The 144179-nt window shown below is 37.1% G+C and overlaps 1 long non-coding RNA gene across 1 annotated transcript; it reads left to right on the forward strand.

Moving 5' to 3' along the window:
- The first annotated feature begins 13746 nt into the window (after positions 1 to 13746).
- Positions 13747 to 83830, forward strand: LOC148125141 (uncharacterized). Its single transcript, XR_015744492.1, has 4 exons — positions 13747 to 13850; positions 14211 to 14324; positions 54456 to 54583; positions 83524 to 83830. It is a non-coding gene; the product is annotated as an uncharacterized LOC148125141 (long non-coding RNA).
- The last annotated feature ends 60349 nt before the right edge of the window (positions 83831 to 144179 follow it).

Raw genomic sequence — 144179 nt, forward strand, 5'->3', positions numbered from 1 at the left:
AGTCAGAATTTTAAAAATTCCACAAGCACGTTCAGAGAGGGAGAACAGGAAGAACCTTTAGGTCAAGTCTTTTTGAAAGAACGCCAAATGTCTTTGTGTCCAGTTATTTATGGTTTCAGATAATTGTACAGAAAATATCAAATTTGCATAGTGTGATTATTGCTGATTATTTATCCAGCAGTCAAAATGTTTCAGTGGTTCCTAGAATGACAGATTGACAAGTACTTAAAACTCATTCATTTTATGAAATTTGCATGTAATTAGGCAATAATGAAGGGGATGTTTGTGGACAGCGGATTATACTACAATATGCTGGAAGGGATTCAAATGCTTGACAAAGTGTTAGCACTTATCTTCAGTTTCAACTAAGTCTTGAATATTTGGTTTGAAAAAAGAACAGAAATGTGAAGAAAAATGAAATGGTTAGGAAGATTTAAAAATGCATCAATGAAATATAACTTTCTTCCTACCCCAATGTACCTTCCTGTACCTTCCATTACAAGAAATTATCTGTTGTTCTATCTTTTATTTATGCCACAATCAATGAAGCACATGCTTAATCTTTTTGCAGCCAAATACATGGTGATTTTTCTGATAAGATTCCATAAAAATAAAATTTCTCTTATTTTTAAGGAGACGGTTACCTGATTTAAGCTTGCACTTCTCTAAGATTCATGTAGATCAAAGGCTCTGTTCATATTGTATGTAAAAGCAAGTATTTTAACATTTTAGTATTTTATTGTCCTGCAGGGAGATCAAGAAACAGACCTTAGGATAGGACTATGCAGATGAAAAGGTGCATATAGATAGATATAAATAGCAAAAGATCAGCAAAGCTTGCTTTCTACCTTTGATAGAGTAACCCCTGCTGAATTTCTGTAGAAGATAATCCTATGAATGGTGTACAAAGACACACTGTACTACTGATTAGTATTTGCTATGTATAACCCCTTCTTATTGCAGATACATATCATGGGATCACTACTGGCCATCAAATATGTATTTCCACTTGCATTATATTCATTGTTAAATCATAGTTAGATTGGACATTTCTGTTGTCTGTCAAGTCCTGGTTATGAATGGGAGATCCAAGAGAACTGGAGAAATTTTTCAATCCACTGTAGTAGATCTTTTTACTCCCTGTAGTTTGAATATTTTAATTTTTAATTTTTTGTTTTAATAGTCTTTTTATAATTTTATAATGATTATTTTATATATTTAGTTTTTTATTGATTGCTATGCACTATCCAGAGTCACTTTTTGTTGAATGAATAGCCTTATGAATGAGATTAATAATAAGATCAATAATATCACGCAACCTTTATTCTTTGATAAATAGACAGCTAGGCAGAAAGGATTGTTATTTCAGAAGGGCATATTTTGACAACATCCTTAAAAACCATAAAGAAGAAAAAACAAGGGAAATTATTTATGTATTAAATTTAAACACGTATTTTAAAAAAATAGGGACAGCTGGAAGATATACTACAATTTTAGTCAATTAAATCCAGGAGTTAGATTAATGAATGGTCATCAACCACCGATAATAAATGATTTTTAAATGTATAAACTTGTTTCTTACTTATAAGCAAAAAATATTGGGCAAAAAATATTGTGGAGGAAAATACACAAAAGAATCTGATATAGCATACTATATTCAATCTTGTTCCTACTAAAAAATATTGTGTAGCCACTTAAATGGATTCTTGAAAGATGAAAAATATCAGTGTGAATATCAGTTTGATGCTAGATTTTAACCAGATTCTAAAGGATCTATACCAGGAAAAGCTTATTTATGTTGCATAACAACTTACAGGAACATATGTTAGAAGTCAAAACTTCAATATACTGTACATGGAGCCTCAAAACTTTCCTGCTATTCTTAGGTGATGGGTGATGTCAAGTAGAATTCAACTGACAATCTAGTGAGACGCAATAGCAATAGCATTTACATTTATGTATTGCCCCATAGAGTGTGATGACCGGGGCGTGGCACAAAAGCAACAAAGTCACGAAAGTAGGTAAAGTCCCTTTAATATCTCCAACTTGGCCCCCAATATCCAGTTATCATTGGCTATAGAAAAAACTCTCCCAAGAACAGTTTTTAAATGAAAGAAATTCAGTCCGAACCCAAAGTACATATAGTTTATTAAAAAAAACCAACACAAACCATGCTGTAGCAATTATCAAGACAGGGCAGGATAAGGAATTGCAGCCTTAAAAAGATAATGAAATACAAACAGTTGGGAGGACTCCGGAACCCAGATAAGACTTGACAAACCAAGATAATGGTTTGCTTTGCTTCCAGAAAGGTGCTGTCCGCAAACACCCTTTTAAAATCCTGTTTTCCCAGTTGCAGCTAATGAAGGGAATCAGAGCCCTTTTCTCCCCCCGTAACCAGTGGTGGGATTCAAAAGGTGGCTTGTTGGGCATGGCCATGTGACTGGGTGGGCATGGCTTTGCCTTTTTTTTTTTTTTTGCTTTTTTGTATCCACCCCCCCACCCATTTTGGGGGCCTTCAGGGCCTCAGAGGATTCTCGGGGTGGGGGCTTTTTGCTCCCATAAGGCTCCTCTGAAACTCAGAAAGAAAGAAAAACAGAGCATGGGAGAGGCATCAGTACCCCTCCACACTCCATTTTGGGAGCTCCCTGGTTTCAGAAGAACCTTGGGGGGTGGGTGTTTCTGCTCCCATAAGGCTCCTCTGAGGCTCAGGAAGGCAAAAAAATGGAGGGGAGACTGAGCCATTTTTTTCCTTCCTGGATCTCAGCAAGGGGAATCCCAGCACAGCTGATTGTCGGGAGGGGGGGAAAAGAAAGAAATACCTTAAGTGAACTTCAGGTGGGCAGGGTGAAGTGAGCATCAGTTGGGAGGGCGACCAGGTTGGGGGCATGGCCAGCCAGAACTTGCTACCAGTTTGGCAACCCATGCCAAATCTTTGCTACCAATTCACCCAATCCAGTGCAAACCGGCTGAATACCATCCCTGCCCATAACCGACATAACCCACATTGCTCCCTTCTCCGTTCCTCCCTGTGTGCCCTAGGATGAAGAGAGGGTGGCCCTGGTTCTTCCTCTGAAGGCCCAGCTGGACCGTGCCCTTCCCCAGTTTCTTCCACAGCCACCCAAGCCACACTCCCTGTCAGCGGCATGACATAGTGCTTTACAATCTAGGTTCTCAATTTATTGATCATGGAAGGCTGAGTCAACTTGAGCCAGTCAGGATTGAACTCCTGACTGTGGGCAGAGTTAGCCTGCAATACTGCATTCTAACCACTGTGCCAGCTTCTTGTCCCACACCCCACCTTGTCCTTTTCTTCAAGTTGTACATATCTCAAATCAAGCAAGGGCAGAGCACACATTTCCCAGTGCAGCATCTAAATAGACTGGAAGACTTTGCTCTGAAATCTAGAATTAGTGCTTGATAGCATAGATCAATTATAGTATCCTCTAGAGTCTAGATTTTGCCTTATTCATCCCTTACCTGCAATGGATAAAGGCAAGAAATTGGAGAGTTGTAAGTCAAAACACCTATAGATCCAGAACACCTGATATATACAATAAGGTGAGAATTCAGTTAAAATTGATGTAGGATATTTATTTGAAACAAGATTTGCACATTTCTATTTTGCATTAGCATGTCTTAATCAATGGCTGCAGATTGAATACCCTGCAGTGACTTTTACATATTGTGTCCTGTGTTTTTGTTCGGCATTGTTTCTGCTAAAGTCACTAATGTCAGCAGGATTATTAAGAATGCCTTATTCCAAGATGCATTGTTTCCTTGGCCTACCAAGACACATAGGTTATAAAATAAGTGAACAAGTAAACTCTTTTTTGCACACCAATTATGATCAATAAGACAAGCTTTCTTTTCAGTTTTGAATAGCATCTTAAACTGACTAGGCAGGAAGGATGGGAAAACAATGTTGGGATCCCTAATGGGCATTTCTCAATGAATTATATCCATGGTATTCTCAATAGCCTTATGTAATCTGAATTAATTACTAAACCTATTCCCTTCATTCTCTAATTAACTCATCCTACTGAAAGTAATTCTCCTCTTTAAATCTGCTCATTTAAAATTCAGCATATTCATCAGGCCTGGGACTCAGGAAAAGTGAGATCTGTTATCGGACAGAGAGCGCTTAAATTTTACATCAGGTATGTAAACTCTCTACCCTTTCTTCGACTGCAGAAACTTACTGGAAGTTGCAGTCTCTATAAATATCCCTGGGAATAGAGCTCAGAAATTTTGTCCAAACCCCATTTTGAAGCAAAGCAAGTTAGTTGTCAACCTTGTCTGGGCTAACATGCAAATGGAATCAACTGGGAAACATACAGAATTTTGCAAGTTATTCATTCATGTGATCTGTCAGTTCCAAAACATACAAAGTTATGCATTAAAATGTCATCCATTACTAAAATATGCAGAAATTAATAATTGGGAGGAAATATTTTCTAGCTACAGAAGCTAGAATTTGAAGTGAAATTAGTCATTTGTATTTATAAAAGCAGTTGGCAGTGAGGACTTTTGAGTATGTTAAAGTTGTACTTGAGAAAAATCTACTTTAAGTATGACTAGAAAATGAGACTTTTTATTGTGAGATCTACACATTTTACATGTTGCCTTGAGAAAGAGAAACCAAGATTTTACTATAACATGTTTCCAATAAACATGAAAAGTAATATTTTGCATTAATCATATATTAATATAATAGGATATTAATATATACACTAATATACATTTCTTTAAAGCTCGACTTCATTGATTTGCTAGAACAGGATACTCCATCCCTTTTTTTCCAGATCATTTATAGATTTTTTTACTTCTGCATTGGTATTAGTTTTTTTAACTTTTCACGATAAAATTGTCTAGGAGTTTTAGATATTGCTAATCCCAAATTGTAAAGTTGAAAGATGTTTAATTGAATTTTGCTATTTATCAGTTTTAAACAATCCAACTTTTTTTTTTTTTTGCAAAACTTCAAAAGTTTTAAAAGACCGCTTAGCAAAAAAGTGATCCAAATTATTGATGCCATTTTTTATCTATTTTATTTATTTTACTTCATTTGTTTGTCAAACATACAAATATGTACAAGATAACAAGTATAAATTTGAATATAAACAAGAACAAAGGAAGTAAATACAGATAAATGAGGACAGTAAGACAGGGACGGTAGGCACACGGGGTGCTTATGCATGTCCCCTTTAAGGACTTCTTAAGAATGGGATGAGGTCCATGGTAGACAGTTTGAGGTTGAAACTGTGAGGGGTTGGGGCTGTAACAACAGAGTGGAGTAGGGCGTTCCAGGCGTTGACCACTCTGTTGCTAAAGTCGTATTGTCTGCAATCAAGTTTTTGTCTGTGACCTCATATTGAGAAGAGTGCATACCAACTTCAAGTCTATAATTCTATAGATTTTTTACAAATATCTGTAAAAATCTTAAAATCAATAGAAATTATATCAGATTTATCTTAATTAATAATATATCTTGCTAAGTTTCCAATACTGCAAACTTAAATTCTTCTCCAACTGTTTTGATACTCAAGATGTCCTTGGACTGCCTAATTAAGAAAGTTATATGTATATGGCCTTTGTCATCCCTTACTTTAAAAGATTTTATCTTCTTACCTACTAACAATTGTTTAATTTTAACCTCTGTATCTTTATCTATAGCTATAAATTATACAGAAATGTAATTTCATATTTATTTCATCATTCTTTCCTGTCAACTAAGACCAAGCTATAATAGTTCAGCTGGGCAAATGTTATATACACAATATACACAAAGAAGAAATACATTGATTTAATGTAATTAACAGCAATTGTGATTTAATTAGCTTTACAATTATCTATTTTTTTCCTGTGAAAGGACTAAACTATATGTCCAAGAGACCTGAGGACACTATCGTATACAAAACAAATATTTCAGCACAAAATATAGAGCAGAATTTGTTAATATCTTCTTCTTCTTCTTTTTCTTCAGCGTTTGTCTCGCGCTCGGGCGAGGTCCGCTAATGTCCTTGAGTACTGCTTCCACACCTCTCTGTCTGCCACGTGTGTCGGGTCTGCCTTCGCGATCTCTAGATCGGCCTTGATCGTGTCCATCCAGCGTTGTTTAGGTCTACCACGCGGTCTCGCTCCTCCGACAGTCACCTTCATTACAGATTTGATGATGGATTCTTCCTTGGCGCGGCTCACGTGGCCGAACCATCGTGCCGGGACTGCCTCATGACCGTGGGGATGGGCAACGACGTTGAACCGTCTACGCACTTCTTCGTTCCTGACGCGATCGAGTAGGGTGAGGCCTCACCGACCATCGGAGCATTCGCATCTCCATTATCTGGAGTCTGCTTTCGACTTCTTTGGTCGTCGGCCAGCACTCTGCGCCGTATATGGCCACGGGGCGCACCACAGAGTTATAGATTTTCGCCTTCAGGCGCATCGGCATCTTCTTGTCACAGAGGACGCCCGTGACGGACTTCCATTTGCCCCACGCTGCATTGATCCTGGCTGCCACCTCAGTTTGTAGTAGGCCTTCTTCCCCAAGAGTAGTTCCCAGGTACTTGAAGGTGAGGCGCGCGGTAGCTCCTGCCCGCTCACGTGGATGGAGCCTGTCATTTCATTGTCAGTGGTCAGGTATTCGGACTTCTTTAGGTTCAGCCGAGCCCGAACTGCTCGAGGCGGTCGTGCCACTGTTGGACTCGGTGCTCTAGTTCAGCCTTGCACAGGTTGGCCAGGAACACATCATCGGCGAGAGCAGCGTCCATGGGGCGGGCGTGTACAGGTCGTGTGTAATTGTGTCCATCACCAGAATGAACAGCAGTGGTGAGAGAGCAGAGCCCTGGTGTACGCCGACGGTAATATTAAACTCCTCTGATATCCCAGCTGCCGCTTTTACACGGCTTTTGTGACATCTGTATAGGAGTTGGACCCATTGTACGAGCAGCTCAGGCACGCCGTGGTCTCAGAGTGCGTACAGATGAGATCGTGCGGGACTCGGTCGAAGGCCTTTTCCAAGTCTAGGAAGGCGGTGTGGAGCGGGATTTTCTTCTCTCTGTGAGCCTCCATCAGCATCCGCACACCGAAGATGGCGTCGGTGGTGCCGCAGTTCTTGATGAATCCAGCCTGGTTGACGCTGATGTCGACGGTGTCCCGAATGCGCTTATCAAGGACGCGTTCAAAGATCTTCATAGTGTGTGACAGTAACCTGACCGGTCAGTAGTTGGAGCAGTCCGCTGGGCTGCCCTTTCCCTTCCAGATCGGAACAGTGGTGCTGCGGTACCAGTCGTGTGGCACTTTTCCCGTGGAGACGATGTTGTTGAACAGCTCGCACAGCCACAATGCCGAGCCCGGTAGTGCCTTTTCCAGAAGTCGGCAGGGATGTCGCCTGGTCCTGTTGCCTTACCGTTTTTCATGGCCTTGATGGCGTCGGGCGACCTCGCTGGCATAAATGCCTGAGACTGGGCCTTCAACTGGGTCACCTCGCGGGGTTCGTGGGTGTGGGAACTCCTCGGTGGAGATCTTCTCGAAGTATTGCCGCCACCTCTCCGCAGCGCCTCTGGGGTTGACGATCAAATTTCCCCTTTTCGTGCGTTGATCCCATGAAACTGGTCAATGTCCAGGGTCTTCCTGTGTCTGCTTTTGGCTAGGCGGTAGATCTCATTCTCGCCTTCTCGCGTGTTCAGCTTCTCGTAGATGTCATCGTAGTGGGAGCTTTGGCTGTCGCTACTGCTTTCTTGGCTGCCTTTTTGGCCGCTTTGTATTCCGCAGAGCTTCGCTGGTCTTGTCCTGAAGAAAGGCCTTGTAGAGCCGTTTCTTCAGGTGTACGGCATCTTGTACTTCCGGTGTCCAGAGCCATGTATCTCGCTCGATGCGTCTCCGTCCTGGCTTGGTGCAACCAAGCTGTTGGCAGCCGGCAGTGTGAACAGTGCTCTTCAGCATGGACCACGCTTCCTGTGGCCCGTCGACCATCTGCGGAACTGCTCCGGTTTGATGAGGGGTCCCGCCATCTTCTTCTGGTTCCACCACTTGATTCGTGGCTGGTCTGCATTTCTTTTGTCAATCCTGGTCTTGGGCTTGTTGATCCTGATCTTCGCCATCAGCGGCCTGTGCTGACTGCTCGATTCGCACGGGCACGCCTTGGCGTTGAGCACGTTTTTAGCGGTTCTTCGTCGACGATGATGTAGTCGATCTGTGTGTGGTGGCTCCCGTTTCTGCTATGGTAGGTGAGGAGTTGAGATTCTCGCCTAATGAAGCAGGTATTCGTGATGGTCATATCATGGGAGTCGGCAAAGTCCAGGATCCTCTGGCCATTCTCATTCGTATCGCCTGTGCCGTGCCCACCGTGGCACTGGTGTCCGTTTTGTCCCGCCCTACATGACCATTCAGGTCGCCCGAGATGATGATGTCGCCTTCGTGTGGGATCTGCCTGAGTTGGATGTCGAGCAGTTCCCAGAAGGTATCCTTCTCCTCCTCGTGACATCCGGTCTGAGGGGCGTAGGTGGACAAGATGTGTAGGCGCTGCCTCTCGGTCGCCACGATGATTATCATCAGTCGCTCTGTGAGGCGCTTAACTTCTGCGACGGAACTTTGCCAGCTTGGACTGACAACCACAGCTACACCGCCGCGGTTTTCCTTACAGCTGGTGTATATGATCTTGTAGCCGTCTATAGTCGTAGCCTTGTTGCCCTTCCAGCGAGTTTCCTGGAGGCAGCAGATGTCCAGCTTCCTGTCCCGCATGGCCCTGACGATCTCGGTCGAGCGTCCAGTCAGCGAATCCACGTTCCAGGTGGCCACCTTGAGCGTCTGGCAGTCCTCTGTTCCCCGCTTGCGTTTTTCACACGGCCGTGCTTTCCGCGTGGACCATTTCGTTGATTTTTGGCGCAGGCCAATGGTCTCCTGCGCCGTCGGTTCCCCCAAACGCGGTAGCATTGGACGTGTGTTTTGTAGTGGACGTTTCCATCATGTTGATGCGGCATTTGAGTACTCCAGCCGGCCTGTCGCGTGGGCCTGTCGTCGGAGGGTCTGCTCTCAGTTACGGTCAGCGTTTGACGGCTTCGCGCATCCAGGGGACACCACTTGGAGGTGGCATGAATTACAAAAGGAATGTTAATGAGCTGTAATAAATAACTAAGGAAATTAGACTGGTTTACATAGTGTGGCCCTTTACATGAAAGGTGAGCAATGTTGTTCCACTGCCTGCTGTGAACATTGTGTCTAATGCATTCCCTGGATTAGAGCCCACAAAATGGTTTCTCCCAAATAGCTAGGCAATTTGATGGCTTTAAATGTTCTGGATCACAAACCCATAATCCATGATCTTTAGCCTATGTTGTTGGGTTTCTGGAACTATGGTTCAATACCACTTGAAAATCATTGTTGACATCCCTTGTGTTTTCCTTATTTTACTTTTCTATGGACCGTCTTGTAAATGAAGTCATTGGGGAAAGGGAAGTTATCATTCACAAATATCCATTAAATATGAAATACATTATTGCGGTGTTTCTATTATGATATCATTGTGCCAGAGATGAAGCATAAAATGATATCTCTTCACAATGGCATTGTTACACAAGTTTCTAAGTCAGTGCAAATGATATAATTTGTATTGTTTATAAAACATTAAAAAGAACATAACACTTAGCTGCCATCTTAACTTTTTTTGGATAGATATGGAAAAACAGACAACTTTAGGACATATCGTTACTTTTATTATTTGTATATTTCTGTGGGCTCAAAGAAGAGATTTTTCCCTTTCAGTTGTACAGCCTGATTTTAGAGGTACTTATGTAGCTTTTAGAACTCTATCACATAAATATTTTTTTAAATATTTAAAAGAAAATTAATAAATATATCTATAGTGTACTTCATATGTCTTCCAGGCTTCTAAGATATGTCCATGGTAAATATTTGTTGGAAAGTTTGGAATTGTTCTAAAACACCAAACATACCCCAAACACAATACTATCGTATTTTTTTCCACCACTAATCATGTACTTAATCAATTTTAAACCCATTTGCCATTTACATAATACTAAGCAATCAGTCTTTCGAATATCCATAATTACAAAAAAAGCCTCTATCCTTTTATTATTTTTATTTTTTTGCTCAGGGAACTTCATGGAGAAATCTTCAGCTATGGATTCATTACACTCTCTGTTTAGTTAGCCATTTCCTTGTGGAACAGCGATATTTTATTTGGCTGGCAATCACTCCTAATACAGGAGAACTGTTGTATTTTGTCAACTGGCTATTAAAAAGCCTTGCTTATTTTCCTAAATGGTATGTGTGTGAGTAAAGACTTTAACGTGTGACAGGTTTAATTTCAAAATCTACAATAGTCTATCATCTAATATATTTTGTCAATTGGTTTCAAACTAGATAATCCCAGGATGAATGTTATTTGTGTTTATTGTGGTTGTATATTTTTGAAAAGTATCACAAGATGAAAATTGTTTTCCTCCAAAGCCAGGACTCAATACAGCTCCTTAGTTCAATCTCAAAACATCATTTAGTGTACGGAGCATGTGAGCCATAGTCAACAGCCAAAATTGGACATTTTTTCTGATTTATGGGAAATGTTATATAGCATATGCTTAATCCAATAAGACATAAATTCAGTTTTGGTTTATCATCACTATGTACCCAGCAAGTTTGTTCTTGGTAAATATTACTTGGAGGTTTAAAACTAAAGTCTCCCTTGAACAGAGTTCAGTTCTTGATTTTGTTTATTTGTTTGTTATGCATTACCTTTGTATTTCACCACAATCTCAAATATCACATCCATGCAACCACTGTGCAATCTACCCTATTAACTTTTAGCAGAACAGTGAGTACCTGGTTTTGATGCCTTGCACTGTATGGAAATGTTGCATTCACTATATTGTGTTTATATTGGTTAAATTCTCCTTGTTTTTGTTTATTGCTACCGCACACCACTCAGAATTATAAATTAAAAGTTGGACAAACTTACAAATTTTAAAATAATAAATTAATTAAGTGCTTTCTTTTTCAGCCTAGGTGATTTACAATGTATGTTTAATGAACAATATAGTTACATTTTTTTGAATCCACACTCTCATTTAATCTAAAAATATCTATACATCTCCTTTCTTTCATTCTTTAGCTTTGTTACTTCCTAGATAAATCAATTTGGGACTACCTTCATGCTGTACTTGGATTGGTTTACTTCACTATTTTTTGTATATGTGCATTTTATTATTATTTTAGAATAATGCACACCCTACATACATGATTATGAACAGAAAAGGGAATATGTAGTTATTAAGAACTAAACATAATGAAAAATTTAAAGGAAAAAAGATGCATATAATTATAAATAGCCATAATAAATTACTTATTTGCATTACTTCTAGACCATATAGCAAAAGCCAAATTTTCTGATTTTTAGAATTCAGATACTTCTCAGAAATGTATAAGAAACTTATACTTTGGATCCATTCTTTAAAATCAGAAAAGTAACTTTCTTTTCAATTACATAAAATTATCTCTTACAATAAAAGATAGAAATCAATCAGCTGTCAAAGGTAGTTATCTAAGTTCTTGGTGAATATGGACATTCCAGTAACTTTTGCCCACTTAAGCTACAATCATAGCAAATTGAGAAATATACCCCAACATACTAGAAATGCACACATGAAACAAAAATGAAATCAGGACACCCTATCTGATTTTAAAAAATAATGTATCATATTTAGCTAATGTATAGAAAAAATGCATAGCTGCATATAGATTCAGACCATGGATTCCAAGATCTGTACCCACATATAAGAAGAAAAGGACAATTTGTGGTTTTTAAATGTCATATATAACTCCCATTCTTTCCTCCTTCTGTTTTAATAACTCTTTAGACTTCCACAAACCAAAATATTCAATCAAAAAGATCAAACCCCTCTTTGGATTTGCTATTCTTTCCACTCATATACCAAATAACAGAAGTACACAAGTCATATGTCACCATCTTAATCTTTTTTAAAAAAAAAATAATCTTGAGGAGATAAACACAGTTTGATTTATTCTGTTAAAAAAATTAAAATCACTAGTCTATTAATTTTTTAAAGGGGGTTTCTGTGCTCTAAAAACATTCCTTTCAAATATTTCCAGAATCTGAGCCATGATAACATACTGCACTTTATGCAAGATAAAGTTACTACAAGATATTGTTAGAGAGCTGCTTGTTTTTCTTGTTGGGAGCAACTTCCCTAAAAATACATTTGTCAGATTTTTCTGAAAAAAAAAATCTATTATATTCATAATGGTATTGGCTCTGGAGAAAAAAGTGGTTTTGGATTTTGTCCAATACTCAACGAAGTTAAATAAAGGCTGTTGTTTATTTCTCTTAAGATTTAATACTGGCTTCAAGAATAGACAGGCATATGTTATTGCATATAGTTTCTTCTTTTGTCAATACTCTATGAACAACTGTGTAAGCTGAATCTTAAATTGACAGCTAAAAATTTTTATCCATATATTCTATTCAAAATATTAATCCATGAATTTGAATGCCAAATATTTGCTGAACTTTTAACTTTTGAATTTTAAAATTAAATTAAATTAAAAAAATAATTTTATGAAGCATCAAATTATCAAGTCTTTTTAAAGACACACCAGGAATGCACAGGTTGATCTAGGATCTAAAAAAACTCATAAATGCCTTTGTTGTCAGAAGTGGAGCTGGCTTGTCTACATAAGTGAATTAAGCAGTTATCAAGGTCGCCAAATTAATAAATTGCCAAATTAAGGAAAAAAGAAGATACCTTAGGTCAGTAATGCCAATTTCATGATTCACCTAGACATCAGTTGCCAAGAACTAGTCAGGTATAAGAATATAAATATAAAAGAGGGACTTATATATCATCTTGAGGATCCAGACAAATGACTATTAATGCAATTATTAATAACCAGAAATGTAAAATAAAACATCAGTAATGCCATTAATTCAAGAATATAAAAGTCTTCGCAAGATATAATTGCATGCAAATAAATATATAAATTGAACTTTATGAAATTAGCGCCTCCCACCTCCCATAGAGAGATAGCTCTGAATTTGACACCAAACTGTTTAAGATTTCATGGCATTAGTTATTTGATGAAGTGTCATTTAATATATACCTTGTATAATTAACAGGCATATTTATCCATAATAAAGGGAAATAAGACATCCCTAATGTAATATATATTTAATAAAGAAGGATCTCTAAATAAGATTGAGAATTTTGAATAAATACATAGTAGATTTGACTTTTATTTGGTATACTGTATGCCATATTTAATGTCTATTTAGTAGGATTGTTGATTCATATAAATTTTACAGTGTTAAAAGTGGCTCAATAAATCAATGCTGGCTGAAGAATTCTGAAAGTTGAAGTCCACAAGTCTTAAAGTTGTGAGGGTTGGATATCCCTGCATTACAGTCAAAGAAAGCAGAAAGTGAGAATACCATTGATCAGATTCTAGCTTTATATGCAATAACTAGGCATCTAAGATTCCTTTGTTCTAGTTTGTCAGAAAGATTCACTCAGCAGAAGGGCCTTTGCAGAAGATACCCCATCATTTAATTGGCATTGCTCACACGCTGAAAAAAAATGTTTACACAATTAATATTCCGAGTTTGTTATCAGAGGGTTAGTATTCCAGAGTTGCCAAGTAGCCTTGAAACCTCAGCAGCATCAACCCTGGATGGCATCATTTCAAAGCTAGCATTTCAGTTCAGAGTTCAGACTGAAAACATAGCAGTATGCAAAATTCAAAGTAGCAAATGCTGATGACGGGGGGAAAAAAATCAGTATTATATAATATGAACGGGGAGCACGTCTGACTATCAAATGGTAAGCCTCTCAATTGTTCTTTGACAAATTAATATTCTAATGGTAGCTGAGCAATCCTCCTTAATCAGGAAATGCAGAATGAATTTTAAAAATGTTGGAATTTTTAAAGAATTCCAGGCAGCATACCAACATGCGAATGAAAACTGTCCACCACTTACAGCATATTGGAGCTGACAGACAGTTAGCTAATACAGTTTTATGATTTTTTTTAAAAAAAAAACCCTGTTGACTATGAAGAGTGAAAGTAGTTTCAAAGTAATAACAGTCTGTATCTTTACAATGAAATACAAATTAAAAGTGAAGATGGGAAGGAATTATTGCAGGATGAATGAGGAAGTTCTCTGTGTTTTCCCCCCACAGCCCATGGAAGAATGATTATATCCTTACAACAGTCTTCAAAGACCTGAAGTTACAGAGTGGAAGAGGAAATGAACTGCACTCTGGTGAACTCTCTGGCCCCAACAGTGCGAACTTGTAAGCACACACTTTCCACGTTATTCAATTTTGTTCCTTTAGCAGCTCAGCAGTACTCTGTTTTCCTTTTATTCTCTGCTTTTCCACTGTTCTTGAAAACTCTTCTACACCTTCAGGTATTTTATACATGTGCATTTGTTGAATCCAGGAGGTAACTGTCTTCCATATGTTAATAACTTTACAAATCCATATTGATTCCTTACTTCTTCATTGTACCATGATGGTGATATCATGATGCTGCTTTACAAAACCCCTATTAATACAAAACCCTTAATGCTGCTTTGTAAAACCTTAGTAAGACCACATCTGGAATACAGAGGTGGTATTCAGCAGGTTCTGACCAATTCTGGAAAACCGGGAGCGGAAATTTTGAGTAGTTCGGAGAACCAACAAATAATAGCTCTGATTGGCCCTGCCCCCCTCTATTCTTTGCCTCCCGAGTCCCAGCTGATCGGCTGGGTCTTCTTTTGTTGCCCTTCACAGGAGAATGGAGCTGGAAAGCAGGTTAGTGGGGTGGGGAGGGAATAGGATTTTTCAATAACCTTCCCCTAGAGTAGGGTGGGAATGGGGATTTTGCAGTAACCTTCCCCTTGGTGTGGCCCATCAAGCCACACCAGACACACCAAGCCACACCCACAGTACCGGTACTAAAAAAAAATTGAATCCCACCACTGCTGGAATACTGGAATCAATTTTGGCCACCACACTACAAAAAAGATGTTGAAAAAGGTTCAGAGAAGAGCAACTAAGATGATCAAAGGCTGAACTATATGAGGAACAGCTGCAGATTTTGGGTCTGGCTAGTCTAAAGAAAAAAATAATTAGGGATCACATGATAGTGGTATTTCAGTATTTGAGGAGCTGCCACAAAGAAGAGAGGGTCAAATTATTCTCCAAAGCACCAGAGGCCAGGACAAGAAATAATGGTTGGAAACTGATCAAAGAGCGAAGCAATCTGGGATTGAGGAGAAACTTCCTAACAGTAAGGACAATTAACCAGTGGAACAGCTTGCCTCCAGAAATCCTGCATGCTCCATCACTGGAGGCTTTTAAGAAGAGACTGGACAGTCACTTGTCTGAGATTGTATAGGTTCTTCTGCTTGAGCAGGGGGCTGGACTAGAAGATCTCCAAGGTCCCTTCCAGCTCTATTCTATTCTTTCAAAATGTTTAAGGAGAATTATACAATAGTATCATGGATATCTGTAAGGAAGGAGATTACCTGTAGCACCATCATACAAATGAGGCAAATGACCAACACCACTGTAACTCCTGTTACGTGTTTATATATGCCATGCAGACTGAATTATTATAATGCTATCAAATTCTAAACTGGATTGTTGACCAGCTTAGTTTTTCCTTGACAGGCCAAGAGAAAATGTAGCTGTTAGCCATCTATATGATTTCCTCTTTGAGATAATATAACATCTTTTTCAGAATGATGTTGGTCAAATATGTAGGCTTTAATGGGAATTATACATGCAGCCATGTTTTGAGCCCACAAAAGAGCTCAATCTTGTCATTTTGATCTGGTTTCTGTCCATATCACTTTATTCATTCAATATAACTGCCCAAATCAGGCTCCAGCAGTTTGATTGCCAGATTAAATATTTTTAAAAACAAGGATGTCAGATGCAATACATTATTATTTGTATATTCTTCCATTCTGTAAACTCTGTGAAATATCTGATCATTATTCATGTTATTTCAGAGATCAACAATAAGTTATAAAACTGATAACCTTTAAAGAACTATTTAAAAAAAACTTCAATGTTTTAAATGGGAAATGGAACTATTTCCTTAACTACAACTGGTTTTATATTCAAAATTAATGCAATTCTTTAATGACAAATAAAACATTCAAATATTTTTTTTGTTTCAGGAAGCTAGTATATTTCACTGTTCAAGCAATTAAATGAAATAGTTTTCAGTTTCCTGTTTGGACTGAAATAAGAGGAAGGGTACATATTTCTGAATAAGGGTGGCTGGAAATCTTAGAACGATACTTTATTCTACATATTCTGAAGATCTGTATGCCTTTTAGTCACACAGGCATAAATCTAATGTTTGGACTCAAATTTCTTGAATTTGTTGTACTAAGAAAACACAGAACAATTAATGCTAATATGCTTATTTGAAAAGAAAAGGAAGAATTCCCTATTATGATTAAGAGCTCCCTTAATAGGTGTTGCTTTTATGCTTAATATGTTTCTAGCATCATCATTAGTTTATGATTTTTCTATTGGATTTTCATCATCTTGATCTCTTTGGAACATTCCAGCTTAGAGATATAATTGTGGAATTCTCAAATTGAAATAAAAGAATGGATATTCCCCAAAAGGAAAATAAATTGCAGGATCAGTCCAAACTTGTATTAGAAAGTTAAGATATAAGAGGAAGACTGTAAAGTCTGGGTGTTATTTTATCTTTTTTCCCTCTTCTTTTACTTTACATTAAGAACCTTGGAGAACAATCGCATTAAGCTTACAGAGATTTATGTCTATGGAGATTCTCAGTCATCCAAGTCATGGTTGTCCCAAAGGTGCTTTTTCAGAAGGCAGTCTGAGAGTCCAGTTGCCCTTGAAAAGGCACTTTTGGTACAGGGATTTATCTTTATTAGGCACAATTGCAGTTTCATGCAATCAAAAGAAAGTTTGGACTAAATATCTGGATCTGGTAACTCAGAGTAAAAAGACATAAGAAATCATCTGTAATTTTATAGCATACTTTTTGTTCAAGTAGGAAATATCAGGGTTAGAGATGCATGAGCACACTAATGAATTCCTGTGAATTAAGAAAGTACGAAGTACTTTTTAAAAAAAAAAATCAACTAGGAGGCGAAAGGGGAACAGCACCAGAGTTGTCAGAGCTGTATATGATTACTTGGGTCTAGTACAGCTTCTTGGAGTTTGCTGGTTGCTTTAGAAGAGAGCAGTTCCTTTTTTCTTTTTTCTCATGAATGTTGTACTCCAAATACTGTTATCACCCAATCTATCTTGGCTGCTGTCCTTCAAAGTGCATTTTTCTGCTTTGGAAATCAGTGAGCCTGCTTACTGATTTGGCCTGGCCTAACAGGTTAAACTGATATCCCTGCATTTCTAAATGCATTACAAGAAAAACTGTTTGAAAGCACAGTCGTCTAAGTGTTGGACGGTTTTTACTCACTGCCTGGAATTCTTTCAACATAGAGCAATTAAGACTTAATAAACAAATAAATAAGCAAATGTGAACTTGGCCAGCACACACACACACACTTAAATCTCAATGTGGCTCATTCAAAATAAAACAAGTTTTTTTAAACACTGAAGATGTTCGGTGCCAGTTATTTCTTCACTGAAGGCAAAACTAGGTACTTCAAAGGCTGACAGATTTCCTTTGGGTTTTTTTTATCTGTATTATTTTCAAGATAAGTAAAAAACATAATTATTCCATTTGCATTTGAGATTCATGTTGGAGGCCTGCATTATTTTTTCATGCTTTTGATTGATATTTTTAGTATTGCTATTTCAATGTTAACTTTCAAAGATTCTGAATTTTAAGATATTGATGCCAAGAATATATTTTTAAAAATAGTCCATGTTTTGCTAGTAGGGAAAGTTGTGACACAAATTACAGGTTTGTCTTATTTGCACATCCATTTGAATCTAAATTCCCAGTAGTCTCACAAAGGAATCCAAACCTTCACTCTTCTTACATTCTAAATATCTGATTAAGAAAAGACATTCCTAAGATACTACTCTTGGGAATCCAATAAAGCAATTCCTAAATGAATAATTAAGAGATGAATTAATTTTGGTAATGATTCAAATTCAAAGGATATAAGTAGAAGAGAACTTCATCACCATGTGGGCCGTAAGCAAAATAATTGGTCTACTTTAACTTTCAGACCACAGTGTTTGTAATTGCTTCAAAATCCCATCTCAAGATACACCTTCTCCTCTTACCTTTGGGACTGACATTTGATTAATTAACGAATCAAATTCTCCAAACTCTTTTGTCCATCAGCTTCTTGGTTGTTACTGAATCCTATACACGCATCTTCTGTCAAAAAGTTTCAAAAGGTAATCCATGTGACCCTGGGACACTGCAACAGTCATAAATATGAGTCAATTGCCAAGTCTGAATTTTTATCATGTGACCACAGGGATGGTGCAATGATCATAAGTGTGAAAAACAGTCATAGTCCACTTTTTTCCGTGCCATTTGAATGGTCACAAAATGAACTGTTATAAACCGAGGACTACCTCTACAGTGTTATATGTTATTATGAACATTGAACCTGACAAATACATGAGATCTATAGAAGCAATATGGATTATTGGTTCATATAGCTCTGAGAACACTTGCACATCATTTGGTGACTGCTACACTTAAAGCCACAATTTGAATATAAAAAGGGGACTTGTTAGATAACCATGGGAGCAAAACTTTCATTTGTCTCTACAATATCATATCAAACATAGTTGAAACAAAAATGAATGTATATGTGTGGCGAAGAGTGTAGCATGGATAGTATGGACCACTTAGTATGGATAAAAACTGTGGATTACTTGGAGATAGTCAGGCTTTACATCAAGTAAAGGGAACTTTTCCCAAAAAAAAACCACATGCAAACCACATTAGATATTTGAATGGATGCTACAATATGAAATCCATCATTGTTTCAAACAGACCAATGAAAACTGAGCTTTGTTTAAAAGGGAGAGGACTATAGCTTTCTTCTGATAACTCAGGTACCCAATTAGAGATTGAAGAGTGTCCTGATAAGTCTTTTGAAGAAAAAAGCTACAATAAAAGTCCAAAGCTGTTTTCATTTCCCTTTAACCATTTCTTTCTCTTGAAAATTGTAGTTGGTGTGACTTATTGCTAATTTCTGCCAAGTCATTCCTTTGAAGCTTCCCATTATATTCCTTTTTTTCTTAATGCAATTGATTGTATTGGAATTTTAAAGATCTCATTTTTTGAATATGCTTTTCCTATCTGGTAATTATTATTTGACACATCTCTTTATTCTTTTTTCTCTTTTCTGTATTAACTTTATTAAGAGTTTAGACAAGAAAGATAAAAACTAACAGAAACTAATATTTAAGATAAAAGAGAAGAAGAAAAATAAAGCACAAAGAACAATGCCAGGCGTGTTCCAACTGAGTTCCAATTTTCTTTTATAGCAGCTATAAGTATAAATGTAAATCGAACTCTTGCTCTGTGATTACAACACATAAGTTTCATTTCTTCTATAATCTATTTTTTACTCATCAAAACCATATATCATAATTTAATGTTTTTGTGTGTTACACAAAAAATCTAAAAGAGGTTTCTAATCCACATAAAACTTGACACATACCTTTATCCTTAACTCCTGTACCTGTGAATAAGTTACAGCATGATAAAATTCTGCATTTGTCTCCAGTGATCCTTCAGGGAAGAATTTCAGAAAACATAAAATAAATATCAGGCAACCACTTTTCTTCTTTTAATTATTATTACTTTTATAGTGTGAACACCTAAAGGCCTGATCTGGATTTTGAACATTATCATATGGGGAACTAGATGCCCCACCTTTTACATGCACATGTTTCCTTGCACAGTATTTCCAGTTCAGAGCAAGGAAAACCAATTGCCTTAAACCCATTTTATATAGCACACTGTTTAAGACTGAGTTTCTTTATTAAAAAAAAATATTACAAGCCTTGAACGTTTGTTCCTGTGTGCATAGCCACACCAGAGTGAACATTGACACTGACACACCATTGATAACGTGTCATCAACTACCACATTATAATAAAAAAGGAATCAAGTCAAAGTAGAAGACCCTATGAAACCCACAAAATGATCCCTAACTGATAAAGGAAGTGATCTTGGGCCAGTCACTCTCACTCAGCCCAACCCACTTCACTGGGTTGTTGTTGTGATGCAAATAGGAGGAAGAAAGTGTTGGGTATGTTGGCCACCTTGACTTATTTGTGAAAATAATAAGGGAGGAATACAAATAAATAAATAATGAGTAAGCAAAGATCAAAAAATGCTTGGCCGGAAGACTGCTCCAAGACCTATAGCTGGAAAAAGAAATTCTATATTTATACATCTATTTCTGTAAACATACATTGTGGTTTAAAAATGACAAAGGTAAAATTTAACACAAGCCTCACAGGTATGCTAATTTTCAAAGCTAGTTATTTTATCTGATTGCAAATAATATAGTAGGTTTGGCTGAAAACTTGGATTAAACTCACGTTAAAAAAAACTGTAATTCCCTTTTGTTGGAAGTTTATTTAGTATTGTCAAGGCTATAAATAATAAGTATAGGGCATAAGAAATATCAGGCTGTGCTATATAAACCCATTCATGAATACTTTATATATGAATATTAAATAAAATTGCGCATAACAATGTCCTAATATTTCACCACCTACGTAAGACACACCACTGCTTGTTCTAACTAAATATTTTCAGTAAGTTTTACTTGCTGACACTTGCACAGATTTACTCCAATGAAAGCAGATGCATTGGCCTCATTTAGCGAACTTCTAAAAGGACTATCCTTTCACAACAGGCAGAAAGCTACTGCCTCATGGGGTGCCATTGTTAAACACAATGCAGTCTGTTGGTGTATTGGAGGTGCTAACTGAACACACAAAGGCTCCACTCTTAGCATGAAGCTACACTTTTCTACCGCAACCTTACCCTTGTTAGGTAAGTGACCTTCCTGAAGAACCACTAAGAAAATTGTTACTCTTCTGTACCAGGTCAATTCTCTTCTTCAACAAGGTTTTTTGTATCTCAATAAGCATAAACTCTACCCTTTGCCACAGTGATCAACTGAAGCTCAGTATGCGCCCAGAATAGTAAGGGTATAATAGAACCCTGTTGTGAAGAGTCTACTAGCCAATCTCATATAAAACATGACAGAACTCGCAAAAGAATGCATGTTACATCAAAAAAGAGGAACCCAAATTAAATCAGAAAATCTCCCCCAGTGATAATGAATAGGTACACATCATTGCTATAGTCTTTTTGTGAGACTTTACATATTTAGGTGCGTACCCATTCAAGAGCAACAGTTTAATAACAAAGCAATTCCCTCTATATGTGCATCACATTATTAAGGGTTCAACAACTTATTACATCAACCAAATTCTATCTGGTCTTAAGATTCATAAGAATTGTGTGATCTGGACAAATATATCCTCTCTTTTATTTATTTAATAGCTTTCTACACGATGGTACCAAGGATTCCATTTAAAACTTTTTTAGAACAACACTTTATCCATACTTTAAAAAAATGTCTAGTGCTCTTTCAGAAAAATGCTAGACCTATGTTTAGAAATAGCTGAATGGCAATTTACTGGCAAGGAACATCTACAAACCATTATTTAAGCAATTTTATGGATGACTGAATATGAGGCACCCAGCTACATTTGACCAACTCCACTCCACTCCATGTTAGAGAGAATGATTGTTGGTTGTTTACCTGCCAGAGGTTCATCACTTGGTGCAGAGGTGGTATTCAGCAGGTTCTGGCTAGTTCTGGAGAACCGGTAGTGGAAATTTTGAGAAGTTCGGAGAACTGGCAAATCCCACCTCTGACTGGAGATTTTACAGTATCCTTCTCCTGCCATGCCCACAGAACTGGTAGTAAAAAATATGAATCCCACCTCTGACTTGGTGGGATAAAAAGCAAAGTTAGAAGAATCCACCAATTGCTTTCTTTAACTTTTCCCACCTTAAAACTGTAAGGGTAGCACCAATTGCCAGTATAATTATTCAAGCAAAAAAGGATTTAGCATCATGTAGCACCCACTTTTTTACCAACATATGAATTGAATTGAATTCTTTGTTGTCACTGTTCATATATACACAGTATACACACAATGAACTTCACACAACACCCAGAGACCAGACTCAACATGCACACACACATTACAATCCCCAAACACCTCCCAACCCATCAAAATTCTCTGCCTTTATGAACATGTGGTCTGAGTCTTAATTGTATCTTCTGCCAGAAGGCAATAGTTCATAAAGATTGTAGGCAGGATGGGAAGAGTCTCTGAGAATGTTGTGCAACTTCCTCAAACATTGTATGTATTTGGCCTAATGGAAAGCATTTACCTAAAATGCATGCCTGTACTTTTTATCCAAAGATAAATTTAAATTTTCAAATATTTAAATTTTCCAAAACTGATGGTGTTTATTCTTCTGTTGTTATCATTATTATGAAATGACATATTTTAGATATTGAATTATAATATAGAACATTTAACCAAGTCCTTTATGATGAATATTCTTGTATTTTCAATGTACCAGAGATAGAGGAAATAACACATATTTTATTTGAATGTCGATAGTATAAGAAAAAGAGGGATCAGTATCTTAGATTGGACATCAGATGAATGGTTTCTTAAGATCCTTATATTAAAATAACATATTTCATGTGTTATCAGAATCCAAAAATTGAATATATCAATTTTGTTCAAATATATGAACAAAATAGTATAATTGAGAACTTCATATGTTCTCAATATAAATTGAGAAATTGGGATAAATTGTAGGTATGACAAAGAACTGATTTACATTTTCTTTTTGCCAGCAAAAAAATGTTATTATTGTTGTTGTTGTTATTAATAATAATAATAATAATAATATTAATGTTAATGTTATTAATGTCAATATTAATATCAATATCAACATTAATTTCAATATCAATATTTATTTACACAAAAAATGACAGTGTACACAGCAAACAAGATAATTATGCTGGGTTTCGCATCACAAAACACTAGTCGAACACTTCCCAAGCGTTTAGGACTGTGTGATGTATCGGCGGATTATGCAAGCAGATCCCAATAAGATAGCCTTCTGCAGCTGACCAATGGTGATCTTGTCAGCACCAATTGTTTTCAAGTGCTTGCCTACATCTTTAGACACAGTACCCAGTGTGCTGAGTATCACTGGAACCACCTGCACTGGTTTATGCCTGAGTCTCTGCAGTTCGATTTTCAAGTCCTGATATCTGGTGATTTTTTTCAAGTTGTTTTTCCTCGATTCTGCTGTCACCAGGTATGGCAATGTCAACGATCCACAATTTTTTCTTCTCCACAATCGTGATATCTGGGTTATTGTATTCCAAAACTTGATCAGTCTATATTTGGAAGTCCCACAGTAGTTTTGCATGCTAATTTTCGACCACTTTTTTAGGCTTATGATCCCACCAGTTCTTTGCTATAGGGCAGATGGTAGTTGTGACACAAGTTCCAGTGGACCATCTGAGCGACTGTGTTGTGACATTGTTTGTAGTCAGTCTGAGTAATTGTCTTACAACAGCTCAGTATGTGATCGACGGTTTCATCCGTTTCTTTGCAGAGTCTGCATTTGGGGTGATCAAAAGATTTTTCTATTATGGCTTTGATTGCATTCATTCTGATGGCTTGTTCTTGGGCTGCAAGAATCAGGCCTTCTGTCTTTTTCTTCAGTGTTCCATTGGTCAGCCATTATTATTATTATTATTATTATTATTATTATTATTATTATTATTGTTGTTGTTGTTGTTGTTGTTGTTGTTGTTGTTTTTATTGTTATTCTCATTATTAACTTTTATTCATTAAATATGAAACTCCATCACCTGAGCATTTAAAATATCACAAATATCATTCACTGGCTCTGATGGTTGATACAGGTTGCTGCCAGCATCCTAGGTATCAACCAAGTATATTGTTGTTGTTGTTGTTGTTGTTGTTGTTGTTGTTATTAACCCAATTAAGAAACATTACTAGGAAGAGAGAATTATTATATTCTCCTTTTCTTTGCTGGTATGCTATAAACCTGTTCTAAACAAGCAAGTCTCCAATGTATTTTGAAAACCACTATAGCTCTTGGTGACAGGATAGGTGAATTTTCTAGGCAGCAGATTTTGCAATTTCTCCATGAGGAGAGGCTGGAATGTTGAGGCTGGAATGTTTATTCTTCCAAAATGATGCTACTTGGCTGATATGATACATAGACAATAAGCATTCCGTGAATAGATGTACAATGCTACCTCAGTACTCATTATTAATTGGTTCTAGAAATGAGTATCAGACATTTTTCTCATAAGGAATAATATAGTGAGTCACAAGGCAGCTGACACTCACAAATTCTAGCTTGTGCATTGAGTAGCAAACAAACAATGATTAGGATAACATTTTCATTTCAAAATGCATTAAGTACCAAATTTGATGAGTTTCGAAGTAATTGAGTTCCAAGATACCTCTGCACTTCAAACACTAACTCTTAAATAGTTGTAGTGTGTAGTTGTTTTCTTGTGATATAAGGTGTTTTGTGGAGGTGGCATATTCCTACATCGGGCTAGACAATCCTTTTGAATCATTGCATTCATTTCAAATCAAGTGTGGATATTTTGAAATTCTGACTGTTATTGTGGAAAAGAGCTTTGCCTATTTATAAAATGAGGGTCTGTGTGGGTGTGGCCATTCACAAAATACTCATTTCTCAGAATGCCCAAAAGAAAGAGGTTGCTGTGTAGATTTGGTTAATGTGTTCCAAATGATTTATGGTCATTTCGCTTTGTTGGGAACACAAAGCAGAAGCACATTCCCAGCCCATATCCTTCATGCTGCTCCTTGTCATCCTGCTTTTTGTTTTGCTTTGTTTTTTGTTTTGTTTCCTGGAACATAAGTAGGCAACTTTCCAAGCAGAACACTGGGCTTCAGCCATTTTTATTAATGCCCGATGTTAAAGGCTGGTGCTTTTCTTTGCAGCTTGCAAACTTGCCATTTGTTTTTAATGAAAAGAATATTTTAAAACATGGAAGTCAAGAGAGTCAGGGATCCTGGCAGGCACCAACAGAGATAACCACAGGCATGGAGGTACAAGGTGCTCAGTATATTTGCAACGAAAGAAGAAAGAAAGAAGCTGTTTTAAATACACACAAACACACATTCATACTTCTATCATGGTTCATTTTGAATACACTGGGGCAAGGTGTATATGTGAATGGGAGGGGGTTAACTTTTCTTATTTTTCCTATGGAAAAAATAGACACTTTTAAAAGTTGAACATTTTGATGAAGTACTAAAATACTATTCAGTTAATGAATTTCACTTTAGTTTTGCACTTTAAAGTACCACTGCACATTTAAAAATAGAGAACTGAGTTACATTTGCAGTAAGAGAATGTGAGAAGCCAATTCTCTTAACTGCTTGCTTAAGGTGCCTCCGAAAATATAATTCAAAATCTATTTTTGGTGGCAAACAGCTTTAAATATCCCTTTTTATTCCATAACTTTATATTGCCACTCTCGGGTTTTTTAATTTGCATCATTACTTCTTATTCCTAAAGTAGAATTGACAACAGTGGAGTTGCAATGGAGTAAGCATCCAATTAAGCTCAATCTGTGCTTTCAACTAAGAGCTACTTGCATATGATAATAGCAGCCACAGTTGTGAATATGCTGAGTGTCAGGCAAAATATGTGTATCTGGTTACCTTATTTGTATAAATATGTATACTTTGCTTTTCTGCCCATGGAGAACACAGCAAATAACTTAGAAACATACAATTTGCTTTAACCTTATTATTATAGTGCTGTTACAGTTGTATGTGATAGAAGACTATGCAGCTTTGTGTGTGTTAAAATACCTTATCCTTAATATCTCACCTTCACATGCCCATGCACAGAGAAAGGGAAATCTGCTCTTGCATTCTGTCTTGGGAACAGTGGATATGCCATGTGCCATTCTACTTCTCTTTAATTTTCTACTACTCTTTATTCATCCAAATCACCAGCGGCGTACACAAAATTTAGAAAATCAAAAGGTGTGTTAAATGTCTGGGGAAAAAAGGAATAAAAAACCAAACAATACTGAAAGAAGAACAGGGGAGCCAAATTGTACTGAAAAAGACTTGAGAACAGAAGCCAACTAGACCTAATTTTAAATGACAATGGAATTAAGAGTGCTAAATAATAGCATTTTAACACAAAATGTTGAAACTGTATCAGGTTTCGAACAATATCGGAAGTTCACTAAATATTTTTGCCATGCACAATCGTGCCTACCGTCCCTGTCCTATTGTCCCCATTTATTCATACCTATTTCCTGTATTCTTACTCATGTTTATACTTATACCTATTATCTTGTAAGCTATTGACAAATCAAATCAATCAATCAATAAAATAAATATGTACTACAGTATACTTAAGATCTGTATAATGGGAGTCACATTTGAATCAAATGGTCAGTAATATGTAAAGAGATCTATTTAAAGGCAATCTCTGATGAGCATATTTTCTTCTATGTTCTCATAATGGAATGACTGTTGTATGTTCTTTATTATCTAAAATACTAACTAAATAATGATTATTTTTTTGCTTGTTTTTTGCTAAATTTACATGGCTGCCTCTCTCACCCAAAGTGACTCACAATAAAACAAGGAATTAAAACATTTTGCAAATAATACAGATAAAACCACGGGAGAGAAAATCTTTATATAAAGTATAACCAGCACGGAGGCTTCTTATTATCAGGGCAGTCTTGCTGAACAAAATATATGTTGAGAGCTTTTTGGAAAGCCATAAAGGTTGGAGCTCCCATTACCCCAGAAGGGATTATGTTCCACAGGGTGGGTGCAATGGCAGAAAAGCCTCACTTCTTTAATGGACAAAAACTTTTTTAATGGACAAAATCCACAGCATGCCTTTTCTACTTTTACCCTAGTGGTATGGGTAAAAGTAATAGAGAATGAGGCACTCTTTAAAGGTTAAAAACAGAACTTGCTCCAGTACAGCTCCTGGAGCAAAGGTATAACATGTATGCATCCATGTTATAATTGCGCGCACTACCATATTTTGCATCAACTTAACCTTACAGATATTCTTCAAGGGTAGCCCATATAGAGCCCATTGAAGGTGACCAGGACACAGCATGCTCTGAAACAGTCCCACTAAAATTTCCATTGCACCTTAAAGAACAGGTAGTTTAGAATTTATGAAACAATAGATAAACAAAGAAAGTACTTAAAAATTAATCATCTCATATTAAATAGCTATTATACAGTGCATGGCATTTGATCAAATTCTGAAGTACATTTTAGAAATATATAAACAAATTTTGTCTTGTGCTATCTTCTCCCCTTCCTTCATTGTTGTCAATTAAACATTTTAGGGTAAACATTAAACTCTAAATGATGCATAATCTTAACCCTCACCTACATAAGCCAAATAAAATGAACTAAAAGTTTACAAGAACAACAAGCAGTTGTTCCTTCACTTCCAACTCTTCCTGATCCATGATCATAACTGGTTTTTTACTTCATTCATTATATCAGTGACAGTATCTACCCATTTTAATTCCTCTTTTTCAATTGCCTTTTATTCTGTGAAATATCAGGATTGTCCTCAAGGGCTCCTACTTTTGCATTATATGTCCAAAATATTTAAGCTTTAGTTTCAGGATTTGTACTTCTAATGAGCGGTTGGGTTTTTACTTTAGGTAAAAGTCTTGAATTATTTGTTCTTCTTGGGATCCAAAACCTTCAATAAGTTTTCCCAGCCTCACAATGTTCCTCTCTTTGATATTTCTGATGGTCCTGCTTTCACAGCCATATGTTATGACTGGTTATAAGGATATATGCCCGTGGCATTGATAATATATATATATCTACAAGGAATAAATAAAATGCTTTTCTTTTTTTCCCCTTCATTTTATTATATTTTATTACAAAGGTTACAAAAGTTGATAAAAAGATAAACAAATAGTAACATAAAAATTATAGTTTTCTTAAGTTTTCATGGGTACTTACATGTATGGCATTCAGCTTTATTTGGGTATTTTCCCATGTCATTGTAGTTGTGCTTTTAAAGTTGTAGCAACGTTTGGCAGAATCTCATCTGTCATCATCAGGCTTCTGTATAGTGTTCAGAAGCCTGATGATGGCAGATAAGATTCTGTCAAACATTGCTACAACTTTAAAAGCACAACTACAATGATGGGAAAATACCCAAACAAAGCTGAATGCCATACATGTAAGTACCCACGAAAACTTCAGAATATATATATATATATATATAAAATACACACACACTAAGCACCGAAAATATAGTATACACACATATTATATTAGTATTAATATTGAAAAATTGCTGATTTACCAAAAATACATTATAATAATGTGTTATTATTGAATAAACAAAATAACATACTAATAATGTTCTATTGTTCTAAAAATATAAAATCTGTATCAAAGCAAATATTGATTGCTTTTCTGCTAAGTAGAAAAAAGATCTTTTCATAAACAGATAAGTTACATAAGTTACAAAGTCCATCTTCAATATCTGGATAAAATAGGTTTTCCAATTTCTCTGAATAATTGTTTTGGCAGCCATGGCTGCTGCAAACTTAATCCCTCAAATATAGTCAGATTCCAGAATCTGCAAATAGAATTCAACATAACATTAATATTTTAAGGTATTTTCCCATAAATATTATCTGTGTGCTACTAAAACTCTCTTTTTTAACCTTCAGTTGGATGAAACAGTGCATCATAGGTCAACAGTTTTTGAATTCAGCATACCTCAAATGAGCTAACAATTTTGATGGTGAGCCCTGTGTGATTGAACAGATGGTGAACACTCTGTGACTGAGCAGCCTTCACTCAACAGAGGGGGACCAGAGGTGGTATTCAGCAGGTTCTGACCAGTTCTGGAAAACCGGTAGCGGAACTTTTGAGTAGTTTGTAGAACCAACAAATCCCACCTCTAACTGGAGATTTTACAGTATCCTTCCACTGCCACGCCCACCAAGCCACACCCACAGAACCAGTAGTAAAAAAAAAAATGAATCCCACCACTGAGAGGGAGGATACAACATCATCTATCTCCAATGTACAACACAGTCCTTTCAATAGTTCCAAGAAGGCTCCACACCCATTGGGTGAGCCCTGAGGACACACACCCTCCAGTGACCCTAAGGACACAGATAAATCTACAGGTGACCTTAGCAACTTGCTAAAAGAATGTAAATGACTAGCTGTCTGCAAGGAGTATAAATCCTTCCCTACCAGTCAGAGCTGAAAAAGTGAAACATCTTCAAAGAAAAAACTAGAAAGTCCAAAACACCTTTTGGGACAATCATAACCTGAATGACTGAGAATCTCTATAGATGCCCTTTAAAAACATTTTTAATTTTATTTTTGTAAAGACCTGCTGTAGAAATCTGATAATTTCAGTCAAGAATTCCATCAAATAAGAGCAAACCTAAAGGAGGACAACGCACAGCTGTCTCACTCTCACTCTCACTCTCTTGTAAAGAAACAAGAAAAAAGAATTGAAAAAATGAGATGTCAGGAAAAAAGTAAGATAAAAGTGCAAAGAGAATGTTGAGATATCAGAACCCAAAGGAAGTGGATTTTATAGTCTTAACGCTCTTAACACTTTCCAAAATATTTTATTACCCATATAAAGTTAAATGAAGTAGAAGTAAGTTTCCAGTTATGTTGTTTGCATTAAGATATGAACCAAATAAATATCTCCTTTCCCAATTTTTATACCTGAAAGGCAGGCTAGCCTATGAATTAAATTCCAGAAAGGGCCAAAGCCGTATGCAGCCCATGGCTACAAGGTATTTTTTGTAGCAACTCTGAAGCCAATAAAGATAGAGCTTGAATTCTCTTCTTTCTTTCTTTTTTTTAACTCGATAATGGTCTCTCATGCCTTCACTGGCTATCCAATAGATTATCCATGGATGAATTTTCCCAAATGCTTGCTACAATTTTTTAAAACTGGGTTATATCTGGAGAAGATATCTCTCCTTATTGTAGAAAGGTACAATAGATATCTTCTTCTTATTGTTGGAAGTCATTATCTTGCCAACATTTACCAGCATATTCTCTCTCTCTCTCTCTCTCTCTCTCTCTCTCTCTCTCTCTCTCTCTCTCTCCCCATGTGTGTGTGCCTGCATGTATGCACCTGCAAATGAGCACATTTGCTTGTTGTTTATCTTTGCCTTCTGCAGGGATTGTGGTGGCAAGATCACAACCTCATCATCATGATACATGGCAAAGTCACAATAAAATCTTTATGTGTGGCTGATTCTCTCATTCTCTGAATCAGAGCCAAATTGGATTTTATGCCTTAACAAACACTGAAGAAATATAACATTTCTAATGTTGGGAGATCTGCTGGAGCAGTTACCGGAAGGATACTATTTGTTCCAGTGTCTGCTAATTTGGGAATCTTATTTACATTTTCTCTAGCCTTGTTGCCGATTCCATCGTCTTTTATATCATGTGCAAAATTTATTCCAGCAGCTGCTGTTTATACAATTTTTCCAAAGGGCTCTCTTTTTAAAATTTTAAATGGTTTTGTGTGGCTTTAATGTATTGGCCTGCCTTTCTCTCAAGTACAGATTTCTCTTCGTGTACTCTTTGATAAAGACAGTTTAGAATGCCCATAGGATTGCTCCATTTGGAAAACATCCTATAGACATAATTTGCTGGAGGCAAGTTGCAGACAAACCAAAGTTCCTTTAAATTAAACTGAAAGGAGGGAAATCCTACTTTATTAGACCCAAACAGACTTGTCACAAACCAGGGCATATCATCACATAAGATTGCAAACTATTGATCTTTTTCTCATTGTCATGCATAATGTTAGCGCTTTCTTGACAAATTGAGTTCTATAGATTCTTTTAACCAGAATTTGACTTTGGGGCAAAATATGACCTCAGTTGGGTTATGTCCACAATCTTCTTTCCTTTCTTTAGGAAAATTGCAGAATTATGGCAGAGGTGATAAATCAAGCCTAGGGGTCCTGACATATGGTGCTAAGTAAAAAGATGATAATTTTTATTAATTTTTATTATATTTATTATATTTTTATTATATTTTATTTTATTAATTTAATATTAATTTTTAAACATTTTTATTTTGCCTTTTCTACACTGCTAGCAGTCCACAGTATAGCAAGACTAATATAACACAAATGGAAACATTGTTTTAACACATACATGAACCAAAGATGTACATACCATTGGTGGGATTCAATTTTTTTTACTACCAGTTCTATGGGCGTGGCAGGGGAAGGATACTATAAAATCTCCAATCAAAGGTGGTATTTGCTGCTACCGGTTCTCCAGAACTGGTCAGAACCTGCTGAATACTACCTCTGGTACATAGATATGGGTGTATCCAGGGGTGGGATTCTACCGGTTCTATCCGGTTCTATAGAACCTTTTGTTAACTTTCTAAGTCGTTCGGAGAACTGGTAGTTAGAAGCAATCTCCTTTTGTTTTTTTCCACCCTTATTACATTCTTGGCAGACAGCCTAGACTTCCTGTCTCTGGAGCTTGTGAGGCTTGGCTTTCTTAAAGAGGAAGGGTTGTTTTAAGATTTTTACACTGCTGGTGGGAGGAAATACTTCCCTGGACAATTAACACTTTGAAGAAATAATTGAATAATGAAGCAAAGCTTTTAGTGACAGGGAACCAAGATCAGTGACATTCAGCAAGGCTTTTTGGCTAGCTAGAAGGATTGACATTCAAACATGAGTTTACATACTCTTTCTGAGTTTTGGTCTAAAACTAGTTAATTAAAATTAATTTTAGTTAATTCCGTGCTTGGTAAAGTTTAATCCTGTGTTTATTGATGGGATAATTTTCCCTATTCAGCTTCAACAAGCAACAGCTACTGTTGTGATTTAATTATTTGAATTTATTGTTTGAATTTTAAGTGTTTGAATTTTTTCTTGCCTCATGTTTATTTTTCTATTTAGGGAGGGGATCTTCCTTCACTGCTTTAATTCTATTTGGCACTGTCCTTTTGGGATATTCTTCCAAGGGGAAGGATGCAAGCTTGGCACTGATTTTTTTACTGCTTTTCTGGGGGACATGTGACCTTTCCTTAAATCTGGGTGATTTCCTTAGGATATTTTGTGAGGTAAGTGAGACCAGCTGGTATTTTTAAGAATTCAAATGGATCTAAGGATTGCTTCTCCTGGGTGTGCTCTTTCTGGAGAGCTTAAATGACCTCTCTGCTAAAGGGTTTCACTTTATAAGCAAGAGTTGGCTGCTTGTTAGTTATCACTGCATTTTAAATATTTTCATTCCTCAGGTGCTCTGGCACTCTGCCTCATTTGTAACTCTGGCTTGCAGGTATTTTTAATCTAATGATTGGTATTTAAGGCAGCTTTTTGCAAGCAAAGAAGCTTTTTGTATTTTTGTACAGCTAATCCTTGACTTACAACAGTTCATTTAGTGACCATTCAAAGTTACAATGGCACTGAAAAAAGTGACTTAGGACCATTTTTCACACTTATGACTGTTGCAGCATCCCCACTGTCATGAGTGGCCAGGTGAGGAGAAGCACCCCTTGGCATGAGTGATGTTGAGTTGGCCAGGCCCACCCAGTCACATGACCACCAAGCCACACCCACCAACTAAGCCATACCCACAGAACCGGTTGTTAAAAAACTGAGTCCCATACCTGGGTGTATCCTTTATGGAAGTTTGTAACAAAGTAGGAGGAACTGCAAGAACTGTTTTTCCAATCAGATTCTTTCCAGTTTGAAGTCTCCCCATCTTCCATTCTAACCCCAATTTCTAGGAAGTCAGGAAGGCTGAGATGCAATCACTTTTCTTCAAATAGCTTCTTTGCCAAAATCAGACTAGCTCCCATCTTGAATTATTTCTAGAAAGTATTTATAACTTAGCTCTTCTATGCAGAATTGATTGACTGACTAGTACTATCGGGGTTTGAATGAATCAGATCAGTAATTATTTTTAATCTTCTGGTTATTATTAATTTATTTTTCTCTAATTTATTCTTGTTCTGGGTGGTTATTAGTATTGCCTGTTCTTTGGAAGGCCTATTGATTTCTTTCTTTCTCTTTCTTCCCTCCTCCTCCTCCTCCTCCTCATTCTTCCCAAAATATACCAAAAAAATGATTTCTTTATTTTAAACTTTATCCCTTTCTCTCCATCTTAAATAATAATGTGAGGAAAGAGACTGAACAAAGTTCCTATGTTTAAGTTTTATAGTTAGCCTTTCATCTTTTTATATTTTCCATGATCATTCATTCATATATATATATGTGTGTGTGTGTGTGTGTGTGTGTGTGTGTGTACTTGTTTTCTTAAGTTTTTGCAGGTATTTGTCCAGGTATTTTCCCACATCATTATAGTTGTGCTTTTAAAGGTGTAGCAACATTTCGGCAGAATCTCATCTGCCATCATCAGGCTTCTGTACTGTGTCTGTCTGTGAGTCAGACTTTCACAGCCGTTTCTGTTTTAAATTTGGGGCTAGCCTACTGCTGTGTCAGAATGGTTTTTTCTTCATCCTGATTGGTTGGGAGTCTTGGTCTGTGTTTATTGGTCTTGGAGTTGGTGTGACCTGCTTGATTGGTGTTTCTAATATCTTCTGTCTGTTTTGTGGCTTTTTTTTTTGTCTTGATTGGCTGCCAACATTGTGTTCCTGTATTGGAGGCTTTTAGTGAGGCTTGGCTCTGAGTAAATGGACGGCTATCATTTATTAGGAAGCTAGGTTTCATCTGGGGGCCTGGTTGGGGTATGTTTGAGCTGGAGGTATCGGGGGGATCCCTTTGTGCCCAGGTGTTTGCCTGGCTTGTGGTGTGGAGATTTTTTTGTTTGTGAGTGCAAGCTTACTAATAATTGACAGTCTGGTGGAATCATCAAGCATGAATAGAAGAGATGATTCCACCAGACTGGCTGGTGCTTTCATCACAAACTGAAAGCACCAGCCTGAGGATGGCGAGTGGGACCTCACCAAAACATTGCCAAGATACTCTTAATCTTATATGGGAAAAGACCCAAACACACCTAGACCTACATACCTGTACCTGTGAAAATCTATGAAAACAAATAGATATAGATATAGATATAGATATAGATATAGATATAGATATAGATATATAGATAGATATATAGATAGATATATAGATAGATATATAGATATATAGATATATAGATATAGATATAGATATAGATATAGATATTACAGAAGCCTGATGATGGCCGAAACGTTGCTACAACTTTAAAAGCATGACTACAATGACGTGGGAAAATACCCAAACAAAGCTGAATGCCATACATACATACATACATACATACATATATACATACATACATATCTCTCTGTGTGTGTATGTGTGTGTTATAATTCTTCACAGCATTTTTAATTGTACATTATTATACAGTTCAACTTCATATATTTATGTTTTCTACATATTTCTCTCAGTAATCCACAAATAAAAAGTTAAAACAGAATTTAAATTTTCTGAATACACTGGAGAGTTATGGATTTGAAAAAAATCTCCAACATTCATTTCAAACATGGTGTATTTCTGTCACAATAGTACAGTACATGATTCATATAAATATGCATGTTACAGGTAAGAGGATAATAGTAATTCTATACAACTGAAATAATTATGTGTTTAAAGAAAAATATGAAATTGTTCACATCTTAAAGTAGCACTGAACAAAAAAAAAGCCCAGCATGGCTATTGTAAAGGAAAATTATTGTGTGCCATTTACACATTTCCCCTTTGTTTTATAATGTGTTATATCTTATATTATAGCACCCTGTGCAACTTACAGTTTATCCCTTATGCAAAAATTCAAAAATCCTTTTGGGAATCATTTGCTTCCCATTTTTCTGTATTCTAAATATCTTTTTATCAGCATTGGATCAATAAACTGCTAAGTCCCACTTCTACAAGAGAATGAAATTTTTTTATTTAACACTGTTGCATGCTGAGAATTTCTACCAAATACCTTTACTTTCCCTTTATTTCTTCCCATCCCACTCCGCACTATTATAATAATACTGTTTTATATCCCCATACCTAATTATTAATTTGCAATAAAATATGGGCCAGGTTTTTCTCCTTTTTATGAGATTAGGGGGAAATACTCCTAGATCAACAGCTGTCACCTTACAAATGCCCTTGTCCTTACTACAGCAGTCATTACTATTGATATTCTACTGCAGCAGCATTTAATCGACAGTTAGTCAGAATGCAGAGTTTTCAAACTGAGTACTTTGCAAACAGAGTAGAGCTGAGTAGAGCTGTTTTTCCTTGGGAACTTGAAATAGATCTTCTGGATAAGACTGATAGACAAGTGAAATATTCTTTGTCTTGGAGTGGCTCAGAAACTGAACTGTTGATTATGTTAGTAAATCTTGTCTGAAGTTTTTCTTCAGTAGTCCATCATGCCTAGAATCCTGGGGAAATATGAAACAGCTTAGTCTCAACTCTGAGGTAAAATACTTTCATGAACAACCATGTTACTTGTCTGGGCAATTTTTTAAAAAATTCAGAGATATCTGAGAAGACTTACAAAGTCATGAGCTGTAGAAGAAAAAAACCAGAATAAATCATTTTGAATACGTTAGTCTCTAAGAATGGACTAATTTTCTTAGGTGTTTTATCTATTAAACATGTTATAGCAAACCTAAATTTTGTGAACTAGAAATCTGTTTAAGACAACAGATCTATAGAAAAATCTAACGAGGAGAAAATAATGAATCCAGCTGACTAAGAGGACATTGTTATTACTTTGCCTAGAATTTATTGATAAGATGAATGAGGTGTTTCCAGATTATAATCTTTTAGCAAGCGATTTGCAGAACCACCTTTTGAGGCCAATCCAGTTGGGAAGATACCCAACTGGAGCCATTTTCTTCATGGAGCCACTTCAGGAGGAGGTGCAAAAGCAAGGAGTACTTAGTTTCATCTTTTCCTTCTCTGATTTTAATTTTATGTGCTGGGGAGAATCTTCTGATACTCTTGTAGCATGAAAGTTGATTCTCACACAGTGCAAAAACATGGTGTTAAATCTGACAATAGTAAAAACAAGAGACAGGTGGAAATTGGCCTTTCCTCTCTATATAGAAACAATATTCGAACACTCTTGGTATATATAATAATTTAATAGCAGCAGGAACCAATATGTTCTCACCACAGCTAACAAAAATGATTTCACTGGTGATCTGTTGGAGCCTAGACTGTGATCTCTTCTATTTATTTTGAGAAGGAAGTGGGGGACTGAAAATAAATACCTATCTCAGGTGCTTTTGTCTGGTCATGGGTATTTGGGAAAGACTTGTGCTTCTGGTAGTACACTCTACTATAACATTTCCTAAACATGAGTTGATAGAAATAGCTTCAGATCTGATTTTGTGAACTTTCAGAATGAGAGTTCTATAGGATTCCAGTATCTAAGCTGGATCCGCCAAGATTATGGCAGCCCAAAAGTTCCTGGCAGTAATGCAATTTATGTCATTGCCGTCTTGTAATCTTTCTCTAGTTGTTATTGCCAATTACATATACAAGAAGATTATACTCTCAATCTGTTTTTTTCCATTTACACGGGTGGATTTTTATCTATTTGTTTGCTTTGATGAGACCACTTTTGGTAAGATTGAGACTTACAGTCACTATTTTTCTCTGCATTGGTGGGAATCTATTAGAATTATACACCTGAAGGCTAATGAATTCCAGAAGATTTCAGAGTGTTCTGGGAAATTTTCTGACTATTACCAGGAGAACTTTTGTTAAAATCTCAGTCCCTCTGTGGAATAGAAGATGATGTACACAATTGATAAAATTGTTCCTTAGTGACCTTGCATTATTCAAAGTCTATTCAGCTTTTGCTATGTAGCCAGCTAAATAAAGGCACTGAAGACCGGCTTTTGCCAGCAGATCTGGGGAACCCAGAGTGGGATGGAGCCCATCAAATGGCTAATGTGATCTGCTGTCATCGTGGCAGGGGGGTTGGGAGTTGGTGTGTGTGTGATTTTTTAAATTTTTTTCCAGATTTTGTTCTATTGTACTTTATTAGTTTATTTGATTCTTTTTGTTAGTTTTTATTGTTTTTTATTTTTTTATTTTTGTTTTAAATATGGTTTTACATTGTGTAAGCCACCTCAAGTCACCTTGGGCAAATAGGCGGCAATATAAATTAAAATAAATAAATACAATACAATACAATACAATACAATACAATACAATACAATACGATACAATACAATACAATACAGCAAAGTAAAAGATGATTAGAATTCAGGTGTTAAAAAACATTTTCACATACAGTATTTGACTGAACATTACTGAGTAATACTGTAATACAACACTGAGTAATGCTGTTTTCCAAGTGTCTGGGACTATCTCGATGATCACATAGAATCCTTGGTAGCTTATTTGTTAGACACATTTGATAGATGCTTGAAAATCAATGTATTACTCATCTACAGATTTGGCAGCTTATTCCATAGAAGGATCCAGGGCATGCCTAGTAAGAGAATTTGGACAAAATGTTTAATATCTGTTTGTTCAACAATTGATTACCATCATTTATTCTATCTAGCAGCAAGATTAGTTTACAGCTTAGAACTTAGAAAGTATAACCACAGGATCCAGATGATCTGGTTAATTGTTCTAGGCAACACTAGCATTCTGAGTAAAAATGTTGTTCAAAGGATGGCAAATGAGTTCCATTTTTATATTAAATAGGTTTTATAAATCCTTTTACATTTATTTTTAGATCTTGACTTCTGTCACAGTGTGATGGGGTTCTTTTTGAAGAGATGTATTTTTTTTTTTGGAGATGTATTTTTCATCTTTTGGAAATATATTTTTCTTTGCAAGGATGGCAATTGACACATAAAACTAGAAATTTTTGCTTTTTATTATTCACAGTGCATCTATTTACAACAGATATACAACACAATCCCAGTATTCATCTGGTGTCAGGTTTCATCCTAGGTTTTCCTCACACTAGCTTTTCTGCTTCCTGCCCCTTTCAACTCCATCTGTTTCCCATGTTTCTTGATGTATCAAGAGAGAGTACAAAGATAGGGATGGGGTGGATTTACTGTAACATGCTCAGTATGGCTTAGCTTTCTCCTAAATCTGTTTAGCTGAACATCTACTGCTTCTCCATTGTGGGAAGAACCTCTCTCACAGTCTTCTGTCCAGTCTTTTGTCAGAGACTAGGATTTCTCTAATAACCAACAAATCTTCCTCACTCTTACATGAAGATGCCACCTCTCTGGGTTATCACTTCTCTTCCTCCAAGGAAACAACTGGTGGGTCTTTCTTCTTCCTGATCAGGAACTGACAACTGTTCCACTTCACTGTTCAACTTTCCTCTTCAGCTCCATTTCACACAGTCTTTTGGTCTCCTCTCTTTCTCTCTTCTACTTCTTTCTCTCTTTAATTTTTAATTAGTCCAGCAGCATGAAGAGATGGGTGTCCTCCTAGGACTCTAGTCCCTGATAGCTATATACAGGCTATATACCAGGACCAATTGGATTGTTCTTCTACATCTCCCCACAATAGATTTGGCTAGTTGCCAGGTCAGCTCATCAGCCCTCATGACAGTATAATGGCCCTTCAAGGGTATAATCCATCTCCCTTTTTCCCATACCCATTTGTTGACTCATATCAGACAAGGGCAGCCATGCTGTCTAAATGTACTCTCTCTCAGTGACTTTCAGTATTATTAATAGGATATTCATCTGGAGATACTGCTTCAATTCACCATGGCTGGATCAGCTTTGTTATGGTTCTTTTCATACCTGGAAGACTGTCCTCAAAAGTTGGCAATGAAGATTTTGTATCCAACTCATAGGATTTCTGAGAGAAACAAGAGATTTCATGGATATCATTTATTATCATGCTCCATATTTACATGAAACTGCTGAGTAAATCTTGAAGAGATTTAAATAAAGTGCCATTAGCATGTTGATGACACATTGCTCTATTTCTCCTTTTCATCACATTCAAGTGAAGCAGTGGAAACTTTGAATTTGTGCCTGGCTACAATAATATACTGGATAAGGGCCAATAAACTGAAGCTCATTCTGTCCAGATGATTTGCATTGAATTTCTTTCTAAAAAAATCAAGTTTATAATCTGGAGATGTTTCTGTGGCAAAGGAGGTACAGGTGTCTTCTGTGTTATAAAATTACTACTGTGATTTGATTATTTGAATATAAATTGTTCTATTATAATAATCCATATTAAAGATACTTCTTCTGGAGCAGTCCTTGAAAATCTCTAGAAATTTAAATGTAAAATATTGCAACAAGAATGCGGACTATAGCCAGATATTATATACTGTGCCAATTTTGGAGAATGTTCAATTGCTCCCAATTTTATTCTGATATCAACTCAAGTTGCAGTTAATAAGATACCTGAAGATACATGTTGTTGCTACAAGTTCTTTCAAAGATACTGTTGAGGTGGAGTCACTAGTTATTTAGTAAGATACCCAGTGGTGGGATTCAATTTTTTTTACTACCAGTTCTGTGGACATGGCTTGGTAGGCATGGCAGGGAAAGGATACTGTAAAATCTCCAGTCAGAGGTGGTATTTGCCAGTTTTCCAAACTACTCAAAATTTCCGCTAATGGTTCTCCAGAACTGGTCAGAACCTGCAGAATACCAACTCTGAAGATACCTTTAATGGAGCCTGTCTAGTTTTAGAATGCCATCTTTAAGAGACATACTCTTTGGCATTTAGGGCACCATGCAATGACACCTTATTTTGTCCTTTCTTTTGATTTATTTTATATATTAAATGTATATTATAAATTTATATATTGCATACATACTTTTCAATTATTCTGGCTAGTGTTTTTGATTTTTATTTTACTGCTTGTTTTCATAAAAGTGTTTGTTTATTTTTAAGATGTTTACTTTGTATATTGTCCTGTGGAAACTCAATTTTGAAGGACAGATACAATTGAATGAATGAAAGAAAGAAAGAAACCAGTTTCCAAAATGAAAAATGACTTTTCAAGCACCTTTCATGTAAAAATAACATGTATTTGTTAAAAACAGCTGTTTTGCGTATGCCCACCCTAACTAAGCATTTCAATATATCTGGAGGGCACACAAAAAAGCAGCTTGGAATTTTCTTGGAAGGAAAATTCTACCGAGTTGCCTATAGAGTTGTCCCACTATATATCAACCAAAAAATGGGGGAGGAAGAAAATTTATATAATAGTTAAATGAAGTAACATATGAAATTTAAATAATGAATTAAAACAAAACTATGCTCTTAGGCCCCGATCTGTGCATGGACTTTGACTTTTCATACTTTATCTATAAGCACACAATGCATGGCTCTTCAAATGTTTCTGAATCAGTGTTCCCATAATCCCCTACCAATGGCTGTACTGGCCTGGGTTCGTAACAGTTTGAGTTCAAGAACAACCAGATCCTACATGACCCATCTCTGTTATAGTTAAACTCTATTTTCATCTGATGCAGCTGTTTTAATATCAATTTTTAATATCACACTGCTTACTTCTTGCACCAAGAACAAGAACTGCTTCATTGAAGATGATACGAAACTGCTCTATCTAACATGCCCTTATGTAGCTTACTGTTCTTTTTTCCAACTTAAGCTAGATATCCAAACTTTCAGACAAAACAATGTCCAAGTCCTGCTTCAGAAGATCTTTTTTTAATTGGAGACACTAGGGACCTTTTGCACATAAAGCTTCTATCCTGCCTATTCCTTCCAGTCTGTCTTGATTGCTAAATGAAGAAAACCAATAAAAATGCTAATAACAAAGACACCCTTTGCTTATTTAGATGTAAGTCCTGCTGAGTTCTATGGGACTTCCTATTAATTATGCCAAAGATTATAGTCTTAGAAGAAACTGGAACAGGGAATGTGTAGCTTTTTCTTTTATGTGGTCTGATTTTAAGATCTTCCCCAAAGAATTGAAAAGCTGCTCTCATTTTGCTAAATCTCTATCTGAAACTTGTTTTTTTACTTATGCCTTTGGGGTAGTGAATAACATTATTTTTACTTCTAGAGGAGGTGAATGACCAATCTCTTCACTAAGAGTATATCTATCTAACTGTAGGGAGTGATAGATAGATCTGAAGTTTCCTATTTTATATAAGGTGATAAATATATAGAATAGAAAAGCACAACTCAAGCACCCTCTTTACCTACATTCAGATAATAGATAACAGATAATCAGAGTTGGAAGGGACCTTGTAGGTCATCTAGTCCAACCCACCACCCAAGCGGGAGACCCTACACCATTTCTGACAAATGGTAGTCCAATCTCTTCTTGAAAGTCTCAAGTGATGGCGCTCCCACAACTTCCGAGGGCAAGCTGTTCCATTGGTTGATTGTTATCACTGGCAGAAAGTTTCTCCTTGTTTCCAGGTTAAATCTTTCCTTGTTCGGTTTCCATCCAGTATTCCTTGTCTGGCCTACAGGCGCTTTAGAAAATAGCTTAACCCCTTCCTCTCTGTGGCAGCCCCTCAAATATTGGAAGGCCACTATCATTCTCCCCTGATCCTTCTCTTTACTAGACTAGCCAAGCCCAGTTCCTGCAACCGTTTGTTGTATGTTTTAGCCTCCAGTCCCTTAATCATCCTGGTTGCTCTTCTCTGTACTTTTTCTAGAGTCTCAACATCTTTTTTATAATGTGGTAAACAAAACTGGATGCAGTACTCTAGGTGTGGTCTTACTAAGGCTTTATAGTGGTATTAGTACTTCCCTTGATCTTGATTGTATCCCTCTGTTAATACAATTTAGGATTGCATTAGCTTTTTTGGCTGCTGCTGCACACTGCTGGCTCATATTTAGCTGGCTGTCCACTAACACTCGAAGATCCCTCTCACAGTTACTGCTATTGAGCCTGGTTTCACCCATGTGTACCTCTGGTTTTTCTTGCCTAAGTGTAGGACTTTACTTTTCTCTACATTGAATTTCATTTTGTTAGATATAGCCCAGTGTCCTAGTCTGTCAAGATCCATCTGGATCTTGAGCCTGACTTCTTTGGTGTTAGCTATTCCTGCCAGCTTAGTATCATCTGTAAATTTGGTAAGTTCCCCTTCTATTCCCTCATCTAAGTCGTTAATGAAGATATTGAAGAGTGCTGGGCCTAAGACGGAACCTTGTGGCACCCCACTGCTTATTTCCCTCCATGTAGACTTAGACCCATTAAGGACTACTCATTGAGTACGGTTTGCCAGCCAATTGCAAACCCATCTAGTGGTGATGCTATCTATTCCACTTTTTTCTAGCTTACTAAAAAGTAGGTTGTGGTCTACTTTGTTGAATGCCTTGCTGAAATCTAAATATATTATGTCCACAGTATTTTGCTGGTCTACTAATTTAGTCACTGTGTTGAAGAATGAAATGAGATTGGTTTGGCATGATCTGTTTTTAACAAACCCGTGCTGACTGCTAGTTAAAACTTTACATGTTTCTAGATGTTGGCAGATCTGTTTTTTTATTATCTTTTCCAGTATCTTCCCAGGTATTGATGTTAGGCTGATTGGTCTATAGTTTCCTGGGTCTGTTTTTTTTTCCTTTTTTGAAGAGGAGAACCACATCAGCTCTTTTCCAGTCCTTTGGTAGTTCCCTGGTGTTCCATGATTTTTGAAAGATATAGTGCAGTGGTTCTGAGATGACCTCTGCCAGCTCCTTTAAAACTCTGGGATATAATCCATCAGGGCCCAGTGATTTATTTTCATCAAGATCAGACAGGTGTTCTCTTACTATTTTTTTGCTTATTTTAACTTTTATTTCTGGTCTGTCTTTTACAGTTATGTTTTTGGTGGGTTGAGCTATAGTTTCTTTTTGCGTGAAGATGGATGCAAAGAATGAGTTAAGCAGTTCTGCTTTCTCTCTGTTGCCTGTTACTTCCTTGCAATATTCTCTCTTCAGTGAACCAACTGTTTCCTTGATTTTTTTTCTTGTTGTTTATATGTTGGAAGAAACGTTTTTTATTATCTTTGACTTTTGTTGCAAGTCTTTGTTTGTTCTGAGGCTTTGCTATCCTGACTTCGTCTTTGCAGATTCTGGCTATCTGCTGATATTCTGCCTTAATTGTATGTCCTTCTTTCCATTTTTTGTACTTGTCCTTTTTTCATGCTCCATGTTAAGAAGCACAAACCCAAACCATTCAATAGCCATCTTTTTTGTCCATAATGTGACAACAGCTTATTTAGCATCGAGCAAAATACTTCAATAAATCTACATATTCAAAACTTCAGTACGCAAAGTGGATCTCCATCTTTGCTAATCTTTGCTAATCAAGAACAATCACCATGCTTCTTTTTTTCATTTGCTGTGGGCTAAGTCAGGAAACTATGACCTTCAGTCTTCAAAGAAGACAAATCTCAGATGCAGAAAAATTTTGCATTATCAGAACTGGAGGGAAAGGGAGACAACCATTATTTTATTATTATGCATAAGGCACATATTACATTGAGAAGAGTATTTTGAAAAATGAAGGTGTAAGAACATTGTATCTACCAAAGACACATTAAACAAGGAGCTATATTGCTTCCTAAAATCATGTGTTCACAGTGGATAACTATGCTATTCTAGAAAAAGACAAGGCTGCCTTAATGAGTTGCAGACATGCTTCTGCATGCTCCTCATCCAAAATAAATCTAAATATTACTGAGTCCTAAGATTCATATATTTCTTTTACAAGTTTCTATTACAACTGCCACTACTATTACTGTACATTTCATCCTAAAGCTGCAGACCTCACAGTCATAAAATGAGCCTAACTTTTGAATATTTCTATTCTCCCCCCCCCCCATTACCCACATTTTCATTTGCTTTGCTTGAAGAAAAATGCATAACTCAAAATTTTGCCAACTATTATGTGGCAGTGTTCTATACTGTATACTGTAAACATCCAGTGAAACTTTATGGGTGTGAGTGAGAGGAGAAAGTTGAACTTGTACTGCAATTATTGATGGCCATATTCAGTGGACATCTTCACCTATTTATTTTGCATGCGTGTTGGCTCTGAGTTCATCTCAGAAGGCCCAGCTTCCTAAATCCCTTTGAAGTTACATTGAGGTTGGGAGATTTTAAACAATTCTACAGGGATGCCCCAGTTTATTGGATCATTCTCTTATTGCCATGAACTGACACAGAAAGAATTCTCATAAAATCCCCTATTTCTTAATTATGGCTATGAACTATCAGAAATTTTCTTCTCAACTAAGCTCTTGTGCATGTCTGCTCGAAATTGAATGTTCACATGACACACTAAACCCTTCTCAATTTGCACCTGTCAATTTTCTTATCCAACACCAGGACCTTTTCTCTTTCAAACTGGAACAACCAACATTTTTTATTAATCCTTACTCCAATTTGAAAATAGCAATTAACTGTAATTTTAAATTAGCATCCAAATGCACTTAGCACGCAACCTAAATGCTCTCACAGAGTTAGAACAAACAAAATATTGGCCTAACCTATATTGCTAGTAGGCATTTATGGTTGATAGGAGACTCATTTTGAAGTTTGATTTGAACATTATTCCTTTTCCTTCAAAGGGTTATATGAAAACAGAATGTCTTTTTCAATAATAACCTAACAATACTAAATCTTAATTCCATAGTCCTCCTAATCATTTAGGAATGAGTTCTCCCGCTTAATCTCACTTGTGTATATGACTTGAATTTTATGAGTTTGTCTTTAAACAGGAAAAAATTATTCAATCATAGATTTTTAAAGAACTAGTCAAATCTCTTGTTTAATAGAATGATTTAGTAAAGTTAACACTTGGAATATGTATTTATATACCTTATCAATATACCTTATCATGCTTCTTTGAAGAGTTAGATGTTTACTTTTTCTGTTTATATTAGAACAATAATATACCTATCTATTATCTCAGAAGGTAGATTATAAAAATTTAAGCATTAATTTGTGAATTAGTTACTAGCATCCAGGTTTTCAAAACTACATTCATTCAAATTAATCTCATTATTGAAAAGAATTTGGCAAGAGTGCATACGTAATTGGCATTACATCATCGTTAGGAAGTCTGACATTTAAATATTATCTGGACTTTTGTCTTGTACATATTATACAAAAAGCATTGGTCTATATTATACACATGGACATTATTTATCTTTTATTTCAAAATGATAATGTTTGAAGAATGATTCAACTTGCCAATCAATGTATTCAGGTCTGTGTAAGTACTGCCTGTGCTAATAGGAATGATCAGTCACTGACTGGAATAGAATACTTTAGAAAAGAAAGGTTGCAGACACAATCAGATTATGCTCTTAGCCACTTTATCCTTTTGTGAGTCTTTTCTCCCTTAGAGCTCTTTCTAGGAGAAGAAAAAAAATGACACAACTACACTATTAACTCATTATTAGTGCTGTTATTATTATTGCAATTCCTATTAATACCAGAGTTGACTGAAACATTAGAACCAAAAAACCTTCTCCAGAATATAACAAAGTATGTTGTTGTAATAAAAATGTTTTTCATTAAGATAAAAAAATTAGATTAGAGGAAATAAAAATGGATTTGATCTATACATATAATCTTTCCCTTATGTGTAGCATGCACATATAAACATTTATAGAAGGTAAAGAAACAAGCCACAAGGCCTTGAAGATTCTGGTATCTATAAATGCAAAGTGACAAACATCAAAATCAGTTCTTCAATGACCTTGTAAATACAGCATTCTTCTTGAATATTTTTTATTTATTCTATTATTGAATCAAATTTAAAAATGGTTAGCAAGCCATTACAAAAGATACAATTAATTTAGCTACAGTTTCACAAATTTGTAAACATTTGGTGTAAAATGTGTGAAATATTTTAAAAGTACTTGGAAGGAATGAAAATTTATAAAAATAAATTTTGAAAAAAGTACTTGGAAGGATAAGTTAACTTTATCAAACTAATCAGCCACTAACATGCATTGAGATCATTGGATTTTTCTCAGACCAAAACAAGTCACTTCAAAAAAATGAAAAAAATGACATGTCAGATCACTATTTTATATGACCATATGCTTCAGGACAGAACTATAGGAGAATAATAACAATAACAATGAATTGGCCTGATCTGAGGGCCAAAATTATTAAGCATTGATTTTGCAGCATGTTTAACACAATGTATGGTTTAGAACAGTCTTGAAAATGCTAACTGCCTTTCCAACTGGACTAAAAAAACTTCACAGTTTTTTTAAATTAATTGATGGGAAACACACACACAAAAAAAACCAACCATTTTTTTAAAAAAATAAAATAAAATAGTGACAGCAAATCAGAAAATTAACCATTCTTTTATTTAATGTTTAGTGCTAGCCTATAGTTTATATATATAATTTATATATATAATTTATATTTGTTTGGTTCATTGATTAAAAAATATTTTTGAATTATCTTTTAGCCCCTACCTGCTACAACCTTCATCCAAAATAAATAAAAAATAAAGAATCAGAAGCACTGTTTACAAGCAGAGTGCAATAAGAAAGAAAGACAGAAAAAAAGAAAGACAGACAGACTTTGAAACATCTTGATATGCCAAGCAAAACAGTCATTAAAACATAAATGGAAATAATATATCCTACCTGGTTGCAGTGTAAAAGAAGGTGTACCCTTGTACCAACCTGTCAGACTTCTCCAACCTATAGGGGACATTGATCGATTTGACTGATTACATGGCATCAGATTGATGTTGACTCTTAGCAACAACATATGTAGATTTTTTCCATGATTGTACAAGGGCAAAAGAGGTCTATTTGAGCACATATTTAGTTTCATGGTTAAAATTAACCAGAGTGAAACTAGTCTGTGAAAATCACAGGCATCCAACAGAACATGTTTTTTAAAAAGCTAAAGTGGTAGCTTCAGCCACGTGAGGGAGTCCACTCTAGTGACTTTGTTGCTAGCCTCTCCAGATGCCCATGTTTAACATCAATGGAGATAAGCATGTTATCTTTTTTACATAGTAATTGTTTTTAACTTTGCTTAAGATTTACTTCTGTTGTTTTTAAATATGCTTACTACCAATGGGAGATGTGTGCGCCTTGCTGATGGTTGCTTACGCTCAAGTCCCCGCTTCCCTTTTTATTAGCCAAATTATCTGGCACTGAACTGTCACTCAGCAACATTAGGAGGATCACATTTCCTCTTTCCCAGTAGTATACAGTTATTATAAATAAAAATAAATGTCTCTGCTTATCTACTCAGTAGTAAGCCCCACTACTTAGTTAAAGGGACTTAAATGGTGCATCATTTGCAGACTTCAGATACTGTTGGTAATACAGAATACAAGCCTTGTCAGAATTCCCCCCCAAATACCTCTTGGGAATGTAACTGCCCACCCCTCCTCAAAGAAAAGAAATTAAAGAGCAGCTCTGTTTCCCATATTACAAACTCTATTTTTTGAATACTTTCCAGATCTCTGCTGGTTTAATTTCTTAGTCCCATCTGTTTCCCTCTTGCTGGCTATATTTGTTAGTGTTTCCTCAAGCGGCATGCTGTACAGCATCTCTGGCACTCAGGAAGGGGGGTGGGGGAAAAGGGCATAGATTGATCATTTTATAGGACAGGGAAAGGTTTATTTTGGGCTGGAGTGTAGGGTGCATTTCATTGCTTCCTGCCCACCAATATAGGAGTCCTTCTTTGGAGAGACTGAGAGATTGTGTGGGAAACTGGAGAGGAAAATATAGCAGGGACTGTTTAGGTACAGCAAGGAGAAGGGAAAAGAGGTAGCTATATCAGGAGGGCCATTAGAAAACTTATCTGTCTTTTTTACCTTAGCACATAAAAGCTCCCGGCTCAGCATGCTATGTGTCAAATCTATCATTTGATATGTCAGGAACCATTATTCCCTCTTTTGTCACTAGTTTTGACCAAAGAATGAAAAATTGCTGTCTTACACAGACAAAATTATTGCTGAAAAAAAGGGCAACTCTGGCACTCAGGAGCAGGCCAAGGTGAAACACAGGGAAATTCTCCTTAGATTAAGTCTGGGTTAAGAGAATATTGATCTGTGTGCTAAAAACTGTTGATCTCTCTGAGCAGAGAATGACAAATTGTGGCAAACAAAAAAATTGAGTGCCTCCAAGGACATTCAAGCAGCTCTGTCACCTCCCGCCCCCCACCCAAAGTTATTTATTTGCCCAGTGGTTAATTCTCGTGAGAATTAAACTAAAATACGCAAATATTTTACAGACAGAAAAAAACCCTACAAGGAGCAGTGAAGATATGATAGATGGAGAGAGAGAGGGAGGGAGGGGGAGAGAGAGAGACACAGAGAGAGACAGAGACAGAGGCAGAGACACAGAGAGAAAGAAAGGAAGGAAGGAAGGAAGGAAGGAAGGAAGGAAGGAAGGAAGGAAGGAAGGAAGGAAGGAAGGAAGGAAGGAAGGAAGGAAGGAAGGAAGGAAGGAAGGAAGGAGATAGGTTGATCAGAGATAATCTTCCACATATATAGATTAGCTGATATGGTTCTTCAGTGTAGATAAAAATACATTTTATAATTGAAGCTTGACATGTTTCCATTTCTAACCAAACATTATCTAGGGAGAACCCTTAGTTCATTGTGAAATTCAAATACTAAAAATTGTTGTCTGTTCTGTTTTCATACATATATCCTTGATACTCATAAGGTATGAAAAAGCTTAAATAAGTTAGGAAAGATTCACAGGTTATGCTTCTAAAACCCCATTATTTATTTGAAATATTTAAGTTAGCAGGGACAGACTCTTGGACTGCAAAGGGTATTTCATAATCACATTCAAGAGTTAACAACAGCAGCCAGCTGAGGATTACAGTAAACACAAGTACTATAAATTCTGATTCATTGCTTTAATTATGGAAAAAGGATAGGTCACAAACAGCTGATAAACTGGCACCCAAAAACTTCTGCAGAAAGATAAGATTTATGACCAAAACCATGATAAAAATCAGGTTTCAAACAGAGTATGAAAATGCTCGTATTTTTATAAGTTTCTTTTTTAAAAAAAATAGTAATCTACCAAAATTGTTTGAGTCAGACAGTCTCAAAATTTGGCAAATAAGTAAATGAATGAAGCCCCACCTTTAACAATTTTATGCATATCAGTTCAGCTTCTTCAGCACCTGCTTTGCTGAGCGACACATTCATACCGCACTCAATCTGAGTACAAACCCAGCTCAGATATTGCAATCCAACCCTCATGATTGTGGACTTAGAACAGACAGTCGTGTTCATGTGGAGGTGAAGGATGGGGCAAATATCAATATGTCTGTGCCCTTTATGTGATGGGCAAGCTTTACCATTAGCCAGAGTGAAATACCTGCCTTCAGGATCCGATCCTAAGATAATAAAGGGAGTTAGAGCAACTTAGATGACAGAAGTTCTTTTCTCATCCCTCTTATCCTCAATATCTGAGCTATCCTATTACTTTATAGTACTGTGGTGGAGGCTGTCCCAGTTTAATTCTGAAGTTTCAAATGCCATTCTGATCAGTCTTGTTCTTTGCCGCAGGCAGCAAAATGCCTCAGGCTGTGTTTGTTTACATGCATTTAAATACCTTGTTTAACTGTTTAACATCTTCAGAAAGTTTGTGAGAGGGATAAGTAGATGTCAAGATTTTCCAATACAGTAGAGTGTGTTGTCTTGTCTGAAGAAGGTGTAAGGGATATGTGAGGGATCTAATTTGTAGAGCCCAACTGGTCTGACAATCCTGGGACACCACCAGCAATTGAGCCCCCAAATGTTATTGGCTTTTTCTGTATGTAGGCCACACTAGATACAGCCTCTATTATTATTATTATTTTTAATATTTTACTAAAAGACTGTAACGAACATAAATAAAAGACTAATTAAAAGAATAAGAGAACAGATATCAATAAGTAATATAATAATATAAATAAGAAGAAAAAAAAGTCAAAGGAATAATTGCTCCATCAATGGGAAAAGATGGAAAGAAGTTGATGAGCCGTAAGGAGAGAGCAGAATTGTTTAATCTCTTTTTGTATCTGTCTTCATGCAAAAGGAGAAAAAACTAACTTATCAAAAGCAGCATCATGGGAGACAGAACAAGAATGCAAGTCATTCTTGGATCAGTTCAAATAACCAACATTAGCTGGTTTATATTCCAGGATTCTATAGGAGCTGGCAGATGTGGTCTCAGAACCACTGAGCAAATTCTTTCAGAACTCCTGGAGCACAAGGGAACTGCCGGAAAACTGGAAAAGAATTGTTGTGGTTCCATCTTAATAAAGGGAAAAATATGAATCCAGGAAACTACACACCAGTCAGCTTGATATCAATACCTGGGAAAATGGTCAATAAAGCACAAAATTAAAATTCATAAGGAAGGGAAGTTGTTTCTTTTGTTAATGTTATTTTCAATTCTATTCCAAACTATGTTTTATAGTCTCCAAAAATGCTTTTCTCAGATAAAAGAGGCTTTTGTTTTTCCATATACTTAAACTGCTAGGAATTTATTTGAAATTTCTCTTGATAGTATTTTTGAATTTAATTTATTGTTGGAAAAGATATTATTCCTATTGTTATTCTTTTCTGCTACATAGTTCTCCATTTCTTAGAAACCTTCCGGCTACCTACATTAATCAACTTGGAAAAAAACCTCTAGGTGGTTTTTCCTGTTTTATTTTCTTCAGCACCATCAGCCATTCTGAGCTCCCTCTTCTCTTTCTGAGAAAACAGGGAGAAATATGATTTAATTGAATGAAGTTAGATCTGTCCAGAAACCAAAGGATTACTTGAAAATTTTTCCACATATCCAGAACACCTCAAACAATTTTATATGAGAAGATGAAGCTTTGCATAGAATGCAAAGAAGAGGAGAGGAACCGGGAATATATCCTGCAAAACCATGTAAAATGCCTTTTATAAAGGAATCCATGAAAGTGGATTATATTATACAAATAAATGGCAACCAGCTTACTTCAGATTCTTCGATTTCAACTGAAAGCAAACACTTTCCACTAAGTGCACATTTATGTTAACTGCTTGCTCTTGGCCAACAAAGTTTCACTTGCACTGAAATTTATGGAGATCAAAAATAAACACCTATAAACACTTAAATTAATTTAAATGATATTTCAGTAACAAATCTACTGAATTACTTCTCCATACAATAAGATTTTTGTTTTCATAAATACAGATACTAGGCATTCTTTTATGAAAGGAAGAGAAGGGAAGGGAAGGGAAGGGAAGGGAAGGGAAGGGAAGGGAGGGAGGGAGGAAGGAAGGAAGGAAGGAAGGAAGGAAGGAAGGAAGGAAGGAAGGAAGGAAGGAAGATATCTATAGATTATTGTTAATTGTTCTCAGTTTGACAACTGCTCCAGCACCTAATCTATCTCTTAAAAATGGAAAAGTACTTAATGTCTCAGTAGAAGTTTGTGATTTATTTTCAAGATTTCTTAGTATGCTAGGAATCAGGTTTAACTGCAGATTTTTAGGGTCTACATGCAGATATCCATTCCATTAAAAATGTTAGGAATCTTTTGTTGGTGAATGTAATGCATTCTCCTATAGCCAAAGACTAAATATTTTGAGGTGTATTTTATATATCCAGGAGAGCCATTTGCCAGAATGGCAATGATATTGGTTCAGTAATTTCTTGTATTTAGCAGATAAAGAGGACAAACATCACAGTTTATATCTTGGAGGAAGAAACTTGAAGGAAATATTCCTTGGCACCAAGCATGGACAATGATTCCAGACTTAGTTGTGGATTTTATGAGTTTTTTCTGCCTGTGGTAGACCATTCTAGCCAATCTTATAATGTGAGACTTACAAGAGTACTTACAATCTTAGTAATATTGAATCATCTCTTTTGAATGATATGTAGATGTTGTTTATGTGCCTGTTGATGGCTGATTTGTCTGAATGCTAGGCTTCTGGGATTTTAAATAAAATACCTATTTTAGTTATGTTATCAAGATATATTAATATCTTCTATTTCGGATTGAGATGTTATTACTGACATAATACATTCCCAGTGAAATATAATAAATGCATGAGAAAAGAGTGAAAACAGAAAGAATAAAAAGGAAGATATCCATTCCATACAAGTTGATGGATATTTCAAACAAGAGTTGAAACAAATTTGCAGAGCTCAGCTACTAGTTAAGATGCTTGGCCTGGGTATTCTGTTCCATTTTAAAAATACTTGAAATATTACACAATTATACTTCATATGAGATCATACTCTGGAGCAATTTTGGGAATCCACAGATATCATCTAAGCATGTCATAGACAATCTGTCATGTGAACACTCTTTCTCCCCATGTAGTAATAGAATGCCTATCCTTAAATATGAATCATATTCATAGGTCTAACTATGTTCTCAAAATCTATGGTAGCATTTATTAGAAAAGTTAACCTAATGATACAATCTATTGTTTTAAGTCCGAGTGAGCCTTATCATTTCATTTCATCCATTTTCATTTAACTGTTCAGCATTGTTTTTAAAAAGAGGACATTTGAATCAGTATGCTTAGGAGAATTTAGTCCACAGCACCCCAATATACATTATTCAAGAAATATAAACACCAATGACAGACCCATGAATACATACATCACTGCCTGTAAATGATGGAGTGCAGCTGCCTGAGGTTTGGTCACTTTGTACTATTCTGAGTTTAGAAGCAGGAAGAAAAGAGAAAGGAAGTATCAGCTGGGCATATTATATGATAACATATTTAATTTAAAAATGTAGATGGATGGTGTTTGATAAATGGGCATAGATTTGTGTAAAAAAAATAGAGCCCAGCAGCAGAATTTGTGCTAATGTCCAAATAAAAATCCTCAAAAGTTAATTGGCTTTAAATAAAGTTCAGTCTTAATTTGACACATACATACTGCCACATCCCTTGGCATTGGGATCAAAAGTGTACAGACATAATCAAATTTATCCAAAAGATCTATATGTTTTACCAATAATAAAATGGCAGTATGTGTTTGCAGGTCCCTGTGTCTTATTAGGGAAATTAAGGAGAGCAATGAATTGAATCTATAGTCTCAGGAGGATGAAGGGATGGGACCAGTCATAGAGATAGGGTTAGAAGAAGAAGAAGAAGAAGCTGGGTTACTATAATATTTAAAACACTAAGAGGTTCAATCATTAGACCAGTAATGCTATGATTGCTTACTAAGTGTAAAATCTTAACACAACTAATCTGATTTTTGGTCCAAACTAAAATAGTGCAACCACTTATTGTTAGTGATTAATGACAATGTCAGAAGCTACACCAGTGCAAAATGAATGAAAACAAAACTGTGGTATAATATACAGATGTGGAAGTAATAAATACCTTTAGCACGTATTATGGAAAAATGGTTAGAAATGCAATGGTAGATGTCGGTATTTACAATCCCAATCAACACCTATAGATTCTATTAGCAAAACTAATAAAGATATACAGTTTATGTTTTATTTTATTTGCAGTGTCAGTTGTCTCAGAAAGACTCACATTCATAAACAGATAATAAAAGAATACCCAAGATTCAAAGTAGGAGAAGTAATTTATTTCGTTTGTTACATGCTTTTTTTAATAAAAGAGTTGAAACAATATTTCAGGTTCATTTTTATTCAGTTCTGTTTCCTTGTTTTACATGTATTTTATGTTTTTAACACACATTTTAAGATTGCTTTAGCCTGTTACATAAGAAATATTCAAATATAACCACAATTTATATCAGGTTGAAATCCAAATCATGCTGATCTTAGGTAAGGACGCTACAATCTTTGTTTTCTCACTCAGAGCAATGGATAATGTCAATCACTGGCTTCAAAATTGTGGGTTTGTCCATGTGATCAAAACCTCACTCAGTTTTAATGTCTGTGACTCATATTACACACAATAAAAAGTAGCAAGACTTTGACCCTCAAGTCACAGCTGTTATTTTGAAGGTGGTGACTGTAATCTAAAGATGCTTTTTATATTGTTGACTATTCCATGGTAGGTATTTAGTGACGATTGTTGTTCCATAAAGGTACCAAAAAGAAAATATGAATGTTCTTCTCCTGTGAATAATATTATGCTTTGATGCTAATAGGGAGTTAATCGTAACATAAATTGCGCATGCTCCAACATTGGAGGTTTTTAGGAAGAGTTTGAACAATCATTTGTCTGAAATGGTATAGGGTTTCCTGCTTAAGTAAGGAGTTGGACTAGAAGACCTCCAAGGACCCTTCCAACTCAATTATTCTGTTATTTTGTTAAACGATTAGCACATTGCTGATCACTTCTGAACCCCTTTTTATTGCTTTATTTCTTAATAAAAGAGGTTTTTTTCTGTTTAACTTTCTTGCCCACAATATCTTACCATTCATGACAGAGCGATTGAGAAGACAGAGAAAATAAGATTCTACCTTCATCTGAGGGAGAGCGGCCTGGTGACCTAGCGGAAGAGCAGCCAACAGCTTTAGCAGAGTTTAACCTGAATCCAAAAGAATAAGGAAAAAGGTCTCACTGTGGTATGAATGATGTACCAATTTTTATATTGATCCCAGGAAAAAAATATTAATGTATGATTTGAAGCAGAATTTTTAAAAATTGAATTGGAGATTGGATTCCTTAGATTTTAGTAAAAAAAAAAATAATAATGGTGGAGCTGAAAGTTCTGTTGAATGAGTCATGTGAAATAAGACTTCCTCAGCCTGAAAACTCTGGTGAAAGAATTTGCAGCAGATGTGGCAAATGTTTGAAGATAAACAAATACGTACAGAATGAACTGATATTGATAGAGACTCACAGTAATAGTTTACATTTATAAACATTCTTCACACACTAAGCAAAATCAGCCTTTAGTGGCTTTCATGAAAACAAAATCTACAAGTAAGATTTCAGTTACTTATCATGTGTGTTTCCATTTCCATTTAGCTGGAAAAAAAAACTAGTTACTTTGTTGTCAGAGTCCTGAGCTCTACTATGCTCCAGCATATTTTATATTTCTCAAGCCAAACAGATTTCCAAGAATAGAAGGAAACTGAAAAGATAACAATGTACTTCTGTATCATCCACAATGTAAAGCTCAGGTAGCAATGATACACAAATGGATGAATCTTCATTCTTTTTCCAGAAACTTTCAGTTTACTTCTCCGTGCTGGCATGGAAATGTTTCGGACTCTTGTGGTTGAAAAATTATTCTGCTTAAAAGAGTAGCAGTCCTTTTAAATTTTTCTACTTCTTAAAAAAAAAGAGCGGATTTTCTATATTATGATTTTAGCATGTCCGATATGGAAGCCCAAGAAAAAGGAGTAGGTGGGAGCAGAATGACTTCCTTCTTAGGTTCTGCTCTTTTTTCTTTTCTTTTTTCTTTTTCTGTTTTATGTATATATCAACATAAAATATACCCTCAAAAAAACAAGAAATTTATTATAAGAGATTGTAGGGGGAAAAAAGGGTAGGAATTTAGGAGGAAACCAGCAACACAACCCAGATGTGAGATCTACGGGGAGCAAACATTTCAAAGAGACTTTGCCTGACTTATCTAAGATCCATCCTGGAAAAAGAGACTAGCACCATTTTTCCCATTTCTGAGATTTGGAATGATTTGGGCATTTACATGCAAGGTGATGCTTGTTTCCACATGTTTTGCATTTCACGGCTAATTCAGGACAAAGAAAGTTAGTAAGGCAGGTTGATACCAGGTGTCATTTTTATTCTTTACTCTCTCATTTGATTTATAAGCAACTTCAGTCACTGAAGCTGTTAGATACATCAAACCTATCCCTTAATTTGTTTATTTCATGATACAGAAAGAAACTGTTCTCCTTATGTACACATTAAAGCTAAAATAACCTAAAGCCACTCTCTTTGAGACCGTATTTTTTTCCAGTGGTTCCAGAAAGTTCTGTGACCTTTTGATGTAGCTATAGAGACACAGAAATGTTAATTCTTGCCTGGTGTACATATCTTTCTCTTATCCTGCTTTTGCCCTTCTTGTATCTAATTCTTTTTTTGGGGGGGGGGGACTTTTGCAATGATTTTGATGTTTGCTGCTGTTTAATAAATCAACATTAAGCTGTGTTTGTTTGTTTATTTTTGCTAACCATACTGAGAGCTGAGTGTGTCTGCTGTGACGTGGATAGAGGAATTGTCTCAGACTGTATTTATTGGAAACTTAACTAGAAATAACCCATGGTAACTTTCTAACACAAGCAACTCTTGGCAACATACAATAAATTAATAAGCCATTTTTTAAAATGGAAGTCAGTAAGCCAGTAATAACATAACAATATTAAGCACCATATTGAGAAAACATCATAAATTTAAAAAATACATAGACTTTAATATTGCATTATAAATCATCTTGTTCCAAGACTGCTGAAAGAAACAAATTTTCCATGAAGGGGCAAAGAGGATGCTCAGAGAGAATGCTATTTCAGAGGACAGGCTTGGCCACTGAGAAGGGATACTTCCAGGGATGGGATTCAATTTTTTTAATAACCAGTTCTGTGGATGTGGCTTAGTTGGTGGGCATGGCTTGGTGGTCATGTGACTGGGTGGATGTGGCTTGGTGGTCATGTTATTGGCTGAGCGTGGCCAACTCAATATCACTCACATCGAGGCACGCATCTCCTTGCCTGGCCTCTCATGACTGTGGGGATGCTGCAACAGTCATAAGTGTGAAAAACGGTCATACATCACTTTTTTCAGTGCCAATGTAACTTTGAATGGTCACTCGACACAAGCAAACTACCAGCAAAGGAGGGGGGAAAATCTCCAGAGACGTTCCTGAGGCAGGAAGTCTAGTCTTGCCAAGAATGTAACAAGGGTTAACAGAGAGGCAGCTTCTGTAAGCAACACCAGAATGTTTCCTTCCTACCTTCCTTACAGGATTAGACCAGTAATTTCTTCTAAGAATCGGTTCTCCGAACTGATAAGAATGTTAACAACCGGTTCTAGCAAATAGGTGTGAACTGGTAGAATCCCACCCCTGGATTTCACTCCTGAAGTCCTAAAAGGGGTCACTCTTTTATCAGTGAAACTGGGAGCATATCAACTTAGCCAGATCTTTCTGAATGAGCAGAGACCATTGAAGAAAGGCAGTCCTGAAGATACCTAGACTTCACACCCTTTTTGAACATGTACATGCCATCTAATGTTTAAATATAGTAGCTTTAAATATTTCTGAATGTTTAGAAAAATCTGTGTTGTTATTTGAGAAATTGTTGTTAAGGTTTGAAATGGTGATCATCCCAACTTTTGAAATCAGTGGGATTTGGATGCAATATTGCTGCCGTTAAGCTGCCTTATCCTCCCTAGGTAAGCAAGGAGGAGGCCTATCTGCATATAATTCTTGATTGATAAAGTAGTTCTTCAAAAGGTCATGGCGAAAAGTAGATATGCCATGCTGAGACTGGGAAGGATCTGCTGAAGACAATTTTCATGACAGTTACTATTAATAACACAGTAAATGTTGCCTTTTAGTGTTAGTATTTACATTAACTTGTGTAAACTACTGTGTAGCCTTATTATTTCTTAGGATCAGACCATAAGGTTATTTCTTATGCTAATTGCCTCTTATTGCATCCCCAGTGTCAACGAATGCACAATACAGGAAATATCTATGCATGTGTTTGTGTATAAATGTCTGTTTTGTTTGTTTGCTTTTGTGATAGAAAAATAGAAAATGGTTTCAGTGGTTTAGTAGGAGGTAGTCCCTCCCCCCCCATTCCTTTTCTTTCTAGATATTCCAAACATGTCAAATTTTTCATTAAGAAAATGAACCCATCCATATGCTTGAAGGATTAGTTCCATGTAGTGTCTCTCTTTGTATGCATGCTTGTGTTTGTAAAAGTTAACATCCTGTCTTCTGTGCTGCTGGGAATTACTAGTGGCATGTTTTGACTCATTATCATGAATCTTAATCAGATGATGAAAAAAAATTAGTTCCATCATTCGAAGAAGGTTTGGGGCAAATGAGTCAAAACATCCTTATAAAACATTCTGTACTATTTTGATTAAAACCATCTCTGGGTGATATTTTGGGCAGATCAAAGTATCCTGGTGGGCTGAAAACAGGGCTAGTTTGATACAGCACCATCCACCCAATTTTCATGATAGCAGCAGCCACAATCTGATAGCATGAGGGAAGATGTTCTCAGTTTTTTCCTATGAAGGTATATTTTTGATCTCTAAAGTTTGAGTGTGTGACTATAGTAAACAAATAGGATGACAAAGTATGCCAAACAGTTTTTCTGCCTCAACAGTTAAAGGAAAGGTGTTTTTTACAAATTCATTGTATTGGGATATTTTAATATTTCCACTAATATTTCCACATGGCTTCTATTCAGACAAGAGCCTGTCTTAGCTTATAAACATGAGTCCTATCACAAACTTTGAAAAATGTTTACCATCTATTTTTTGCAGAACTCTGGGAGCCAGTTAAGAGAGGGACTTTTTGAATCAACACCATCAATATAATAAATTCTCCCCGAAAGGGAGCAGGTTAACTCTGTTTTAATTGAGCTTGAGACCTGTTATGAACATTATATGATTTTGTTGTGTATGGCATTGCTCTGGCAATTTTAATATTGTTTCTGTTTGCCTAAAGTTAACAGTTGTGTTTATAAGTATTCTTAAGCAAAAAATAAATATTTGGAGATCTTGAAAGATAGCCTCCCTATATTATGGAGTTACTTTGAGCTATGATGAGCAGAATAAATAAATGAATAAATAAATCATGCTACTATGATTTGATTATTTCAGGTAACACCCTGTGAAGTTTGGTCAAAAAGTCAAACCTGTTGTCTCCCTTCAGATTATATCTTGGAATACTGCATCCAGCTTTGGTCACCACAATGTAAAAAAAGAACTTGAGACTTAGAAAGAGTGAAGTCTAGAGCAACAAATACAATTAGGGGTCTGGAGAACAGTTGCTGGAATTGGATATGTTGAGTTTAATTAAAAGAAGGAATACAGGTGACATGATAGCAGTGTTCCAATATCTAAGGGGTTTCCACAAAGAAGAGGGAGTCAACCTATTCTCCAAAGCACCTGAAGGCAGGACAAGAAGCAATGGGTGGAACTAAAGAAAAATTTTCTTTAGAACTAAAGAAAAATTTCCTGACAGAAAAATTAATCCGTGGAACAACTTGTCTCCAGAAGTTTAAATGTTCCAATACTGGAAGATTTTAAGAAGAGATTGGACAACCGTTTGTCTGAAATGTTATAGGGTTTCCTGCTCAAGCAGGGGGTTGGATTTGAAGACCTGCAAGTCCCTTCCAGCTCTGTTATACTGTTATAACTTTGATGCTTCTATTTGTGCCTATTTACAGCTAAACGTTGTAAAAATATTAATATGAGTTTAAACTTGAAAAGAGAATGCAATCATTTATTCTTAATTTTAAAAAAAGATGTCAGTGGGACATATCACAGCATGCTCTAATGTCCATATTCAAGTTCCAAAGCTGGACTGTTGAAAATATTGAACAAGTATTGTGAACCTCAAATGAAAACATAACTATTTTCTATTTGTTAAATAACCCTGTTTTTTGCTTAATGCTGCCATTACAATATTGAAAAGGAATGGATTTGGGCTGCTGAACTGAGCTCAGCTAAAGGTAACAAACTATAAAACCATGCATATCTTCATTTATCTGATTATTCATTTATCTGATTATACCTGGGCTGTGGTCTCACTAGGTGTTCTTTAGGACTGGAATAACACATTCCTTTTAAGGCTGAGGAAAATAAGGCAACAGGGAACTTGGAAAAATTGCATCCCAGGATTGTAGAAGATTGAAGCACATCTTCCTTCCCATAAAATGGAGGATCATATATGTCTTCCAGCAGCTGATATTTCTGTAGCTAGGGTCCCACTGCAGCACTTTGGAAACACACCAGGCCAGGAATAGACAGGACCAATTTGTACAACTCCATGTACAATTTGTACAACTCCATGTCTTTTCTGCCTCTTTTTTCTTCCCCTCCCATATTTATATCTGCATAAGGAAGATTTCTAACCCTGCAGTTGCTGTGGACACTATCAGTAGGCATATTGGAAAGCCAGACCGATGACAATTGTGCGATTTACAATGCATCCTTGAAACCCAGCAACTGCAATACAATCTATAAAATACCTTCTCATAAACGTCTTCAGAGAGGATCTTAATTGCCGTCTGATTTACTACACGCTGAATACCTTCCCTTTGTGCTTGGACAAATTTTGCTGCAGGAGATCTTTCTTTCTTTCTTTTCTATTACACTTTTATAGGCCAGCTCTGCATGGCTGGCATGCATTTACTAGCTGCATAATTGGTGGCACAATTCTGCTCTCCTAAACATTGTTATCAGTTAATTAAACTTGAAATGCATCTTTGTTCCATAACATGTTTTGTCAGATTGTTTTCCTTATTTATTTATTATCATAAAATTTTTATTTTGTGACTGGCAGATTCTCAGTTCTCCAATAATAATGTAAATCAAAACATAAGTCTTTAAACTTCATGCAATTTCCTTTTGGTCTCAAAATATGAAACCAGATGTTTCTGGCACGCTAAAGATGCTTTTCATCTTTTTTTAGACATACTTGGTTGAGTCAAAGTGAATGCATTTTGAAAATCAACTTATGAAAGTTAAATTTTCTTTGTTCATGTGGGTGTAGTCTGGTTCATATTGCTGTAGCAGCAGTAAGAGAACTTTCAGATAACTCACTGAATGCCATTGAAAAATCAAACATATGTGGATCAGACAGCAGCAAAAGTAGTATTAATAACAGGCCAATTTAAGAATTATGCATGTTTAAACTCTGCAAAGCTATAGAATCTTGAGAGGTGGAGGTATATATTATTATTACAAAAGAGGAGGAGGAAGAGGAACTTTTTGTGTACAGTTTTATTCTGTGTATTATTTTATTTTGTCCCTTGCTGAGGGTCCCCAGAAAAAAACAGCTTCGTTGTTTATGGACTCTAATTTTAACAGATATTATGTTAAACTTCTGAATGAACTTACCTTTAATAAAAATAATAGAAAAGATAAAGCCCTAAATGAGACTGGATCAAACTATGATATGCGCTAGGTAATATCATGACTCAGAATAAACCACCTTGCTATCGATGTAAGGTAATTTTGGCCTAATAACAACAGTCAAAACCAATGCCAATGCAATCAGTTTTAGGTGTGTCCGTATAAACATATGCAAGAACAACATGTGATTTGTTTTGGTTCCAGATAGAAAGAAAGAAAGAAAGAAAGAAAGAAAGAAAGAAAGAAAGAAAGAAAGAAAGAAAGAAAGAAAGAAAGAAAGAAAGAAAGAAAGAAAGAAAGAAAGAAAGAAAGAAGTTTAATAACACATTAAGCTCGTGCCAAAACAATGAGGGAATCTATAGACACTCACAAGAAGAAAGTTAGGGTTATTTTTGTTTCTGAAGTGCTTCAGCCTTCATATCCCATTTTTCAATATTTTCTTGATTTACTGAATAAGCGGATGCTTCAATAACTTAACAACAAAAACTAGATTTAGGTGTGTTTCAGTCCAATGTTTTCAATTACTCTGGGATAGTTGTGACTGTAGTACTAGGACAAGGCTGTGACACCACATGCTTGAAATCAGGATATTTTGTTTGGCTGGCCTGATCCATAAATGGTTGCAGACCGAAGTGGTGGAGTTCATCCGTTTATGGTCCTTTCATCTCTTTCCTCATCCAGGAATTGATTATTAGCTAAATTCTTGCATTTAGAACCTCAAAGGCAATATCTTTGCTTATGTAAGCCTGCATCTGCATATGTGCCCACTCAGGGAGATTATCAGAGATGTGAGTTGGTTTTGTTTCTCATGTAAGATTAGATCTGATATGGCTACCCATGTCCAGAAAGATATTTAGAAGTCTGTTATATCCACCCAACCAACAACAAAATATTCCTAGCACTGGTATAATGGCTCGTCTTCCTTTTTCTCTCTAGTGAGGAAATTGTCTTTTTTTCTAGCCAAGGAGAACTGGCATGTGGAATGATACCACATAGTGGGGGCCTGGTTCTATATGTCAAAAAGGGGGGGAGGGGCAATTTGATCAGAAGGGTCGGAAGTGTTAAAGCTGGAATAGAGACAGCCAAGAGTTAGCATCCAAAGTCTCCAAGACTTTATTATTATTATTATTAACATCTAGACCAGTGGTGGCTAACCTTTTGGGGCTCTCGTGCTGAAAATTGCGGGTGCACTTGTAAATGTGCCAGCACCCAGAAGGCAATGCATGGAGGCCCCCACGCTCCCTGCACATGCGCGCATGATCCCCATGTGCCATGCCTCTCTGCACATATGCGCGCGATCCCCCTGCACGCCACGCATCTCTGTGCATGTGTGCACATCTCCCGCACACCCCTGCCTCCTGTGCATGCACACCGGATACCCGACAATCAGCTGTTAGGCAGGCAGCACATGCACAGTGGGGCTCTTCTGAGCGACCTCTCGCGTGCCGGCAGAAGTGGCTCTGCGTGTCACTTCTGGCAAGCGTGCCATAGGTTTGCCATCACGGATCTAGACAAAAGCCAGGAAATGGTTTGAGAAACAAGTGAATAGGGCCAGCAGTTCTATAGCATTGATTAGATGTTGGTCACAAAGGAATGAAATAAAATTGTCAAATATCCAAAGGCATCAAGCAGCAGGATCCTACATCCTTCACAAAAGTTAAACGCAAGTTCTATAGAATCAGCATCCCATAAAATGTTTTATACCATTACTGTAACTAATTATTAAAGAGTAAACTTTAGAATCCCTGAATGGCAACAGGATCTCAAGGAGTTTACCTTAATTATGAAATGTTCCATCGACATTCTTGTTAAAAACACACTGTTCAAATTTAACATTAGCCACATCCATTCATCATAAACATATAGCTTTCCCACTGAAAATATTTTAAATCTGATTTTTATTATATCAGAAAAATGACTGTTTATCTTGTGTGTGTCACATATATACTGAGTATATAACATATATATCAGGACTAGTTCCTAGAGTTTTGAAAAACTCCAGAACATAGACATGTACAGAGCCTTCTTTTTTTTTCTTGAGAAAAAGTCAAATGCAACATAACAAATGTGTAACTGGCGAGATACCTGCATTATATAAATCTTCATGTTGAGAAGTTTATGACATTTTAGTTAAGAACTTCACTCAGTTTGACGAATTTGGCAGCAGCCAATTATGACATTAAACAGGTCATAGAGTCTAACCTAAATCTTTAAGTTATTTCTTTTCTGAATGATTGATTTGAGCCTTTCTTCTCCAGCTCTTCATCCACTGCATACTGAATCTGAACGATTCAGCCCTTTTAAACTTCTCGGTTTTCATGTAAACAGCTATGCTTGCTTTTTATTTCTCTATTGTCTCTGGTTGTGTCAAATAATCAGTCCAAAAAAATCAAGACTTATAGGAGTGGATACAATTACCTACAAAGATACCTACAAAGATTATAAAATGCCAGATAAATTACAGTTGCACAGAAAGTGAAGAGGTAATGATAGAATATGTCTTCCTTTCTTTGAGGCTTTATGTAAATGTTTGTAAATAAAAATATGATGGCATGGTCCTCTGGCTAATGATCAACTTCCATAATACTAGACTGAAGATAAACAATAACGCTGGGCTGGGCTGGGCTGGGCTAGGCTGGGCTGGGCTGGGCTGGGCAGTGAATGATTGAAAAGGTTGTGGTCTAAAGATAGGGCAGTTTTTCTTCCATAAAAAAATCTTAAACCCATCTGCAAGTACCTACCCTTCTCAATTTACCCTGTAGCAATAGTCTTCTTCAATCATTCACTTATGAATGTGCCAAGAATAGTACTGATAAGTGGACCAAGAATGGAATGCCCACTTAGTGGTCCCATCTCTTATTTTCTTATTCTTTGAACGTACTTTTAAAGAAATGACTGCTTATTGTCCATTTATTTCTGTTCAGTTTTTTTCATCTGCTGAATCTTGATGGTGATTCTTCTTGTTTGTGTTGCAAATGTTACAAACTTTTAATCATGCTGTATTGACAATTGAATTCTCTGTAGCCATTCTGCAGCCGGCATGGCATTTTCTGAATTATTATAATTCCCTTGGCTACAAGGCATATACAATGAGTACAGATCACTATATGAGAACAATTTGGTCTCCCTTAAGACTCTACTATTTGGCTGAAAGCTAGACTGGATAATTCTGTCCTAAAAACTCTTAAGATTACTATGTCTGGGCTACCAAAATCTCTAGCGGTTTCCCCAATTTTTGCAGCCTAGTTCTGTAGTGCTAAATTCTATATGGAAGTAGCAGAAAAAGCCCTCAGTCCAACCATGCCAATGTTTTAATGCCCACTACCATTCCAATGCATTCCTTCAACCTTAGCAGTAACCGCCCAAAATAATATTATTATTTAATTAATTTGGTTACATTTTTTGTCTTGCTTTGATTTTTAGGGACCTTGTCCCCTAACAGCTTGGCCACCTACAAGCCACTCAAAGGGAGCCATTCAAATGGAGACACAGCCTCCATCTGGATAAAATTTTCCAGTCTACTTTGCCTTGGGGCAAAGTCTACTTTGTCTTGGACACTGTATTTTTTGCTACCTGTCTGGAATAAATTAATGGGAACATCTTCATGATGCCATTCCTATGCCATGTTTGGACAAACACACTTCCCATATCCAGTTTGCTAGAAGTTTATTCAAAAGCAGGAAGATGGTTGAAATGTTCATAGATCTCAAGAATTAAAAAAGGGACATCAAAATCAGTTAATACACAGCCATGGCAAAACTGACCTCTCCCTTTCTCCCTCTCCCCACCTATCTATAACTGTATCTATCTATACCTACTTTAACTAAATTGAAGTAGGAATGGTTTCCCTATGTATCATCCATCACACACCAAAGTAAGTTTAGACATTTGGAATACTTGTTGTTGTTGCTTTAAAAAGAACTAAAAGGTTAATCAATGATGGAATTAAGGCAAATATATGTGTTCCAAGATAATGTTTCAGGATCCAATCAGGATCAATCACTGGGACTAGAGATTTAGTCTTCTTAGCTTTTGGACTTCTGCTGGAGCCCATCCTAAAGGAACTACCAGAATGTGTGCTTTGGTCTATTCTAAGCACCACGTAAATACTATGCATATAATAGCCCAAATAAATGATCAAAGTTCCCTTCAGATTTCTTGCTCTACTTCTCTAAGAACCTGGCCTGCCTCCAAATATTCATTATGCAATGAGAGAAAAAGGCAGCAATTTTATTTTGAATATGCAGGAAGGATTGGTAGCTACCACATTGCTTGGTCCCCTGCTAGGTTGCTCATTCCTTCTGGCTTTTTCGTATCATCTAACAAAATGTCAGCTTTCTGAGTGAATTTCCACTTGCCCTCCTTCAAGTATTTCTTTAAAACTTGGCAGTTCCCTTGGGCCTTTAGTTAAGATAGATGAGATGGCCCCTTGAGATGACAATGGGTAGGGACAAATGCCTTTATCCCCTTGAATGTTTCCTTTCTATGTCTGTTTGTCATTTTTATGGTACTATTATTCTTTTAATATTTTGAAGCCCCCCCCAAAAAAATTACTTACTCTTTTGAAGAGTACGTTTGGAGTGGGCATCCTCACAATTTATCACACCTCCTATAGCCCAGTGATCTCCAGAATCATTAAGCAACAGTTCTCATCCACAGAGCCTTGGTCCAGCACTTTGGAAGAGAAGCAGATTATAAAGGAAGCTTTGGTGAAATATCAAAGGCTGATTCAGTGATAGCCAACATCGAATCTTCAAGCCTAGCCACACAGGACCTATCTTCTGTCTCCTGGAAATAAGGCTCATCGTTCACCAAGAAGTAAAGAATGGATTCCTAAGTCTTACAGTGACATACAGTATGTGAAAAAGTTATCGGGATGCTTGATGAAGGAAAGTCCCTATTGTCACCTCAGGGACCGCAAATGCTTTTAAACAGTTTTGGAAATTTCTATTTTTTGACATGGGAAAAATATAAACCATTCTTAGCAGCTAATTTTATTAGCACTGTAGTACTTTAAGTAGAAGTAACTCACTCGTTTTAATCACTTCCTTTTGCTTTCTCCCACTTACGCTCTTCCCTTTGAATCTTTTGTGCATATATATATGCTACTTTTATAGGCATCTATTATCCTGCTTTGTACTTTAATATTATGTATATGTATATATATATATATATATATATATATATATATATATATATATATATATATATATATATATATATATTATATATAAAAGTACAAAGCAGGATAATAGATGCCCATAAAAGTAGCGAAATTTTCCATTAGGATAATCTGTCACCCATTTCCATTTTTTCCCTCTTCCTTTTCCAGGGAAAGAAAGCATAATCAAAAGCCTAAATGACAAAGAGTTGACAGTAAGATTCTGTAGTAAATGATTCCAGAGTTGCTGGCCTGCGGAGATGCTGAAGAAGTCCCCAGCAGACCTGATTAATTCCAGTTTCTCCAGCTGCCGGGGGAGCAGAGGCTAAGCAGTTTCACAGAGAGGAGCCTATTACCACGACGAGGCTGAAATAGATCTAATCAAGTCACAGCCGCTCCAAAGAAAACTTTACAGGTTTAGCTCACTAAAGTAGTGCTTTAAGATGACTACAAAGGATCATGGGAGTCTGAAATCATTTAGGCTTTATTGTAGCTTAAGGAGGGTTTTTCTTTCTCTCTTTCTCTCTCTCTCTCTCTGTCTTTTTTCTTTTTTTTCTTTTTTTGCTACTGCTGCTGTGTGGTTAGGCTACACTAATTTACTAAACATGACAATGATTTCACTTATGTATGACATCGCTGGCATAAGCTTCCATTTATTTTATTTTATTTTTTATTCTCCTTGTTACTATGATCCTTTTCCCTCAGCAAGATTTATGACGATTTGCCTGGTGGGAATCCCTGCATCTTTCTAAGAGCATTCATAGGTCTTACACGTGGCATAATGTCTATGTGCCATGACACAAATTACAGAATTTTCACCAGTAAAGTCATCACAAGAATGATATGCAACATGTCAGTCATACCATTTGCACGATAATGTGCAAGATGTCACTGCCCTTCCACCCCCCATGGCAGGTGCCCATGGCAATACATGGCCCTTCAAAAATTCTCTCACTACACCTCCCATCATGTCTCAGAATTAGCCAGGTGAAGCTGGTATTCAACACAGTGGAATATAGGTGCCCTAATTCTTTTGTAATGGGATTACAACAACATAAGACACTTTGTGGTGTGTAATCTTTGTGATAATAATAATGATACTGGGCACAATTCATCCGAAGATAAAGATGCTCAGTTAAGTTTCTCAGTGGCAGAACAAGTAAATCTGTGAGATTAAACTGCAACACTAAAGCTGGAACATTTTCAACATTCATATATTTACTCATATTTTAATATTACATAATGTAAGGTAGACTTTGAACCATGCATGTTGATAAACAAGATTTGAATGAGATAATATTGTAGGGAAAGAAAAATAAACACAAATTACTATTAAAGGGGATGGGTTATCTGTAAGTAGTGGGGATATATAAATCAAAATTTGCTGTTTTTTTCAGTTATTCTTAACTTTGGCAACTTTAAGACATGTGCATTATTCTGGCTGGGAAATTCTGGGAGTTGAAGTCCACATGTTTTTGAAGTTCCCATGTTGAGAATGTTGAGTTAATGTTGAGTTAATGTTAAGTTCCCATGTTGAGAATGTTGAGAAACACATGGATATTGCTAACTTTTACATATCGTTCCATATTTTTCTATTCGTTATCTTAAAAAAATACTGGAAAGGCTTATTCTAATTTCAATATCATATGGTCTTTTGTCACAACTTTAACTTAATATGTATTTTTAAAATAATCTATGCTACTGTAGACCATTTCCAGTCAAGCAACCATATTAAATGCCAAATTTGGTTTACAACTTTTTCCAGTAGACACTATTTTTGGGGATACATGTTTCCCAAATATCAAGTTTGCATGAGACGTTTTGAGCAAAGAGTAAAGAAACTAGTGGAATCCATTCATCTGATTGATGCCATTGCAAAGTTCATGATGGCAGTTCAAACCTAAATGCTAATAACTGAAATGTATATCATATTTCTTTTACATTCCTAAGAACTTTGGCTGAAGTTTTCAGAAATTTCCCTATTTGTAAACTCCAAAAGAAATCTTATTTAGCCTGTTCTGATGGAGAAGGAGCTACAATTTATTCCTACCACCCAACAAAAACTAACACATGCACGCCAGACTCTAATGCCTTAACTCCCTAATTCTAGAATATAGGGTCTAGATCCAAACTAAAATATAAACCTAAAATGGATTATTCTTATTAGCTCTAGAACCTGTTATATGAATTGCATCTATAATTAAAATTTATAAGAAAAAAGAAGAGAGAGCAACATAGTTTGTGAAAGTACAATATGTTTTCTGCAAGTTTTAAAAGTATTCATTTCCATATAATAAATTTATTTTTATATAAATTCAAAAAGCAAAATTTTGCATAGATTACATCCTGCTTTGTCTATAGAATGTATGGTATTTTGCTGCAGCATTTGCAGTTAATTTAATTGTATCTATATTTGGAGAGAAGCACACAGCAGAGACAGATTTATATTCCCAAAGTGCCTGTTAACTTTTTTAAATAAGTAAACTAATATCTTGTGTCCAGAGTAGTAATGCAAAACACAAGCACACAAACAAAATGGCAACAATATGGAATATTGTTTCTATCTGTCTTACCTAAAATTACTTGTATTAGGAAAACAAAACTATGGATGTGTGTATATATAAATTATTTATATTCATATATTTAAATGTTTATACACACACACTGATACACACATACATATACATATACTGTATATCTAATTAATTAAGAGAACAAAAATGAAAATATCAGTGGCTTACTGAATCATAAAAATATTTTTATAAACTTATCAAAAACTCCATTGTCTGAACTATACATTTCAAAATTAATCTTGAATTAGCTCTTAAAAGTGTTTGTGTGTCTTTAATTATGCAGAATGTACACAAATTTAATGAGTTTTTAAATATTAAAACTATTCTCGGTTGTCACCACTGTGAGCTCTTAATTTACAGAGCAATTAAGTCAGGACCCTCATTTATCAGTACATGTGTGTTTGTTGAAAATGTAGTCAGTTTTTATTAATTGATGCTATAGAAATACTGAAGTAAAATTAATGTGTGTGCTTCAGAGGTCGTGCCGACAGGACTGGGTAGCTATCAAGGAGCAAGACGTGAGATAAATAAGTAACTGTTATTTCGTGATTACACTGGAGATATCAAGTATTAAGAGGAACAGAAGGGACAACTTTATCCAAAATTCTCATGAGCTCAAGCTTCTTCTGTATAGGTGCTTGGCAAGTATTTCTCATGATCAGAAAAGAGAAATATCTAAGATTTATTAAATTCTATTCACCACTCATGTGTTGAATAACAGTCACCATAATCCCCAGACAATACGGCCATTGGCACATTGGCTAGGACTTATGGGTATTAACCCAACAAATCTGGACTGAGAAGGATAGTTTCTAATGTTGTCACGTATGTGTATCTATAAACAATTTGCAATGTTTTTTGCTGTAAGGGCTTTCTTACGCTGAGATTAATTTGTGGCAAGAAGTGAAATTTCTTGCTACAAGAAAGAGGAAAGTCTGTTCCTGTTTTAATTTGTCTTTACACCATGGATACGTTAGAAGTGATATGTAAATGCTCTATAGTAATCATACAACTTTTGAAGTTTGAAACAATTTTAATGTCAATTGATATTAACAATATAGTAATAACAGTGTTTCTCGAGTTTGGCATCTCTTAAGATGTGTGGACTTCAACTTTCAGAATTCCTTAACCAGCATTCTAGCTGGGGAATGCTGGGAGTTGAAGTTCTTCCACCTCATAAAGATATCAGTACTGCAAAGGATCCTGGAGTCAATCAAAGGCTTTGCAGACACATATACATACTAATATTGACATGACACAATATCTTAGTAATGAATGATGACTCAGTCAAGTGGTCCCTGTGATGGAATGTAGTGGGCCAGATTTCCGGGAAAGAGAGGGTGCACTTAAGAGAAGTAAGAGACAACTCAGTTCAAATAGTTTGTGTGAAAAAAAAGGGGTGAAGACAGCATCTTCCTAATAATTCCCAGAATATATGATGTGGGGAAAAGATTTTGATTTGTCAAGCTCCCCCCACCACAAACCAAGAAAGACACAAATCTTCAAGCAGGTTTTTTTAATATTTAATATGTTACACATCTATAGACAGAGTCTTGCCAAACTGAAGAAACCTATTTCCTACATCAAGCATATACTCTGGGAACTTTTAAGGAGGAGCTGTCTTCATTGTCTTTCACACAAATTTTCTGAATTGAGTTGCTTCTTACTCCTCTGGAATGCACTCTTTTCCTTGAGGGAATGTGGTCTACTAGATTCCCCACCACAGTTCCTGATGAAGAGCATAAATTTGTTCTGGCATTTTTCATGTACCTAGTCGTCTTCACTGTAAAATGATAGCATTGGGCACTATCTGCAGCTTACCAGCACATTAAAAAGCTCGGCCATTATAGATTGCCCTACCGCCAGCTGTATATCCACAGCTAGGATGCATCTGCACTGGTATCTGAGAACAGAGAGCTCTGAGAAGGAATAGGAATGGTTGTGGAAGAAATGAGAGGAGAGATATGGTATTGGGGAAATCAAAAGAGATATCCAATGGGTTTCATTGGAGACAAATTCCTTGTGGTCCAATCACACTTGGCCAATACACCTATTGTTCTATTCTGTTCTCTAAGAAACTTACTTGTCAGTTCAAGAAAAGGTTTTCTGGCATCTTCCCAGACAGGATTAAAGTTGCTAGAGGACATCCACAGGAGAGGACATCCACAGAGATATTGAATTGCTTGGAAGATAAGGTCCCTGAAAATAAGTAGGTGCAAGGATCCTCCATTTTATTAAGTATATGAAATCTGACCACTTGAACACAGCCAAAATCTAGGCCGTTTACAGAATTTATATAAGAAAAACACGGTTCAAAATCAAAGTATGCTATTAAAATGCTAACAATGATACAAGCTACTAATTGATAAAGTTGTAAGAAGTGGCCTTTCTATCACACGAAAAGTTACAATTGTCTTTCTGAGAATATTAAAAAGTTTGCTTGCTATCCTTGCCTTTTTCCTACCTTGGGCATCCTATAAAGCCAAGTCTAATCCACAGCCGTAGTAATTGGGAGGTACTCCAAAAATCCTCCAAAAATCTAAGGAGCCCTTCTTTAACCAGGTTGCACAACAAAGTTTATTTTCAAGACAATATTATATTTCATGAGTAACATAAATTCATCTTGAGATTCACATGAAATAACATGGACAAAAGGGTACTTACTTGGAAAAATTGGTCAAGTTTGATTATTCATGGCTCATTGGGGAATTCTGGGAGTTGAAGTCCATACATCTTAAAGTTGCTGAGAATTGAGCAACACAAGATTAAATGAAAGAGAATATGAGATCCTCTACCATTCATTTGCTTGCATTACACAATACGTAGAAAAGTTTGGGAATAGAATGTACTCAGCTTGACACTTGGTATATAAGCCTTTCTGGGAAGAGATTGTTTCAAAGGTAAAAGAGAAACTAACATTTGATTAAATATTATTTGTTTCTTACTTTCTATGATCTATTGTCTTTGTTCTTTTATTATTATTTTGAAATAGGAAAGCAGCTAGCTTATAAAGTAACAAGCTAAACAGTAACTTACCATTAATGTAGAAATAGAAGTGCAGCTTCCTAAGAGGAATATTCCTTTTCCACACTATTAGAATTGCCTTTATCTCCTCTAAGGTGGATGCTATTGGCCCTGCCTGTAATGTCTTCCCAGCGTAAATGATTTCTTGACCAAAGAAATAAAGCGATCATCTGTTCCCCACAGTTAAGGTTAAAGAAAATGCACCAGATTCTAAATCTCTGCTGCTAATGTTCTCTCTCGACTTCTGACCCACCTGAGCACCACTAAGTTTGATGGGACCATGCCAAGCCATCCTTTGTAACCCATAAGATGGTTAATATGCTCCCATTTCTCATTCAGACAGTCAACAGAGGGGGAAAAAGGCAGCAGGCCAACACATGCTGTCTCCAGCAAATGCTTAGTAATAAATTGCTCTTTTGGCAGGGCAGAAGACAAATTTTTCTTTCTTTCTCTTCTGTTTCTACTTCCATACTCCTGTGCTGAGGTGAGTGGTAAGAGATTCTTCCCCCCACCCCACCTAGGCCTGGCTGCCGATGCCCATAAATTTAGCCCCTGCTTCTGCCTGGGCCTGTTTATGGGTCACTGATGGAATACTAAGGTGGATGCATTTTTAAAGCCCTGGCTTGATAATCATGGTAATTGATGTTTGGAGGGAACTGCTAGCTCTTAGGAGCACAGGGGTCTATTTCTCCCAGTGAGGCCCTGCTCCATATTATCAGTCCATTCCATTATTAAATATCACTCTTTTACAATATGTTTCAGGCTCCTTAATGAGCCTAAAGCAGAAATCGTCACCTCTTTCCCCTCTGAGCTTTATTTGCTTGTTATTAAACAATGTTATTGAGCTGCCTCCTTTCTCTGTGTTGCCAAATCTGCATCATTTCCGTTTTATAATTGTGCAATTAGAGCCAGCCCTTTGCTTTCATACATCAGCAGGACCTGAGCATGAGTGAACGAGAGAAGGAGGGAGGGAGAGGGAGGGAGGGAGAGAGAGAGAGTCAGATGTTCACTGAGAATCCAAAATGCATCTTATGTTCATTAACTACCAGATTTTGCAGAATGGGAAGTTATTTATCATGATCTGTTTTCTACCTCCAGCTATCTACACCCCACCCCACTCTTGCGACTTCCGCAGTGACCTTGTGCTGTGTTGTTGAGTGTCCAATTTGCTTCATGATGTTACGTGCTTGCATAAATTGGAACACCTCTCCCTTCAATCTTTTTTCCCCTTTTCCCCCCCCCCCGACCTTTAAAAGTACAACTGAATAATTTTTTTTCCTACAGTGTACCCTTCCCTTGAAGCTAATAAGCGGGGCAATACCTGCAATTTCATATACAAATTGCATAAATACAATCCCCTTCTCCCATATATACTCACACATATACTCTGCCTTTCTTTCTCTTGTGTGCATGTGCACGTGCATACACACACACACACACACACACACACACACACACACACACACACACACACTCTTAAGCTGGTCTAAGCAGTGTATTAAGTAGCTGAAGAAAATCCATTCACATTCTGCTGTGTCGCTTTCTTCTCAAGTCATGAACCCATCACAGACTTTTTCTAGCTGTAGGTTGCCACGGTGAAGATTTACAATGCCAGTTATTCATACATCTGCCTTCTCTTTTTTTTCCCCCTTATTCTTAAATCCCTTGGGCGAGGGCAACCTTGATACTGAAACTCGTAAAATTCATGCAGGCTTATCATCTTTGGTGAAGGCTTCAGGCATGCATTACCGTATCCAACTGCCTGCTCCCGCCATGACAGAACTAGGCCCCATAGCTTTTCTTTTTAACAGGGTAAAGGACAGAAAAAAAGTACCATTATGCTCTTAAAAAAATCCCGTAAAGCGTGTGTGTTTCTGTGCGTATGTGTTTCAAAGTTTTATCTCTTTCACTTAATGAATTTTAAATTTGCTTTAATTATGTTTGTCTCTAAGGAGTAGCATAAATTTAAACCCAAGCAGTTTTGTTGTTTAAAGTAGCCTCTAAATTTTGTGGAGTAGCATTCCCCGCTCCGCCTCCAAAAAATCCAGTCTTGGTTGATGTGCAGACTGCATTATGAAAGCAGACTCTCAAGTCCACATCAAAGGAATAAACCTGGAATGATTTTTCACATGCACATTTTAAATCTGTCTCTGTCTGTCTGTCTGTCTCTGTCTCTGTCTCTCTCTCTCTTTCTCTCCCTCCCTCCCCCCCTCTCTGTCCCTACCCCACCCTCTCTCAGCAACTTCTGGTCCCATTGCCAAGAATTAAAACTAAATAGTTTAGAACAGCTATTTTTTAAATATTTTGTAATTGATCAAATATTTTTGTTACTACATCACATGTTTTGTTTATGTAATCATTTTCTCTTCTTCTAAGGAAGCCCTCATTAGACTTCAATATTTCAGACTGCAAACATGATATTTAAAGGGCTCATTTTTGTACTTTTATCTCTGAGTTCCCTAGAAATTGTGAGAATTGAGTAAATTTTGATGCTTACTCAAAGATGCTTTTTCAGGAGGCAACTAGACTTTCTTGTTTTTTCTTTGAAGATGTTTTGCTTCTTATCCAAGAAGCTTCTTCGGCTCTGACAGGATAGTGGGAAGGATTTATAATCCACTATCCTGTCAGTGCTGAAGAAGCTTCTTGGATAAGAAGCTAAATGAAAAAGAAAAAACTAGAAAGTCCAGTTGCCACCTAAAAAAAACACCTTTGGGACAACCATGACCTGAATGACTGAGAATCTCTGCAGACTTTTGATGAATGAATACTGGATTTGATCATTTTTATTATTTGTTCCTGTTTTTCCCCTTGTTTGGGGTTTTTTTTTTTTTTTTTTTTTGGTTAGGCATGGGAGATTGATCATTGAATGTACAGTCATGATTAAAAACTCAGATAGGATTGTGTTGATGTTTTGTAATAATGCTTTGTCTAGAAAAATGGATTGCATTCTGTTAATTGGCTTTAGTTCCTAAAGAACTCACACAATCCTGTTCACAATATCCACTTCAAAAATCTTTGTGTGTTTTAGCATGAAGATCTGAAAGGAACTTACAAATATACTAAAATGTTTTCAGAATTTGGGGATCCTGTGGATTCTGTTCCACAAGAATTTCTGAAAATGGGAAAATTTACATGAGTGGGGCCCCTGATGCTCTCTGAGTTTGGTTGTTTGCTCACAAATGTTTTATTACCCAACTAGGTAATATCATTAGTACAAGTGAGTGTGGGTTTTGCTTCCTGTTTATATATAGTAGCTTAAACTGTCAGGTTTGGGGGACAGAGCAGCTTATTCTTTTAGTTCATTGATTAGGGTGTTGTTTTGTGCTTGGTTGTTTGTCCAGTATTAATCCTTGGTTACTTGGACATTGGCTGGTGGCAGGACAAGCTGTTCTACCATGAACTACATATATTATTATAATTCTACTGAACTTTGGTAACTCACTTCAAAATCCCAATCGTTGGAACTATGTTTATTTGTCCTAAGCCACATTACTAGTTTTAGCTATAAAGTCAAATATAGCTTTAGGGACTTCAAAAACTTCTTTCAGATCTTCATACTAAACTCATGTAGATAAGTAGGTGCAGATGTGTAGGAATGAGCTTCAATGAATACCCAAATTTCTCCCCCAATTTCGGTCTTTGAGTATTACACATGAGTGAATGCATAGGACATGATTATCTTATATCTGTTATCGTTTCTCATTCATGTCAATTGATGGAGCCACATATTTTAGTTTAGGCAGCTTGAAGGGATAATCTGTGATATCCAACATTTGATAAATAGAAAACAATGGATAAAGAGGTCTGTCCCACATTTTCTTCTTCTTAGCTCTTTTTTCCCATTGTTTGAAACTTCTAGGCTAAAAGAAAAGTTGAAAACAGAGAGAGTTTTGGGTGTGAAAACTCAAATTTCAGTCTTTTCTTTTTGCATGTACCAAAGAATAGCGTTAATGGAATATTATCAAACCAATCTGCTACTAAGTAATGGCATAAATGTATCTTCCCTGTACATAGGGGAAAAAAATGAACAGAAAGAATTTAGAAGAAGGTTATATCGTCGGTAACATCTTCCTCTATTTCTAATCTCTATAGCATAAAATCATTGTAAATTGCATAAAAGCAGCATTCCCACGCCCAGAAGTGCACTAAGAATGGTTGAACAATTGAACTTTTACAAATTCTGATGTGAACTGACCTGATCTTTACATCTTGAACGACCAAGTTGTTCACATTTCACACTCCATTGAATCTTCTGAACCAATGCTGAATTCTAACCTTCCAGGATATTCTGTGGCATTTTTTTTATTGAATGTTGCAATTCAGTGTATTGAAACTAAGCCTGAACAATTGAGAATATTTTCACCAGTACAAAACAAAAGAAAACAATGAAGGTCTTTCTTTTTATATCATTTCGAAAAAAAATAGAATGTATTATTTATACAAAGTCATTAGTGCAGATGTGATTTTATAAATATTTGCAAGCAAAATAGACAGGCTCTGCCTTAAAGGAACTGAATATCTTAATCCTTTCCTCTTATTAAACCCCCTCTCCATGTCAAAAGGAATTTATAATAGTCTCACTTGCCTACTTTGATCTTAGGAATATCATTGTCTACCAAATCATGCAGATTCATAGATCTGTGATTAATTATCATCAGCCATGTTGTTACTTCTGCATAATGCCCAGAAGACTGAACATTTGCCTACTTACAAAAGGGCTGGCAGAGATGTTCAAGGCACTCATGAAGAAAACTTTTCCTGGATAGTATAGTTATCCTTTCCAGCATACTTGGCATTCTTCATAAAGTTTTTTTCTCATACCACTTTATCTTTTTTTTTCCCTGAAAAAAATGGACATGTCTCCCAACAAAATAATACACCATATTTTGTGTGTGTGTGTCTCTCTCTCTGTGTATATATATTTACTCGGAGCCAACCCGCACTAAAAGCCTCCAATACAGGAAACACAATGTTGCCAGCCAATCAAGACCAAAAAAAGCCACAAAACAGACAGAAGATATTAGAAACATCAATCAAGCAGAACACAGCAAACTCCAAGACCAATAAACACAGACCAAGACTCCCAACCAATCAGGATGAAGAAAAAACCATTCTGGCACAGCAGATGGCTAGCACCAAATTTAAAACAGAAATGGCTGTGAAAGTCTGACTCACAGACGAACACTATACAGAAGCCTGATGATGGCAGATGAGATTCTGCTGAAACGTTGCTACAACTTTAAAAGCACAACTATAATGACATGGGAAAATACCCAAACAAAGCTGAATACCATACATATAAATACCCATGAAAACTTAAGAATATATATATATATATATATATATATATATATATATATATATATATATATATATATATATATTTTCTTAAGTTTTTGCGTGTACTTACATGTATGGCATTCAGCTTTGTTCAGATGGCTAGCACCAAATTTAAAAGAGAAATGGCTGTGAAAGTCTGACTCACAGATGGACACAATCAGAAGCCTGATGATGGCAGATGAGATTCTGCCGAAACATTGCTACAACTTTAAAAGCACAACTACAATGACGTGGGAAAATACCCGAACAAAGCTGAATGCCATACATACATACATACATACATACATACATACATACATACATAATGTAAGGAGAGGATAAGGACCTTACACATCCTCTCTTTGAAAAAAGATCAGACTCCAAGGGCTGAAGCTTTATATTCATTATAACTGTATTGTAATTACATCTCCATAAGAGGTGAGGCCAGAATTGTTGATTTATTTATTTTAGTTAAGGAGGCTAAATAAAATAGATTCTAGCCTATTAATGCTTAGATGGGGAGTGGGATAGAAATTAAACCAGAGTCATTACTTCTTAAATGTATAGTATACTGCTGAATTGGAGGAGGAAGTAGGCGGTAAGAGGAAGAGGGAAGAAGGATGAGGGATGAGGGATGAGGGAGGGCAATGGTAGGATTCAATTTTTTTAAACTACAGGTTCTGTGAGTGTGGTTTGGTGGGCATGGCAGGGGAAGGATACTGTAAAATCTCCAGTCAGAGGTGGTATTTGCCAGTTCTCCAAACTACTCAAAATTTCTGCTACTGGTTCTTCAGAACTGGTCAGAACCTGCTGAATGCCACCTCTGAGGGACAGGGATTGCAAAGGAGGAGGAGAAAGAGAAGGAGAAGAAGGAGGAGCAGAATGGTTCTGGGTTTGGATGGGCTACATGGTCTATAATTATGGCATGTTCTCAATTGATATTTTAGGTGCTCTATAATAGTATGACTTGGTGGCATCTGAAGACCTATCTTTTCACCCAATCCTTCCCAGTGTGAATGCTACATATGGAGAAGTTTTTCATTTAAACTGAAAATATAAGCTGATGACTAATTGGAAAAGTATGCCTTTTAGAAAATCCAATGATCAGTTTATTCATTAAAATATGATAAAATTTATCATACACCACTGCGTATGACATTGTTCATAAGAATGATAAAATAGTTTTCTCTGTGTTCTCCTCTTCCAAAGAAATATGACAGAGCCAGCGAAAAAAAAGAGGGGGGGGTATGAATAGTTGTTAATCACCTTTGTAGTATGTATGTGTTCCTTTTGTTTTATATTTCTGATAAAAGTGATGGACATCCAGCTTTCCCTCTTCTAGTCTTACTTTATTTATAGCTATAGACAAGGGAAGAATCTGTATTTAGCTTATGGGTTGGCACAAGTTTGGCACCAAATTTGTGATACAAGAAATGTAAATATAAAGATTAGCATATGATTCCTCTATTTTTGTTAAAGAAAGGAGAAATTCTTCAATAGTTTCTCTATGGCAGGTCTCCCTTAAGATGTGACCCTAGCCCTGTACTGAAAAAGCCCAATGGGCAAAGTTTTCTGATGGCACCTTTCAAGATTTAATTGAAAGTCAGAAAGCAGAAGATGGAAGCCATTAGTGAGATGATTGTATAGTGAAAGACAAGAGTTTCATACCAAATCCTTGGTCGCTTTGTCACTAAATAGGTGCAAGAACATTGCATATTGCATTCCACCTCTGAAAACTTTCACTTTGAAAAAATTTTTGAATGTCATGTCTTTCTAACAAGAGAAGAATATTGGGAGAAAACAATAAGAGGGATTTCTCAGCCTACACAGAATTAAATGATCTGTTTTTCCAAAAATCTCAAGAAGAATATAAATTAACATTATCAATCCTAATGCAGCTTTTAAATACATTTATGCAAAGGTCGATAACCTTAGCTTTTGAGCCACATGAAGCTCTGAATTTCACAAGGCCAGTTCAAGAGATCTCTTTACCTCTTGGAAGAAGAAATTCAAGATCTACCAATGGTGGTAGAAAAATTGGAACATTTGTTTCTTTCCGCTGTTTGCATTTCAGTGACTTCTGCCTTTGGCCAAGCATAGCTCATTAGCAAACTGATCCTAGAGAAATCCAATGTCCATATCCATGCACTCAGCTATATTGCACTTCTGAATTTGTAAATCAGCGTATGCAATGCAACTCAGATTGCTGAGAAACTAAGGTTTAAGGTACTTTCTGTAAACCACTCAGAGGAAGATAGGAAGATATAGTAGCCAGGGGCATCTGTAGGAAAGTCAAAATAGTGAAGATGATGGCCATGCTCACATATTTGAAGTGAGAAACATAAAAAAGAGATGGAGCCTTAATTGCATTCTGGTTGCCTCCATCCTAACTGTTTTGAATCTCCTAGCTTTCTATTATCCCTGTTTTGATCAGAGAGAACTCTGAAAGTCACATGACTATGGGATGCTACAGTTACCATAAATACATGCCGGTTGCCAAACACTTAAATTTTGATCATATAACCGTGGAGATACTGAGAGAATTATAAATGTGAAGACCAGTTATAAGTCATTTTCATGGGTGCCATTGTAACTTCAAACACTCCCTAAACAAATGGTTGTAAGTTGAGAACTACCTGTAATAAATAATCAAACGTACACATCTGCCTATCCAGGTGTACAAAAATGCCAAATCCAGTCTGAACATCTGGGTGAGTGTGTGACAATCCATAATAAATAGAATCCCACATTTAGAAATCAATAATATGGAATTACACATTAAAATTGTAAATATATGTGCTGTATACCTTATCAAGATATGGAAAATTATGGACATCTTTTAAAGTGAAAGAAAATTTTCATATGAAAATATAACAAAGTCAATAGATTCCTTTAGTGTAAGGTGTAAATAGCAGTTTTTGAAAGACATGTTAAAATGCAAAGGAATAAAATTATATAGGTAGAAGACTTAATAAAAAACAGTACAAGTCTGTTGTTTATTTAAGCATCTATAAATGTATTCTTTTGTTTGTTTTGGAAAAAAACAGAGCTGGGGAAAAGTTTACTGGTGGTCCAATGCATTTTGAACAAAGTCCTTTGTCAAGGGCAATGACCGATTTTTCATTTGTGCTAGTTAAATCAGTAGAGAGTATGGGACTAATGAACTGATTTAGACAGTTAAGCAGCTAAATTTGTCACTGCCCTTGACAAAGGACTTCAACAGAAACATATTGGGCTGCCAGTGAACATTTTCCCATCCACCATCTCTATTTCACCTCTCTGTCCAGTTCTGTTGCATGCCCAGAACAACTACCTGTATCATCTCATAGAAAGAACTGTTATCCAATCATTTATAGCCAAGTCCCACTATCTCACATTGTCTTTGATTAAAAATGTGCTGGAAGTTCCCCAAAAGATTTGCCTTCATTTTTGCTGGCATATTCATTGATCTGGCAAAATATGGAGCATCGTGAAAAAGCAACACCATCAAGTTGCCTTTTTACTGTCTTTTCATTCTTTCAATAAATTGCTATTCTCCATAAAAGGCATATTTAAGTACTGAAGGACTCCCAGCATTAGCAATTAATAGGTGCCATTATGCTAACTATCATGCAAGTTTAGGACATCTTAGATGCAAGATAAGAGATGAATAATTTGAAGTAATTTTCCTGTAATCATGCCAATCACTTCAGAAAAGTAGTTATTAAATGAAACAGTATTATGATGAATTATAGAACACCTATTGAATGTCTTTTCTCACAATATATCTATGGAACTAACTATGTTAGAAGGTGGCAAACAGAACAAATCTCTTTCTCAAGAAAATGTGCACAGTCCATACCATAAATAATGTCTTTTTTAGCAAATCTTGATTTTGAATGAGGCCTTGAAACAGGATTAATCCACTATAATTCCTCAACCCACCTGTTTATTGTTTACCTTCTTCTATTCTTTAAAATAGATAATATGAAGTGAGTGTCACTGTTGAGGAGAACAAATTCTTCTCGTTCAGCTTTGCTGGAGTGATTAAATATTATTTATCTAACTAAATGCTCAAAATGCATCATTATTGAAAGGAACACATTTAGTGCATTGGCTGAGTGAAATGCAACCACACCTCATTTGACTTTTTAACATTTATTACATTGAATAAGTCTGTGCTTAATTAAATCAACTTTTTATTGTTAATTTAACATGATTCCATTTTACTTGCAGAATCTGCATCAGATATTTATAAGAAACTGAAAGAAGATCCTCTAGAAGGCTAGTTCTAGTATTTCTATAATCTAATCAATTAGATACTTTGACTGTCCTGAAACTAGGAAGCTGGGAAGAGTGGGAATTTTAAAAAATTAATACTGCACTTGAGTGCTCCCCCCACCCTTTCATTATTTTTACAGATAATGGCTATATTGCATTCATCAGCTTAATTTCTATTGTAAAAATGCTGCATTATTTAAGGAGAGCCACTAATCTGATTTTATTATAAAAGTAGCAGTATTTCCTTGTAAGGCAGGAAAAGAGTGACAAATAATGATAATATATAGCACTATCCAAATTGCATTCAGAGATAAATCCAATGGATATCAATGGGACATAAGTGTGTTCAGGTTAGAAGCTGAATGATTTACATAGTTTAATCTGCAGTAATAATGAAGACTATATTAAGATTTTAAAAATCCGTGAAGGGATTATTCTTATATCCATATTTATGTTTTGATTTTAATGGCTTTAATGGAGAAAAATATCTCCAGCAAGTATTTTTTGCACTCATTTCTTGTGTTTACAATCAGAATGTAAATGCATTTGCCACACTTCTGCTGTTCCAGTAGAACTGTAATGTTCACCATGGACTCCTCATTCATTTCTGCAGACACAGTTGCCCAAGTCTGCAAGGTTGTGGAATCTAATTTTTCAGACATAGATAAGATGCTTATTCTTCAGATTAACAAAATTCTGTGTGGGATCATGCCATACATTCGATCATGTTTTCTGGTCATCTAAAGTAAAGCCAGATGCACAAACAAGGCTTTTCCTTCTCTTTCTTCTTTGTGGGAAAGGAGTAATTCCCCCTCCTCAAAAAGGTCTAAATGTAATAATCTATAGAATAGGCCCAATGTGATAGAATACCTATAGAATAAGCTCCAGATGATGTAGTTTTCTGCTTAAGTCCTTAGACTCTGCAGCCAAAGAAAAAATATTTATGAATATGTCAGGGAATAAATTCCCTGAAGATACAAAACTTTTGCTCAGCTAGCTTGAGGATCAGTCTTACAACTCTCTTTTTTGGAGTGTATCTGAAGACCAAATTATTCCTTTTATTTTTCTGCATGTGCGGATATATGTGTTTGTGTGTATGTATAATTCCAACCTTGAAAAGCTTTAAATATGCAGAGAAACAGCACTGACACTGTTATAACTCAACCATACCAGATTGAACGGAATCAGAATAAAGCCTGGGCAATATCCACTGATGATAATAGATACTAGAGGAAAACAAACAGATTGCTGTAAGCATAATTTTTAAAAGAACATTCACAGAAATTGCCTAGCTTGGGACTAACTAAAAAAGAAGAGTGGGGAGATAAATCGTAAAGCAATGTACTTTTTATTTGCCTGATCCCTCTTATCCATGCAGATGAATTTATTTTTCTTACTTCTGTTCAATCATTTTTTTAAAAGGCAATCACCCACCCCAAAAGCAAAATAAGAATACAGTACGAGCAAATTAAACGAATATACAGTGTATTCTCTCAGTATTACAGTTGTCATAGATTGTCAGGGTTTGTCAGGGTTGTTGCAAAGGATGTTGCTGGTTTAAATTCCCCCGAGTATGTGTCCATGATCACAAATTTGACCAAAGGATTTTTTTCATTACCCTGAAACATTTCCTTTCACCTCCAACCCCTAGGCAGGGCCATTGCCTTCCCTTTAGAGCAAAGAATATAAAGACATGGGGCCATCCAGGCAGCCTGTGCCTGACCCCCAAGGCCCTACTGTCAATCACCACCTCCCCATTTCTGCTCCCTTTCACACCAGGCAGCTGTACCCATCGCTGTCAACCAGGTAACAACCAGCAAACAATAGCAGCCTGAATGCCTGGTCTAGACACTCTTTTAGCCACTTATTGGCTGCTCTTGGCAGCTGTTGAAGCATAAATAAGCAGTTTGTAATCAGAAAGCTGACATCATTGCAGCTCAGCTGAGAAGGGGAATTGTTCCTGGCTGTGGGGCTGCGGGGTTTTTTTTTTCCTCCCTCTCCCCCTTTCCCTGGCTTTCTCGTTTGGGGACAACAGATTCTGAGGTGGGATGTAAATTGTGCCACACTAAGCTGGCCTTTCTTTCTATTTGCAGAGCACAATTGATGTAAGTTTGTCAATCTCCATGAAAACTGCCAGGGGGAGGCAGAGAAGAAAAAGGAAAAAAGAAAAGAAAAAAGGGGAAAGGGGAAAAAAGAAGAAGGAAGGAAAATGGTTGAAGCCTGATGATCAGACAAGGAAAAATCCAAGAAATCTCTAAGTCCCTGTTCGAAAGATCAGGATACTTCCTGCCCAGCCTGTAGCAAATGCCAGAGTTGTATATTTAGATTCAGAAAGTCTTGTGAAGTGTAGAGTTGTTAAAGGCTTTAAAAAGACCACACACATAGTTGACAAGGTAGAAGGAAGAAATATAGCAAGAATATACATTTAGGAATGTTTTTGTTGTTGTTGTTTTATTGTTAACTATTTATATGAAGACATACATGAAGTCTCAGAAATGTTAAGGCCATTTCCTATAAAAACTAAGTCAAAACAGTCCACGAGCTTTGCTTTTATTAACTAAAGAGTTGCATGTATAACACCAACTTGTGGTGACACAAGAAAAATAAGATAAGATTGTTTGCATTTGGACTTAGAGCAAACCTACTTCATCTGTAAGTTTCATTGAGTTCATCAATATTTTCTGTACTTCCAAAAAGATTCCAACATTTTTTTTAAAAAAAGTACTTTCTATTTACCCCAACTATCAACTATTTGGAGAGTTTGATGTCAGCATTGTATTGGTTGAGTAATGCTTTTCTGTTTCAATAAATGAAGCATGCAGTTCACCTTCTGTTCCCTGACTGATTAATATAAGAGTCAGTGCAATGAATGTGTTTATTTGCAATTGCTCGTGTATGATCAACTTTCTACAAAAATCACTAGCTGACAGATTTCTGAATAGATTCATGCAGTCAGATCCAAGAACCCACGTATTTATGTTAGGAGGATAAAATGAAAAGGGAATATTGATACAGTACATTGATAATAGGGTTAATCATGATAATGAACTATAAATTCTCTCTGTTACATTGGAAATGCTGAATTCTTGTCCTGATTTCCTGATGTGAAGTTTATGCTCTGATCATTTATTATATATATATAAATATATATATCAGTGACTGAAGCAAAACATTTTCAGGACCGAATCGTGATTCAAACATCAGTGAGATGTTTGATGGAAGCAAAGAAGACCAGCCACCAACAGAATTCATTATACTTCAGAAATCTTTTGAGGTAACTTTCTCTCCAGTGTCATCTCTAGTGCCAATGAAAGGAAGACCAGTGCACAAAAAAGGAACTAACTCATCCTAAAACTGATAATTTGGCATTGAATTTCTCTGAGGGTTTTTCTAGCATTATTTTGTCATAAGTAGCAAGTGGTTGTTGAGCACAAAGGCACTTCAGAAATGCATGTTTAACAAAATGACACAGCAGATAATTGAAATTTATTTGCAATTTTCAAAGTACAATAAACACAATTCTCCTTTTCTTTTCATTAATAATCGCATGGCTAATGCATAACAATCCCTCTGCAGCTTTTACAAGCAAACTTGAGCTGCTGTGTTGTAATAGCTGGAAAAGTTAATGTAGCTTGAACAAGGTTCCTAATTGTTCCTGTCTCTGTCATATTTGTCTACTTGAATGGTCCTAAATACCACAGCGATTAATTACTACAGAGCAGGTATTACAAGATGTTATCGTCCTTCCCCAACTGTCTGGGTGAATGGAGAGAGAGGCAGTAGATTGCTACAGTGCTTCATCTTTGCACTTCCTATAAGGCACTTTAACCAGAAGATTTAATGTGTCAAAGTTAAATGCATTCTCTAGCAGATATTCACATTCTAATTAAAGATTAAGAACGTAGTACATTACACTGTGATTTGTCATACATGGCTTGTTAAATAGGAAACCTACAGGGATTTCCTAACATTTTATAAACATTATTCCGAGCTTTTAATGTGGGCAAAACACACAATTATTCAGCTATTCTGCATTAAGAAAAGTACAACAGATTGTTTTTGGATATGTCTGAGACCAGGTCCATATATAAAATAAGTTTTCTTAAAGAATCCATCCAAAAAGAGCATACACGCTCAGTTGAAATGACTTGGTCATAAATCCTCCTTTCAGCAAAACATTCCTTTGACTTTATTCAGTTTTGCTATTTGCCACAGAGTATAAGTTGTTCTTTTTTTTCCCCTCTCTCTCTTTCTTCTTCCTCTCTTTTTAACATGTACATTTTGGCTCTTAGCTTAGCCTTGGCATTTTTAAACTTTTTTAATAAAAACATTTTGTAGGAAGCGTGTGCCTGAAATATGACGGAAAGGGTGGGTGTAGATGAAAAGTTTTCCAGTGTATCAAGGGTTTTCCAACTTTCTGTAGCAGTGTTGACATCCAATATTTCTTTAAAATAGTTGAAGAGTTAGGTGCATATTCTTCAGTTGCCTAAGGAATAAATTAATAAGTTGACTGGAGACATCAAAGAAATCCATTTTTAGGGTTGTTTATTAGGTTTAGTACAAATCCAAGGTGCACTGGATTTGGGGAAGATTAGCATTGGGGAAGACAGTCTTTTTAGAATTAACGTGGTGGCTGCAAGAGACAAAAATGATTTCCAGCCAAAATAAATTGTGGGATTTTGAAAGAATATTAACATAAGGCTAGGCCAATAATTTATTATTATTTTGTTACATGCCTTAAAGTCAGTTAATTTACCAGCTTGTATGTCAATGAGCATGCTAAAAAAATAAAAACTTGTGAATGCACTTTTGTCTTTTAACCCTACATGAGTACATGCAGCTCATTCAGCATGGGCTGCTGAATTTATGAAATAGCTTATACAATATGTGTTTGAGGCTCCATCCTGCAAAGTCCAATTACTGAAGGATTTTATACTCTGGCAGTTGCTAGGGATCCCCAACCTATATCCTACAAGGCACAGAAGATTGAATTACCAACGATGTCTCCAAGGGCCGCCTAGCCATGGCTGCATTGTTGTCAGTGACTTTCGTGGATGGTCTCTGAAAGCACATCGTGTGCTTGATTTGTACTGTATCTCATTATAGCAGCAAGTTTCTAGCTCTGCTTTCTGCCTGGTATTCTTATCCTTTCTGCATTCCTCCTGGATGAAATATAATTTTTTTGCCTCTACACCACAGTGCCACTTACGCTATCATTTTTTTAGCACTGCTTATGTTAGTCGGAAATAATTGCTAAATAGAATGTCTGGAGATGTTGCTTGTTTGCATGTGTATTTTGGCTTAGACTGATGTGGTTGATAGACCCTTCTCATAGCTAGGATCATGCCACTAAAAATCTATCATTCTACATCTGCTATTTTGCAGGACTAAACCCGAGCAGTTTCTGTAATAAGAATATGAATGATCAGGCAGGGTCTACACTGCCTCTGTGGGGTACAGCTCCCTTGTTGCTTATGCTGCATTTTTCTACAGGTTTACTGTCCTACCCTGCAAATAATTCTATTTGAAAATCGCATTTGCAGCATAATTAATAACAAAGGTATTACATGAGATCTATGCTGTATATTTTCTAGATGAACTTTCTTGTCTTGTTTCTAACTTTAAGGGAAAATATATGGAGATTGCTTGATAATTTATTCAGTAGGCTATAAAATTAAATCTCTCGCAATGCAATCCTAAAGAAAGCTCTGTTGAATTTAATGGGATTTTAGTCCTAGGTAATTGGGTATGAGATTGCAACCTAGTAAAAGAAATCTTTCTCTCTTATAAATCAAGCATGGTCTGCTTATATTAATGATTATGAAAACAGATGTTACTTTCTACCAAAAGAGCTTTCTTTTTTGTTTTCTTTTCTGGTTCCTGAAGGAAGAAAGAGATCAAATAAAAAACAGTATGTTGGATCAGGAGAACAATGCAGTATATTGGAAGCTACAAACAGGTTTTACTTTTCATGTGTTATTGTTTTTTAAGGCCCTTGTGTCTTATGCAGTATTTTTCACCCCAAGAAAAAGAAAGAGAAGAGCGATCTCTGCATCCCACGAATTCCCTCAGCAGGGCTGGGCAAGTTTATTTTTCAGGTATTTCCTTAAAATATTTATTTTTTGGAAACAGTTGGTTTTAATCAGAAAGGTCCTTTTTTCAAGGGGTTCTTGTGTTGATGCTTTTAATATCCATGTGTGAGTGCACATGGGTGCGTGCAAACATGCATTCATGGATACATGCAGGTTTTCTTCGAGCACAGCACAGCTTTTTTTGATTATGTAGATTTTTTTTTTAACCCTCCTGCAATTTTCTATGCAAAGCATGCATCAGCCACAGCCATGCTATCTCCTCAAGCAGTTCGTTCTGAAATCCAATCTGAGAACAGGGCAGACTAAATAAAATTTCATTTTGATTTGGCCTCCTACTGAGAAGGGGGCTGCTTTGTTTCAGCGGCCAGAACCAGCAAGACAGAGAGGTATGTCCTGCTTTGCATGGCTGATGATGTGGCTTGAAGATCTGACCGCTGAGGTTTCCAGTGCTTGACATCTCATCCACATCCTGTACTGTTTCCTATTTTCTTTTTCATTCTGCGTTGCCTGTCATCTACCTGCAGGGCAAACCTATGGCAGGCCTGAGCAAGACTCTTTACTTTGGCATATGCTTAATAGCTGCATGGCTGTGTGCAATCACTACCCCACCCCCACCCAAGACTGCTTGCCTTTGTAATTCTCTCTCCCACTAACATATTCACTCCCCCTACCTTTTTGTTTTGTTTTGGAGGCGGGGGCGGGGGGGTTGGACATGGACTACACAAATGCAGAATTCATGGGAAAATACGAAAAGACATAGTGCAGTGGTCCAGAAGGCCTCCACTACAAAAGGATTTGGCAAATTTGTAAATTTGTTTAACAAGTTTAGGACTTGTGTCTTCCTCAGAAAGGTAATCACTGATCAGCTTTGTGAAGGGGTCAGGGATGGAGAAACATGATTTGTTCCAGAGGAGAAACACATTTTCTCATATTTTCAGGACAGGGTTGTAAAAAACTATTTAAAATGACCCAATTTTCTTTGATTCATGGTAACTATGAAATGGATCATTCACAGGGAACTCTAAACTTTAAAGTTATGCAGATAGTATATCAGAATTCAAAATCTCACTGCTTTATAAGGCCTGCTTTTCAATAAATCCTTTTGTTTAAAAAAAACACGATAGTGCTCATGGGCAGGGGGTTGGACTGGATGACCTACAAGGTCCCTTCCAACTCTGTTATTCTGTTATTCAGAAGTTGTGGGAGCTTCATCACTGGGAGATTTCAAGAAGAGATTGGACTGCCATCTGTCAGAAATGGTGTAGGGTCTTCTGCTTGGGCAGGGGGTTGGACTAGATGACCTACAAGGTCCCTTCCAACTCTTGTTAAATCCCTTTTTTAAGGTAAAACCCAGGTGGGTGTGACTCGTGTTGAACAGGGCATAGGACAGAGCAGGCTAAAACCATCACTTCAAAGCAAAGCAGCAGCAGAATAAAATAATACAGGAATGATCTATGCAGCACACACTCAAAACAAAAATTTGAAGCTGTAGGGTCTTCAAACTACATAGTTTGCTAGAAAGTTTGAGTGATATATTTGGGTCTTTCTCTCTCTTCTTCCCTCCCTCCCTCCCTCCCCCACCCCTCTCTCTCAAGTCTTAAGGGGTGTTTCATCTCATTTGCTTCCATTGGAGAGAGAACTATAGATTTAGTATTAAGGAATTTGGATATTGGAGCAGTTCCCAATTCTTCATATTAGTCTTCCACATAGCATGACTCAAGTTGGGCCAATCCATTTTGCCAGGATTCTAAACCACGGATGAAACCCAGAGAAGGTTGGAATGCCTAAACCAGAGTGAAATCATGCAGTTTCAGCATACATTGATTTTACTGTGTTATCTCAAAGTCAAATGAGATGTGAGGCAGGCAAGATTTAGCCACACATATTGAGATGAATATTTTCCAGTTGTGGATGATTAGGAATGGAGCCACTTAGGGAGGAGGAGGTTCTCTTTCCTCCTAAAATCCACAGCTCTGATTCAAATAGCCTTCTTCATCTGCAGCTTTCAGCAAAGCTGTATCACTGCCTTCAACTGTTTACTCTTAGACATGCATTCTTATTAAGGATTATATACTATCATTAAAACGGGCATTTTATATTTTCATTGTCTGTGTACAGTATTGTATTGTATTTTATAACTAAGATTCCTGCCAGTTTCAGTCCCTAGACTAAAACCTATATTTAATGAACAACTAGGGAGAAAGTTTGTCTGTTAAATGTGAATGTCCATTAAATCCATGAGTACATACTTATATATTGATTATATTAGGATACAATATATACATAATTTATATAATCATGTAATTGATGTTTTTAACATCATTTGCACCAATTTTACATTAATTGTATGAAAACATCAATTACATCATTACACATGCAATATAAATTGATGCAAATGACATGCATTGCATTGTCTGGCCCAGATAAGAACCACCACATTTGTCCATACTCCATTGAGGTGAAATCAAAGATAAGGTTCGTCTGATGTATCCAAGGCTGTTAAATCTGTTAAATGAGGATCTGCTAAATTTCATTGTAATTCCAACTTACTACAATGTTTACCAATAGTTTTTTCTCATCTTCAAAGTTTTAGAAAATAGTGCAAAAGAAAATTATGTAAATTCCTAGATATTATAGGTCACAGTTCAGTTTTATTTATTGCTAATCACTATAAAAGTAGTACCGTGTTTCTCCAACAATATGCCCCTCCAATAGGAAGGCCCAGTATGTTTTCTATTCATGAGGTGAAATGAAGCCCCTCCCCCCAAATTTAGGCCTATTTAAAACATGTGAAATGGGGGGGAAAGGCGGGGGGACTTGCAATTAGGAGCGGCCCCTGGGCAGCCTCGCCTCGCCACCAGCCGCTCCTAAAGTCCGATCATGGCAGAGCACAGAGGGCTCCCTACCCCCGCCAAGCACCTTTGCTGCAAATCCAGGTATAGTGCTGGCTGCAGGCCAGGTCAGTGGGTGGACGGTGGCAGAGTAGATGTCAGCCTTGGTGGTGGCAGGGCACTTTGCACTGCTGCCGCTTCCTCTGCCACCATCACTTTCCCTTCTGCCCTTGCCGCAGCTTATGCCGCATTCAGACTGCTGCCATTGGGCAAGACACAGAGGCCGCAGACCATGCTGGACATAAAGGCATGATGGTAGCAGAGAAGTGGCCCTTCGAGTGGGTGGAGGAATGGTTCAAGTGCATTCCTCTGCTGGCAACGTTTCCGTAGCTTTCACGGAAAGTTCCTGCCAGCACTGGTGCCTCTCTTGCCAGCACTGTCTCCAACACCAGTGGCAGCAGCAGCGGCAGGACAGACCCCACTGCCGACAAGAATCGCCTGCCCTCCTGCAGGGACATCACTTTGCTTGACAGTGGCTGCATCGACAACATCCTGCAAGTCAGTGAGTCTTTCAGGCTTCAGTGGATGGAAGCGGTGGTGGGAGGGCGATGCCATCATTTCTCTCCTCCACCACACCTCACTTTGCTTCCCGCCCCGGAGCTTTGGGCCACGGTCTCATCCCCTGTACGGTCAGGCCCTCTCCTCTTGCTCCAGCCACCCGAAATCCCCCCAATGGACCTTTTCCCCCTCTTTAAGGATTCTCCCAAAGGATTCACCCCGAAGGAGGATTCACCCCCTTAAATGCACTCCCTACCTTCATCTCCCTGAAGGGCAGAAATAGGATGGAAATCCACCTCCTGGATTTCTCCTGGCAAATCCCAAAGACACTCTTCCCTCTCTCCCTCCCTCCCTCCTTATTTCCCTGCCAAGCTTCCCAGAGGATTCTCCTAGAGAGACAATCCTCTGGTGAATCCTCCTTTGGGGTGGATCATTTGGGAGAATCCGCTGGGAAGCTTGGTGCTAAGGGCCTATAGGATGATTCCCTTTCTCTTCTGTTTGGACTGGAAGGTTTGCCTCTGCTCGAAGGGCAAAGTGGATAGATGATTCCCTTTTTAAAACTACCGGGAGGGGTGGAGAGGAAGCTGCCTGGCCAGTCTGTATTCTTAGGGAACTGATGGAGGGAATGAGAGTAAAGAAAACTAAAAGAGGGGGGAAAGGTCCACGGGGGACGGGTTCAGGTGGCTGGAACAAGAGGAGAGCACCTGACTGTACAGGAGACAAGACCATGATCCAAAGCTCTGGGGCAGGAAGCAAAGCGAGGCATGGAGGGGGGAGAAACGATGGCATCACCCTCCCACCAGCGCTTCCACCCACCGAAGTCCAAAAGACTCACCGACTTGCAGGACGTTGTCGACGCAACTGTCATCAAACAAAGTGATGCCCCTGTGGGAGGGCAGGTGGTTCTCGTCAGCAGCAAGGTCTGTCCCACCACTGCTGCCACTGTTGGAGACGGTGCTGATGAGAGAGGTGCCAGCACTGGCGGGACCCGTGGAAGCTATAGAGGTGGCTCCCCCGCCTGAGAAGCGGCTGAAACACTGCCAGTGGAGGAATGTGTTCAAACTGCTCCTCCACCCACTGGAAGGGCCATTTTTCCACTACCTCCATGCTGCGATGTCCAGCACGGACTCTGGCCTCTGCATCTTGCCCAATGGCAGCAGTCCAAATGAGGCATAAGCCGTGGCAAGGACAGAAGGGAAAACGACGGTGGCAGAAGAAGCGGCAGTGGTGCAAAGTGCCCCACCGCCGCCAAGACCAACATCCATTCCACCACTGCCTGCCCGCTGACCTAGCCTGCAGCCAGCACCATACCCAGGTCTGCAGTAAAGATGCTTGGCAGGGGTAGGGAGCCCTCCATGCTCCACCATGATCAGCTGTTAGGAGAGGCTGGTGGCAAGGCATGGCTGCGCATGGGGCACTCTAGGCAAGGGTGTGCGGGGTGGGAGAAATTAAGTCACCCCCCCCCCAAAAGACTGTCCAGCTGTTTTTTTGAGGGTCAAAAGAAAATAAGTCCCAGGCTTATTTTCTGAGAAACACAGTATCAGGGCTACTTTTAGCTCCATTTTAAACAAGGTAAGTGAAGAAGAATGAAAACAGTAGGATTTAATTAAGTTTATAGATGGTATTCCAGATTTCTTTAAATTCCCAAGATTTATTTGAAGCATTTGAAGCATGTGTATGGCTGAGTGGGTGATAGACAGATAGGGGGACAGCTAAATCTCTTGGGGCTCAGGATCAGATTGCCCAAAGTGAGCAAGATTAGAGTAGGCTGTGTATGATACGGAGAAAGGAGTGGTGGGATTAAAAACTTGTTGCTACTGGTTCTATGGGCGTGGCTGGGTGGGTGTGGAGTGGCTTGGTGGGCATGGCTTGGTAGGCATGGCAGGTGAAGGATACTGCAAAATGTCCATTCCCACCCCACTTCTGGGGGAAGGTTACTGTAAAATCCCATTCCCTCCCCACCCCACTAACATGCTTTCCAGCTCCGTTCTCCTGTGTAGGGCATCAAAAGAAGACCCAGTCAATCAGCTTGGACTTGGGGGGCAGAGAATAGATGGGGACAGGGTCAGTCAGAGGTGGTGTTTGCCAGTTCTCCAAACTACTCAAAATTTCCGCTACTAATTCTCCAGAACTGGTCAGAACCTGCTGAATACCCCCTCTGGAGTAAAGGCTTCCTACTATGATGGTCCCGATCTAGATTCTTATCTCATCAGGTTTTCACTGAAGGAAAAATAATAAAAGTTGATTTCCTGGGGAAAAAAGCAGTATCTAAACTTAGCAAATACACAAAATGAATAAATATGTTTTAAGTGAATTTGAATATAATTAAAATTAACTAACATTAATTAAATTCTGCTAGTACATTCTTCATAGATTTAATAATTATTGCCCTGGGCTATATTAACATTTCCAGATGATCAGCATTCATATTGAGGGCACATTTAATACTTTGGGGGAATGCATCCAGCCCCAGGTTTTAGGTTCTGCATTGTTGGTCTAAAGCTCTATTATTTGTATGTGTATTTTAACATTAATAAGTAATATGGATGAAGAATACATTTCACGAATATATTTTCCCATCATAACTGAAATCTGGGCTTCTGATGTGTCCAGAGTGTGATTTATACTCAGTGTAAATAAATAAATGCATGTGTGCTCTGTTGTTCATGATAGCTGCTGCATGCCTCAAAGCTGCAAAATACTGGATTTTTTTTTTTAGCCAGGTTTATGAAGACTGGTACAGTAATCTCTGGCAAACAGTACCGGTGGAAAAGATGACCCACATTAGTGTGCTAGTTAGAAGATAAACCAATTTCTATTCGAGAAATATAATTCCCATACCTGTCTTTCATAATTAAAGAGATGAAAAGCCTTTGCCCTCCTGTGCACCAATTTGCACAATGTGCACCATAAGGAGAATGACTACAAGAACTGGTCATTTCATTCTAGTCTAATGAAAAAATTGACTGGGGGGACATGATAGCACTGTTTCAATATTTGAGGGGCTTCTACAAAGATGAGGCAGTCAAAATATTTTCCAAAGCACCAAAAGGCAAGACAAGAAACAATGATTGAAAACTAACCAACAAGAGAAGCAACCTAGAATGAAGAAGTTTCCTAACAGTGAGAGCAATTAATCGATGGAACAGCTTGCCTGCAGAAATTGTGTGTGCTCCATCACTGAAGGCTTTCAAAAATATACTGGATAACCATTTGTCTGAAATGATATAGTCTCCTGCTTGAGCAGGGGGTTGAACTACTAGAAGACCTCTGACGTCCATCCCAGCTCTATTATTCTATGTTCTATCTTTTTTTATGTAAAGAGGACCATCCTGCACAAAATCAGTATTTGTAATATCCTTTTTTTAAAAAAAACTTTATACATTTTGCACCTGTGCCAATGTTATTATCTTATTTGTAGTCAACTTATGTTTGATTCAATTAGCAACTTAAGAGAGGGAAAGGAAAATAAAAACAACATTGATCAAACAAAAAGGTTGTTCTCAGAGTTAGGGATTTTCAGGTTGAACTGGGATAAGCTTCAATGCGATGAAATGCACATAGCTGCTAAGACTCTGTCCATAGAACTGTCTTTTTAAAAAAAATCAATAATTTCACTGATTAAATGATGAGGGGGCTAAATTTAGACTTACCCCTAGTCTTCTAATTGGCGATCAATTTGGTGGACAATATTTGAACTGAGCTTAATGCCTGTTCTGAAATCCTGGATTGGAGAGAAACTAATTTTTTTCATCTAGTTTCCCATCAAGTACATAAAACCAATACAAAAGTCTGTTTCTCTTGATGAATTGTCTCCAGTAAGAGCATTTCAGCAGAACTTTAAAAGATGTTTACATATTCTGCAGGAAAATTTACCAAGATCAAGCTTTCAATTTAAAAAAAAAAGACAAATTTCCATCTTTGTGCACATTGGATATATTAGACCTACATCACCCATATTAAAATTCTACACAGGTCTGTTCAAAAGTGAGATCTGCTAATTTAAAAAAAGTTTATTTATTTTTATTTGTTTGTTTATGAAATTTATTTGTTGCTATCTCGTTTCGAAGTGACTCTGAGCACTTCACAGCATAAAAAGCATTAAATCATCAAGTATAAAATTGGTTAGATCTTAAATTGTCAATGAAGTATGATAATCTTGAATATAGTCCAGTTTATTCCAATGACTACATCCAAACCATTGTACTTTAACTCATGTTAAACTTTGAACGTATCTTGACATGCAGTTTTGTAAAATTAACTCTACTGGATGTTCAGAATGTTTGCATATCTTTGCCACTGAGTTTAACAGAACTTCATATGGGTTCTACTGATATATCAAGAGTATTTCATTAAGCCAATAACATCATTTCAGTGCTTTTTTTCTTTTTCATAAGCAGAAGAATCATTTAACATGCAAGTGTTGAAAGAGGTTTAATAAACTAAATTAAAGAAATAGTTAGGCCCAATTGTGGAAAATATTTCATTAAATAAACAGCTCTGGTTTAGGTCATTTTTTTCCAATTTTGGAATCTTTAGCTTCTTTAAAGTAGTAAAGTTCACACTACACAGCTTTTAGAATTACATCAAGTTCTATTTGAAATAAATGCCTGATATTTTTTTAAAGGTAATTAATACCAGCACAATATAAAAAATAATAAAACATTTCTAAAGTAATGAGAATCCTATAATCCATAGTGAGAGATGTAGCCTTAAAATGGATAATTGAAACAATAGGGAATTATTTCAACAGTCACTACGAGTCAGGCAACATATAAATTTAAATAATAATATTTCGCTGTGGCCAAGAAGATCAGTAGATACAAATTGCATTTTATAGGTAGAGTCTCCAATTTCAATTGAATCAATAACATTTCTTCCAATCCATCAATGGAGACTGCAATGAACCATTCAACACCTGACAATGAAGAACCATGTTTTCATGAATCAATTTCTTTTGTGTTTGCACTGACTACTATTCCTACATAATGAAATATTTTAGCATTTCACATGGTGCAAATACATGATATGCATAGATTATCTTGTTGCAGGTAATGTTCAGAATTTAAAATAGTTTGTATCCTATTACTGTGGATTTTATTTTGCTTATTCCGTTTGTGCCCATTTGAAGGTGATTTACAGCCTGTTGAAATATATCTGCAGTTGCGAAATTGTTATGCAGTATTGTTTCATTTTATACAAGTGTTGCAGGTTAACTTAACTTAGATTTCTGAAGATATAAATTTTACAATAAATAATTAAATAAAATGTTCAACTTAAGCTTGATTTAGACTTCTCTGCAACTATATTACTTTCTGAACATTGCTGGAGCCCACAATATCTGAAAAGTTTATGACTGATTCAAAGCATTGGTAGGTTCTAAATCAAAAGAATCCATTTATGGAAGGACTTTTAATCTAGTAAAGAATTATCTAACCATGGTATTATCTAATCTAATTAGGAATTATCTTTATCTTTATTAATTACCCCAACAATCAGGATAGTTAAAGCACCTGAGTAATATCTAAAACAGCATAAGAGAGAGGTTCAAAGCTGCCAGAGAATATATTCTTTTGCTCTCTAAAAATACTGTTGTATGCAACCATTTGATTTTACCCTGTACAAGCCCAAACATTCAGTTGAATTGTATCATTTAAAAAAAAAAAACATTTCCTAATACATGTTGATCTCTTCCATTTTGTTCCTTTCAAAACATCACAAAATTAGATCAATTTAAAATGTCCCATTTTCTAGAGAGAAAAAATCAAGAAGGCATTTGCACATTTGCCCTACAATACATATTTAATATGGGGATATATAATAAGAAAAATTATAATCTCTCTACCTCAAGTTCATATCCTTGCCAGGTATCTTTTTCTCCCACCTTGGGATTCTGTACCTTAAAGAATCTAACAGGAATTATTTGTGAGTGGCATGCATAGAATTGTTATTCTTTTTTTTTTTAAGTCTCTGCAACATTTTCTGTAGCTTGTATAACCCAAAATACATGTTCATCCACTTTGCACCATAGATAAAGAGAGAAAGTGAACCAGAGTCAGAATCAAACAGTTTAGCCCAGAAGCAACTTTAGAAATTTTAATAATATTTCCTGAGAAGGGAGCAGAATAGAACATTTCAAATTGGTTGGGGGGAAATGATCAGAAAATCCTGTTATAGAAACCATACAATTGTGTGGAAAATCTACCCTTGGGGTAACTTTGTCAGAACAAAGTTACACCCTGGGATATGTTTTTCACGGCATAGAATTTGTGTGAGGTTCAAAAGAGGAAAGAAATTTCCACCAAAGAAGACTGTGTCTTAAGATAGTATCAATCAAGCTTATATATCTTCAAGAATAGAAGCATTAACAATAGATTTAATTTGTCACAGGAATTAGTACTTATAGTCATTAAATAGTAACATTGCATTTTAAGTTAAGTTTAAAATCACTAGAAAAGAAAACTTTAGTATGAGAATTTACTCTTGCTATATGTTCGCCATTCTGATGCATTATAGAAAGTCCACATTAATGATGATGGTTACAATAGTCAATCCAAATAAAGGGATTTTGCTAATACTGGTTGGAGTAGCATTTGAACTTTGTAGCTTGGAGGTTATTCTGATCAGATAATGATAGTGCCAGCATGTCTTTTATCAACTTCATCTGGAAAATGACGACTCATACAGATACAGTACACACACACACACACACACACACACACACACACATACAGAAGTTCAGAGGTTAACAATGTAGCATACTTTAAATAAAAGACCAATATTTCATGAAACTTCAAATCCTATTCACTATACAAAAAAGCACTATTGATCCGCAAACAATAGAGGATGTAAAGATGGTAGAGAAGTTACATATATCTCTTTGACACTGTTGACACACAGCACTCTAAGATTCTGCACTTTACACTATGCTCAGTTGTATTTACTATGAGGTTTATGCCACCTGTGCTCTATGAGCCTACCATTTTGTTCATTGCCTAGGAGTCAGTGATGGGATTCAAATAATTTAACAACCGGTTCTCTGCCCTAATGATTTCTTCCAACAACCAGTTCACCAAACTGCTTAGAATGTTAACAATCGGTTCTCCCGAAGTGGTGTAAACTGCCTGAATCCCACCACTGCTAAGGGTCCTCATTAAGCAAAGAAGCAATTATGGCAATAGCCAATCTTTCCTGATCATTCCAAGGTTCCAAAAAAAAAGTATCACCTGGAACATTCAGGAATCCCCATTTGTACAAGAAAACCCTGAGGGTAAATCATGTTAAATGTTCCCTCATTCTTTCAAGGGACATCAAAGCCCAAAGGGTAAAGAAAAATAGCTTATGGGTGTCTAGCCTTTTAGCTTCCCTGGGTGGCAATGAGTGAAGAGGAATTGTCTTGGGCCACATGTAAAATATAACATAGTTAAGATATGTAAATCACAAAATTTTATGATCTTGTGGGGACTTGTTAATAGCTGGTCAGGGCCACATGCATCCCACAAGCTGTAGGTTGAATATCCTTAAGTGCTTACACATTTTCACGAACCATTTTGGCCTTTCATCAGAATTAATTAAGAAGGGCACAAATGCAAGATACAGCCAAAACAGATCTTGCCAGTGCCTAATGCCACCAAAATCACAGTATACCAAAGATAGGTCTGTTTCAAATCGTCTGCTCTCCTTGGCTTAGTATGAAAAGCTATAAATAATATATACAGGTTATGCACATTTTGAAATATTATTGAAATATTATTGGAAATTTTATTGGAACTTTTTTTAATGAGAACTGAAATTCAGATGGATTTTCTTAATCCTTCAAGGGTTAAAAAGCATAACGCAGAGAGAAAAAAGACTGAAACATTCCATGATTGTAGCTGCCATCTTGACTTTTTCTACACACAACCATATCTTCTTCATCTCTACCCCTGTATTCTTTAATCCAGCTATCCTAGTCAATGTCAAAATGTCTTTAGTACCTTGACAATGGAATCTGTTCATCCAGGCATGTCCATTGTTCTATACTATGTGAAAATTAACAACTATTTTAATTATTTAGTCAGTTAATGACAGTACTGTTTATATTTTGCTATACACCGTAACATAAAGCATACACCTGATTCATTGTATTATTCTAAACAATAACACAGTGTTGTTATTTGTATAATAGATAATACAGTATTATCTCATCGTGCCATATGGAGAAAAATCTCTACAAAATTATGGCATGGAAACTACCTACTAGAGGTCATGTTCAGAAAAAGACTAGCAGAAGAGATTCTGCTATGAAACAGAAACTGTTGGTCTTTTCAAAGCATAATGGCAGAACCAGGTTTTAATAACAAACCCAAGGGTTCTTGTGCTAAATCATCCCAAACTCACTAGATTTGGGGTGATGTATTTCTGCAGATGTTTGCCAGGTCTTAAGTAGGTTAAAATATATTCTAGGGGAAGAAAGCTTGGATATCACCATTGATTAGCTGGTACAAAGTGCTTTTCGACATGAAAATATGGCCTGATATGCATTTTAGGGGACCGTCAATAAAATATAATCTCATTATTTCTAAATTTAAAAGGAGCTTGTCCCAGGGCTACATTCAAGTCCTTTTACAGTGATGTATATTCCAGATGGGTTCACAGGAAGGAATATTGAAAATATTCCCTAAATTAACTGAAAAGGGCCAGGCAATTGATGATGAAAACACAAGAATCCATAATGCCATCTGTCAAAGCTAAAGTTCACTTCCTGATGTGGAATTTCCTTAATATGTTTTCTGAGTTTAAAATAAAGTTCATCTCCTCTGATTTGCTTGAATGTTTGTGTATGTAAAGAAACTAGAAACATTAACGTGTATGGAGATTCTCAGTCATTCACGTCATGTTGTCCAAAAGGTGCTTTTTCAAGAAGCAGCTGGACTTCCTGGTTTTTCTTTGAAGACATTTTGCTTCTCATCCAAGAAGCTTCTTCAGCTCTGAACATAGAACTCTCCTATAAAGTATACAAAGTTTACTTAGAAATAAGTTCCATGATACCTGTCAGAGTTATCCACAGATGAGTGACAACAAGAATTACAGGTAGTCCTCAATTTAAACAGTTCACTTAACCACCATTCAAAGTTACAACATCACTGAAACAAGTGACGTATGACCATTTTTCACACTTATGACCACTGCAGTATCCCCATGGTCATGTGATTCAAACACTTGATCACTGACTCACATTTATGACAGTTGCATTGTCCCAGGGTCATGTGATCAACTTTTGCAGCCTTCTGACAAGAAAAATTCAATGGGGAAATCAGATTATCTTAAAAATGGCGTTACTCATTTAACAACTGCAGTGATTCACTTAACAAATGTGGAAAGAAAAGTCATAAAATGGGCAAAACTCACTCAATGAATTATGGTCATAAGTTGAGGACTACCTGTGCCATCATTAATCATTATTTCCAGCTTCAAATACTGACAACAGTCACTGCTCTCCTTGATCGCCATCTGGTGTGCTGTCCCAGCCAGTCTATGGGAATTGGATAGTTACTTAGGAATTATGAGCTGTCCCCTTAAGGGAATGCATCATGGTAAATGTAGTTAAAGGTATCCTGGGAAATGTAGTTCATGTCACGTGGCCACATCTGTAATCCTGATTGGTCACTAAATTGACTCTCGAAGGGTGGGGGAGGTTTTCCTCATTCTTTGTCTGAACTCTCTAACTCATGGCAGCTTCTTTCTATTGCTACAAGATGGGTTGGGAGATAACCATCTTTTACTACAAGGCAGATATACAAAGGATTGGTCATTAAAGAAGAACTTCGTCACACACATGAGTTATGAGGATACCTGATGAACCAATAAATGTAATTTGTTATGGATGTCTTGTTGAGTTATCTATCTGCATCTGTACACCTTCAATCCTCCTTTGTGCAGAAGGCAGAAAATTTGGAATATGCTCAAAACCTCCTTCCTGCCTTCCTCCAGCATTGCCCAACTCTAATTTTGTTCATGCACTAAATATCATTATAAGAAAATGTTCAGTATGTGTTTTATCTCACCCAAGGAGGATTCTGGCTAGATAATCCTATCATGTAGATGTAAAAGAGTTAACGTACATGAGATACAAGTTGAAACAAACTATTTCTCAGAAGGTGTGAGAAAGCATTGAGTGCCAAAGATGAGGGACTGATCTAGCAGTGTTTTAACATGACCCTACCTGAGGGCACCAAATAGCCACATTGTTGAACAGCTGTCTCTCTGTTTCTTGTTCTCTCACATGCAGAAAACAGAACTCTGCTTTCTTTTAAAAAGCAGTCTCAATTCCCTGGCATTGTTCTGCAACAGGTGCACTATCCACAGCATGTTTGTTCAGTTCAATGGGATTTGCACAGGATGAGCAGAGGTTGAAATTAATAGAAATTACACAGCAAGAAGGTTTGATGAAAGGCATTTGGGGTTATATTTATAGACTGACATTTCCACAACTAAGCCCCAAACCTGCAAAGATAAACTCTTACTAATTATGAGAAAGAAAGACAGATTCTTGATTTGAAAACAGAACATGGTGGGCTGCAGATTACTTAATCACAATTTTGGCCAGAATAAGCCTGTTATATTCAATAAAGCTTGAAAGGCCGGTATGAATTTTCAAAGCTATTCTGCCTCAAGAGAGGTGAACTAAAATGCATGCCTGGTACAGAAGTTATTTCTCATGTTCAGATTTCCATGCACTGGTCATTGAGGGGCAATTTCTTCCAAAGCTCCCCATCCCAATCCAAAGGGCCATGACATCCAATCTTTCATTTCCAAGCTGCCAGTGTATATTATATAGTGCATATTAAATCAGTAATCAGGATTGTCAGCCAAACAACCAGCCAGAATTCACTCTTTAAAAGATTTCAAGCTATAGGCCTTTTTTTTCTGAATGGCTTTTGACATCCTCCTGATTTTCTGCATACACTTCCTCGTTTAGACAAAATTACATATTAAGAGGACCTGTCTCATGTTTCTTCTCTCCTGAATTTTCCGAGTAATAGTTAAGGAAGATTAATAATTTATATGTAATAATTATATATCGCATTCCTGCCTCTGAACATTCCCAAGCATGTATGATGCTCCATATTCTACATTATGGAGCATGACATTCATCAAAACAAAGGCCACACATGACAAAAGATGCAAAGGCCCAGAACCTGGAATTTATTTATCCATGTATTTGTGAAATTACATCCAGCAGCCAGAAGTACCTTGCATGGGGATAAAGCTTCAATTTATCCTAGCAACTTTCGTATATACTGGCAGTAGTTAAAGTTGGAAAAGAGAATTTGGTCCAAAGTCCTCCAGGAATTTTCCATGACTGATGGTAGGCTTGACCCTGGATTTCCCAAGTTCTAGTCTAATACCTTAATAATAATTGCACCAGAATATGCCATATTGTCCAGGTTCAGTGAAGATATTAGATAGATGATAGATAGATAGATAGATAGATAGATAGATAGATAGATAGATAGATAGATAGATAGATAGATAGATAGATGAGAGAGAGAGACAGAGAGACAGACAGACTGACTTACAGACAATACGTAGGGAGAGACAGAGACAGACAAACAGACGGACAGAAGTTTTAATTAATGAAATAGTTTATTTTTTCATTTAGTCACAAAAACACAATAAGGTTGTGCTGAACTTTGTCCTCAAATTAGACATTCAGATGCTTCATCTGTAGAGAAGACAGAAGGGAAGAAGCAAACAATGGAAATCTCTGGCCAATGGATAATACAAATTTGAAGATTCGGACTTCAGAAGATGCTCTATGTCACTGGCTCCTGCTCTGCAGAGGCAAGGCAGTCTTTAATGAGAAGTCATGACTTCCTTGCAAACCATTCTTGATGCCTTTGTACCACCAGTAGAATTTATTTCTTTTAAAAGGATGAAGTTTATTCTAAAAGCATTGATGCCCAGTAATGCACTGTATCCATCTGCATCTTGGCTGAACTCTTGCATTTTAGCTCTTTTGTGTTCAAACTGATATATTTGCAAAAAAAAAAATGCTGTGTGATTTTTTTTTTAATCACAATAAAAAGAATTTTATTATAGGATATCAAGTAAAGCTTATTCAGTGGTTGCTGCATTTCTCCTAAAGCAACATGAAAGACAAATGTGAACAAATGGGAAGATAAATGGGAATTTAAAAAAAGAGTATTAAGCATCAAAATAAAGGTACATTCACATCCCACTTTTTGCTCAGGAAAAATATTATCTCTACTACAAAGCTGAATCCAGATTGTCTACATCCATTCAGTGCACTGCTGTCAGTCCTAAGAAAAGATGGATTTTCTAACAATTAATTTATGGACTTTAGTTTTCTAAATAAAATTTTGCATGTAAAAATGCATGCATCACTAGCAAAAATCAGGTAATGCTATATTTTCCCTTTTAGCTCAATTTTCTACTTTCTGTTACAATTTTACTTTGAATTAAGGTTTACAGAAAACAGAGTCTCACATAAACAGACATTCGTTTTCTGTCAATTGTTGCAATTTTTTCCATAAATAAAACAAACATTCTGAGACTTTTATGGTCAGCCGTACCAATATAATAAAGTTTGAACTTTAAGTACCAGAAATCAGACTGTAGTGTAGAAAATTGTACAACAGACTTATCAGATAAGCTTGAATAATGGCAAATATGACTGCGAAAGTAGGTAGGTGAGATTTGTCTCATAAAATATTTCTTCTGGGTTTATGCTTATCTCAAATAATAATATTCTAGAAGTCTCAAAGGACACCGATATGCATTTAAGTATGTATCATTGAGCGAATAAAATATAATACCTGCTACTATTAATATGATGTAATTTGTTCTCATCATCACTTAGCATGATGATGTATGTGGCATAAAATGAAAACAAAATGGACTTCAGAGTCATTCAACAGATATATAATTATTGTTACTATCTGATGTCTGCAGCAGGTGGCAGTACCTACAAAATCTTCAAAAAGTGAAACCTGATCTGTTTAGTTGCTGGACTGGATACCACTAGGACTGTGATGGGAAACCTATGGCACATGTGCCACAGGTGGCATACAAAGCCATCCGTGTGGGCAAACTTACCTGCACTGCAGATGCGCGTGCCTCCCAGCTGATTTTTGGCCCATTTGAGGCCTTTTTCAGCCTTCCAGAGGTTCAAGGGAAGCCTCTGAAGCCTTTGCAGGCCAAAAAACAGGCTCATTTTATCACTTCCTGTATTTCCGGAAATACAGGAAGTGATGAAATCGGCTTCTTTTTTTGCCCTCTAAAGGCTGCAGAGGCTTCCCTCAAGCCTCTGGGAGGCTGAAAAAGACCTCAAACAGGCAGAAAATCATCTGTGAGGCACACGGTGCAGGTAAGGGGGCAGTGGGGGGGATTGCATGCATTGCCTTCCGGGTGCAAGCGCATGCATAATTTTCAGCACAGGAGCCCAAAAAGGTTAGCCACCTATTGCACTAGGGCTTTAGGCCAAACTAGGGAATCACGAAAGAAAAGGGGGAAAAAAACCATAGAAGGTGATGCAAATCAGTTATGTTTTGTACCAAGTAAGCTTCATAAATGTGCCCACTTAAATTTAAGGAGTTGATCTCAAGTTGGGAGAATCTTTCTATTTATGAAACCAAGGATAATGAAGGTTTTTGGGGAGGGGGGGGGTGTATTTGGAATAATGCATTCATTTCTTTTTATATCTTATAGAACTAAAAAAAGTGAATTATAGAATGAGCTCTTGCTATGAGAAAGGGATCTCCTGCCACATGTAAAATATATTTTTATTTGACATTACCCATCTGCATTTCCTTAATTGAACCCTTTATGAAAATAGTGCATTTCATTCACGTTTTGTTAACACTGAATATAAATCTCATGCATGAACTAAAAGTTTTGCAGGAAAAAGAATTCATCCACACATCTATGAACGTGCAGTTAATTCCTGACCTTGTATATTAAGCTGTTATAATTTGAAGGCCCAATTCTATAGCTTTGTCCCTATGACGTCAAGAGCGTACCCAAACTTTTGTTCTTGCTGAAACAAACGATTCACTTCCATTCACAGGCTTGTGCCAGCTGCACATTATCATAATTCAGACTTGAGCGGATATTGGTCTGCCACATTTTCTTGATTTCCTTTCTAAAATACCCTTCATGCCAGTCAATATTTCATATGCAGTATCCAGCATTTTAGAAGATTGTGTGAATAGGAATAGTGATCACTTATAAACATTCAGAACCTGAATTATTGATACGTTTCATTAGAACCTGTACTACCAGCCAACAGGGAAGAGTAGTTATCATAGGTTGCAAGGGACCTTGGAGATCTTCTAGTCCAACCCCTACCTAAGGCATGAGTCCAAATACCATCCCAGACAAATAGTTCTCCAATCTTTTCTTGAAAACTTCCAGTGATGGAACACCCACAACTTCAGAAGGTAAGCTGTTCTACTGAATAATAACCCTCACTGTCAGGAAATTCCTTCTTATTACTTTAATTACTCTGAGGAGTTAAATCATGGCAACTGGACCAAAGTTTACTAAATATATGTAGTTCCCTTAGTTTGGGGTCAGCGACATGTAACTCCAGAGTTGCATGCGGCTCTTTGGGCCTTCTCCTGTAGTTCCCTGTTGGATCATCCCATCACTTGCTGGATCTGCCCCTCACCCTCCCGTCGCAGTCACTCCTTGCCTGACAAAGGAAGGGTGACGGTGGCAGATGGAAACTTATTCTGTATTCCAGAGTGGGAATGAAGTGCCCCTTTACTTGCATCTTCTTCCAGCCCTTCTTGGTGCTGCACACACCTCAGCCACTTGGGGAAATGCATGGCTTTTTTCCCTCTGAGACAATGGTTGGGCTGGCTGCAACCGATGCTCTGTGTTATAATGGGCTTCAGGAGGAGGAGGGGATGCCATCTCCCCCATTGTGAAACATTCTAAATTTAAGTGTGCTGCACAATGCGCTGCAAGAGCAGCGAGCAGGCCATGGAGGTGGTGAGAGCAGCGGCATCAGCTGCAGCCAGCCCAGACAGTGTCTCAGAGTGGAGAGAAAGATGTATGCCTTCCCATATTCCTCTTGTCACCTCCATGGCCTGCTCACTTGAGCTCTTGCAGTGCCTTGCACAACACACTTAAATTTAGCATGCTTCACAATGGGGGAGATGGCATCCCCTCTTCCTCCTGGACCCCATTACCATGTCGAACATCGGCTTCAGCCGGCCCAGCCAATGTCTCGGGCAGAGAGAAAGTCGCATGTCTCTCCAATGCATGCAGCACCCAGAAGGGTGGGAAGAAGAAGCAAGTAGAGGGGAACTCTAGAACTCTAGAGTGAGTCTCCATCTGCCGCCACCACCCTTCCCTTCTCAGGGCAAGCAAGGAGTGAGTGGGAGTGGAGGGCAAAGGGCAGGGCCAGCCAGTGATGTGTTCAGCTAAGAGGGAGCCATAGCAGGGGGACAAAAGGGCTTTATTTATCTGGGAACCTGAAATGACTCTTGATTTAAATCATATGGTAAAAAACACCCAAAGAAGTAGAAAGAACAACATCAGGAGAAAAAAAACCCAACTCCCCCCTGTTTTGGGAAATGGTTCAAGAGGGAACACACACACAAGAAAGAGAGAGAGAGAGAGATGAGAGAGAGAGAAAGAGAGAGAGAGATAAGAGAGATAAAGAAAGATAGATGAGACATAGAGAGAAAGAGAGATGAGAGAGAAAGAGAGGGAGAAAGAGAGGGAGAAAGAGAGAGAGATGAGACACACAGAGAGAAAGAAAGAAAGAGAAAGAGAAAGAGACAGAGAGAGAGAAAAGAGACAGAGAGACAAAGACAGAGAAAAAGACAGAGAGAGAGAGAGAGAGATACCTGTTTCCCAGAAAAAAGAAAATACCGGGAACCACAAAACCTGGGTAGGTGTGGATGGGGGCGTCATGTGACTGGGTGGGAATGAGTGACATTGAGTTGGGCATGCCCAGCCAGGTTTTGTGGCTCCCAGTGTCTTCTTTTCTGTAGGAAATGGGTCCAAATGGAGGGTTAAAGGTTGCAGACTCCTGCGTTAGTTGTTCATCGTAGAGTTTAGTCTCCAGATACCTTCTCATCATTTTTGCTCTTCTTTGCACTCTTTCTAGGGTCTCGACATCTTTTTTGTGTCATAGGACCATAACCAGATGTTTAAACAGAGCTGGAACAAGCTTGAATGGGATGAATTATACCTTTCTAACAGGTGATATGGGGACATGCATGAAAAAAACCCACAAGGGTTGAAAGCTAAAAAGCCTCATTTGATCACTTTAACATCATCTTCAGTTAGTTCTGTTATGATGTATGGTATGTAACATTAAAGAACAATAAACTGTGGTCACAGTCACTCACAAGACTGACATTTGTCCTTTTGAAACCAAATCCTGCTCTCTCTTGGACTCAACTACCTCACTCTGCCTCAGAGTAGAACTGTCCTTTGATCTACAGCAGAATCCCGTTTATCATTGAAGAAAAGGGGATGAGGATCAAAGCCAACTAATCCAGAACTACTTATTTTATTTATTTATTTATTTGATTTGTCAATCACTTACAAGATACAGGTATAAGAATAAACATAGTTTTGAATACATGAGATGGATACTTATAAGAAAAATAAAAAGAGGACGGTACGCACGATTGATACACTTGGTACGCACGATTGATACACTTATGCACTCATTTCTGCAGCAAAGACATTTAACTGTATCAGCTGCAGATTTATAATGAAATGATCATCTGCATACAGCCATGGTCTACTTTTCTACAAGGCTGGCCATGTTAATCATGGTCGATAAAGGGAATGTCACATCTGATTTTTTTTTTTAATTAAAAAAAATATTTTTACATATAATAAATCCATTCCATTGCATTCGTGTGTCGATTAGGTATGTATTTCATGTGGTTACAATTAATAATAATACTCTTCTTATCAATATAACAATATAACAATAGTCACATTCCCATATAAGTAATACCCAATATATTTATTTCACAAACTTCTCTTATTGCATTATAAATACATCTAGTCCATTTTAGTTTGTTTTATTTTCTAACCATTGATAATACAAATCCCATACCATATAATATTCAGATTCTTTTTCTTTAACTTCTAATGTTAATCTATTCATTTCTGCACATTCAAATATTTTTTCAATTACTTTTCCCTCTATCGGCATCTGATCTAAGTAATTTCTTTCCTCTTTCAATTTTTTGAAAAAGAAAATCCCACTTTCATCTGCAATAACTCTACTGTATTGGTTTTTAAAAGGGGGACATCTCATATAGTGTGCAGCTGTATCCATTCTTTTTATCACATTTTTCTCCTCTTGAAACAGAGGATCCAAATTCATAATTATGAGATACGGAGCAGGAATTTACAGGTGGTGTTTACATTTCTTTGGATGAGACTTTCACATTGTGTTTAAATGGGCCTTTCACAACTTCATAGCAATTTGTAGGGCAAACAAGATCCTGAAATAAATGTCCATCACAGATATTTAAAACATCCTCCTGAAAATATTTTGAACTGAAAGCCAAGGGATAATGGCATACTTTGTAAATAAAATGATTCCATTTAAATTGGTAGTAAAGCTAAATACTTTTAGCATGAGACTAAACAAGAACAGCAGTTCCTGAGATCAACTTGTTCCAATGATGTACTACATTTGTCCCAACAAATAATGCTGCAATTCATGTTTATTTTTGAACCAACAACCGATAGTTTTGGATTATCTTTTGAAAATAAATAAGATAAATAAACTTTGGAAGGAAAGAAGGAAGGAAGGAAGGAAAGAAGGAGAGGGAGGGAGGGAGGGAGAGAATTATGAAGGTCTGAGTCTGAGAAAGCCTCCCATTTAAAATATGGAGTAAAATTTACTCAATAATAAATACCTTCATATAGCATGATGAGGTTCCTTGCTTATAGTTTCAAAAGCATCTAAAAATCCAATGGTTTCATCCAAATACCCTGTTTCTCCAACAATACGGCCTCCCCCAATAGGAAGTCCCAGCATGTTTTATAGGCATGAAATGAAATTAAGCCCCTCCCCCCAAATTAAGGCCTGTATTAAAACATGCGAAATGGGGGGGAATAGTGGGGGGACTTGCCGTTAGGAAGTACTTTTGTTGCATACCCGGATATAGTGCTGCCTGCGTTGACCCCGATACGAAGTGCACCACCAACACCGGGGTCAACATCCAAGCCGTTGCCACCCATCCAAAGATGCAAGGGGGGGGGGGAATTAAGTCATCCCCGAAAAGATGGCCTAGCCATTTTTTCAGGGCTCAAAAAAAAATAAGACCCGGCCTTATTATATGAGAAACGCGGTAGTGAAATAAACATTACAATAATAAGCTTTTCTCTCTGTGTCTCTCTATCTCTGTCTGTCTCTGTTTCTCTCTCTCTCTCTCCATGTGAAGTCATAATACACATACAAAACATGCCTTTGTATCACAACACAATGATTTTAAATTCATTGTAGTAATCCAGATGGAAAGTGATTAAAGTATGAGTGACCATAAAGAATAATGTGGCAGTTATAGGACATTCTATTATTTTAGTGTTTAGATTTCAGGATATTATATTGTATGTCATATGATTATTTATTATAAGTACATAATATAATATTAACAAATCTTCTCTGACTTTGAAATGAAGTATCTATGCATCGTTTTCCATACTTTTTTTAAACTGGGAGTTTACAAAGCAATAATTAAACACAAGTCATTTGAAACCAGAATGAACCTTGCAATTCTTCTCTATTTGTTATATAAAAGACTTTCCATCAATATGACCCTAATTTCATAAAACCTTATATTCTATTGCTCATGTTTTCCCTTTCTTTACTGCCATGTGCATGGTGAAGTTTCCTTGCTTAGCTGCACATCTTTCCAAATGGGAGTAAAGGAGAAAGAATGATAAAATATTTTGCCCTTGATGGAGCCTGATCAATGATCTGCATATGCTTCTTGCTTTTTGATCAATAGCGATATCCAGTTGTTCCGACATAGCTATGGCCCAAGTCTCTGATTTGTCCAATTCAGGGCACCTACCTGTTGACCTTATGTCCATATGACTTGTAGACAGCATTGCTAGCTTGAGCTTTCCAGAAGCACTCATAGGGTACTATCCTTTTTCCTTTCTTTCTTTTGTATCCATTTTGTATTCTCCCCATTCTCTGTTTTCTTCTTCTGTTCCACGTTAAGCATATGATGTAAACAGCAGCCACTCTATTGATGTAGCAAGCAGGCAGCTCTGGTCCCCGTGTAATTTAAGTGGAGGATTACTGTGCCTGACTGCACAAAAAGTAGTTTTCTTTTAGGCTTTTGTGCAGCACACAAGCATGCCACACTGTGTAACCAGATATCGTACGTATTTGTAATATTTCTTTTTTTTTAATTGTGCTTTCGGCTTTATAAAAATTAGATGAATTGCGTACTAAGGGATTCTGGGTGCTGGATATTTTTCTGGTCTGCATTTTTACAGAATGACTTATACACTCCCTTTCGACATTGAAGCTACTGCGTCTGGATGAATACAAACTAAGCACAGAAAGCTTTTTGTTTCAAGACTACATATGTGGAATCAGTTACACAGGTTGATATGACAAAACTAAGAGTTTTCCCTGTTTAAAGAATCACACACACACACACACACACACACACACACACATATACATACATACATACATACATACATACATACATACATACATACATACATACAAAATTATATATATAATTTTATCAGGCACTGTGTGCCTTCATTTCTTTTCTTCTATGAATGCAACAATGTGAAAGGTTCTTTGCATATTTATTCACATATAAAAGCCAGCATAGTTCACTGTGGACATTTAAACACTTGCATCAAGAGTGGTGCTTTTTGCCTTCAATATTGGGACTAGAGTTCAGTGAGACTTGTTCCTGATAGCTGTGTTTAGCACCAAAAACTTGATTAGTGCAGCAGCAGTTAAAGACTTTTTTGGCAAATTAAAAATATTCCATTCAGTGTGTTGTAACAATAGTCTTTAAAAAAAAAAAAGCTACACCAGCTGTTCCTTTCCCCATCCCCTTCTTCACTGCATCCTGCAAATGAAAATTAGTCTTGGGAAAATATCTATTCAGATTGTTGGATGTGTTGAGACTATGATAATTAGCATCCTCAGCTAATGGTTATGCTGACCTGGAATGTTAGAAGTTGTAGCCTCAGTGTATCCATAGGGCCTGATGTTCATGTGCCTGTGGGCCCCACGAGCATAGGAGCGCCATACTAATCTGTGTATTTTAATCCTTATGCAAATATATGTTTTATTTTATCAACCATTTACATTTTTATTTCTGTGAGTAGTTGTCGTAAGGGCCCCAGTACACTGCTTTGCCTGGGGGCCATAGTGCTGTTAAGATGGCACTGGTTGACATGGTTTCTAAATGGGTCCATAGCATTTGTGGGCAAGTTATTCATTCTAAACTAGATTCTTCCTAGATTCTTTTTCATTAGCCCATGTGACCAAGTCTAACCCTAGGAGAACCCAGTCAAGAAAATCTAGAGGTCAGTGTGAGTATCAAAAGAAATATGCCAAAAGTCATTGGGAATGAAATGTAGTTAATAAGCTCCTTTGCAAATTATCTCTAGAAGACCACTACCAGATAGCTGCAACTCAATTTTGTTGAAAATCAATTTAACAGATTTAATAAGAATATGTTATGGGAACAATTTATAACTTTTTAAAGAAAATAAAGGGAAAAATATTTTCCATAAAATATCAGACCTATTTATATGCAGGTTTAAAGAATAAATAATTCCCTTCCCCCCAAATTATCAAATATTCCTACTATTTCTTTTTCATACAGTATTTCTATAAGTCTTACGTCTTCTTCAGCACATATTTCCATGTGTAAATGAGCAGAATAAGCTACCATTCAATATTTTTTCCGCTTACGGTAACATAATTTAGTTATAAATGGGCAATAGTGTCCTCAGCTCTATATTAGTTATACAATGTAAATGTTATTAATATTTGCTACTGTAAAAGCAAATTAAGCATGTAGATTTCACAGATAGCATCACTTGGAGGAGAGAGATATTTTGAAGCAAGAGCTTAGTCTCGAAGCTGATCAAGAACTAGCATATTTAATTAACATTTTTATTTGAACAGTGTAGATATCCCTAATTGTTCAATGAAGGTTTAGAATAAAAATAATTAAATTCGTGCAACGATTTATCTATAAAGTAAAGACCAAAACATCCAAAAGCCATCACATTACAGAGAATAATATTGGATCGTTTTCTCACATATCCTGTCTTCAGTCAGTGTATATCTTGTGCATATGTTGCTGTTCCAGCTCAACACATTAACTGAAGATTCTGCACACACAGCTACACATTTAGACTACATAGGCAATGGAAAGAGAAAGAAAAAGTGATTAAAAATCATGAAATCCCAGGTTTTTTATAGAAACCACTATGCACATTATAAAGATGTATTAATGATTTATTTATAGCATTTGTTATGCTTCTCTCTAATCTAGGTTGAATTATGAAGCTTTGAAGTAACAGTCAAAGAGACACAATGCAAAAGGATAAGTGGATCAGAGAAAGAAAAACTCAGACTAGGTGTTTATTTCCACAGTTCTCTAGGAAGTCATTCTGTAGAAGTTGGTAATGGGTCTAAGTTCCTGTTTCCTCTAACTCTGTGTTTCCAATAGCTCTCCTCTGGAGCAATTGTCACTGTCATTCAAACTTGTCATGATCTGATTGATAGAAAAATGTAGGCTATATCTTTAGCTTTATAAGCAGACAGCATGAATTCATCTTCCATCCTTCTTCATGTTGAGGAAGAGGAGGACAAAATGGAAGAGGAAGAGAAGGAGGATGAAGAGGAAGAGGACTTATATGACTTGATTATATATGTCAGCTTTTAATGACCACATAGATTTTCTCAATGAAAAAATGTAATATAACAGGGGTGTCAAACTGGCAGCCTGGAGGCCAAATGCATCATGTGCAGGCCACACCCACCCCAGCTCCACAAAGAGAAAAAAAACATTGTGAAAGTCACAAGAGAGCAACGTAATGCAGCAAGTTTGAGACCCATGTAATATAACCTTAAAATGAAAGAAATAAAGGCAAAAGAAACAAGAAAGTCTAGAATTCCCCTTAAAATTATGCAGAAATAGCAATTATTCCCCAATGAATATATGCACATACATAATACAGAGAGACAGAGACAGAGAGTGACAGAGACAGGTTATTAGGGCATTATTGCATATATGTGGGCACTTCCTCTGATTCTTGTGTTATTATCTGTGTCTCATGCTGAGTCTCCTGCAGCCACATTTCTTCCACTGAACGTAATACCAACCTGACATCCTGTCCATTAAACCGCTGTTCAGTCTGAAGCTTTGCTGCAAAGTCATTGTTTGTTCTTGGCAAACGATTTATTATCAGTGTCCCATGGAGCGGGGTTAGTGAGTTACTTTCTTGGCAGCCAAGGCTCCAAATAGGACAGTGTAGGCCTTCATCAAGGTGGGACTCTATGGCTGTTTTCTCTCTTATTCAAAGTTGTTCCTCCAAACAACTTGCATTTTTATTGGGACTCTTGCAGGATGCAAATGCCTATGTCATTGTGGTTTTGTGCAGCTGTTGGAAAGCAAGTATGAGAAAGTTTCCCTTCCCTCCCCGCTCTTAAAATCTTTGTGGTCCTGTTGCTGAAAATGGGAATAATATTGTATGAAAGGAACCTGAAGGAGCCGTTAGCATCCATTGTGTCAGTCCAGCTGCTTCACATACATATTAAAAACCACATTTTAAAATGCCTGGGAAGCTTTCTGCTGTTTGTTTTGTTTTGCAGTCCATTTTTAAACCTTCGTCGTTTCCTCTTCTCATTTTCAGAATAGCATAGCTATTAACCAAACACGGGGACCAATCCTCAGACAATTTCCAAATTAAACGGAAGCTCATCTTTGCTATAGGAAGGCAGCAGGCAGGCGTCTCAAGCTGGTAACCTCATTTCTAGAAAGCAAAATAAAATAAAGCACTAATAATCAGTCTCGACTCAGAAGAATTACCTCCTGTTTTGATTCCACTCCCACTCCAAGGTAGGATAATGATTTGCTTGCCACATATCTATCACATGTGTATATTCCCAGGAACTCAGTGCAGTGTACAATGCAGTATTATTCAAATTTTATTCTTGCGACATTTTCTGGGGGCAAGCTGGTTCTCTTTCAAATGCTCTAACTGCTTGGGAACTGCTTCCCTGTGAAGGGGAGTATCTGTGCGAATATTGTACTCGGTTCCAGTAAACGTAGTGTTCAATTAGGGAAAAAACGATGAAAGTCTGCTCCCTAAACACAGTCACATTTGTGTCACTTGGTGATAGTGATTCTCCATAGTTGCCATTTGCTTCATTGTATGGGCAGGCTGTGTTTGCATTTTCTCCATTATTCATGTGCATATGGCATCAAGGCTATATCTCAAATTAGTTATATAGGTAGTCCTCAACTTATGATCACAATTGAGCCCTAAATTTCTGTTGCTAAGCGAGACAGTTGTTAAGTGTTCTTTACCACATTTTATGACTTCTGTTGCCACCAGTTTTTAAGTGAATCACTGAAGTTCTTAATTTAATAACAAGATTGTTAAGTGAATCTGGTTTCCCCGTTGACTTTGTTTGTCAGAAGGTTGCAAAAGGGAATTAAATGACTCTGGAACATTTCAACTGTCATAAATGTGACTTAATTGTCCAGCATGCAAATGTAAACCGCATGATCATGGGGATTCTGCAAAGGTCATAACTGTGAAAAATGGTCATAAGTCACTTTTTTCAGTGCCGTTGTAACTTTGACCGGTCACTAAATGAACTGTTGTAAATTAAGGACTATCCATACTCAGAGAAGGTGCATCCAAAAAAGGATGAGCTTGGAAAAGCTACATATCAAATTAGCTGTATTTTTTTTAAATGCAAAGTTATGTACAAAGTACAGAAAATACATATGTCCATTAATTGTCATTTATTGTCTGCTTTAAAAAGGATGAAAGGAATTCTGGATTTGGACCAAGTTTCATGCTCTCAGTCCTATTCAAGATATTTATTATGGGATGAAAATTCACCCTCTAACCAAATTTTGTAGCCACCAGTTCTGTGGGGTGTGGCTAGGTGGGCATGGCCATGTGACTGGGTGGGCATGGATTTTTTTGCAGCAAACCCCCCCCCCCTTGTTTTGGAGGCTTTCTGGGCCTCAGGGAAACCTCCTGGGGGCTGTTTTTGCTCCCAGAAAGCTTCCCTGGGACTCAGAAAGGAAAAAAAACTGAGCATGGGAGGAAATGCAGCACCCCCTGCTCTGTTTTGGGGCCTCTTGGGGGGCATTTTTGCTCCCAGGAAGCTTTCTTGGGGCCCAGGAAGGCAAAAAATGGAGGAGGGGCAGGGAAGTGCTGCACCCCCCCCCCCCTCCATTTTTTGCGTTCCTGGGCCTCAGGAAAGCCTCCTGGGCAAAGCAATAAGTAAGCAAAGGGAATCCTGGCACAAGTGATCATAGGAATAGCTGATCGTCGGGAGGGGGGAAAAAGAAATACCTTAAGGAATGACTGGGCGGGAAAGAACACAGTCAGCGATGGCGGCCATGCACACAATGTTGTTCATGTGCAATAAGGACTGACTGGGCGGGAGGGGTGAGCAGAGAGGGTCGGAGCCAGCCAGGGGCACGATTTGTCAGTTCTTCAAAGTGCGCAGAATCAAAACAACCAATTCTATAGAAGCAGTCCGAACCGGTAGAATCCCACCGCTGCTTCTAACTTTAAAACAGAGATCTTTTTTTATGAATGCCTGGTGAGGGAGCAAAGCAGGGACAGGAAAGATGTAGTATAACACAGAGAGACTCTCTATTTCACTACATAGTTTGACAAATACCCATTTTGGAGAAGCTCTAGATGTGCTCAACTGTGCTGTGTATTAATTCTCAAAATGAAATTATATCCTGCTTCCTGGGACTAAATTCAGTTGAACTCAATATGCCCTTCTTCTGAGTAAAGACACATAGCTCAGCATTCATAAGCCAAGATACCTATCTGAGAGCGTAACAGGTTTCCAACACTTTTTTTTTCAAAAGAAAATAATGTCCCATTCACTTCTGAAACCATCATGCTATGGACATATGGAATGCTGGCCATTCAGGTTCTGTCATGCTACTAAATCATTTCCTTGAACTCTTTGAATTTAGAGAATCAGCCATGAGCATAACATAAGTATGGTTCCACAAAGCAGCATGCTAAATTTAAACAATTTAGTCTAGGAATGTTTAAAGAGGCAATTGAAGAATAGGACTGTATGTTCTCCAATGCAGTTTTTTTCACTATATAGAAATCTATATTTATATACTGGCAGAAATGTATATTTCTGCAAACAACATATACATCATTTCAGTTGTTATGAATAAAGCCATAATCATATTTGAATTAAACTTCATTCCTGGTGACTTTATGGATATAGCACTTATAATACACCTTATCTCAGCAGAACTCAAAACAAGCTAACACTAGTAACACAACAAAATTCAGGTAGCCCTTAACATACAACCATTCATTTAGCTTTCTGAAGTTACAATGACACTGAAAAGAAATGATTTATGACCTGTCCTCGCACTTACGACTGTCACAGCATCCTCGTAGTTATGTGATCAAAATTGGGAAGCTTGGCAACCGGTATGCATTTACAATGGTTGCAGCATCCCTGGATCATGTGATTGTCATTTGTGATGCTCCCACCTGGCTTCCAGTAAGCAAAGTCATGAAGGAAGCCTGATCCGCTTAATGACTGCCTCTTTCATTTAACAACTGCAATGATTCGCTTAATTGTGGGGGGGGGGGAGTTGTAAAATTGGATATATCTTGCTTAATAACCACATTTTTGGCAATAAAATTCTGACCTCCATTATGGTCATAATTAGAGGCCTACCTGTAAAATGGTAAAACAAAGTGACAATCTATAGAGTCTGGGATGATATCTTTAAAATCTGGCTGAATTTGACACTTTTTTTTCCCCTGAAGAAACTTATATTGAATATTGGCATCATCCTGTACTTTGGGGAGGGGGGTACACATTCCATAAGGAGGGTACCCCTTCAATAAGTAGGATACTCACAAGGCTTGGAATCTTAATATTTGGGGGCACCCTCAAGTCATCTGTTAAGGCTTTGAGTGTCATTAGTTTGGTTTTGGGGAGGAAAAACCAAAATATTTTGTTTCAGACATGTAATCAATTTTGAGAATCAAAGATTAATCTACCAGTGATTTCAGCCATCATACCGATAGTCCTTGATTTACAACAATATTTATATTTATATATATTTTGTTATAGATCGAGAAATGAGAGGCTAGACCAGAGCATTAACAAGGAATGGCTTTATTCAACGGAATAAAGGGCTGTCGCGTCTGCTGGCTAACAAGCAGACATGCTCAGCGAACAGCAGCTGGCTCAACCTTGCAGCCGGCTTTTATAGCCGGCTGTCGAAGGGAGCCAGCCAATGGGAGCTGCAAACGCCCCCGCAATAGGAACGGACCTGGTTGGGAACTTCGGTCAGTCTTAAGGACATAACACCCCTTCCCCCCAGATGCGAACATGTATAGTCTTTTAGATATGCTGGCGGTCTGTGCTGGCGCCCAGATCGCCGTGGTCCCGGTGAGTCACTGTGTGGCACAGAGTTCGGGGAACCTGGACTGGCTGGAGTTGTAGTGCAGTCAGGTTCTGGAAACCGGACGGGTTCCAGCGCAAGGTCGCTGCTACCGGGTTGGATCGCCTCAAAGTCTCTGTCCCCCAACCCGGAGGCCTCGTTGGTCGGCGAAGAAGGAAGGTCAGGTGTGCAGGCTTGGTCTGTTGCTTGCTCCCTCAGTTCGGGTGGTGGTGACAGGTTTCTCTGATGATCGCCGACTGGACTCTGGAGAGGTGATTGGAGACTCACCGGAGTCCTTGAATCTGCGTTGGTGTGGATGCTCCGTCGCCACCTTATCTGGTCCAGGTGTGTGCGCCAAACGCGTCCATCTTCCAGTTGGACCCGATAAGATCTCGGACCTGTGACGGCGATGATCTTCCCTGGTACCCACAGTGGATCTCCGGCGTAGTTCCTAGTGAACACTAGGTCCTGCAACACAAAATCCCTGACCAAACTGTCAGAATTTAGAGGGGTATCAGGGCAGTAGTGGGGGTGTAGCCTATCTAACACAGTTCTGAGGCGTCTCCCCATTAGGAGTTCTGCTGGTGATTTGTTTGTGACCGTACAGGGAGTCGTGTGTTGGCTTAGAAGGAAACGGGAGAGTCTCGAATGCCAGTCTTCCTGGTTGAACCTGGCCAACGCCTCTTTTGCCGACCTAACGGCTCTCTCCGCTAACCCGTTGCTGGCAGGGTGAAAGGGGGCCGTGAGGATGTGCCTGATACCCAGGTTGGTGACGAACCTGCTGAACTCTGCCGATGCAAATTGTGGGCCATTGTCTGACACCAGGGTATCTGGTAAGCCGTGTGTCACGAACAGACGGGTCAGGGCTTTGGCAACCGCTTGGGTGGTGGTCGTGGGCAGGAGGGCCACATCAATCCATTTTGAATACGAATCCACGACCACCAAGAAAGTCTTGCCGTGCGTTGGTCCGGCCAAGTCAATATGTAGCCGTGACCAAGGTGCGTTGGCGCTTTCCCACTTAGTGGGTGTGGTGATTGGCAGTGATGGTCTGGATTCCTGACAGGGGCGACAAGAGCTTACCCACTTGACGATCTCGTCGTCCATGCCGGGCCACCAGACGTAGCTACGAGCCAACGCTTTCATCCGGACGATGCCCGGGTGGCCCTCGTGCAGTGCTCTTAGGACGGCCGTTCGCAGTGTGGTTGGAATGACGACTCTGGTCCCCCACAGCAGGCAACCCTGTAAACTAGAAAGCTCCTGTTGGCGAGTCTTAAAGGGAGTGAATTCGGTTGTAAAGTTAGTGACCGGCCACCCCCTCCTTACCCAGTCCAGGACCTGGGCGATTGTTCTATCCTTCTTGGAGTGGGAGGCAATGTCGCTAGCGGTAACAGGTAGATTGGGTTCGGTAACGTCAAAGATGGCATGGACCGGTGCGGGGTCCTCAACGGGTGCAGGCAGAGGGCAGCAGCTGAGGGCATCGGCATGGCTCAGATTTTTTCCCGGGCGGTGGACGAGTTTGTAGGAGTATGCCGCCAGGAACAAGGTCCATCTCGTCATCCTGGGTGACAAAACTTGAGGGGTTTGTTTGTCCCCGGATAAAAGTCCCAGAAGTGGTTTATGATCTGTGACTAGTTCGAAATTGTGACCAAAAAGGAATTCGTGAAATTTTTTTACCGCAGCAACTGTGGCTAGGGCCTCTTTATCGATTTGACTGTAATTACGCTCGGTAGATGAAAAGGTTCTGGAAAAGAAAGCGATTGGTGCCTCGGAGCCGTTGGGCAATCTGTGGCTTAAAACAGCTCCTATCCCAAAGGGGGATGCATCTGCAGCCAAGACTAAAGGAAGGCGTTGGTCAAATTGTATTAAGACTGCGTCTGAGGTAAGTAGAGATTTGACAGCTTTAAAAGCATAATCTTCTTTCGGTCCCCAGTGCCATGGTGCCTTATTGTCTAGGAGTCTGTGCAAAGGTTCAGCTACTGTGGCTTTGTGGGGTAGGAATGACGCGTAGAAATTTAATAAACCCAAGAAGGCTTGTAGGTCTGATTTTGTAGACGGAGTGGGAGCCTCGTGAATAGCTTTGACCTTCGATTCCAGTGGGTGGATGCCAGAGGCGTCAATTCTATACCCCAGAAAGTCCACCTGCTTAGTGGCGATGGCACACTTCTCCCTTTTTAGTTTGAGGCCATGCTGTCTGAACCTGTCTAATACCGCTCTGACTCTTTGGAATAGTTGGGGTCTGTCCCTGGCTGAGACCAATATGTCATCAAAATAAGGAACCACGCCAGGGAGGCCCTGAAGAATTCGTTCCATTAGTGACTGGAAAATGCCTGGGGCGACACTAACGCCAAATTGGAGACGCTTGCACCTGAATGCCCCCCTGTGAGTCACGATAGTTTGTAGATCGGCTGTTTGGCTGTCAACAGGGAACTGCTGATATGCTTGTGACATGTCCAATTTGGCGAAAATGGTGCCAGGCTCGAATGTGTGTAGAAGGTGTTGAATGACCGGGACTGGGTAAGCGCTAACCTGTAGGTAGCGGTTAATTGTGGTCTTATAGTCTGAGCAAATTCTCAGACTGCCATCTTTTTTGAGAGGCGTGACAATAGGGGTCTCCCATTTGGCAAAATCCGTGGGCTCAATTACCCCTTGCTTGAGTAATTTGTCTAGTTCCGCGTCTAGCTTAGGGCGTATAGCAAAAGGGACTCTACGAGGCTTTAAACGGACGGGAACTGCTTGGGGGTCTACCAAGAAAGAAATGGGTGTGCCATTGTAACAGCCTAATTCACTGCTAAATACATCAGAGTAGTCAGAAAATAGGGAGTCGATATCAGAAGCTGAGACAGCATGGATACCCATTATACTAAGGCCGAGATAGGGGAACCAATCCAACCCCAAAAGACTAGGGAGGGTACTGTCAACAACCACTAAAGGCAAATGGCCTTTGAAGGTTTTGAATTTAACGAGGAACTTGCCTTTGCCGAGTACTGGGATGGTAATCCCTCCTTGGTAATCCCTCAAGGTGAGATGGCACTTTTGAAGTTGTTTCTTCGATAGGCTGGGTTGGATTTTCTTGAGCGTGCCCCACGAGATGATTGAGAGCGCTGACCCCGTGTCCACTTCCATGCGGCACGGTTTACCTTCTAAATGGATAGAAAGTGTGATCTTATTAGTGGTATGAAAAGTGTGGTTAGCGTGATAGCAAGTGTAACAGCTTTCTACTTGCCTTTGGGGCCTAGAAGGAGAATAAAAAGATGACCTTTGTGGAGCGCTGTGTGTTGCTTGGCAGGCCCTGGCGATATGGCCTTTTTTGTGGCAGTTGTTGCAGGAAGCGTTCCGGAACCTGCAAGTTGTCCGTGAGTGGGAACCTCCGCAGGATAGGCACAACAGAATGTGTTTTGGAGTGTTGCTGTTATCCTGCCTGGCCCCCACCTGTGGCTGCCTCGATGGCTTGAGACGATGAACTTCCGAGTGTTCGGTAGGTTCGTCCTCGCTCACCACCTCCTCGGAGTGAACAGTGGTGGCACCGGTTTTGGGTATCGTGCCCTGGATCTCAGCGGCTGACTGGGATGCTAGCTCTGCTGCTAAGGCTTCCTCAACGGCTTGGGAGAGGTTGAGGTCTTTTCTGGCCAGCAAACGCCTCTGGAGCCTTAGATCCTTGACCCCGCAGACGAGTTGGTCAAGCAACATGTCATCTAGGTAATTTTTGAACTTACAGTGGAGCGCTGCTGTCCTCAGGGCGGCCATGTATTGGTTGATGGACTCCCCCTCGGCTTGTCTCCTCATTCGAAAAGCAAAACGCCTCGCGATCCGAGATGGTTTAGGGAAGTAATGATTAGAAAGTGTTTCCAGCAGCTCTGGCCATGGAACGTTCTTGATTTCTCGTGGAGCAAAAAGGGCTGTTGCGGTATCGAAGACTGCGGCCCCGCAGTAGCTGAGGAAATATGACTTTATCCGGTGTTCCGCTGCATCGGCCAGACCGATGGCATCAATATAGTGATTGAAGCGGTTTCTGTAAGAGTCCCACTTCTCTTCATCCGGCTTAAACGGCGGGAATGCTGGGTTAGTGTTCATAATGGCGCCTCAGTCTTGGTAGGCTGCTCTCTCTCTCTGGGTATACGTGGCCCAATAAGCACTAACGTGAGCGCAGGCGGCTGTGGCTGCAGCGACTCACCTGGCTCAATGACTTCAACTCTGTGCTTGTGAGCGTTAGAGGGTATTGCTGTAACGCCGTGACTATCAGCAGTTTTTTTTGAATCTCGCACTCCCAGAGAGCGTTGGCGGATGCACTGACAGAGATTCAAATTTCGCGCTCTCTGGGCGCATTGGCGGCTGTGGACACAGCGCCGAGCTTTGCTTAAGTTTTCGAATTCAAACGACAGCAGTTTGAATTTTCGCGCTCTTTTCTGAGCAGGGCGGCTGTAGCTTCAGCGCCTGACTTCACTCTCTCTGTAGCTTCCTGTGTGAGCGGCTACAGATGCTTCTCTTTCACTTGGCTAACTAGCGAACTGACCGAGCACTCTGCTTCGCGGCTGCGGCTCAGTTGCTGATCGTGACTTCAGCTCAATTGAATGCTTCTGGATAGCCTATCCCATCCTCGTCGCCAGTGTTATAGATCGAGAAATGAGAGGCTAGACCAGAGCATTAACAAGGAATGGCTTTATTCAACGGAATAAAGGGCTGTCGCGTCTGCTGGCTAACAAGCAGACATGCTCAGTGAACAGCAGCTGGCTCAACCTTGCAGCCGGCTTTTATAGCCGGCTGTCGAAGGGAGCCAGCCAATGGGAGCTGCAAACGCCCCCGCAATAGGAACGGACCTGGTTGGGAACTTCGGTCAGTCTTAAGGACATAACATATTTGTTTTTATACATTTCCAAATCCCTTCTTCTTTCAGGGGTTGGCAAATCAATTATGAAACTTTGGCAGCTTCATTTCAACTTGCCATTAGAGTAAGGAGGGGGAAGCTGTTGCTTTACAATGGGTTAGATCACGTGTATCAAACTCAATCACGTCATTTGATGTATTGTGATGTATCATGACATTTTTTTGCCTGTATGGAGCTGGGGTAGGTGTGGCCTGAGCATGATGCATCCGGTCCACAGGCCGTCAGTTTGACACCCCTGGGTTAGATGGAGAAACAAAACCTCAACGGTTCCACTGAAAACTGTGAGAGCCTGAAACCTTTTCAAGGACATCATAGCAGGTATGGAGTTGAAGCAGACGGTTCCTGTAACAAAGTGAACTTTTTTACATGGACTACATGAGAGGTTGGTGTTTGGCTGGGGAAAGTATTGTTTGATTCTATGAACTGGTGGCTGGGAATCTCAGAGTTAGTTTTGCTTCGACATTACCAAGCAGTATATTCAATATAAACAGTAAGCTTTTTGGAAATGGAATGAACCTGGAATTATATTTGGATTCTTGCGCTGGATGTTGACAAGTTCATTTAGTGACTATTCAAAGTTACAATGACATTGAAAAAAGTTTTCAGACTTATAACTATTGTAGCATCCCCATGGTCATGGGAACAAAATTCATTTGACAATCAACTCATATTTATGATGGTTGCAATATCCTGGGGTCATGTGATCCCCTTTTTGAGGCCTTCTGATGAGCAAAGTCAATGGGGAAGCCGGGTTCACTTAGCAACAGTTTGATTAATTTAACAACTACAGTGATTCACATAACAACTGTGGCAAGAAGTAAGATGAGACAAACCCACTTAACAAATGCTTCACTTAGCAACATAAATTTTGGGCTCAATTGTGATCATAAGTTGAGGACTACCTGTAGTCCGAGCTTCTTGTTTAGAACTTGGCTGGATACAGTTAAAGTTGTATCTGTATTTATGAAAAAAATACTCTACTTGGATAAATAACACAGGAATAGATGATAAGGTTTTCATTTCTCCCTCTTTGCCACCTGCTGAAGGTATCCCAAACTTCTGGAGCATATTTTTGGTGCTTGGAGGAAGAAAGGTCCTCTGTGAAAATGTTCCCTTTCTGTTCTGCTAAGAAAAGTAGCTCCATTAGTGGAAGATCTTAATTGGATTCCACTTAGAACACTGTATGTAAGATGAATGAATACTAGATAATAATGATTATATATCCTACAGATGTCAGCTCATTTTATAGGGCTGTAAATATATATACCATATGTTGCAATTGGTACTGACAGCTTATTTGGAAGCAGAGCAATATACATCTTGATACGTGCTTAGGATCACAGACTGAAAAGCAAACTACAATTTAACATCTGCAACAATGGCCAGACACCTTCTTTTTATGTCAAAAAAGAAATAGAGTGTTTACAGGGAAATAAAGGGGAAGTACAGAGGAAGGGCGAGGAATGATGTCACCCACCGTTGATCTGTTCCAAATGCTTATCTTTGTGAGTTTTCAATTCCACCACAACCAAGGCCTTCCTCAGATTCACAGAGCTCAAATTTTCAGTGGTAATCGTACTGAGCTAGGGAATTCTGGGATTTGAAGTCCATCCAATTGGAGGACAGCCTACTTAGGGAACTCTGTATAGGATAAAATACTACGATGGAAATGGTGGTTTGCTGAGGATACATGGATAGATGTTAAATAGCTCCTTTGTCCCCAGCTGTACTGCCAATCTCAGTTACCATTCCCCAAAGAGCTTTAATTTTACAAATCAGATGAGGCATCAAGGTTCCATTGCCTCACCAAGAGTAACCCAGCCATAGCTGAGCAATTGTAAAGAGTATTCAGAGAATTTCTAGATTTTAAAAGAGCGTGTGACCAGGGGTGAGATGCTGCCGGTATAACAACCAGTTCAGTGATCTCATTCTTTGCACACACTTGCACCTGAATGAACCACGCATGAAGAGTAATGTAAAAATCCTTAACAACAACAACAACAACAATAATAATAATAATCTGAATTTATCAGACTTGAATACCCTGATTCTACAAAAAAACACCCTACTTGGAACAGTTTATATCCTCCGATGCTACCTGAACAGTTCTTAGGTCCTTGGTTAGGACTTGAGCTGTTGAGCTACCAACCAGCCTCAAAGCCTGTGAATCTCACTAAAGATTAAATAATAATAATAATAATAATAATAATAATAATAATAATAATAATAATAATACCTTATTGTCATTGTACGTATATATACAGTATACACATACAATGAAATTCACATAACACCCAGAGACTAGATCCATTATGCACACACACATGACAAACATACCCCCATCCACCAAAATTCTCCACCCCTTAAATTCAAACACACAAGCATCCACACAACAGACTAATTAAGTCCAACAGCTCACTGAAGGTTGTCCTTAAATTAAGTGCGATTATAGCTCTGGGATAAAAACTGTTCAGAAAACATGTGGTCCAAGTTTTAATTGTTCTATATCTTCTGCCAGAAGGCAACAGTTCACAAAGATTGTAAGCAGGATGGGAAGAGTCTCTGAGAATGTTGTGCAACTTCCTCAAATAGCAAGATGCGAAAATGTCAATCAGGGCTGGTAGCTGAAGCCCAATGATATTCTGGGCAGTTTTAATGATTCTCTGTAAAGCTTTTTTGTCCGCTACAGAGCTGCTCCCATACCATGCAAGAAAGCAGTATGTCAGGACACTCTCAATGGTGCTGCAGTAGTAGGACAGAAGTAGATGCTGAGATAGATTTATGTTACTTCAGGGGAGTAACACAGCTGAGGAGCGGCAATAAAGGTCAATACAGCACAGGGGCCCACATGATTGTCAGAGCAAACCAATTCACTCCCAGCTGATCTTCGGAGCTGTGGGTTTGCCCAAATCGGTCCGAACCAGCAGAATCCCACCCCTACATGTGATTATTTACTGTGGTATTGCCTTATTTCAGGTGATTAGGGCAGCACTCTACAAATGATTTTAAAGACAGTGACAAAAGGAAGCTGCTTTGAGCTAAGTGCAGTTTTCTTCCTGATAATGGTTCTACAGCCCAACTTGATTTAAATTCAAATCCTTGTAGATTAAAACATTTGAATACTAGAATGATGTGCTTTATTTTATCAGGTTTTAATAAGAAAAGGCCTCAATGTAGTTTCTTTTTAAAAGACTGGAGAGCACTTATTCTTCTGGAGATGCTCAGAAGCATGGAATAAATCTGTCCATCACCTGTTTCCATTTAGAGAATCACCCATAACACAAAGACAAGGGATCAGCAGAAACTCATTTGTTTTGGTCTCTCTTCTCTGACCTCCCATGTATTATACAAGGATTGAGTTAATTATCCTTAAATTCTAATAGGTTATCATTATCTCTATCTCTAAACATTCCACTTTCCCTCCATACTTTAATTGCTCAAGGATATAATAAAGCTTTCTCTAATATTTATAGAAATATAGTATCTATGTTGTAGTCTCTGCCAATTATTTTACTTTGTGTTTTGTCTCTTTGGGCTAATAAGAATAATAATTCCCCACTGCCTTTGTGATGGCCCTTTATGCAGTTCTGGAAAGTTCTAATGTCCCACCTCTGCCTTCTTTCTTCTATATTGAGCATGTCCACTTCTCTTAATCTTTCCTCGTGGGTCTTATTTTCAATATCTTTTATGACTTCTGATGATGTTCTTTTAATTGCCCCTAATTTGTCTATATCTGAAGATGAGCATGTTGCTCTAAACTAAATGCTGCACACCAAATGAAGTCTAACCAGCACCAAATAGAGGGGGAAATGTGATAGGCACATTAACACAAGCTAAAGCAAATTTGTCATTTTTCCTTGTCAATACAGCATCCTTGTTATTTTCTAGTTGCAAGCCAAACCATGCTCCATGCCTCTTTTTTTCTACAAAGGTAAGTTTTTCCACAACAATTTGAATTCAGCTTGGAATATGTTTTCTAAAGTCTGAAAGACCATCTCTTCCTGGTTACATCTACCCAAGTCATCAGAGCAGGGAGGCAGGGAATGTGGCAGGCCCTCTCTCTTAAGGAGATATATCTGGTGGGAACCAAAAGAAAGATGGTGGCTCTCTGTGGTGGGTCCCTCCCTTTGGAACACCATCCCTACAGAGATTAGACTGGCCCTCACTTTAGTCCTCTTTCACAAGACTCTGAACACCTGGTTTTGACAATGGCTCTGAGGAACCCAGAGATGGAGCCCTTCAAGTGGCTTGTTTGATAACTTGTTGTCACAAGGGAGGTGGCAGGGGATGGATGTGATATTGTATGTTGGGTTTTTATTTTTTGTAAACCATCTGAAGTCACTGAAAATGAATGGGCAACCACATACATTCTGTATTTTAAAAAATACACTCCGTGATATTTTGGTATAAGATATATAAGAAAATCACAATTCTCTTAGTTGTGCTTAAGAAATTTGCTGAAATACCTTTACAGCAGTGTTTTTCCACCTTGGCCATTGGAAGGTATGTGGACTTCAGCTCCCAGATATTACCAGCCCAGTATGGAAATTACAGAATTAAAGAATTATATGTAATTGGGAAGAGATAGAACACATATTAATATTTGCATGAGCTAAGCAGAGGCATGTAGGTTGTGAAGCTGAGTACTACAGTTATATTCTAAGAGACAAGACTAAAAGCAAAACTTAAACAGTAGGCAAAACCAAGATGAAAAGTGTTGGAAAGAAAAAGTCAAAGGCTCATTTTGATTTAATGTATAGATGATTTACTTTAATGCAATCATCTATATTTTCTCCTATTTTGTTAAAAATTACATTTTAGCTATAAATCCTTTAAAAACCCATAGGCAAATATTGGGCATTTCTCATCTAAAGAAAAGCTTGGGATTGTGTTACATTTTTGCATGCAGTAGACTACTGCATCATGAAGTTCATTGGAAGTCTTCAGAGCTGAAGAACCAACTGTCCAAATTTTTGTTGCAGATCTGCATCAATATGGAGTTGAACTTGATGAAATGTAAAGACGTATCTGTGAAATTGGTTCTCTTCATATTTGAGAGGGGTTATAGACAACATTTTTTAAAATGTGGTATCAATAGGGCTACTTTTAAAAAAATCAGTATAGATAATATTTCATATGTTTCATTCAAAGAAGGTGAAGAACCTTTAGGAGCACAAATATTAGGGATGCCAAGTCCTAGGTAAAGATTTGCTATTATCCATTGGTTAATGATCTGAGCAAATAAGGTCTTTATTAGAAACGGAAGCAATATTTCGCTGCTAAAAGCTAGTCCTTTCCTTACATTCTCAAAAGAAGAACTTGTGAAAAATTTCTGCCAAAAACGTGAACCCAATTTTAATACATTAAAAAACATTTAATATTCTAAGACTAAGCATGAGTCATCCAGCTGTCCTCTTACAATGATGTGTACACATTTTGTTTGATACTTTTTCTTAATAACATCACAATATTGACACTTTTTTTTCTAAAAAGGAATGAAAAAAAAAAAACCCTTCAGCATTGGAGCAGGTGAAGAAACTCTTCTGAATTGGAATTCAACTCTTCTGAATTGGAATTCTTGGATACAAGTTCTGCCTGTGGGTATTTGTTAATATTGTTTCTCTTGTAACTTTCTCGGTTGGTGCGGGATTCTGAAAATGTCATTCAGTTTGCTTCCTGATAGGCATTCTGGCTAAACAGAAATAATTTAGGACTTTTAAAAATGTGGAATATAGAAGAAAGTGGCCCCTGTAAATTAGCCTAGTCTTATTGCAGCTAGCCTCTTTCCTCATTGCCTCACTGTAACCTAAGAAGATAGTTTACTTTAATATTAGTATTAGTAGTAATTTATTAATCGTAATATTAATAGTATTAATACTATAGAACTATAAAATTAATTTACTAATTTAGCATTGTTCTTCTGTAAATTGAGGGGTGTGTGTAAAGAGAATCATTTCCAAGAACGGTTGGTTTTTGTTCATAGATATGTTCTCAGAACATATGAATGGAGGGGCTAATTTACAAACATTAACTTTCTTCCCCATCTTTCTTCTCTTCCATGCTGTCTATATCCTGAGACCAGAAGAATCTGAAGAATTTTGGCACTTTACCAAATTTGGGGATTTTACTGAACCCGTTTATGTAGCTGTTCAACTGCTTACACAAAGAACTCATAAGTTAAAATGGTTAGTGAACCTGCATGCATCCCACCCTCAAGTATCTATATGCCCCCAGTATTTTAAAAAGCTTTTAGCAGATTATACATTTTGTTAAACTGTTCATTTTAACCTATATTTTTAAATTTTGGTTACCTTTTTTTTAAAAAAAATGCCTTGTATATTCACCTGAATGGAAAGATAAGATATAAATTGAATAAACAAATACATTTTAAAAGTTTGGTTTGAAATTGAAAGAACTCCAAGAATAATTATGGCTGAAGTTGCTTGGACACGTATCCATTGTATCTTCATTTACTTTGCATTTGGTGTTGCTACCGCTGTGTATAAATGTGTGTCTGTGTATAATTTGAACATTTACTTATTTCATTAGTGATAAATGTCCATAGTCTCTCTCACAAGTATCCACACATGTGGATATGTGTTAGCTCCACAAAGTCTTCTCAAGACATTTTTCTGTGCCAAAAATAATCTGGGAAGGAATTTAATTTAGGAGTATCTTCAAAATATAGAAATTCAAAATATCCAGTTGGCATGGTCTTAACTCACACTTGGAATAGCTCTTTGCTTTTCTCATACAAAGCTTCTGATTGGGTGCTTCCTTTTGTCAAAGAGGAAATTGTATGAATGTTTCCTGTTTGAATGCTGACATCCAAAAAAGGCCCATGGATCAGATGTATCCTTTCTCTCTTTTGCATATTCATTAAAACAATCTATTTATCTAACTTTCTCTGGTTTAGACCAAACAGATCATTATTTTAGATTACATACAGTCAGTCAGTCATATTCTCTTTCTGAAATTTTGTGGGAAATTGCTTAGAAATATTCAAATAATACTGATCTTTAAAAAGACCCTTACTCTCTGGGAACACAGAGAGTCAGTATTTCATTACCATATACATCCTGCTACTTTTATTTTCTTTGAGTAGTACATTCACTTTCTATTGGTGTAATTCAACTAAACTAAAGGGGATGAAAAATTGTAGCTTTGAACAGATGGTTTGGACAGATGACTGACTGACTACAAACCATGACTAGGAAATGACTAAATGTTACTTGCATTATGCTGAGAATAATTTTTCTGTACATCATTTCTCTGGATGCCATAGAGCTCTTATCAAAAAACAAAGGTAAAATATGCTTAATATAATAAATTCTATTAGATAGATAGATTTGTTTTTATTATATATAATATAATATAATATTCCCAGCTTTTACAGTCCAGAAAATAAATATAGTCAGAAAGGGAAATAAAATAAAGAAAAATCAAATGTTATCATTTCTCAATATCTTTTCTTGTTTGCCTAATTAATCTTTTAAATTTACAGATTTAGCCATTTTGATGAAATGATACAGATTTAGCCATTTTGATACATGGTATTAGGTTGAAAAATTATAAAGATCATCACATTTCAGGATATTCATGCAGGTATTAAGAGTTTTTAGTCTTTCAGTCAAGGAAGAAAGTATATGAAACAATGGCCTGTCTCAGAATAAGACAGGTTCATAAATGTCAAAACACTAAATTTAACTCAAGTTAAAAGTGTCAGTTCTTAGTAAAAATATAGACAAATCTTCTCCAAGATGATATGTCCCCAACCTGGCCCTTCAGGTCTCCCAAGAATGCGCCTATCATGTTTGTAATTGAGTCCATCCACCTTAATCTCTTCTACTCTTTCCTTCTGTCTTCTCCAGTGCTGCGTACCATATTTGATGAGATTGAAAGCAAATCTTTATCAGAGTCATAGATCAGCATACTGTAATGATGGGAAAACTCAACCAAGAATTCATGACATGTGAATGTATACTTTCTACTGGACATAAACAGGTAAAGGGTTAACTTATGAGTGACAGCCTTTTTTTTCTTGAATCAGCAAAGATGATTCTGATACTGAAAGAGAATAAGCCACAAAATTCTTCCTCAGATTTGATCCCTCTAGTTAAACAAGTGCTGTTTAGGGAAGAATATTCAAACCCCATTGCAGTGCAGGAATGATATCCTTTGAATTATATCTTATTCCCAGCTCAGTCAAGTCTAAGTCTGCAAAGCAAATTAGAGTTCTCCATTTGTATATGCATGTTGCAGTATTTGCAAAAAAAAAATTCAGTTGACAACACCAATCCTTTGTTCAATACCCATTGTCACACTTTCAAATGCTATAGTTGTGCATGAGGATGTTTAAGTGAGACCCACTGTTCACATTAATGGATTTGGTCTTCTGAGTTAACCAGAAATCTGGCTCAAATGTGTGGCTATACATTATCAAATATAATGCATAGACATTTGTAAGATGGTATTTGGTTTTTACCCTGTTGGGAAATGATACTTATGGTAAGAATGCTTTGGGCATTTCTGCAAATTCCACAGATGTTGTGCCTAAAAAAAAAAGAATTAGTCTCAGTTTGTCCTTCCTATAAAATTTGGATAAAACTTCTTTGTATGTAAAAATTCCTAGAGGAAAATTAAAAGTTAACAAACTCTCTGAGTTCTTTGGTTTTTCACTTTGCTAGATGAATTTAGCACAATTTACCCACACAAAGTTTGAGAATTTGTGGAGTTTTTAGTATATTACTCTAAAGAAATTGTGACATAAGGTAATTTTAATATGAATATTAACTGATCTCTTTTTCCCCCCCTTCCTGTCTCCAAAAATATGCAACTGTACACTAAATTCTTCTTTATTTTCTTTTTAAATTATTTTTCATATATGGAAAAGCATCACACTTTGTGATTACTGTTTCCCACAATTAATTAGAGTTGTCATGTATTTGTTGACTTACAGAGTGATATCAAGGAAGATTATATTTTATTTTTTATTCATTTTATTTGTCAAGCATCTGTTAGATAACAGATATAATTAGAATATGATTATAATTACATGAAATGGGTACATTTACATTTCTATCTCTATAGTCTTCTTGTTAAAAATACAAGAGTGGTTTACCATTGCCTTCTCCTACACAATATAAATAGATGTTTTTGCCATTGTCACTAAAGTGATAATCTGCCTCTGGCATCTTCCTATATTGCTGCTGCTTGCTTTATCTGAGCAGTTTGGATGACCTTCACACCTTGTAATACTGCCAGGAATAAGTATTATTGGTGTATACTCTTGAGGTTCTCCACCCACCACCACAATGAGACAGTACAACAGGATATCAGGAAGCAGATGTAGAACTGGCTACTAATAATCCCTGAAATTCTACTGGTGCAATGGTCCCATTGACAATTTGGACAGCATGCTGTATCATTAATTGTTAGAAGAAGAGAGCTTATTTGATCTAGTAGTTAAGGCACCAAGCTCAAAACTGAGTGACCATGAATTCTTGTCCTGTCTGAGGCACGAAGTAAGTTTGGTAACCTTAGACTGGTCACACCCCTCAGCCCTAGGAAGGAGGCAATAGAAAACCAATTTTAAAAATCTTGACAAGAAAATTGCAGGGACTGGTCCAGGCAGTCATCAGGAGTAAATGCTGGTTGAAGGCACACATACACACACACACACACACACACACCTATAATGGTTTAAGGAACTGAATGAAATGCTAGTAAGTATGAAGGTGATATTCAGAAATATTTCAATTTTAATATAGGAATTTAAAAATTCTAGAAAATATATTCTTAAAAAACCACCCTTGTAAGTGTTGAAACTACAGTTTTCTGTTTTGCTTGCCCACAGTTGACTGGTTGGGATGTTTAGGAATTGTAGGCCCAGCACATCTGGAATCACTTGGTCAAATAGTTTATTCTCAAAATAAGCTGCTGAGATATTTCCCGTAGAGGCATAAATCCCATCTATAGGGCTATTCTGATAGGACATCTGGTATCAGAAAGTTAGTTCAGACAATGTTCCAATTAGGAACAGCCATTTTGTCAAATCAAATATACCACACAGCATCTTTTGATAAAGCTGAAAGCATGAATACGGATTATTTCAATTTTAGAACGGTCATCAGCTAATGGTTTTCAGAAATTCCAGAGAAAATTAGTTTCATTATTTAATATAGCTTGTGAGTTTAATGCTTTGGTTTCCAGATTGTTATTGGGTATGTATTACTGTCCTTCCTGACATTGTGGGGTTCGAACTGACTAAACTAATGCTTTGCAAACTAATGCTTTCTAATGGACAAGTGACCTAGTTGTAAGGACATCATTTCTTTTGTTTTCTCTGCAATTTGTTGCCCAAAAATGTTACAATAATGATAGAAAGTGACATTATTATAAGAGATAAGGATCTGCAACATTATTTTCTGCCTGACCTTTACAGTTACCAGAACAAGCAGCTTTTATTAGCAAAACAGTTCAAGCTTTTTATTACAAAGGATATTTGGCATTATTCCATGAGAGAAATATATAGCTCTTGACAGGGGAAGTTATTAACATTTTTCCCTCTCTTCGCTGGTCTAACATTTCAGTAAAAATAGAATCCTAGAATATTTTAAGATGAAGAAGAAATTTGACTGAGAGAGACAGCAATATTTCATATATTATACTTTATGAATGCACTAATATACAGTTCTACCTCATTGACAGGAACCTACCTAAAACAAATCAGATGACATATAATGCTCAAGGAGATATGTTGATGACCTTAAACCTCATTCCTGCGCATATCCTGGAGAAGGGTATGTGTGTATTTGTGTGTTTGTGTACAATATGTATCAAGCAATTTGCTAGTTTATCTTGATAAAATAATACAGATTAAAATTTAAGAGGAGAAATAACAAGGAATTGTAGAAAATATTTCAGTTTGTTTGGGCTGACCTGCCATTTCACTACACCTAAATGACACTCTGGTGTCCTTCTTCCTAGATAGGTTGTCTTTTGTCCCACAATAATACTACTGAAAATTCCAGTTTTGCAGTGCTGAATTGGTAAATTCATATATAGCAGACTTCGTTAACTAAAACTGCTACCTGAAATAAAATGATGGCTGCCAATGAAAGATACAGTAGTTGTGTACTTTCACCACCAAACCCTCAATGTTTCTCATGACATCCTAATTAGACAAATGATAAAATGAAGTACAACTGTCAATGGATCGTGAACATATGTAGAAAGGACACATCAATTGCTTTGCATCCAATTAGAATATTGAATGGAGTAGCAAGAGGTTTTTGTGATCTATTAGAACACATTGAATCTTTTCATATGTATTACTGCCAAGTAAGTCTTCTATATTTAAAGTTTTAAGCCTTAAAAAAAAAATTTCTTCCCAGACTTTACATTTCTCCCAGTTTGTTTTGGCCCAAACAACTGCTTAAGCCCAATTACATAATTTTAAATCATCTCTTTCTTTTCTAAAATATTAGGTTTGATATCTGCTGATTTGATTATCATCCCATCAACCCTTTTAACTGGGTCATTAATAAAAGGGATTCTCATATAAAGAAGGTGATGGGGTTGTTTGCAGTTACTATCCACTTAAGCAGTGGATAGAAACCACAAAAAAGGAAGTTTGAGTTAGTTATCAAGGATACTTCCTGATGTTAAGAGCTTATCAACAAGTGGAATAGACTGCTTCTTAAAATGCTGATTTTCCCTTTATTGGAGATCTTCAAATAGAAGCTAGATGGATTCTGTCCAAATTACTGTAGCAGAATCTCCAATGAACAGGGTGTTGAATTAAAGGGCTTCTGCGGATCCTTCCAAGAGCCTGATTCTGTGATTCTAAGATCTTCTGAATGTGAAATGCTAACCCAAAGTAAACTTGCCTGATGATTTTTGAGTGACTTCTACATTACACTGAAGTCTGAGAACTACATGCCATGATGTTCTCACTTGGAATGGAATATTGAATGGAATTTAGATCAACAAAAGATCAATGCATCTGATCAAATGAAGATTTCTCATTACCATTTTGTTGCTTGAAAACAAAAATGAAAAACACTGATCTACCAGTTAACATATACTTTTTGCTCTCTTCTATATTATTTTTTCTCAATATGGCTGGTTTCTTTTAATGAAGAGTAACACTAAAATTAGAAAAAGAACAAATAAAAACCCTTTTTTCCCTTGCTATATCCATTTGTTGTCTTAATATTCATTACTTTATAGGTGGTAAAGTAAGGAAGAAACAAATAAATTATTTATAGCTGAATGCCTTTAAATAATACAGAAAATAAATACTATCCTGTACTTGGAAGCATCAGTAGTTGGAATATAGAAATCTTCTGGAAATAAGCTGGAACTCAGTAGGGTTATGTTTCTGGAAATGATCGTCTGGGTAAAGGATCGCAAAGAAGTGACTTCATTGACCATTTTGTATGTATCTGTGTTTGCTGGATGGCATAATATTTCCACTTGCATTGGTTTCCTGGCACGAAAATGTTTATAGTGCTCATTAGCTAAGAGGATATCGGCACTGGTCCAATGAACACAGATCTGCCTTCTGATTTTAGCCATTAAATTGCAATGGGATTCAGAGGCTTAACATGGTGGGTGTGAGAAAAATAAAGTGGAACTCCATCTTTAGCCCAGTTTCCATGGATGCAGATAAAGGTTATAATGGCAGCTGCTAACTAGTTGCCTTTTTAGCTGTATTTCCGATGTAACCTACATATTTTTATGAAAAATATATGTGCTTATTTCATTTGCTGGCACTAAAAAATGTCTCTCAGAGAAACTAATGTATTCATTCTCCTCAGAGGACAAGCTATATGAGTTCATCATGTTGAAAACAGCCAAGATCTTGGTAGCACCTTAAAAAGTAATCAGTTCATTGTAGTATGATCTTTCATGGATTATAGGCTATTTTTCAATGTATCTATTTAGTGATAGGCAATAACCCTATAAGCTAAAAATAGAAAGAGTTAGCATGTTACTCAACTCCCAGTAAAGAATCTGTTAATGTAAGTAATTGATTGTAGTGTATCCTTCACCATCAAAAAGTGGTTTCAGAGTTAATTGCAGGTAGTCCTTGACTTACAAGTATAATTGGGACAAAAATTTCTGTTGCTAGGAAAGACAGTTGTTAAGTGCCACAGTTATTAAGCGAATCACTAGTTGTTAAGTCAGTAACATGGTTGTTAATATATATAAATCAGGGTGTGTTTCCCCATTAATTTTACTTGTCAGAAGGTTACAAAAGGTGATCAACAGCCTGGGTTACTGCAGCCATCAGAAATATGAGTCAGTTGTCAAATGTCTGAATTTTGATCACATGATCATGGAGATGCTGAATGGTCCATAAGTGTAAAAAATGGCCATAAGTCTCTTTTTTCAGTGCTGTTGTAACTTCAAATGGTGGCTAAACAAATTGTTGTAAGTCAAGGATTACCTGTATATGAACAAAGCAAGATGACTCAAAACTGCTTTGTTGGAGAATTTCAACAAGCCTCTTGTCTAACTTTCTAAAAGGGGGCTTTTACTGTAGGTGAAACTATCCCAGGCATTATATACTTCCATGCTTTGTGAAAATCATGGGTACTGTAGTCTAAGTATGAACCTAATAAAGCTGTAAACCTAATAAACCTAATAACTCCTGTGTGACTACCATCCCTTCATTCTGAGTCAGGATATATTTGGTTTTCTTTTAAATTCATCAGCTTTTTATATGACAGGGAGGTGGGTTTTTTTTTCCTCTTTCCTTTCTCCTTTTTTCTTTTCTTCTCTTTCCTTTCCTTTTTTTTTTTTTTTTTTGATGGAAGACTCATATTCAAATGCCCATTCAACCATGAACTGCCTGGGCAGATTACACTAGCAATAGTTTGCTGTTTGGAAAGAACTAGATGGGATAATCTATTTCATAAAATTATAATAAAAATCTATAAAAAAAGCATATTGGCCAGAAACATTACAGGAGGAATTATTATCATAAAACCTGCTGCAGCTGTGAAAAGTGGACGGAGGGATATTTGTTGCTCGGATTCTTTAGACAATTTAGAATCTCCTTACCATCCTCATCGACTTGAGGCAGAATTTACATAAACATAGCTTAGAAAACAATAAAAGAAACAATAAAGCCTACCATAAAACCATGCTACAGAAAGAAAATGCTATCAAATACAATTAAATTGGGATAACAGGCGATATATAAAAGAGATGCTGGGAAAAAGTCTTTTCCAATTTATTTGCCCTTCCCATGTGCTAGATGATGCTTGAAGAATCCTATCTTTGATTTGTGAAACAAGACCTGACCTGCCCTACTCAACAAAGTCTCTGAGATAAGTATAATCATCTATCATTATCAATAGTGATGCTGCAGGCTGGTTCTTGTCCAAATGTATCCAAATATATGTCTTATAATAAAAAATGTGTTTAGAAATGTGCATTGTGTGAGTAGACCATTTTTTAAAACTGCAGATAAATGCAACAGGATATAAAGAAAGCTTGTGGATTGATACTGTGTATGGCAGGTTCTACAGATGATTGATGCATCCATCCATTGAAGTATGACAAGGTATTGCAGATACCGAACCTGTCTTTCTTCTGCTGTTCATGGACCATCCAACAACTGTATTTCCGGGTTACTATGCTGACTTTTGTACCAGTTTATTGTTTTTATTCTTTATTGCATCATCACACATTGTATTGATTGCTTCTCAATGATGCCCATCCTTTGGATAACACCAAATAAACAAACAAAAAATGCATGATCTCTGTGGTATGGTATGAGTGACACTGCTAACGACGGGTTCTTCTTTATTAAAAGTAATAGCACATTTCTGAAGTCATCCACCTGTATTAGTGTCGATATAGGAATAACAATATTTGGAAGAACCAGGCGTTTTCACTTCTGCTATATTTTTAATCAGAGGATTTTTGTCTTGCTCCTTGTTTACTGTTGATATTTTCTGGCTGATTGGAGAGGAATGACATTTTGACAATTTGCTGGAGCAGCAAGCACTGTACAAACAAAAGGTGCTGATGAAAACTGGGAACCCATTATTATGTAAATTGTGGCTGACTAATACCGATTCCATCTTCCAGTTACCATCCCCGAAACCAGTTTTACTCAATGATAATAATTTTCATGATTGCAGACTTCAGAGAGATCAGAAATAGGCTTTCATTGTTGCATTTATCTACTCTGGGTACTTGACCCTTAATTAAATTCTGAAACTTTTTATACGATAAAGTAAAATACAGCTGACACTTCTCTTTAAGCAATGAGCATCAAGAAGAAAAGCACCTAGCAGGGTAAAGGTATTTCAGTCTTGCATTTATTCAATAGGAATACATCTATCCAGGAGGTATGTCTTCTGAAAATGAGCCTGACATTTAAAGCAGATAAAAATGTATTCATTAGATTGATAACACTGTTGTTGCACAAGAATATGGATTTCTATTGTTACTATAAGTAAAAACTGCAGACACTCTGTGGATTTATAGAGTATGGATGAACAGATGTACCTACAATATAGCCTACGCTATAAAGAAACTTACTGACAGATTCTTAAAAAAAATAATCAAAGGTGGCATTCTTTGGAAGAAACTTGGATATGGAGATTGTAAAGTCAAAGTGTTCCAAATCAGGTAAGTAAAGCTTCAAATTCTTTCTAAAAATGAGTATAACATGAAAACATGACAAGCTACTAAAGTACAATGACATGACAGGTTTGTTATTTTTTGTTCTGTTATGTTTGGTGGAATACAAAGAGCCCTTGGGAGTGAAAATGTTTATTAAGGAATTAAATAAGTAACTGCCATAAATAAATACATTTCAGGTAGTCAAATTATACATATACATTTCCTCGTATAATAAATGGCATCCTCTATATTAAATACACATGCTGCAGCCTCTTGCCGAATATGCTAGATTATTACACAAAGAGTAATAATCAAGAGGTGGGGATATGGAGAGTAAGCACCCCAAAATGTGACATTCTTATCTGCAAAGTGTATTTATTATAATTATGTTACCCCAGTCCGCTACTGTCATCTTCTGTATGCTCTCTGTATTTAGAGATTCTGAATATTTCAGGCTCCTCCAGATATTTCTGATTCCAACTAATATCAAAACAACATGCAAGTGAATGATGAAGGAATTGTAGCCAATAACATTTAGAAAGCTACAGTTCTCCCACTGCAAAATTAAAAAAATAATAATATTATCACTTTCCTTTGTAGTGATGGTTTATGTGAGGTACATCTTACTCAGAACATTAAAAATACTAAACCCTTATGAAAGATAATTCTGAGCAGATATAACTTGCACTGTGAACATCTTTGGGACCAGTTCAAAATACCAAAATGAGCTATCAAGTCAACTTCTGTTAGGAAATTCCTCTGGACATAAACATGATAGTGTGAAAGATTACTGGATTTGAAGGAAGGTCGAAGTGTTTTGAAATCTGACATTTAATATTTATTTGGATATAACACATTGATAAGCATTCAGATCACAGAGCCAATGAACTACAAAAAGTAATTACTAGAGTGGATTTCATGAAGAGTAGAAAGACTATTATGTCACATTAAATAACAATTGTAACCTTAATGATGTGTTTGACTATAATACAAACATCTGTCTATGGTTACAGACACTACAATCTACCTTTCAAATTACTCCAGTGGTTTCCTGTTCCCCTGCTAGAATGCTGTACTTTGAAAGACTAGGCAAACATTGTATGTATGTGTATGGGTGTGAGTGAGAGGGAGAGGGAAAGAGGGGGAGTGAGAGGGAGAGAGAGACAGAGGCAGAGGCAGGGGAGAAGGAAGGAAGGAGGAAGGAAGGAAGGAAGGAAGGAAGGAAGGAAGGAAGGAAGGAAGGAAGGAAGGAAGGAAGGAAAGTGTGTGTGTTTGTATGGCATCTATAAAATGCATTATATTCTAACAAATTAAAGTAGCAATAGCACTTAGATTTATATACCATTTTACAGCACTTTCTAAGCAGTTTACAGACTCAGGATATTGCCTCCAACAATCTGAATCTTTATTTTATTGACAACGTAAGGGTGAAAGGCTTAGACAACCTTGAGCCACTCAAGATCAAACTCTTGGCAATGAGCGGAGTTATCTTGTAATACTGCATTCTAAACATTATGTCACCATCGCTCCCTACTAAAGTAATTCATATTTAAGTTGCACCAACCATTTAAACTTAGTTTATTCAAACTAACTTAACCTGTTATTAAATTCAGTGGAATTTTAACAAGATATGTATATTAAGATTAGAATCTTGGTTCCTAAGCTTGTAGTATTATAATAATGATTACTTCTATTATCAATTTACCACTTTTGATGATTACCATTTTGGGTAACTGTTCTACTCCTTAAATTGACTCTTCAACTGGCTTGAAAGTAATTATAGAGTACAAAAATAAACACAATAGTTTTATATAAATAGAAGACAGATAGACTGATGGGGAGACACACACACGCAGAGAGAGAGAGAGAGAGAGAGAGAGAGAGAGAATAGATGATAAATGATAGATGATAGATAGATAGATAGATAGATAGATAGATAGATAGATAGATAGATAGATAGATAGAGATAGCTTTTTATCCAATTGACTCTATCATGTAGTGAGATTTTTCACATGAAACCATCTACTAGAAGAGACACCTTCTCAGTAGTTGCCCTGCCAACATTGTCTTTTCGGAGTTATACTTTAAGCTATAATTAGGAGAGAAAAGTATTTTTAAGATATGGCTTGGCATTCTTCATGTATGCACTCATTGTACCATTTAAAATCAGTGAAGCATAAAATGAAATTAAGTTCAAGGTTGAATTTCAGTTTTTTGATAGTTTAGAATCTTTTGTTGTCAACTAGTTTATTTTGTATTATTCCCTGTTGTTTCATAAAGCCCAGGACTTCTCTCTGAATATACTGCTGAACATAAAAATTGTGTACTGTTTTACTGAAATCAAACTTTCATAAGCTAGTATTTCTAGTATCAATCTTATTCAAAACATTGGACATCTGTAGATACTTCTCACATTTTTGTAATTCAGGTTTTCCAAGCTAGTCACCCCAGGTGTGGGTAGTTGAAACCATGATCTCTCTAGGCAGCATGACCCTCTAGGCTGTGTATAATTAAAGTTGTGGTGTTACATATTTGAAAAATTGAAGATGGTCATTTTCATCTTGATTCTAAAAATGATTCTCAGTAGACAACAGCTTTAAAGAGCTCAACATGACATATTTTGTTATTATTTACAAAGCATCTGTATTTATCATCTCAAATATTGTACTTATTACATCAATTTTATGAAACTGGCAGTAATTCAGCATGTTTTATTTTTGCTTAAGAAATGACCACTGATTTTGTATGAAATTTGCTTCTGATTGAATGGAGGAGATGTCACTCATACTATTATCTTATGTTCTATAAAGAGATGCCTGAAGAATTAAAAGGCCATAAAGCTGTATTTTTCTGCGAAATTGTGTTGAGTAGTGCACTATTCCTACATTAACATCTTAAGGAATAAACTTCCTCCTAGCTACAAATTCATTCTTCATAACTCAGAAAGAAATTTGCCCAAAAGTTTTGCTTTTTCTTCAGAGCAAGATAGGATTTTTCACATTCTCTATGGAACCTTTTCAAGCTAGATAATCCTTGTCTGATTGATTTTAAGCAATCCAACGACCCATGTTGTTTTAGGCCAGGTTTATGGGTTATACTTCTTTATGTGATTTTTTTTTTTGCCATTTTGTGAGTACCATGCCATAAGAGAAAAAAAAAACAGCATGAAAACTTGGGGCAAAGAAAAAGGAAATTGAAAGGGCTGCTTCTTTCAGATTGATATTAGTTGCATATTTCTAAACAGCACAATTTAAAACAGGACTAGCTCCCTCAGTGACTGCTTATAAGTCTGATAAGCTTGAAATGAATCTTGATAAGAGACAGAGTGGCTTGCAGATATCAATTTGACTTGAGTGTAGCAAAATGCATCTAAGTCAAATTGTCTTGTGCTTGCATTTTCTTTAAATTAGAGCTTGGAGGGAATTTTTGCAATGCAGATTTTTAAAACTCAGAGTATCCAAGACAATATGAAAACAGTATATTCAAGGTGATATATTGGGTGTCTTTTTAGTTACAAAGCAAGCTTTCAATGGAACTTAAATGGAGAAACTCAGTGGTAAAACACATCACTTAGTATGAGGATGGTTCATGATTGTACTTCATTGGATGTGGATTTCTTCAAGCAAAGGTTAGACTGTCATTCCTTGGAAATACTTTAATCTGGATTTATGCATTGAGCAGAGAGTTGAACTGACTAATTATAGGACTCTATTATTTTGTAAAATGAGGACCTGGAAAGTTTTGGATTTTCTTATAGTCACACTTGGTAGAAAAGTAACTTATATGCTCATAAAATGCCCTAAATTCCTTTATAAATAAGTAAGCAATGGTGATGTCTGTGTAATGCTGCAATTGGATAGTGACTACATCTATTGCCTACATCTATTTTTATTTTTTTACTATTATGGTATCTGTGTAAATATTTTGTCTATTACAGGGGTCGACAACCTTTTGGATCCCAGGGCCCACCAAATTTATACTTTTAAATCCTGAGGACCACTAATATGATTTTTTTTTAAAGCTGATATATTTTTAAAAATTATATTAAATATAAATTATATATATATATATATATATATATATATATATATATATATATATATATATATATATATATTACTTAATATAAAAATTATATATACACACGGGGACTTCCGGTTTGAGCCTTTTTGGTGATGGACCGAAATCCATGATTGTGCACGGTTTTGATCCGTGCTCACCACCGGAGTGCCCCGAGCCAGCTGGCTTCGGGGCTAAGCCACTCCGTAGAGGTGGTGAGGAGGGGGGAGACTGCCAGCAGGGTCGAGGAGAACTGAATCACTTTTCCCCAGCTGGCCAGAACTCCCTTTCCCGAAGGCGGTTGTAGCGGTGGTCAGAAATGGCCACCTCAAAAAAGAACTCGACTGGAAAAGAAAGTGCAGGAGGAAGATCAGAAGAGAAAGTTTTGGCTGATTGGGTTAAACTGAAAAAGCAACAACGTAAGGTACCCTGGAATTTAAACTACATTGTTTCCAAAGAAGATTTTGAAGCGGCGAAGGAGAGAGGGAAGGGAAAGGATTTGATGTTTTTTTTTTCTTCCTCCCTTCCTTATATTGATAGCTAAGAGACTTAATTAAGAAATTGACAAAAATCCACCTTGACATTATTAGGCATTTAAGCTGAAAATAAAATGTCAAAGGGATAATAAAGTTTTTGGGATACTTAAAAACTTTTAAAAGCAGGAAGGGAGAGAAAAAGAATAAAAAGGCAGGATCCAGAAAAATGGAGGAGACTGCTTGGAACTAAAAGGAATTTACAGTGAAACCTTAATAAGATTCCTAAAAGATACACTTCAACTGAAACTTTGTAATAAAATAATAGAACCCCAGGAAGAGAAAGTGGAAAAAAGAAGCAAGAAGAAATAGCTTTGGATTATTTGGATTATTTGGTGATTTTTGGATTTTTGGCTATTGCATTTAAATGACTAAAATCAATCGGGTGGTTGTTTAAAAGTGTTTAAAATGGCACCACTTCTAGAAGAACTGAAAATGGAACTTAGAAAGTATGCACAAGAATATGCACAAGAAGGGAGAGGTTCTTTTGGCTTCGTATTTCAACTCCTAGAAATGGAGATCTGGAACTATGAGAAACAACAAGAAGCGCTTATAGAACAAGAAGATCTGGACAAAGAAGAAGCCATCTTTAATGTAATATTATGTGGGGGAGGAAAGGGGGGAAAGAGAGTGAAAAGTCTAAGATTTGAAAAAACAACCCCAAAAAAGTATACTTGGAAAAATAATTACAATACTAGAAAGCAAAAAAAGAGAATTAGAAGTAGAGAGACGGGGGAGGGGAGAGAAGAAAGGGGGAAGAAGGAAAGGAAAAGAAGTTATAAAAGACAGAAACAAGATATGGAGAAATAGGGAAAAGGTACAAGGATTGAAAGTATAAGCTTGTTTAGAGATAATGGGTGAAAATTTGAATGAAAAGGGATTCTGCAATGGTACATAAGGTAGTATTGTTATATTAGAAATAGAAATGATTTTTAGAAAATATGATGACTGAAATGATGGATACAATATTTATTGTAATATAGTGGCATGTCTAATGAAAGAAAGTGAATGAGAGAATGAAATTAGGAAAGAATGGGAACATCTTAATTATTATTAATGATTTATAAAAATATAAGTGAAGAGAAACATGAAAAAAAGAATTAATTATGGAAAGTTTATAAGTGTTCACAAGGAAGTGTGATATTCAATTGAAAAGAAAAAGATGTTAAGATTTTAATGAATATTAATGATAGAATTGAATTGGAATGGAATGAGTGTTTTTTATATATATAAAAATAAAGTTGAGAAAATCAAGGGAGGGGAAAAACTATGTAGAAAATGTTAAATAGTAATAAGATATGGAATAGAATACAAGGATGAACATGAAACTGAGTTTGTGTCTGTATGAAGAAGTGATAACCCATGATCAGGCTATTCTCAAAGAAAGATGTTTTATTTGTATTATGGGGTTTTTTTGTGAAAACCCAAATAAAATTATATATAAACACAAACACTTATTTAA

Source organism: Pseudonaja textilis, chromosome 8, assembly GCF_049901715.1.
Source record: "Pseudonaja textilis isolate UNSWEBS1 chromosome 8, rPseTex1.2, whole genome shotgun sequence".
In the NCBI taxonomy this organism is placed as follows: domain Eukaryota; kingdom Metazoa; phylum Chordata; class Lepidosauria; order Squamata; family Elapidae; genus Pseudonaja; species Pseudonaja textilis.